Source organism: Taudactylus pleione, unplaced genomic scaffold (genome assembly GCF_031769625.1).
Source record: "Taudactylus pleione unplaced genomic scaffold, aTauple2 ptg000564l, whole genome shotgun sequence".
NCBI lineage: Eukaryota > Metazoa > Chordata > Amphibia > Anura > Myobatrachidae > Taudactylus > Taudactylus pleione.
Genome location: NW_028284966.1, coordinates 588,417 through 732,595, shown reverse-complemented (window position 1 = coordinate 732,595; position 144,179 = coordinate 588,417).

The window sequence follows — 144,179 nt, the reverse complement described above, 5'->3', positions numbered from 1 at the left end:
AGGTCTCATGGGATGCTGCATCAACATCTCAAGAGACTTGCTTCCAGGACTCTTGAATCTCTGCCTCCTTCCCTCATCTCACTGACCTGAACTCCACCTTCACCTTCCCCCTGCAGCTAGAAGCCCTCCTCCCCCTGCAGTGAAGCAAAGTAATCCCCCCTTCCTGCTGCAGACTGACACACCCATCCCCCCTGTAGTGCAGCTTCTACCACCCCCCTCCTTCCACCTGCAGACAGAAACCAACCTTCCTCCTGATGTGCAGCCCAAATCCCCCTTCAGATAGCTGCCTTCCCCTGAAGTGCAATCTGAATTCCCCCCCCCCTTCCACCCAGTGGCGTACCTCCCCGCGGTGTCACCCGGTGTGGGGAAATACATTGTGCATGCAAAAAGGGTGCGTGGCTTTGCTTGCCAGGCTTGTGGCCTGATTCCCCATGGTCCTGTTCTTAATATTCCTGGGGGTGGGGTGCAGGGGGTGCTGACTGCCTTGTGTTGCAGTGCCGGCTCTCTCACACTTAAAACTACAGTGCAGCACCTGTATCCTGTCACTGTGGGGGAGTGTCAGTCTGCACCTTATTGTCACGACTTGGAGGTACACCCTGGTGTGGCCCACACCCCCTTTGTGATGCCACTGCTTCCACCTGCAGACAGAAAGCCATCTTCCCCTGCAGTGCAGCCTAAATCCCCATTCCCCTGGAGACAGGACCCCATCTTCCCCAGCAGTGCAGCCCAAATCACCATTCCACTGGAGATAGAAACCACTTTCCATTGCAGTGCAGCCCAAATCCTCATTCCCCTGAAGACAGAAACCCACCTTACCCTGCAGCCAGAAGGCCCTCTCCTGCCTGCAGTCTGAATTCCCTCTTCCCCCGCAGCCCATCTACCTGCTGCCTGAAACTTTATAGTTTTTCAGCTGCCTGCACTATAAAAAATTAGTCATAGAGAAGACAATGGTGAGACAGCTACACCCCAGTCATGAGCACATGGGTAAGTCATACTTGCAAAGTATGTCATCTCTGTGTGTGTGTGTTTCTCTCTATCTCTCTCTCCGCTCCCCATATTTTTTTCCATTCACTCCCTCATATATATATTAGGGGTGTGCACTGGCCACTTTTCGTGTTTTGTGTTTTGGTTTTGGATCTGGATCTTTCTTCGTGTTTTGGATCTGGATTGGTTTTGCCAAAACCACCCTTCCGTGTTTTGGGTTCTGGGTTTTGTGTTTTGAATCTGTCTTTTTTTTTTAAAAAGCATAAAAAAAACTAAAATCACAGAATGTGTTGGTTTTTCTGCTCCTATGCTATTATTAACCTCAATAACCTTAATTTCCACTAATTTCCAGTCTATTCTGAACACCTCACACCTCACAATAGTGTTTTTATGTCCAAAAGGCTGCACCGAGGTAGCTGGATGACTATGCTAAGCGACACCAGTGGGCGGCACAAACACGTGACCCATCTAGGAGTGACACTGCAGTAGCAGACAGGATGGCAGTTTGAAAAACTAGGCCCCAAACTGTACATAATGCAAAGAAAAAAAAGAGGTGCAAGATGGAATTGTCCTTGGGCCCTCCCATCCACCCTTATGTTATATAAACAGGACATGCACACTTTAACAAACCAATCAATTCAGTGCCAGGGTCTGCCACAAGACTGTGGCTGAAATGATTGGTTCGTTTGGGCCCCCACAAAACAAGCAGGCAATTAATCTGTCCCTGTACAAACTGGCTCTACGGAGGCAAGATGTCGTCCTCATCCTCCTCATCCACCGATTCCTCACCCTCTTCAGTGTTGTGTACATCCTCATCCTCACAGAGTATTAACTCATCCCCACTGGAATCCACCACCTCAGGTCCCTCTGTACGTTCTGGAGACGGGTCTCCCTGGAAGAGTTGATAATTCATTTTGATGAACATCATCTTCTCCACATTTTGTGGAAGCAACCTCCTACGCCTTTCGCTGACAAGGTTCCTGGCTGCACTAAACACTCTTTCGGAGTACACACTGGAGGGGGGGCAACTCAGGTAAAATAGAGCCAGTTTGTACAGGGGCCTCCAAATTGCCTCTTTTTCCTGCCAGTATAGGTATGGACTGTCTGACATGCCTACTTGGATGCTGTCACCAATGTAATCCTCCACCATTCTGTCAATGGTGACAGTATCATATGTAGTGACAGTAGACATGTCAGAAATTGTTGCCAGGTCCTTCAGTCCGGACCAGATGTCCAAACTTGGTCCTGCCTGCCCTGCATCACCGCCAGCGGGTTGATTAGGATTCCTAAGTTTTTTCCTGGCAGCCCCAGTTGTGGGAGAAAATGAAGAAGGAGCTGTTGACGTGTCACATTCCGCTTCAGCTGACAGTGTGTTCACCAGCAGGTCTTTGCACCTCTGCAGGCTTGTGTCGGCCGGAAAGAGAGACACCACATAGGCTTTAAACCTAGGATCGAGCACGGTGGCCAAAATGTAGTGGTCTGATTTCAACAGATTGACCACCCTGGAATCCTGGCAAAGCGAATGAAGGGCTTCATCCACAAGTCCCACATGCCGAGCGGAATCGCTCCGTCTTAGCTCCTCCTTCACTTTCTCCAGCTGCTTCTGCAAAAGCCTGATGAGGGGAGTGACCTGACTCAAGCTGGCAGTGTCTGAACTGACTTCACGTGTGGCAAGTTCGAAGGGCTGGAGAACCTTGCACAACACGGAAATCATTCTCCTCTGCGCTTGAGTCAGGTGCATACCCCCTCCTTTGCCTATGTCATAGGTGGATGTATAGGCTTGTATGGCCTATGCTGCTCCTCCATCCTCTGAAGCGTATAGAGGATTGAGTTCCACCGCGTCACAACCTCTTGCTTCAGGTGATGGTGGGGCAGGTTCAAGAGTGTTTGCTGGTGCTCCAGTCTTCGGCACGCAGTCACTGAATGGTGAAAGTGGCCAGAAATTTTTTGGGCCACCCAAAGCGTCTCCTGAACGCCCCTGTCGCTTTTCAGAAAATTCTACACCACCAAGTTTATTGTGTGAGCAAAACATGGGACGTGCTGGAACTTGCCCAGATGTAATGCCTGCACAATATTGGTGGCATTGTCAGATATCACAAATCCCCAGGAGAGTCGAAGTGGGGTAAGCCACTGGGTGATGATTTCCCTCAGTTTCTCTAAGAGGTTGTCAGCGGTGTGCCTCTTAATGAAACCGGTGATACACAGCGTAGCCTGCCTTGGAACGAGCTGGCGTTTCTGAGATTCTGCTACTGGTGACGCTGCTGCTGTTGCAGCGTAAGGTGATACATCTACCAAGTGGGCTGTCACAGTCATATAGACCTAAGTCTGCCCTGTTCCACTTGTCCACATGTCCGAGGCTAAGTGGACATTGGGTACAACGGCATTTTTCAGGACACAGAGGACACTTTTTCTGACGTTTCTGTACAGTCTCGGTATCGTCTGCCTAGTGAAGTGGAATCTAGACGGGATTTGGAACCGGTGACACACTACCTCCATCAATTGTCTAAGTCCCACTGCACTAATGGCGGATATCGGACGCACGTCTAACACCAACATAGCAGTCAATGCCTCAGTTATACATTTTGCTTCAGGATGACTGCTGTCATACTTCATCCTCCTCGCTAAGGACTGTTGGAGGGTCAATTGTTTAGGAAAAAGTAGTGGTGTTCCTACTTCCTCTCTGGGATGATGAACGACTCCCAGCAGCAGCAACAGCAGCAGCGGCAGCAGGAGGCGTAGCAATGCAGGATCCTCCGGAGGAATCCCGGATAGGAGAGTCTGTCATGCGAGTGACATGGCCTGCAGGACTACTTCCGATCCTGACTAAGGAGGAAATTGACGAGGAGGGAGTTGACGGTGTGGTTTGCAGGCGCTTGGATACAACAGGACAACGGGATTTAGGTGTCCCTGGACTGCTTATGGTCTTAGCCAAAGTTTCTGAACTTGACAGTAACTTTTTATGAATGCGCTGCAGGTGCCGTATAAGGGAGGATGTTCCTAGGTGGTTAACATCCCTACCCCTACTTATTTCACCTTTACATATGGTACATATGGCAAGACAGTTGTTGTCCAGATTTGGATAGAAATATTGCCAGACCAAAGAGGTGGAATGTTTGGTCTTCTGCCAGGCATGACCGTGATGGCCTTTTTCATCCCACGGACAACAACTATCTTCCCCGGAGCCTGATTTAAACAAACCATATCACCATCAGAATCCTCCTCGCCAACTTCCTCCTCAGCACCAGCTACACCAGTATCCTCATCCTGTTGTACTTCAACAGTGACATCTTCAATTTGCATATCAGCAAGTGCACTGTGGGTGCTCCTTTCAGCACTTGCAGGGGGCGTGCAAATGGTGGAAAGAGCCACCTCTTCCCGTCCAGTGCTGGGAAGGTGATGCATCGCAACCACCAGCACACTTGGACTCTCCTTGGGGATTTGTGATATCTTATTAGAACGCACAGTTCTTCACTGTTCTTTTGCCAGCTTAACTCGTTTGATTTTTTTAGTGGGAGGAGGGCTTCCATCGTCATGTGAAGCTGAACCACTAGTCATGAACATAGGGAAAGACCTTAGCCATTCCTTGCCACTCCGAGTCGTAAATGGCATATTGGCAAGTTTACGTTTCTCTTCAGATGATTTAAATGTTTTTTTCAAGGTCATTTTCCTGAACTTTGCCATTTGGGATTGTATGTGCCCTCTACTATGACATTGGGCATCGGCCTTGGCAGACGACGTTGATGGCATGTTATCGTCTATGTCATGACTAGTGGCCGCAGCTTCAGCACTAGGAGGAAGTGGTTCTTGATCTTTCTCTATTTTATTTTTATCGGAGAAAGTTTGGTCCTCTATTTATTTTATATCGATTTGATATATACATGCAGCTAAGGCGCACACAAACACAGAAAATATTTTTTTATTTTTGCTGGAGAGTAGTGCACTTTGTGGGTTACACCACCCTTTAAGAAATGAGCCAGCCGGCTCTTTACTTATGGGACACAGGCGCACGCTTGGCACTACTTTTTTTGATGCACGTGCGGCTACTGCGCACACAATTCACAAACACAGAAAAAAAATTTTGTTATTTGGTTTGGAGTGTACTTTGGGGGTTACAGCACCCTTTAACGGTCAAGCCAGCTGGCCCTTTACTTATGACACATGCGCACGCTTGCCACTACTTTGTTGATGCACGTGCGGCTACTGCGCACACAATTCACAAACACAGAAAAAATATTTTGTTATTTGGTTTGGTCTGGAGTGTACTTTGGGGGTTACAGCACCCTTTAATGGTCAAGCCAGCCGGCCCTTTACTTATGACACAGGCGCACGCTTGGCACTACTTTGTTGATGCACGTGTGGCTACTGCGCACACAATTCACAAACACAGAAAAAATATTTTGTTATTTGGTTTGGAGTGTACTTTGGGGGTTACAGCACCCTATAACGGTCAAGCCAGCCGGCCCTTTACTTATGACACAGGCGCACGCTTGGCACTACTTTGTTGATGCACGTGCGGCTACTGCGCACACAATTCACAAACACAGAAAAATTATTATTTTTGTAGCACTTAGGGGGAGCACCCCTTATGGACAGAGCACCCCCTGGACAACATTACTGCACCCCATTAGGACTGGGACACTGCACAGGACTTTGGAGTGGACACAGCCCCTATGGAGAACTGACTGCACAACACAGTCCAGCAAGCCCCTATATGGACTTTGAAGTAGTGGACACAGCCCCTATTAACAACAGCAGCACAGCACAACACAGCCAGCCCCTATGGACTTTGAAGTAGTGGACACAGCCCCTATGGACAACAGCAGCACAGCACAACACTACTCTGCACTACACTACACTACACTACACAGCCAGCCCTAACTCCCACCCTCCCTCTTCACTGTCCACAGCCGAGTGAGAAAATGGCGCCGAACCGGGTACCTTATATAGGATCCAAAACCCACGAGACCCGTAAGGCGGGATGATGCCGTTTTGCCTCTATTTCAGATCTGAGTCAGGCGGGAAAAGTCGAGCCTGACTCAGATCTGCCTCGGATCGGGGGGGCTCAGGGGGGTTCAGATTTCAGAAATCCGAACCCGCTCACCCCTAATATATATATATATATATATATATATATACCTAAGCACACTATATATATATATATATACACAAAGTTGATGATCCTGATGAAAATTATTGAATAGAATTGAAATGTTGATCGTTATCATGCTGGTGTCCATGCCTTTACTTTACTGACTGCTAAAAGATGGGAGATTGCCAGTCTTTTAACGGTTAGTATTGTAGCAAGGTCGGGGAACTGGTACCATCTCCTGGGGTAGATGGCACTGTGCAGCAGCTGAGAAATCACAAAAAGTACACTATTCTGGTGCAACTGGCCTCCACCAGTTTTATTAAGTAATAAAAACAAAATAAACAGAAATAAACACCTTGCCGTCTGGCACTAGCTATACAGAAGTGATCCTAGCTCACTAATTAACAAAGTATTAAAATGTTTTTTCCAGGTTTAGTCTACCTGCTTTTATAAACCTGATTCTCTCACAGAGACACAATAGACTATACTTTCCCCATGCAGTGTCTCCCTCTAATGATCAGCCTCACAGCAGTAGAAACAGCCACACAGCTGAAAACCCTGCTTAGCCTCCTGTGAAGCTAATAACCCAAAAAGCTCCTAACACAAATACCTTCCTGAGGTTTCAAAAGACAAAGGTCGGAATCTAGGGCAAAAATACCTACCCTCCACTATGATGGCAGTAACCTTGTCATATATATATATATATATATATATATATATATATACACTGTACAACTGGGGGATATGTATAAAATGTGAAGTGATAAATTATCTGTAGCCAGTGCTATTTGACCCTTACATTAAACACTTCTATGTATAAAAGCGGATAATGTAGCAAAAAATCACTTTTCTCTATGGCATCTGAGTTCACCATACCATTGTATGGCAACGGAAGCCATGCAGATGTTGCTAAAAAAACCAATAATTGCACTATTGTGACTTATCTATTATCATAAAAAAACCTCCATTTAAGGATGGGCTGATACTTCTGGGCCAGTGCTCTGAAGTTGCCCCCCAGGCTAAAAGTTGCCAGCCAACCCCTGGTCAGGGAAAGGCAGGCATGCCAGTGCATTTGAATGCTGTTGCAGGGATGTGCATAAATTGTCCACTGTGATGCCATATGCAGCTTGTGGACTCATAATGGGCAATGAAGCTTGAAATTCCTGAGTAAGGTCAGACCTTGTGCAAATTTGCGTGAGGCTGCGATGGTCGATTGCTAAACATTATAGATGTGTTTAAGGTAAGATTGTTGTCCCTGTGGTAGTGTTGCGATTAGGGCTGAATTAACAATGGGGTGAGTGGAGCTACATCTCCAGGCCCCCATAGCAAATAGGCACACAGGATCCACTGCAGATGGTGTTGAAAGTAAAAAATGTTTTCCTGTCACCACCGGCGGCCATCTATACCATACCCCATTCATCCCTGGCCAATTCAAAAGCATCACTGTGACTCAAACTGAATCCCAAAGCCATACCCACTCATGGAAGTCTTAAGCTTTGCCCCATCAACCATGGATTCACCCACTCATTTTGCAAAACCTAGCCCAATCCCTCTGGCCACCCAAAGCTCTGCCAATTCAACCCCCCTTACTGAAGCTCCACCCCTCCCACCGGGTGCCCTAAGCCCCTCCCCCACCCTCATGATGCCCTACCCATTCTTATCTTAATGAAGCTATGCCAGTGCCAGCTGTAAAGCAGAGCCTCTCAGCCTTTTCAAGACTGGAGCAGCCTAGTGAAGAGAAAAGGAGTTGGCAAAAGTATTTTTTTTTATTAGTTTTGACCCCAGAGTTTAATTTCCCTATGAAATTTGGACAAAGGGGAGTATTCTTACTGCATTAGGTGGTATTAGACAGTGTAAGGGAACCTCAACCAATTAGCCTGCTGCTCCGTCCTGGGACTGCCAGCCCCTTCCCACTGCCCAGGAGCAGAAGCAGCACCTCCCACCAAACCCAAGCTGGACTCTGAGCAAAGTCCATATGCGGCCACTCACTATTGGAACAGGTGAGAGCTGGGAGCAGAGCTCAGCAAGACGAATACAGGGAGTATGACTCACACACACACATACCGAGCGGAGGCAGTGCAAAGGCTCAGAGGAGGAGAGGCTGGAGATGGAGCACTTCTGGAAGATCATCAACACCTTCTCCTGTTATGGGTGAGTGTATGCATTCTCTCTTCACTGTGAGAAGTCAGGGTATAGCATGGTCCTTCGGGCTTCCCTGTACAGTGTATCGTGTGGGCAGCAATGGTTTCTCAGTCTCCCTTTAGTGGTGCTTTGGATGTGTATAGGTAATAGCAACTATAGAATATTTCTGATGGTTTCTAAAACATAGTAGGCAACTCTTAAGCCGGGTACACACTAGACAATATGTTATCGAACTGGCGGATCGGGCGACATATCATCCACATCAGGCAGTGTGTACCAGCTATACTGCTGATTATGGGTGCTCCAGCTCTTTGTCAGCAACATCACCCATTGAACCTGCATGCAGGTCAGGTATGATGGGCGATTTTGTCAGGTGGAGGCCTTGCTGCCGAATGCAGCATGGCCCCCGCTGTTGTTCCATTGCTGCTGGCATAGGCAAGTGTGTGTGCAACCTGCCACGTCCTGCCACTCACGATAAAGCACTGAGGCCCTGATTCAGACCTGGATGCTAAGAAGCATTCACTCATAGCTGCTGATGGTTCGCATTGTGCACATTCGTATGCATCGCAGTGCGCATGCGCAAACTAGTCCAAGTGATCAGGAAGCGTTTGCTTTCTGCGCATAGACAGCCCAGCTGAATGAGTGACAGGAGAAGCCATTTGTGGGTAGTAATGGGGGCAGGCCACTAGTAATTGGGGAGTGGAGATGCGAGCACAGGCATGTCTGAGCATCTTACCACCATTTCAGAGATGTGCATAATTACCAGGCAGTGTCATTGTACACGTCACCTGGTTGAATTTTACACTATAGTGATCACAGTGCTAGAGGTAGGGTAAATTAACCTCAAGTACTGCATTCGCTTCTGATGGTACCGATGTACTGATGGTTGCATACATTTCCTGTAAATGACATGAACAAGTGGGCATCTTAAGACAGGCTGGTGGGCATCTGCATACACAAAGCGATCACATGGCAAGACATAATGGGCATGCTCATGCCTTGCAGCGCGATCGTCTGCCTTGTTGTCAGTCAAATTTGCATATGCTGTGAATGAGTGAAAGCTTCTTAGCATCTGGGTCTGAATTGGGCCCTGAGTCTCTTTGCACCCAGTACTGCTATGTACTTTGCCCACTCCATACCCCCAGCACTGCATGTCCCTAACCACCTCTACTCCAACTTCTCCCTGCCCATACTCCCTACTCTACCCCAACTGCTACCTGCCTCCAGCACTGTCCCAACTGCTGCCTGCCCTCACTCATCATAATATGTGATGGGACCCAGAAACTGTGGAGTAGGACCCCAATTTACAATTTTTTCACTCAGCGCGACCACTTTTACCCATCATTACTGTTCTCGTCCAGTACGCTGATGGTATCTATTTGTTGTATTGTTAAAAGAAGTCTACAGCTAAGAAGGCTGTTTATTTATTAATTTAATACAGTGGCTAGAGAAGGGGGGCGAACACTTACAAAAAATATGACAGCAGTGAACATTTTTTTATTTTCTAATAACCTAACCTATTCTGGTATTCAAGGAAAGGAAAACAATACAGTTCACACCAGAATGGGTATGAAGTCCCAGCGCCGGCAGCCCGAAGGAAGAAGATTCCAATGGGGCAGGTAAGTACCATATCCCAACCCCTCTCCCACCCCTTAGTTGTGCCTAACCCTAAACTCCCCCCAGGGGTGCCTAACCCCCACTTACTGCACAATAAACCTAACCCTACTGGGGGGTGCCTAACCCTAACCTCCCCCCGGGGTGCCTAATGCTACCCTTCCCCCAAAAAACCTAACCCTAACCCAGCTATAGACCCTAAACATCTCCCCCACAGCTAACACTAAGGGCGCCCCAGACTTACCTTGTTCAGTCTGGCATCGGGATTAAGATAGGTGTCGGTAATTTCCACTCCTATTTTAACTCTTTTGTCAGTATTCTGATGTCGGTATTGAGTCCGGCATTCACACCATGTCACACACAAAAATAAATTATTGCAAGAGCTGCATAACAAAAGTGGTTAAAGGTAGCTGCTAGCCATACCCCCTGATCACTAGTCAAACCAACATAGTGCTGGTCACACTACCTGTAGCAGCACACAATAGGCCCTAAATAAATTTCAGCTCCAGGCCCATTTGGACCTTAATCTGGCACTGGCTGCAATGGCATAGTGATCGCTATGGATCAGCATACTATAGCAGTTGAACTGGGTGTGTAATTGCTATTGCAGTTGCAATCCATAATGAATCAGACCCAGAGTCAGAATTCTAGGGCAACAACCATACCCAGAATTACATAGAAGGCAAACATAAAAAATGCTGTAACAACTAACACATAGGAATGTGGATTTTAATTAAAGGAAAAGTGTACTTATCTTCTGGCTTTTGTCCAACCTAAAATTTCTCCTGGAGGGATGACTAACTGAGGATAAAGGCAATGTGGCATTAGCTAGGATAATACACCACAAACCAAGTTACCTGAATGAACAATAGGAAGACGAGTCCCCACGTTTCATGCATAAAAAGAACCTGCAGAGGTTGGACTCAAATAGCATTACGGACCATTTTTTTAATCTCCAGATCATATGATCCACAATCCAAGAGAAATATTTAAAAAAAAAAAAACGAGAGTAGCATCACCAATTAAAAGAAGAGAAAGAGAATCAGAGGAAATCAAGATGGTAGCAGGGAGAAGATACAAAAGGAGGAACATCCAATGAACCCCATCTTCAACCTAATTTAAATACAACTTATCACAACCAGAAATATCAGTTTTGAGTAAATGTTTAAACTTTGCTCCAACTAGCAAGATGAATACGTTTCAAACATTCATAGATCTCAACACATTTGTGAGACAATTAAAACTAAAAAGTAGGGGTGTGCACCGGCCACTTTTCGTGTTTTGGTTTTGGATCTGGATTTTTCTTCATGTTTTTGATCTGGATCGTTCTTGCCAAAACCACCCTTTCGTGTTTTGTTTTCTCGGTTTTGTGTTTTGGATCTGTATTATTTTGAAAAAAGCATAAAAACAGCTAAAATTACAGAATTTGTTGTTTTTTCTGCTCCTATGCTATTATTAACCTCAATATCATTAATTTCTGCTCATTTCCAGTCTATTCTGAACACCTCACACCTCACAATATTGTTTTTAGGACAAAAGGTTGCACCGAGGTAGCTAGATAACTATGCTAAGTGACACAAGTGGGCGGCACAAAGAAGAGGCCCATCTAGGAGTGACAATGCAGTGGCAGACAGAATGGCAGTTTGAAAAACTAGGCCCCAAAGAGTACATAATGCAAAGAAAAAAAAGAGGTGCAAGATGGAATTGTCCTTGGCCCCTCCGACCACCCTTATGTTGTATGAATAAAAAGGACAAGCACACTTTAACAAACCAATCATTTCAGCGCCAGGGTCTGCCACACGACAATGAATCTGTCCCTGCACAAACTGGCTCTATGGAGGCAAGATGTCGTCCTCATCCTCCTCATCCACCAATTCCTCACCCTCTTCAGTGTTGTATACATCCTCATCCTCACAGAGTATTAATTCGTCCCCGCTGGAATCCACCACCACAGGTCCTTCTGTACGTTCTGGAGGCTGGTCTTCATGGAAGAATTGATAATTTATTTTGATGAACATCATCTTCTCCACATTTTGTGGAAGCAACCTCCTACACCTTTCGCTGACAAGGTTCCCGGCTGCACTAAATATTCTTTTGGAGTACACACTGGAGGGGGGGAAACTTAGGTAAAATAGAGCCAGTTTGTACAGGGGCCTCCAAATTGCCTCTTTTTCCTGCCTTTACAGGTACGGACTGTCTGACATGCCTACTTGGATGCAGTCACCGATGTAATCCTCCACCATTCTGTGACAGTAGACGTGTCAGAAATTGTTGCCAGGTCCTTCAGTCAGGACCAGATGTCCAAACTTGGTCATGCCTGCCCTGAATCACTGCCAGTGGGTTTCTTAGGATACCTAAGTTGTTTCCTAGCAGCCCCAGTTGTGGGAGAAAATGAAGAAGGAGCTGTTGACGTGTCACGTTCCGCTTCAGCTGACAGTGTTTTCACCAGCAGGTCTTTGCACCTCTACAGGCTAGTGTTGGCCAGAAAGAGAGACACCACATAGGCTTTAAACCTAGGAACAAGCACATGGCCAAAATGTAGTGGTCTTATTTCAATAGACTGACCACCCTTGAATCCTGGCAAAGTGAATAAAGGGCTTCATCCACAAGTCCCACATGCCGAGCGGAATCGCTCCATCTTAGCTCCACCTTCACTTTCTCCACATTCTTCTGCAAAAGCCTGATGAGGGGAAAGACCTGACTCAAGCTGGCAGTGTCTGAACTGACTTCATGTGTGGCAAGTTCGAAGGGCTGGAGAACCTTGCACAACATGGAAATCATTCTCCACTATGCTTGAGTCAGGTGCATACCCCCTCATTTGCCTATATCATAGGTGGATGTATAGGCTTGAATGGCCTTTTGCTGCTCCTCCATCCTCTGAAGCATATAGAGGGTTGAGTTCCACCATGTCACAACCTCTTGCTTCAGTTGATGGTGGGTCAGGTCAAGAGTGTTTGTTGGCACTCCAGTCTTCAGCACACAGTCGCTGAATGGTGAAAGTGGCTAGAAATTTTTCAGGCCACCCAAAGTGTCTCCTGCACGCCCCTGTCATTTTTCAGAAAATTGTGCACCACCAAATTTTTTGTGTGAGCAAAACATGGGACATGGGATGTGCTGGAATTTGTCCAGATGTAATGCCCGCACAATATTGGTGGCATTGTCAGATATCACCAATCCCCAGGAGAGTCTAAGTGAGGTAAGCCACTGGGCAATGATTTCCCTCATTTTCTCTAAGAGGTTGTCGGCAGTGTGCCTCTTACTGAAACCAGTGATACACAGCATAGCCTGCCTTGGAACGAGCTGGCGTTTCTGAGCTGCTGCTACTTGTGATGCTGCTGTTGTTGCTGCATAAGGCGATACATCTTCCCAGTGGGCTGTCACAGTCATATAATCCTTAGGTTGCCCTATTCCACTTGTCCACATGTCCATGGTTCACTGCATTCTTAGGACACTGAGGACACTTTTTCTGACATCTCTGTACAGTCTCGGTATTGCCTGCCTAGTGAAGTGGAATCTAGATGGGATTTGGTACCGGGGACACACCACCTCCATCAATTGTCTAAATGCCACTGCACTAATGGTGGATACCGCACACACATCTAATGCCAACATAGCAGTCAAGGCCTCAGTTATTCCTTCTGCTTCAGGATGACAGCTTTCATGTTTCATCTTCCTTGCTAAGGACTGTTGGAGGGTCAATTGCTTAGTAAAAGTAGTGGTGTTCCTACTTCCTCTCTGGGATGATGAATGACTCCCAGCAGCAACAGCAGCAGTGGCAGCAGTAGGTGTAGCAATGCAGTATCCTCCTGTAGAATCCTGGATAGGAGAATCAGTCATGCCAGTGACATGGCCTGCAGGACTACTTCTGATCTTGACTAAGGTGGAAATTGATGAGGAGGGAGTTGAGGGTGTGGTTTACAGGACAAAGGGATTTAGGAGTCCCTGGACAGCTTATAGTCTTAGCCAAAGTTTTTTAAACTTGACAGCAGTGGCGTAACTAAGGGGGGTTGAGCAGGGCATGTGTCCTGGGCACCATAGGACCGGCAGCTTGGGGGGGGGCGCTGCCATCCAGCCCTAGTTAGGCAGTGAAGCGCTGACCACAGTGAGTGTGGTCAACGCTACACATTTACACAGGACCGGCGCTAGGCTTCCCGGCGCTGGCTCTGTGCTGCACAACTGAGCCCCTTCCCTCCCCCTGAGCGCTTGCCCAATAGCGCCAGGGGGAGGGTGACAGGCAGGCAGGCTCAGGCTGTGCTAACACACACACATCACTGCTGAGCGGCAGCAATGTGTGTGTTAATCAGCAGCCAATGAGAGTCAGACAGACTTGCATTGGCTGCTGCTGCTGCACACACATCTCCGCCAGTGCTGGTGGGGATGTGTGTGTTAAACAGCAGCCAATGAGAGTCAGATAGACTCTCATTGGCTGCTGCAGCACCCACTGCAAGAGCCGGCTCCCTTTCAGCTCCTGCAGTGGGTAATGGGAGATACATCATGACGTCATGACGTCTCTCCCATAATGCAGAGCATGCTTGCCCGGGAGGGAAGACATTGCTGTGGCAGGAGCCAGAGACATAGTTGAAGCAGGAGCGTGGATGCAGGTAAGTTTCATTTTTATTTTATTTTTTTGCTATGTATTTGGGGGGGCACCTCTACGGGGGGCATAATCAGGGGGACTACTACTGGGGGCAATCTCTACTGGGGCAATCTCTACTGGGGGCAATTATTGGGGGGACTACTACTGGGGGCAACCTCTACTGGGGGCAATAATTGGGGGGATTACTACTGGGGGCAAACTTTACTGGGGGCAGTAATCAGGGGTACTACTTCTGAGAGCAACCTCTACTGGGGGCAACCTCTACTGGGGGCAATTATCAGGGGGACTACTACTGGGGGCAACCTCTACTGGGGGCAATAATTGGGGGGACTACTACTGAGGGCAACCTCTACAGGGTGCAATTATTGGGGGGACTACTACTTGAGGCACTATATAAAGGGCACTGCATAGAAGGACCACAACTGGGGGGAATGCTACTGGAGGCACTATATAAGCGGCACTGTATAAGGGGCTTACTACTGGAGGCACAAGGGACACTGCACTGAGGGCACTAAATAGGGAGGACCACTACAAGGGGCACTGGATAGTGGGGACCACTACAGGGGGGCTGCATAAAGGGTATTACTACTGGGGGAACTGAATAAGGGGCACAACTGGGGGCATGTATAAGAGGGACCACTACTGGGGGCACTGTATAAGGGGAACTAATGGGGAGCTGCACAAAGGGGACCACTACTGGGTGTACTGTACAAGGGACACTACTGTGAGCCTGCATAAGAGCCACCACTACTGGGGGCACTGTACAAGGGGCACTACTGTGGGCCTGCATAAGTGGGACCACTACTGGGAGCACTGTATAGGACAGACTGTATAAGGAGCACTACAGGGGTTAAGATGCATATGGAAAGGAATGTTAAGAGTCACAAGAAAGTGGTATATGTGTCCTGTCGACATGCCCCATTGTTAAGTGACCCTGCCCCTTGTGACCAAACCCATTTTTTGGCACGCATGCCTTCGGCGCATGCATATGGGGGGGCTCCATTTAACATTTGCCCGGGGTCCAAATACCCTAGTTACACCACTGCTTGGCAGTGACTTTTTATGAACGCGCTGCAGGTGACATATAAGGGAGAATGTTCCTAGGTGATTAAGTTCCCTACCCCTACTTATTTCACCTTTACATATAGTACATATGGCAAGACAGTTGTTGTCCGGATTTGAATAGAAGTATTTCCAGACCAAACAGGTGGAATGTTTGATCTTCTGCCCAGGTATGACCGTGATGGGCTTTTTCATCCCATGGACAACAACTGTCTCCCCCGGAGCCTGATTTAAACAAACCACATCACCATCAGAATCCTCTTCGTCAAGTTCCTCCTCAGCGCCGGCTACACCAGTAACCTCATCCTGTTGTACTTCAACGTTGACATCTTCAATTTGAATATCAGCAAGTGGACTGTGGGTGCTCCTTCCAGCACTTGCAGAGGGTGTGCAAATGGTGGAAAGAACCATCTGTTTCCATCCAGTCTTGGACTCTCCTTGGGGATTTGTGATATCTTCATAGAACGCACAGTTCTTTGCTGTGTTTTTGCCAGCTTAACAAGTTTGATTTTTGTAATGGACGGAGGGCTTCCATTGTCATGTGAAGCTGAACGACTAGTCATAAACATAGGGAAAGACCTTAGTCATTCCTTGCCACTCCCTATCGTAAATGGCATATTGGCAAGTTTATGTTTCTCCTCAGATGATTTAAATGATTTTGTTAAGGTCATTTTCCTGAACTTTGTCATTTGGGATTTTATATTCCCTCTACTATGACATTGGGCATCAGCCTTGGCAGACGACGTTGATGGCATTTTATCGTCTATGTCATGACTAGTGGCAGCAGCTTCAGCACTAGGAGGAAGTGGTTCTTGATCTTTCCCTATTTTATTTTTATCGGACAAAGTTTGGCATTCCATTTATGTTAAATTGATATGTACATGTAGCTAAGGCGCACACGAACACAAAAATAATCATTTTTCATTTTTTTCAAGTGCACTTTGGGGGTTACACCACCCTTAACATACTGTACAAGCCAGCTGGCCCTTTACTTATGACACAGGGGGACTCTTGGCGCTACTCCTTTCTTGATGCACGTATGGCTACAGCTCACACAGTTCACAACACAGAAAAGAAGATTTTTTTTATTTTTTTGGAGTGCACTTTGGGGGTTACACCACTATTTATCAGACTAATGACACATGCTCATGCTTGGCGCTGCTTCTTTGTTGATGCCCATGCAGCTACAGCCCACACAATTCACAAACACAGAAAAGAAGAATTTTAAATTTTTTTGGAGTGCACTTTGGGGGTTACACCACCCTTTAACAGACTTATGACACAGGCTCATGCTTGGCGCTGCTCCTTTGTTGATGCACATGCGGCTACAGTGTACAAAATTCACAAAACAGAAAAGTAGAATTTTTTTATTTTTTTGGAGTGCACTTTGGGGGTCACACCACCCTTTAACAGACTTATGGCACAGGTGCATGTTTGGCATTGCTACTTTGCTGATGCATGTGTGGCTACTGCACACACAATTCACAAACACTTTGGGGCTTACACCAGCCTTTAACAGTCGAGCCAGCCGGCCCTTGATTTATGATACAGGTGCATGCTTGGCAACTACTGCACACAATTCACAAACACAGAAAAAAATAATTGTATTTTTGCACTTGGGGGAGCACACCTGATGGACAGATCACCCCCTGGACAACACTACAGCACCCCATTAGGACTACAGCCTTTATGGGACACTGCACAAAACAGCCCAGCCAGCCCCTATGACAGCAGCACAACACAGCCCAGCTAGCCCCTATGGACAACAGCAGCACAACACAGCCCAGCCAGCCCTAACTCCCGCCCTCCCTCTTCACTGTCCACAGCCGGAGTGAAAAATGGCGCCGACACGGGGACCTTTTATAAATCCAAAACCTGCAAGATCCAACAGCAGGATGATGATGTTTCACATCCGAGTCAGGCTGGAAAACACGAGCCAGACTCGGCTCCCGACTCAGATTGGGGGGCCTTTGGGGGGGGTTCAGATTTAATCACTACTAAAAAGGCACTTTTTGAGGAAAGATGATGCTATAATGAATAACTACTGTACAATGCAAGAGAATCTAAATCAGGCCTCAAACTAGAATAAAAGTTTTACCCACTTGAATCTAAAGGCAATCACATAAATGTATTTTATAACTTGGTCAAAAAATATCTGTGTTAGAAAGATCTTCAACCAATAAAAACCCAGAATTTGATGAATAGGGAAAAGGAAACACTGAAAAAACTGGTTAAAAATCATTATCATCATCATCATCATCATCATCCTCATCAAACAAGCTAAAAAAGGAGGGGGAAAAGGTCATCATGGACCGTTCTTACTATCTTAAAGAAGCCAGAAGACTACTAGGGGATACAGCCTCGTATATAGTGTTGGCAATGACCCTCTCGAGGAATACTGTATATTGATGAACTAAGGCCATATCTCCTACAGACCAGTCCCATTACCCCCATTTTTTATTTTCTACCAAAATGTCATTAATCCTTTACAAAGCCCCCTGGCAGACCCAATATAGTAGGAATCAACTCCCTAATGGCACATTTGTCAGAATATGTGGACCTCTTTCTACGCAAGTATGTGGTAGAGCTTCAATCCAATTTGAAAGATACAATGAGTGTACTACAAATGGTGGAGAAAATTATTTGGAAAGACTCGTACAGATGGGCAACTATTGATGTGCAATCTTTGTAAACCTGCATAGAGCACTTAAAACAGATTGAAGCATGCAGGGAGTTTCTTGAAACAGACCTAACTACCAGTGATACACATAGGGAGTTTTTATGTATTCTAATGTCTTTTATTCTACACCATATTTATTTTACATTTTTAGACAAGTTTTACTGCCAAATATGCGGTACGGTGATGGGGACAACCTTTTTTCCCAGTTTTGACAACTTGTTCATGGTACAGTGGGAGAAAAACTTAATCTACAATAACAACCCATACAATGCAAATGTCATATTTTATGAAATTAATTTTTAACCTACATTGCTGCCAATAACATGAATTTGAAATTTATGTATAAAATGAATATGAGATCTATCGAATTTTTGATTCTGATTTTAATAGGAGAATGGTGTGAAATAACTATGAAAACTGTCATCAAGGAAGTGGACACCAACACTTATCTGCACTACAAGAGTGGACACCTGAAAAAATGGAGGGATAATATACCCTATTCACAATTTTATAGACTAAAACTCAATTGTAGCACAACAAACTTATTTGAGGAACAAATACAACTTCATACTGAGCATTTTAGATCAAAAGATTATCCAGAAAAACTATTAATTGAAGTTGAAAAGCCAAGAATCTGGAAATAGCAACACTCTTGGAGTATTAAAATCAAAGCATGCAAGACAATGAGGTGATGCCATTTATTACGACCTATAACAGGCATGAAAGGAAAATTAAAACAGCCCTTACAAAACATTGGAACATTTTGTTTATGGATCCAGTAATAAAAGACATTCTCCCTCCAAGACCTCCAATTGTATTCAAAAAAGCTCGCAGCCTTAAGCATATCTTGGCTCCAAGCATGACCAGGACTGTCACAACACAAGGAAAAGGTCTCTGCCTAAGTGCTTAGGCTGTTATAAATATGGGAAATGCATAGAACTGAGTATGTTGGCAAGACTAAAAGACCTCTAAAACTTAGGATCCAGGAGTACATAAGAAATATTAAGAACAAGATAGAGGGACATGCCACCTCCAAACACTTCATGCTTCATCACAGCTCAGATCCAGAGGAACTAACTCTCAAGGCCATCAAACAAGTTATGATGGAAGAGGAGAAGATCTGGTGAAGAAACTATCACAACACAAAATGTTCTGTATCTTCAAGAACTATGAGAACTATGGTATCAGAGGGATTTAATGACAGTTATGAGATAGCACCTTTCTTGTATATATGTCAGTTACCTGAGAGAAATTACTTATGGGTGTTGTGATTCCTGGAGGAAATCAACTGTATAAATGTAGAGCCAACTGATGACAGTGTTGAGGACTGGAATGTATAGTTCTGGTCCTTACCAAGAGACAAGTATTTGATGCAGCCTGTGGGCTGTAGGAGCAGTCTTGAGGGCTGATTGTGGCCTTTATAGTCATGGCCAAGGGACTGATGATGTGGAGCAGCATTTGGGCTGCTGGAGAAGCCTTGAGGGCTGATTGTGGCCTTTATGGTAGTGTCCAAGGGACTGATGATGTGAAGCAGCCCTTGGGCTGTTGCAGCAGCCTTGAGGGCTGATGGTGACCTGGGGCCCCAGGACCTTTGCAGCTTTTGGGCTGATGAGACCCAGGTAAGGTATGCAACAAGAACATGGGCTTCTACCAGTGCCGCCAAGATGACACTGGTGACAGTGTGCTTAATAGTGCACCTGGAATGCAGAGTTGCTACCAGTGTCACCGGGATGACACTGGCAATGGTGTGCTAAATTGTGCACCTGGAACGCAGAGTTGCTACCAATGTCGTTGGGATGACACTGGTGATGGCTAGCAGTCGGAAGCCGAAGGACTTAATCCCGACTGCCAGCTTCCCGACTGTCTAATCCTGGCAAGTGTCTAATGACAGGCATCGATATCTCGACACCTGTCATTAGACCGACGACGGGAGATTGACACCCGGCTTACTGATCGAAGGTAAGCATGGGTTAGGCATGGACAGCTGCAGGGGGTAGGGCTAAGCTTAGTGTTCCCATGGGGGACTTAGGGTTAGGCACCCCCTCGGGATGTTAGGTTAACTCTAGAGGAAGGAAGTGTTAGGGTTAGGCACCCCCGTGGGGAGGATAGGGTTAGGCACCCCTTGGGGGACTTAGGTTTAGGCAGCAGGGAGGGGGGATTAGGGTTAGGCACCCCTAAGGGAGGGTTAGGGTTTTGGGGGGATAATGTTAGTTTATACTTACCTTAGGACATTCGGGATCTTCACCTCTGTCGGTCTGCATGCGTCCGGTGGTAAATCATACTGTTCCCCTTGTGATGGTGTGCTGAATTGCGCAACTGGAATGCAGAGCTGCTTCCAATGCTCCCTGGATGATACTGGTGATGGTGTACTAAATTGCGCACCTGGAACACAGAGCTGCTACCAGTGCCACCAGGATGACACTGGCGACGGTGTGCTAAATTGCGCACCTGGAATGCAGAGTAGCTTCCAGTGCCGCCGGGATGACACTGGTGATGGTGTGCTAGATTGCTCACCTGGAGCGATAAATTGTGACTGGTGCCGCCGGGTTGACACAAGCTGGCGGATGGCGACAGATGTTTCTGAGGTAGGAAGAAATTTCTGTAAAAACCTAAAGCCTTTAATTGAATTCTACACAATAAATCACTCGCATCACAATACTTACTGCAAACATTAAGGTAGCTTTAGAGATGAACAACCATAACGCATATAACAGCCGAGCTGAACTATCTAGGGCCAATCCAAGGCAAATACAAACTCAATACTGTTTCCAATTTACAGTTACGTTGGTGCCTTCTGTACGTGCCACACATTTATACTGGGATTTGTCAGGCTAAAATCCAAATTTAGATCTAATCAACAAAAAAGGGAAATCTGTTTGTATGACATCGCTAGACCCTTCCATGGCCAAATTAAACATTTGTATGCATTTGGGCATTAACCAGGTGTACATTTAATATATTTATACAATGTAAAATATGGCCTAAATATTAATATCAACATCTTTGTCAATGTGTTACCTAACTTACCAATGCTTTCCATGTAGGTTTGGATGAAACACCTTTTCAAAATGTGGATGCCAGCTTTGATGAGAACCCTGTGATGGCAGAAGTTTTAAATTCACTTAACATAATACCTATTAGCCCAACCATGCCAGCTCACCACACAGGGGATACAACACCACCACTACTCTGACCTACCCCTCGTCTTCCTACATAGCCAGATCGGGATTTTTTAAATAGTATGGCTGGCTTTCAAGAGCAGCAAACTATCCTTCTGACAACATGGACAGCAGCAGTTAAATGTAATGAATACATTTTTTTAACAGGTGGAATCACACCGTGGCTGCACAAACATTACAACAGACCAGGATGGTAAACAGTCTGGAACAGATTTGGGAGGCAAATACATCACACCATCACACCTTAATCACAATGCTTGAAGGCCAGAATAGTTTTCATGAAGCAAATGGAAGTTTTCAAACTTTTTGGGACACTTATTACAGAAACAGATTCAAGCATTTTGTGATCTTAATGGGACCCTATTAAATTTTGGCATCCATATTTTAGCTAGGATCCCTGTCACTAATGCCAGTACTTCTGGTGCCAGCATATCTCGAACCAATACTCCGGTTACTACTCCACCCCAAAGATCTATCCGTACTAGAGGTGGTTCCAAACCTGGCCATGGCGGAAAGGTTGGGCCAATGGATAGTTTATAAATAGCTACCAAGATGACATTCTATATTTGTAATAATATTTTCATTTACCTTTGTATTTTCCTTCCTTAAATTGCACAGAAAAACATATTTTAACTATTGTGATTACCATATTTGCCTTACAAATACTATGTATAGTTTTTGGAATGTTAATTTGAACATTTGCAAATTTTCCAGGATACACTGTGTTTGTATATTATAAACAAACCAACTATTTGCACTAACAAATAAAAACAAAGATATAAGTTTGAGCACGTACTAAATTTAATTTATTTGACAGTGAGGCATAGTGCCCTCCATAACATTTTAGCTGGTATTTTGACCTTTACAGCACACATGGGCTAGGATTAGAAGTAGGCTAAAGAACCATCCTATCTTCAGATGCTAACTAAAGGACTAGTGGGTGAGTTTTATTAAAGTAATGTGTTTAATTATGAACAACCAATTTACTTTGCAGTTTAGAGCAGTGATTGTTTAAACTGATGTTGCCCATAGCAACCAATCTAACATAAAAACAAGGCACCTACTGTAGCACCATCGTATCTTTAAAACCAACCAAACAGATTGTTGGATAAGGACAGCATCAAAATTCAAACAGACTTCTGTAAACTGACAAGGTAGTATCCAAAACATTAGTATGTGTGAAATGTTTAGTAATAACACTTTGCAAATTAAACTACAACCTGTCACGCTGGGCGGCGGGTTTTTGAAAACCAAGGTCTGAGGCTGTGGGAGGAGGCAAAGGCGAGGGGCCTATGATCCCCACATCCACAGGTCTTGGTCATTGGCTAGACCTAGTCAATGGTGCGGAGTCTAACTCACAAGGAGGTGTTCGCCAGTGACCACTCCAAGCGGGATATGGGCTTGTGTGGCTTCCTGTAAGCAGGTTGCGGGCCTTTGACTTGGTGACCAAGGCCTGCAGGGAAAAGAGAATCAAACACCCGTGGCCCAAGGGTAATGCCTGCAATAGGCACGTGGGGAGTGAGATAGAACTCCTGGCTGGAGAAAAGCACTTGAGGTGCTGGCTAGAGAGGTGTGGAGATTTATTGGTAGGCTGAGGTAACAGCTGGATATCCCACGAAGCATATACCAGATTGCCGGCCGGAGATCATGCACTAGGGTGTAATGAGATGAAGGGTTAACCTGCACACAGGCTGTGATGGTGAAAGCACTGTGATGAGATGAAGGGTTAACTAGCACACAGGCTGTGATGGTAAAAGCACTGAGGTGAGATGAAGGGTTAACTTGCAAACAGGCTGTGATGGTAAAAGCTCTGCGATGAGATGAAGGGTTAACTTGCACACAGGCTGTGATGGGAAAAGCACTGAGGTGAGATGAGGGGTTAACCTGCACACACGCTGTGATGGTGAAAGCACTGCAATGAAGGGTTAACTTGCAAACAGGCTGTGATGGTAAAGCACTGTGGAGAGATGGAGGTTAAACTTGCACACAGGCTGTTGATTAGTAAAGGCACTGTGGAGAGATGGAGGTTAGCTTTCACACAGGCTGTTGATAGTAAAGGCACTGTGGAGAGATAGCTTAGAAGCTCTGGAAGAAACACACTGGAAGCACGGAAACCTGGAACGAGACTCCTCTAGTTACACTAGCGGCGACAATGATTGTTCAGGCAACTACCTAGAGCACAGGAGCCGGATATATACCCCTAGAAGACTGCTGATAGGCCCACAGCATCAGCTGACCAGCCAGCCACTCAGGGAAGGAAGTACTGACATAGGTAAAGTGTCATGGCGGCGCCCATGATGGAAACTGCGATCCCCGCTCACCAGGTCGCCTGTCACCACAGCTACAGGGTGAATGCTCAGCTCCTCCCACGTTGCCGCGCCAGCCGCCCGACTGCCCGGGAAGTCAGAGGAAGCCAGCGGGATGGTAAGGGACGGCCAATCCCCGGCTGAACTCTGACACAACCATGGGAAGATGACAGTGAGCATGCACATAGTGTCACCCGATGATGCTGGTTGGGGGACTGTAGTAGAGTATTGTATAGTGCACTTTTCAGCTTATGTAGCCCACATAGACTGACAGTAGTTTTCAATATGTGTTTTTATTGTGGCAAACACAAAAACAAAGGTGCCTATGTATCCTGCATTTACCTTAATTGTTGCTTTTTAATTTATAAAAAAAAATTAAATGTATTTGTTTAGATTAGAAATGGGAAATTGTCTGACTTTTAAAGCCTAACAAAAATTAAATATACAAATTGTTTTAACATACTAGACCCAATGGATCTAAATGGGTATAAAGTTAGGACTATCATGTAGAAACCTAAAAAAAAAACAACATACAGTATTACCTTTTTCCCCAAAAATAATACAATATCTTCAGATGCTTTAAACTCCTAAAGTTTTGTTGATTTTACCGTTCAGTGCACCACCAAAGTACTGGCACTTGTACCGATTAGTTTTGAATTATTTATAATTAATACATTTATATAAGTATATTACTGGAGAAATGCAGCCAAGTTGCAAACTCTGTGTATATTTGCAAAAAATAATGAATATAAAAAAACAAGAACTCAGCGCTTCCACTCCAGTAAACACACTAAAAAATTGTATTAAGATGGTATAATAAGGACAATATCCTAGAAATGAGATATATAAAAATGAACAATGTATTAGCCAATATTAATACATAAAATCAATAATCTAAACAATAAAGGAAAATAATAAATAACATTCAAAAAATACATAAAACGCAAACAGTAAACCAATAATGGGATATAGATGTAACCCAATTATTAGTATTCCTGACCACTGTGCTTCTTGTTACAGATCATAAGTAACCTTGTGTTAACTTTTATACAAAATAACTTTGTGCTCCTGTGAGCTATTGCTGTAGCAAATAAATGTGACTTGATATCCGGAAGGTTTTGATATAAGAAAAAAATGATTACAGAGATCAGACAGTCTGTCCAAAAACATATAAGTTTTTTGTGTGTTTCCTTCCAGCTTTCAATATGCAATCTCTATAGATAAAATCAAGATGTGATGTTGGCTCCTGTTAGCATGTTCTAAGGCATGTATTTCAGACTGTGCCTATAACACAACCAACGCTAATCAAAAAATTAATGAAATTCAAAATAGTTCTCTTTGCAATCAATAAAGCTCTTTAAAGCAATGTGGTAAGTGTTTTATAGGCAATTGAAAATTAGATACAGCTTGTATAGCTGATTAAATCATGTCTCCAGCCAAGAGTAAGTGAAAACTTAGACACGGACCGTCCATAGGTAGAGGAACTGTGAGTACTCACGGTCTGTAGAATATGGGGGCCCCCTTTATTCTCCTCACCTCCTCAGTTTTCTGTATTCAGGAGTATATTGTCTGGTATCAGACTAGGCTGAAAGGCCGATCTGCGTACTGTGGGTCACGTGCTGCAATGATCTCCTGTGTGTCTCAGGCGCCTGGAGCATAAGCCTGGACACAATGCTGGAGCGTGTACCTGGTCGGAGTGTGGACAGTCACAGGAAGCAACAGTGTATCAGTGGATACTGAATGATGAGATAGTCCCGCCTAACGCGTTTCGTCACTTGACATGTGACTTTATCAAAGGTGATAGGGAGATCTCCATGTTACCTTTATATACCTGCTAACACAGGTGATTCTACAAAAATCAATTAATCAATCAATAAATTATTTAGTCTGTTCATTGTAACATTAAATAATATACGTACTACGTTTATATCTCATTGCATTAAAGGAAAGAAAATGAAATAAAATAAAAATATTCATAAAACCACACAATATATAATAAAATAAATGTGTATAGAAGCGTGACCAACATATATTGATATATAACAATGTTAATAGATTGATCAATCTACCAATAATAGATAGTAATTAAATAGTAATTCAATATAACATGAATATGACACTGCTAATATAAAACTGATTTTAGTAGATCAGTCTCTCGATCATATAGCCCATAACAAACTATAACCAGATATATAAATACTAGAAAATAAATATGTTGAAAAATACATAAAGATATAAATATCTACAATCAGTATTGAAAGATATATAAATATAAATATAAAATTATGTGACATATTAAACCCAATATATTGTTATGATGCATGACTCACCCTATATAAATCGTACAGACACTGTATAAATTTTTTCCGAAAATTCTTACAACAAGATGATCAATTGTAATTTATAAGATAGCATCAAAATACATCTTGATCGCTATATATAATAAAGATGAAATTATGGCGACTAATTCGTACAAATCCCAATAAATGTATATATATCTCCATTTAGTACATATATATATGATCTAAAGCAATCACCCTCAGAATCTATTAAAATCTTCAAAGCATAATAGCCTTCAATGCATATCTTAGTAGATAACATGTAGCAGTATATTATATTGTACAGGGACGTCAAAAGAAAAGATGACATTATATTATAGCATCAAGTGGATATAGAAAGATCGGACAATGCACAACAAATTTAGTAATGAAATAGGAAGGGCATAGTAAAGAAGGGGGTGGCGGAAATATAGATCTCAGATCCCTCCGGACAGAGGGTCCCCGATATCAAGTCCCACCCTCCCCTATTTCACATCTACCTAATAATCCAAAAAAGCCATTAACAAAAATCGTCATTGCTGGACAGTGTACTCATCAGTCTATTTCAATAGTTTCATTAAACCCCTCAGGAGAAAGTGTACCCATTTTGTGTATCCAGTAATTTTCTCTTAAACAAAGTTTCTGAAACCTATCACCACCCCTTACTGTATGTGGAATATGTTCAATTCCTGTAATTTTAATATCTTTAGGATTTGAGTGATGTATATTCATAAAGTGCCTCGGAACACTATGCATTATACTTTTCTTCATGATAAGTCTCCTGTGCTCTAAAAAACGACATCTTAATGGTCTAATAGTCCTACCAATATACTGGGTGCCGCAGGTGCACTCCAGTAAATATATCACGTATGTTGTATTGCAGTTTATAAAACTTCTTATAGGATATTTTTCATTAGAATTTGTTGATACAATTTCACAGCACCTACTTGTAATGTAGTCACAAGTAATACAGGATGGTCTACCACACTTGAAACAGCCCATAGGTGTATTACTCAGCCAATCGCCCTTATTAGTCATCTTGTTGGTGATTATAGGATCTTTTCTAAAAAAGCTCGGTGCCAATATATCCTTCAGATTATTGGCTTTTCTAAAGATGACTGAGGCATCTGCTGGAATATGCTCTTTAAGTTTATAATCTAATAGTAGAATCTGATAATTCTTAAATATAATATTCCTAATTTGGTTAGAGCAATTTTTATACTTAGATATAAATTTAGGCTGAGCTAAAAAAGGATCGAATCTTAATTTAGAAGCTAGCAGCTCTTTCTTGTCAAGTGATCTGGTTTTTTCAAGTGCTGTGTTAAGAAGGGTTTCAGGGTAATCTCGTTCACTGAAAGCTTCAAGGATATCCACAGATTGACTCTCAAAAATGGCATCACTTGTGCAGTTGCGACACATCCTCCTGAGTTGTCCATAGGGGATGTTGTTGATCCAAGGCTTATAATGTAAACTATTAAAGTGCAAAAAATTGTTTGTGTCCACATCCTTTCTATATGTTTTGGTATGAATATTATCATCCTCAATGTAAAGGGTGATATCGAGAAAGGAAATAGTGGAAGGGTGATAAGTGCTCGTGAATGTTAAATTATAAGTGTTAGAATTAAGCTGAGAAATAAATGATGTAAGTGATTCTACATCCCCATCCCAAATAAAAAATAAATCATCTATATAACGACCATAGAGCACGAGACTCAAGCTAAGCCCCGCCCCCCACACATGTGTCTCCTCAATGACACCCATGTAGAGGTTGGCGAAGCTGGGCACAAATCTCCATCTTATACCATCTTAATACAATTTTTTAGTGTGTTTACCTTTCAGTGCACGGCCATGTATGGAAGCTTCCACTACGCACATGCACAGTGCCAGCTTCCTATGTAATAGGCTTCACATTTGCAAGGTGTCTTCTCCTAAATGGCAGGGATATAACTGAGGTATAGCAGTTACCACAGGCGCTGTGAATTGCCAGCAGGACATAGGCATGATTTTCAGAATACAATTTCTTAGATAAACAAACACTTGTAATGGCCCAAAAAGAAATATAAAACCAATTTAGGATACCTAGCCCCCCAATTACCATTTTTAAATAAAAATGTGATTTGTGGACATCCAAATACAAGATTACTTAAATAATTTGTGGTTACCACTAATAAAAGTCAGACCACAAAGTAAGCCTCAAATTAAAAGAAAACTCAATGTGTATAACTTAAATGGTGAAAGTGTTGCCAAACTAAAAAATGGCAGGAGAGAAAACTTAGGGAAGTATGACTTCCTCAGGTAAAACCCACAGTACGTACGCTATTTAAACTTTATACGCCAAAAATAAAAAAACAGTGGTAATCACATGTGCAAAACCAAATGCTGAGTAAATATACATCCTTATATACATAACTATGTTCTGCACAATCAAAGGAAGGACCTGCTGGGCTAGGAAGTAAGACAGCAGGTGGAGGCCCACATGTTTGACATACCTGCAAAGGAGTAATTTGTGTATTTTTCCTTAAAAAAATTATTGTAAGTTAGTTAATTAAATGAAGAAGGACATAGCAAACCAACAGAATGTACTTTACAATTAACTAACACCTTCTTGAAGATAAATTAGATAATCACAATGCTTGCTATGGGCAACATCCTATTTAAATGACACTTGATTTTAAAAAAAGAGGGGAAAAGTCAAAAACACAGACAGTACTGTTGTGGTAAAGGATACTTACATCTAAAATGATGTCTGATGACCTGCAGCCTGATCTGCCTCCCACTACCTGTTGTCAAATTGTTACCAGGTACAACAGAGTCCCCTGTCTGCTCACTGTCTAAAGCAAAATCAGCTGGGATTGGCTGCTGCAAACACAAACTACGCAATAGACAGCAGCTGAGCACAATATCTGAAACTTTAGCAACAGAATATAACAAAAGACCATCAGCTTTATCCAAACATCGGCAGTGAGATTTAATTAGACTAAATGTATGCGCTATCACAGATCTAGTGGACTTATGTGCTCGATTATAATTATGCTCAGCAGGAGAAATTGGAAGTGCCAATGGAGTTAAAAGCCAACTATGACACCCATACCCAGCATCACCTGTAAATAAATTAAAAACTATATGGAAATATTGCGCACTGGACCAGAACTATATGTGCGGGGTGAGCTGCACTTATAGAAGGGTGTCTGACCTTCTAGGAATAAACTATAATAACTAGACTAGCAAATTGTAAACAAAGTGCATATAAAATGCGCTCAGAACTCCTGTTGTTTATGATGGACGTAAAGTGTTAGTTGATATCAAGTAACAAACTTCAGTAATGCAAAAAGCAAAATACCAAAGTAAATGCTCTAGGTTAATGCTTTACTGTAATGATAACAATGACAATCATAAAATATACATGTAAATGAATGCATAGTAAAATAATCTCCTAAAATAAAATTGATGAAAAAAAATAGAAATAAATATATACACCAAGCTACACAAAAGAACCAATAGTCAAAAAATATAAAGAAGATGAAATGTCAGTTTCTTTGTTGGTGAAGAGTATACCCTATATGCCCTGGAGCTCGTAGTAAAGGGTACTGCATGGAGTAACAGTAAGTTTGATGTGATGGTGCGGTGTCCCGCACAATATTATAACAGATGATGCAGGAATGGTCAGGATGCACTGTGTAAGACGATCTTCCTAGGGCAAGTAGTACGGAAGGTAACTGGAGTCTGTGGGAGGTGTGGCTATCACTCTAGTGCCCACCAGTGGAAGTGTACATCGGAGACCGCCCAGGGCCACCCGGCAATCTCCTGCGTGTTCCAAACTGGCAGGTGCCTAAGGGTGCAAGTAGGGGGAGGGGGGGATGTGCGGTCCTGGTGGTAGAGACCTGATGCTGCACTCCCCTCCTGACCTATGGACTCACCTCCTTATTCTCAACAGCGTCCCCTCTTGCCCCTGGCTGTCCTGCTCAGTCACTCTGCTCCTCTTCTTGCATGTCCCCGGGTGTGTGTAGCAGGTCCTGAGGTGCTGCCAAAGGCCGGTGGTCTCAGACTGAGTATATAATCCTTTATAATGTCCAAAGTGTGGCCAATATGTTTCAACCCATGTGGGGTCTTCTTCTTGGGCAAAATGATGGAATTGGCTGTGTCCAGGGGTAACTTAAGTTCATAATGTCTGGGGCGTGTCTCATCATAGATAGGCTGCTGCAGAATGGGGCGTGGTGCATGTACTCTGTGCATCGTCTAGTGTTGGGCAAATGAGCTGTCATTCAGCCCAATGCATGGCTTGAATTAAATACAGTTAAATAGGTTCATAAGCCATTCAGTAATGTATTATATTCTGATCATTAACGAGAAAAAAAAGATGGTAGAATTACCACCATGTATTGGAAGGTAATGAATCCCATATGCGTGCAATAAATAAACCTAAATATAACACGTCATATATATGAAACACGAGAATCCCATCTACCTAAATCCTAATATCAAAACTACAGCCTAATGCAGGGATAACGGATCACTGGTGGGAGTAATGAACAATAAATATATATTTTAGACTGTATATCTATGTAATGACATCTATGTTCACCTAGTATAATAGAGGGGCTGCCGTGTCTACAAATCAGGCTCAGACTAAGTCTGGGCCTTACACAAGGAATTAATTAAATTGATGTCTAATTTATTTAAAGTCTTGTGAAACTAGGCCTAATGAGACATTGTCCATACTAATGAAGAACAAACTGGATCCATGTGGTCGGTCAAGTTCTCCCCACAAGATTATTGTAAATTAATAGAAAGTAGTATTTGTGGTCCGCGCATGATGATTAAAGGACTCGTGTTTATAATGTATGTCCTGCTAATGGGCATAGGAGTAATAAGTCAGCATGTGATGGACTAATGCCTGCGGTGTGTACTGCTGGACTTAGTCACACACAATGGACCTGATTTCGTTGTCCAGATTGAGTCCTCTTGGGTGCAATGTGCCCATGTATATCATAGCTCTGAGTTCCTCTTTGTTAATTGCTTTAATATAATCCCCACCTCGCCAATTATGCCTACTTGCTTTTGTTGTCACATGTTATTCAGAGTATTTTGTGTAATGGCTGTATTGCAAGGTGGTATATGATTGTTAGTGATTTTCATTCTGATGTCCAGTGTCTTTCAAAATACTACTTTGGGCTTGGGGGGTAGAGCTTTGCTCAGGATTTTGTCTGCTAAGAGAATAGGCCAATGTTTGGACACCAGTTGTTTGATACATTTTGCTTGATTACTGTATTGAGTGATAAAGTATATGTCATTATCTTGATGCTTATCTGATCCTGATTTATTATATGTCAAAAGGGGGTCTCTGTCACCCTCTTTTACTGCTAGGAAGGCTTACTCTACTATACCTGTGTTGTATTTCTTAGCTATGAGTTATGATTTAAGCTGTTCACACTGTGTCACAAAATCCTTGGGTCTAGAGCAATTGCGCCTAAGTCTCATAAACTGTCCTGTCGGTATGCTCTTAAGCCAGCTTGGATGATGACTGCTGGTAGCTAGGATGAAGCTGTTGACATCTACTTGTTTACGGTAAGTGCTGGTGTGGATATGGTTATCGTCTATAAAGATATTTAAATCTAGATATTCAATGTTGGTCTTGCTGTATTTGGTCATAAAATGTAGATTCTGATTGTTATTATTGATGTAATCCATAAAGGATATGAGTGATTGTTCATTGCCTTGCTATATAAAAATTATGTCATCTATATAGCGGGCCCAGAGGACGAGGTTTGCACCAAAGTCATTGTTGGACCAGATGTAATCATCCTCCCAATGACTCATAAAGAGGTTGGCATAACTAGGTGCAAAACTCGTCCCCATCGCCATGCCTGTGACCTGTAGAAAGAACTGCTCATTGAACCATAAATAATTATGTGATAAAATAAAGGATATACTGTTCAGGATGAATTCAGCTTGAATCGAGGACATTTTAGAGTCATCTGTAAGGAAGTGTTTGATGCTTTCTATACCTTGAGTATGTCTAATAACTGAATAGAGGGAAGTGACATCACTGGTCGCTAGCCAAAAGTGTTCATTCCAGTCTATTGTGGCGAGTTTGTTGAGGATACTTGTAGTATCTTGTAGATAGGACTTTTGCAGTTTTACATAAGGATGTAAGTAGGTGTCGAGATATTGGGAAAGGTTGGAAGTTAATGACTTGATACTTGATACAATGGGCCGACCAGGTGGGTTAATGGAATCTTTATGAACTTTGGGGAGCTAATAAAATACTGGGATAATGGGGTGTGTGATGTCTAAAAACTCATGTTCTTTCTGAGTGAGTATCTCCTTGTCTGATCCCTCCTTTAATAACAACCTCAGTTCATGCTGGTATTCTCTTGTGGGGTCATGTGGTAACAATTTGTATGTAGAAGTATCATATAAAATCCTATGTGCTTCTTGAATGTATCTGATTTTATCCAAAATAACTATGCCACCTCCCTTATTTGCTGGCTTGATGACTATATTAGTGTTATTTTTTAACTTTTCAAGTGCTTGTACTTCCTTCTTAGTTAGATTGTTGTGATTGAAATGGGGCTTTGATGGCTTATCACACAAGTGTTTGAGATCTTTCACTAACATGTTTGTAAATGTAGTGATATGATTACCTGTAGCTTGAACGGGGTAGAATCTGGACGGAGGTTTTAGTTCTGTGTGTAAAAAGGCATCTTGAGATGGTTTGTATTGTGGTGGAGGTTTTTGATAAAATAATCTCTTGAGGGTTAATTTCCTGGCAAATTTGTGTATATCAAAATACGTATTCAATTTATCAGGTTGGGTGGTGGGGGCAAATTTGAGTCCCTTGTCTAATACTGATATATGGTTATCTGTTAATGTAAACATGCTTAAGTTAAAGATGCCTTGTCCTCTATTGATGTTTGTGCCTGTCCGGATTTTTTTGCTACTCTCCCCTCCAATGCATCCTCTTCTAACTTTATTTTTGTTTGTTTAGATTACACATTGATTGGATTCAGAGGTGTTGGTTGTCCTAAAAAAAGGGGGTGTGCACATGGTGAATTTGGCACTTCTTTATATATACTCTATAGAGTTATATCATTGGTCTGATCGTCAGTAGTGGGATTTGGTGTGGTCTCTGGATGGTTTTCATGAGTGATCAAGTTCAGGAGTTCAGAATCTGTGTCTAGCCAACCCCTTTCTAATGACAATCTAGCTAAATTGTGGTCAGTATCTTCCTCTGTGTCATAAATTAAAAAAGAGACCTCACTGGATATAGTAATATCAGAACTGGTCGAAGGGAAAGGGGCAGCCAGAATATTGACAATTTTATTCTTTTGTGCAGTTCTTTTCTCTGTGTGAATCTTGGTTTGGTATTCTTGATATGTCAGATTCAATTTTCTATATACTGGAGTACATTGTGTAGAATAATTAAACCCAGTATTTGTATGGCTATTTTGTTTATGTCTCATTTTACCAGGATCTTGTCCCTTTTTTTTGTTTGGTGTGTCTTCAGTAATAATGTATTATTACTTATTCCATATTTATATCTAAGAATTTTTTTCTTTTTAATTGAGATCTTATCTTCTTTTTTATTTATTTTATCTGTAATGAGTCTAGCCAGTGTAAGAAACTCAGTATCTTGTTCATACGGGGTAAGTAATTAATACAACTGTTGTATGTCCTCATTAAGACTTGACAGATGGTTTGTATGTGTTTCAACCAGTAATTAGACTAATTAATGTGAACATTCCTGTAGTATTATACACCATGCGTCTGTAAACTTAGTATTGTTGTGATAACAAGATGGTTGTTTTTTAATTTTCAAACCTTTAGATATTACTTTATTGTCTGAATACCATTTAAGAGTCTGTAGGTCCCACCATAGTTTACTTTCTTGTGTCGCTAATTTTTCTAATTTAGTGAATGTTGTGAAAAAATCATTTATGTTATTACTCTGTATGTCCTTGTGTCCTAATTGTGAAAATAAGGTGTTTGCCTTATCTTCCCTGACATCTTTATTTGTAAAAGGTCCCATCTATGTGCATATGTTTTGGTCCTTGCTGCAATATATAGACACTCTGGTTAGTGTAGGACAAAATCTATATGGAAATATTGCACACTGGACCAGAACTATATGTGCCGGGTGAGCTGCACTTATAGAAGGGTGCCTGACCTTCTAGGAATAAACTATAATATCTAGACTAGCAAATTGTAAACAAAGTGCATATACATTGTGCTCAAAACCCCTGTTGTTTATGATGGACGTAAAGTGTTAGTAGATATCAAGTAACAAAATTCAGTAATGGAAAAAGCAAAATACCAAAGTAAATGCTCTAGGTTAATGCTTTACTGTAATGATAACAATGACAATCATAAAATATACATCTAAATGAATGCATAGTAAAATAATCCCCTAAAATAAAATTGAGGAATAATATTGAAAAAATGATGAAAAAAATAGAAAAAAATATATACACCAACCTACACAAAAGAACTAATAGTCAAAAAATATAAAAATGATGAAATGTCAGATTCTTTGTTGGTGAAGAGTATACCCCATATGCCCTGGAGCTCATAGTAAAGGGTACTGCACGGAGAACCAGTAAGTTTGTGTCCCGCACAATATTATAACAGATAATGCAGGAATGGTCAGAATGCGCTGTGTAAGACGATTTTCCCGGGGCAAGCAGTACGGTAGGTAACTGGAGTCTGTGGGAGATGTGGCCGGTGCTGTGATGGGAGAGGGTTGGGGAGAGGGGTTCATGAATTAGGATTGAAAGTCTAGGGATATGGATTGTTTGAGGGAGGGGGCCCCCAAAATCGGTATCTTGCCTAGGGCCCCATAAGGTCTAAATCCGGCTCTGCGTTGTGGTCTGAAGGCCTCAGACTGCAATTTTTCTACACAGAAAAAGTCCAGCACCTGACAACTGTGTTTTTTACTTACAGCAAAACAGGTGAACAATTTAATGATGGGCACACCACTTAGTTTTTCCAGTACCAGGATGAGAAATTAATATTAAATGTGCTATGTCAAAATGACAGTTTATATTAAAAAGTAAACACATAAGAACAGTAAGCTGAGATTAATCTGCCAGTCCATTCACTTTATAAATTTAGAGAAAGTACATAAATAATGTGATAAATGAAAAAGAGTGGAACAATAAATAAGAACAGTATACAATATCTTCCTAGAACTTAAGCTCATTATTGCTCAACATTGGCTGTAATGAGAGTCTGAGAACCCAAGTCACTTTTTAACATGTGAGCAGTAGCATATTGTAATATAGGCAGAATGGGCAATTTCTAGGTTCCCAAGGAAATAGGGAGACCACAGTTGCAGCCTAATTATCTCCAGGGCTTACCACAGAAATCTGCTTCTTTGGATGTTTAATTGGATTAGTTTTATTACCTAGCAATAGGTGGAGGATCTGGAGCAGATGGCATAGACAATGAACTGCAGAAAATCTGGCATTGTTGTCCTTTATGGTGGCTAGCTGCTCACCAGGGTTCTGCTGCTGGTTATTTATCCCTTGCCCTGGCAGGCATAGCTCCATGCCATGCTTGAAATTATCACTTTGTTTCAAGAATACAGTAAACCGCTATAGACCTTATATTGTACTTACTGTATTATGGGACATCCATACTGTATATTGTTGCTACATGGTGTAAAGGTGCCTGGTTAAAGATGCATCAGCAGTTTTTCATAAATACAGATTATTTAAGGTTAAAAATTCTTAAAGTGCTATTGTCAACTTTTTGCACTGGCCTGCTCTTTCCCGGATATTACTGCACAAGTTTCACTTTGATTGACAACAATTGTGCATAATATGTAACCAAAATGAGATTAACCCATGAAGAAGTCTCTTGGAGACAAAACGCGTAGGGATTCTGTTTACTGGATCCTCTCTAAGAATACAAAATTGTGGATATTGACTCCAACAAAAAGGTAAATTGTACATGCTCAGATGTGGGATTCTTTTATGTATAAATCATGTATTGGAATTTTTTTATTTTTAATTTTGATAATCTTTGATCTAGAACAGCACCCTCTCATAGACCTTTCAGACATATATATATATATATATATGGTGGTGGTGGAGATTGCATGTTATGGTCCAAACTGCTGGTAGCTGATACTGGACTGCTTTTTATTAATTTACAAATTGTAATTTTGTTAAACAAATTGCATGAACTTGCTGCAAATGATGTAACAGGGAGGAGGTGCCAAGATGGTTAATGTCCCTTCCTCTACTAACTGTGGCTTTACAAATGGAACAGATGCCTTCACAACTGTTGTCAAAATTTAGATTAAAATAATTCCACATGGAAGACGTTGCTTTTCTGGCTTTCGTCTTATCAGTAGCAAGAACTGCTGCCACTGATGGCTGATTTACGCAAACCACATCCTTATCATCAACTTCCACATTAGCATCAGATAGGACACAAATTTCCCCCTCATCCTCCATTTGCACTTCCTCCACACTGTCATCCTCATTTTTTATTATTCCACCATCTAATACTAGCACAGCCGTCATGGCATCAGTGATCAGCTGTGAAACTGGGTGACAGCTGTTATACATACTTCCTCTATCAAAGGACTGTTTAATAGTCAATTGTTTTTTTAAAATACTACCGATCATGAATGAGGATGTAGGTGATGATGCTGGTGTTGGTGTTGGAGATCAAAGGTGCATGGATCCCACAGAGAGGGAGTAGGTAGGTTACACTGGACTTGTTATGTTTTGAGTTTTGGAACTTGGCGACATACACTTTGATTTTTGATGAATGCGCTACAAGTGACATAACAAGGAGGAGGTTCTTATGTGGTTTAGGTCCCTCACTCTACTCACTCTTGGCAACGGGCACATATGGCTTGACTACTGTTTCCGGATCAGAATGGAAATAATTCCACACGTGAGAAGTAGATTTTTTTGTCTTTTGTGTAAGCATGACAACAAAGGGCTTTGGCTTTTTCAAACCATGGTCAACAGCTGTTGCCTTACTTACACAAAGGACATCCTCGGCATCAACATCCTCATCACCAACATCCTCATCATCAACATCCTCATCATCCTTAGTGCCTTCAACTACCAAAATATCCTCCTCTTCCATGTGCAATTCCACAGCAGCATCCTCAATGACTACGTGTGCAAGATGTTGACTGCCCTTCCCCACATTTACAGAGGGTACACAAATGTTGGAACTTGGAGGATCCTCCAGTACACAAGTATTTAGGTCGGGCTCACACATGGCAACCGCGGACACACTTGCACTCTCCTCGGGGATTTGTGATTTCGATTTCTCAGGGCACACAGTTGGTTTTCCCGGAGCTGTCTTAACAACTTTCACATTTTTAATTGGACCACCACCACTACTACTACAAGCAGAAGGGCAATCAGCAGTCTTCATAAAGAAAGGCTAAGGCCTTATCCTTTCCTTTCCACTTCGTGTAGTGAATGGCATATTGCCAATTTTTTGTTTATCTAAAGGCAAATATCCTTTCAATTTTTTTTTCTTATCTTCAGTAAAACTTGCTTTACCATATCGATGGCGTGACTTAAGCCCTTGGGCATGGGCCTTCCTAGAGGATGAGGAAGTTGACGGCCTTGCACTGCTGGCGGCAGCTACACCATGTGGTTCTTGGCCTTGCTCTCTGGTCATGTGACAGCCCTCCATATTTTCTGCAGTCTTGAAACAGGGTCACAATCACCAATAGTGTAGGCAAAAACTTCACACACGTGCAGTCATGCACACACACAAAATGTTAGAAAAAAAGACAAATGATGATTTATATTTTTGACAGCTCTAGAAGAACTTGGGCCAAGAACACCGATTGATCATGACTGGAGTTGGGCAGCACAAGGTTGCAACTTGCATTGCTGGCTGGCTCTTGTGCACTACTGCAATTAAGCCCAACACCCACAAGCACACACAGAAGAAAAATATATATGAGACAATTTTATTGGGTTTTTTTTGGAGAACAACTGGAGTTGGGCAGCACAAGGTTGCAATTTGCATTGCTGGCTGGCTCTTGTGCGCTTCTGCAGTTATGCCTAACACCCACAAGCACACACAGAAGAAAATAATATAAGACACTTTTATTATTTTTTTTTTAGAACAACTGGAGTTGTGCAGCACAAGGTTGCAACTTGCAGTGCTGGCTGGCTCTTGTGCACTACTGCGGTTAAGCCTAACACCCACAAGCACACACAGAAGAAAAAAATATAAAAAGCACACACAGAAAAATATAAAAGACACTTTGATTTTTTTTTACTTTTTACTTTTTTTTTGGTGTCCAGCACTTGGGCCCAGAGATGGACACAGCACAAGCCCAGGACACAGTAGACAGCCCAGATGGATCAGCAGATAGCACAGTAACAGTGACAGCGCCATGACCAGAGACCGGAATGGATCAGCAGTCACCAGCCCAGGACACAGCAGACAGCCCAGATGGATCATCAGACAGCACAGTGACAGCATCATGACCAGAGACCAGAATGGATTAGCAGACAGCACAGTGACAGCAACGTGACCAGAGACCAGAATGGATCAGCAGACAGCACAGTGACAGTGACAGCATAGTGACCAGAGACCAGAATGGATCAAATGGATCAGCAATCACCAGCCCAGGACACAGCAGATAGCACCAGCACCTCTCCCAGCCCTACACTACCCACCCTCCCTGTTCAGTCTCCACAGCCAGAGTGAAATGGCATCCATCACATGGTCCCTTATATACTACATTCATCATAGAGACGAAAGCTCAGAGTCAGATTCTGAACAGGTAATCCAGTGGAAGAGGACAAAACAATATAATTTAGGTTCAATTAATCAAACGTGATGTAATTATGGGATAACACAAAATCAATCTAATAATTAAGCCATGAATTATGACACTAAGGCCCGTATTCAATTTGGAGAAAAAAGTCCATTGCCAGACTTTTTGCTGTCTTTTCTGCTTTTCTGCATGAAAAAGTATTGCCCGCATCCCCGCATATCCCCATATTCAATGCCAAATTGGCAAAAGAGGGATGCGGAAAAACTCAAACAGGCGAAAAGTCCTGTTGTTTTTGGGGAAATCTAGCCTGACACCCCCCAAAAAATGCTCTCACATGGGGGTTCACTATGGGTATCCCCGATTAGCCCTGCTTAAAGTATTTGGGGTCTTTGAATGGTATCAGTAGGCGCTGTTTAGTGTCTGTCAGCAAGTGGTGAAGAATAGTATTTTGCAACTTTCTTTGTGGAAAATAAGAATTCCCATCAAGTTTGGGGTACATTATGGGTGCAAGCATATTTTAAAGTTAATAAAGTCAAGCATTAAAAAGCACCAAAAACGCACCTTCAGCAAACACCTGCAATCAAATATACACCTCCCTCATACTTCCAGAACCCCCAAAGGCTATTTAGCTAGATTATGAATTTGTACCCCTACTTTTAATTTTTTTTCACCCCTTTTTTCAAAGTGCTTATTTGGGGTGTCCTTTGTGTTTATTTTTTGCATTTTTTAATAAAGTTAGCATCAGGGGGGTGTTCAAAGTGTGCAGGCTGGTTCCCACAACATTGCACCCCAAAACCCCAATTCTGCACTTTTTTCCACCGGGTGTTCACTGGCGAAACTTTGTCGCCTATTACATGGCATTGCATTATCACGAACGGTGCTGAAATTGAATACGTGGATAAATGAAATCGGTAAAAATGACATCATCTGCAAATTTGTTTTGCCTAAAATGGCTCTTCTCTTCTAATTGAATACGGACCTAAATCAATTCAGATACCCACAATGAGAACAATTTGGAATTGTTCAAATAATTTGACTGGGGCATTCCCAGAATAATTAATGCTTGGTGCACACCAACATAATATAATAAATGTGCAATAGGCATAAGACATGCAAACACACCATCCAGGGTCCTCAATAGAGATGTGCACAGACCCCGTGTTTTGGTTTTGGATCTGGATTCATTTTTATGTTTTGTCTCTGGTTATGGTTAGGGGTGTGCACCAGCCACTTTTCGTGTTTCGTGTTTCAGTTTTGGATCTGGATCTTTCTTCGTGTTTTGGATCTGGATTGGTTTTGCCAAAACCACCCTTCCGTGTTTTGGGTTCTGGGTTTTGTGTTTTGGATCTGTATTTTTTGGAAAAAAATCATAAAACAGCTAAAATCACAGAATTTGTGGGTTTTTCTGCTCCTATGCTATTATTAACCTCAATAACCTTAATTTCCACTCATTTGCAGTCTATTCTGAACACCTCACACCTCACAATAGTGTTTTTGTGTCCAAAAGGTTGCACCGAGGTAGCTGGATGACTATGCTAAGCGATACAAGTGGGCGGCACAAACACGTGGCCCTTCTAGGAGTGACACTGCAGTGGCAGACAGGATGGCAGTTTGAAAAGCTAGGCCCCAAACAGTACATAATGCAAAGAAAAAAAAGAGGTGCAAGATTGAATTGTCCTTGTGCCCTCCCTCCCACCCTTATGTTGTATAAACAGGACATGCACACTTTAGCAAACCAATCATTTCAGCGCCAGGGTCTGCCACATGACTGTGTCTGAAATTATTGGTTCGTTTGGGCCCCCACAAAACAAGCTGGCAATTAATCTGTCTCTGCACAAACTGGCTCTACGGAGGCAAGATGTCGTCCTCATCCTCCTAATCCACCGATTCCTCACCCTCTTCAGTGTTGTGTACATCCTCATCCTCACAGAGTATTAATTCGTCCCCGCTGGAATCCACCACCACAGGTCCCTCTGTATGTTCTGGAGGCTGGTCTCCCTGGAAGAGTTGATAATTCATTTTATGAACACCATCTTCTCCACATTTTGTGGAAGCAGCCTCCTACGCCTTTCGCTGACAAGGTTCCCGGCTGCACTAAACACTCTTTCGGAGTATACACTGGAGGGGGGGGCAACTCAGGTAAAATAGAGCCAGTTTGTACAGGGGCCTCCAAATTGCCTCTTTTTCCTGCCAGTACAGGTACGGACTGTCTGAAATGCCTACTTGGATGCTGTCACCAATGTAATCCTCCACCATTCTGTCAATGGTGACAGTATCATATGCACTGACAGTAGACATGTCAGAAATTGTTTCCATGTCCAAACTTGGTCCTGCCTGCCCTGCATCACCGCCAGCGGGTTGCTTAGGATATCTAAGTTTTTTCCTGCAAGCCCCAGTTGTGGGAGAAAATGAAGAAGGAGCTGTTGACGTGTCACGTTCTGCTTCTGCTGACAGTGTTTTCACCAGGAGGTCTTTGCACCTCTGCAGGCTTGTATCAGCCGGAAAGACAGACACCATATAGGCTTTAAACCTAGGATCGAGCACGGTGGCCAAAATATAGTGGTCTGATGTCAACAGATTGACCATCCTGGAATCCTGGCAAAGCGGATGAAGGACTTCATCCACAAGTCCCACATGCCGAGCGGAATCGCTCAGTCTTAGCTCCTCCTTCAGTTTCTCCAGCTGCCTCTGCAAAAGCCTGATGAGGGGAATGACCTGACTCAAGCTGGCAGTGTCTGAACTGATTTCACGTGTGGCAAGTTTGAAGGGCTGGAGAACCTTGCACAACACGGAAATCATTCTCCACTGCACTTGAGTCAGGTACATACCCCCTCCTTTGCCTATGTCATAGGTGGATGTACATGCTTGAATGGCCTTTTGCTGCTCCTCCATCCTCTGAAGCATATAGAGGGTTGAGTTTCAGCGTGTCACAACCTCTTGCTTCAGGTGATGGCGGGGCAGGTTCAATAGTGTTTGCTGGAGTTCCAGTCTTCGGCACACAGTCGCTGAATGGCAAAAGTGGCCAGAAATTTTTCGGGCCACCCAAAGCATCTCCTGCACGCCCCTGTCGCTTCTCAGAAAATTCTGCACCACCAAATTTATTGTGTGAGCAAAACATGGGACGTGCTGGAATTTGCCAAGATGTAATACCCGCACAATATTGGTGGCGTTGTCAGATATCACAAATCCCCTGGAGAGTCTAAGTGGGGTAAGCAACTGGGCGATCATTTCCCTCAGTTTCTCTAAGAGGTTGTCGGCGGTGTGCCTCTTACTGAAACCGGTGATACACAGCGTAGCCTGCCTTGGAACGAGCTGGCGTTTCAGAGATGCTGCTACTGGTGATGCTACTGTTGTTGCTGTATAAGGTGATACATCTACCCAGTGGGCTGTCACAGTCATATAGTCCTTAGTCTGCCCTGTTCCACTTGTCCACATGTCCGTGGTTAAGTGGACATTGGGTTCAACCGCATTTTTCAGGACACTGAGGACTCTTTTTCTGACGTTTCTGTACAGTCTTGGTATCGCCTGCCTAGTGAAGTGGAATCTAGATGGGATTTGGAACTGGGGACACACTACCTCCATCAATTGTCTAAATCCCACTGCACTAATGGCGGATACCAGACACACATCTAACACCAACATAGCAGTCAAGGCCTCAGTTATACGTTTTGCTTCAGGATGACTGCTGTCGTACTTCATCCTCCTCGCTAAGGACTGTTGGAGGGTCAATTGTTTAGTAAAAGTAGTGGTGTTCCTACTTCCTCTCTGGGATGATGAACGACTCCCAGCAGCAGCAGCAGTAGGCGTAGCAATGCAGGATCCTCCGGAGGAATCCCGGATAGGAGAGTCAGTCATGCCAGTGACATGGCCTGCAGGACTACTTCTGATCCTGTCTAAGGAGGAAATTGATGAGGAGGGAGTTGACGGTGTGGTTTGCAGGCACTTGGATACAACAGGACGAAGGGGTTTAGGTGTCCATGGACTGCTTATGGTCTCAAGACAAAGTTTCTGAACTTGACAGTAACTTTTTATGAATGCGCTGCAGGTGACGTATAAGGGAGGATGTTCCTAGGTGGTTAACATCCCTACCCCTACTTATTTCATGTTAACATATGGTACATATGGCAAGACAGTTGTTGTCCGGATTTGGATAGAAATATTGCCAGACCAAAGAGGTGGAATGCTTGGTCTTCTGCCCAGGCATGACCATGATGGTCTTTTTCATCCCACGGACAACAACTGTCTCCCCTGGAGCCTGATTTAAACAAACGACATCACCATCAGAATCCTCCTCGCCAACTTCCTCCTCAGCGCCAGCTACACTAGTATCCTCATCCTGTTGTACTTCAACAGTGACATCTTCAATTTGCATATAAGCAAATGGACTGTGGGTGCTCCTTTCAGCACTTGCAGAGGGTATGCAAATGGTGGAAAGAACCACCTCTTCCCGTCCAGTGCTGGGAAGGTCAGGCATTGCAACTGCCACCACACTTGGACTCTCCTTGGAGATTTGTGATTTATTCTTAGAATGCACAGTTCGCTGTGCTTTTGCCAGATTAACTTGTTTGATTTTTTTAGCGGGAGGAGGGCTTCCATCGTCATGTGGAGCAGAACCACTAGTCATGAACATAGGGAAACACCTTAGCTGTTCCTTGCCACTCCGTGTCGTAAATGGCATATTGGCAAGTTTATGTTTCTCTTCAGATGATTTAAATGTTTTTTTTAAGGTCATTTTCCTGAACATTGTCATTCGGAATTGTATGTGCCCTCTACTATGAAATTGGGCATCGGCCTTGGCAGACGACGTTGATGGCATTTGATCTTCTATGTCATGACTAGTGGCAGCTGCTTCAGCACGAGGAGGCACTGGTTCTTGATCTTTGCCTATTTTATTTTTATCGGAGAAAATTTGGTCCTCCATTTATGTTACATTGATATATACGTGCGGTTAAGGCGCACACAAACACAGAAAATATTTTTTTATTTTTGTTGGAGACTAGCGCACTTTGTGGGTTACACCACCCTTTAAGAAATGAGCCAGCCGGCTCTTTACCTATGACAAAGGCGCAGGCTTAATGCTACTTTGTTGATGCACGTGCAGCTACTGCGCACACAATTCACAAACACAAAAAAATATATATTTTTATTTTTTTTGGAGTGCACTTTGGGCGTTGCAGCACCCTTTAATGGACAAGCCAGCAGGCCCTTTACTTATGGGACACAGGCGCACGCTTGGCGCTGCTCCTTTGTTGATGCACGTGCAGCCACAGTGCACACAATTCACAAACACAGAAAATATTTTTTTATTTTGTTTGGAGTGTACTTTGGGGGTTACAGCACCCTTAAATGGTCAAGCCAGACGGCCCTTTACCTATGACACAGGCACACGCTTGGCGCTACTTTGTTGATGCACGTTCGGCTACAGCGCACACAATTCACAAACACAAAAAAATATATATTTTTATTTTGTTTGGAGTGCCCTTTTAGGGTTACAGCACCCTTTAGCGGTCAAGCCAGCCGGCCCTTTACCTATGGGACACAGGCGCACGCTTGGCGCTGCTCTTTTGTTGATGCACGTGCAGCCACAGTGCACACAATTCACAAACACAGAAAAAAAAATATTTTGTTTGGAGGGCCCTTTGGGGGTTACAGCACCCTTTAACGGACAAGCCAGCCGGCCCTTTGTTTATGGGACACAGGCGCACGCTTGGAACTACTTTGTTGATGCACGTGTTGCTACTGCGCAAACAATTCACAAACACCAAAAATATTTTTTTATTTTGTTTGGAGTGTACTTTGGGGGTTAAAGCACCCTTTAACGGACAAGCCAGCCGGCCCTTTACTTTTGGGACACAGGCGCACGCTTGGTGCTGCTCCTTTTGTGGATGCACGTGTAGCCACATTGCACACAATTCACAAACACAGAAATATATTTTTTTATTTTCTTTGGAGTGCCCTCTGGGGGTTACAGCACCCTTTAACGGTCAATCCAGCCGCCCCTTTATTTATGGGACACAGACGAACGCTTGGCACTTCTTTGTTGATTTAGAAAAGAAAATATGCAGCGCTGATAATAGATGCAGTTTAATATAAATATAAAAACAATACAATCATAAAAATAAAAACATATCAGAATATATTATGTGGTAATATTGTGGATCCACTGCGATAGTAAATGGAGGTCCAAATTACAAACTCATAAAGCATGCATGATATCCTATAGGCACTATTGCTGCAGCAATTTATACTGGATGGACACTGATGTAATGTCTCGCAAGGTAACTTGGGATATAGTTGTAAATCCAACAATGGGAGAGATTTTACCAGCTTGTGTTCAGATGAAACGAGGGTCCCAAAATTAGCGATGGTATCACACCGGCGAACAACCAACGCACGGAAAAACCTCTAGAAAATTTATGCTGGAACCAGAAATGGCATCCCAAGTTGAGTAAACTCCAGTACAGTTCCTGAATGGTGTCCAAATGATGAGTGCCTGATATAGGAAGAACCACCAATGCGTTTCACTACCACCTGGTAGCTTTTTCAAGGTGTCTCTATGGCTGATATACAGCCCTCTTATACTGCTTTTCATTAGGCTCAATCGTCCTCAGGTGGATCCAATTAATTGTATAAAAAAACTACTTAGTAGTCAAAAAATATAAAGAAACAAACAATACAAACAACAGGAGGCAGACATTGACATACATTAATTCAAATAGTTAAACTTACTGTTTAAAATACAATACAATATTCGATCTAAAAACTCACCACAGATGTTTTCTGTATTGGTAGGTATTTATTGGTCAGAAACAATCACGTGACCATATGGAGCGCTATGGAATCACATGTTGCGTTCCAAGCCTCCGGCTGATGACGGATCTCTGCTGGGCAGCGGGTCACATGACCCGCTCGGGTTTTCGTGTGGAATGCTACGGCATAAAGCGCTGCGTTCCACAGATTTAACTTCCCCATTCCATTTAGTATGTTCGTCACATGGTTTCCCTGACGGGACCACCGCATACTCCTATACCATGTGCCCAGTCAGCGCTCAGATATTTTTAACTCCTTAGTCTCCAGATGTCATATCAAATACTACATAGAGGAATATGGTATCGATTCTCATTATAATACTACAATTATATAAACTATGTCTTTAATAGAAAGAACAAGGAAAAGAATATCAATGTAACTATAAATAAATAAATGCATAACTGAGTCTATTAGATGTGATATAGACATCATGATAAATAATATAAACTAAATGAACAAAACAACAAAATAATAAATATATCAAGGACAATATCACAAAAGCAGATATAAACATTCTTAATCCACTCTGTATGACATATATATCATAAATTGGGTGGACCACTGAATAGAATAAGCAGGTAAACCACTAACCTATTAGATATGACACACGCCAGAGGTAAATCAGTGTTGAAGGTACACTGAAAACATACATCTGATAACCCTAGATAATACAAGAAAGGAACAATCAACCACCCAAGGTGATACCTAAATGTCCCTATTTTATAGAATAGCATTGAGTTCAGGGCTTCATTAAGTCCACTTGGGAATAGAGAATTAAGTTGAAATGTCCAGTAAATTTCCTGTTGGCAGAGTTTTCTAAATCTATCACCTCCTCGTGAGGTTGATGGAATAAATTCTAAACCGATAACTTTTAATGAGCTTGGATCACTATTATGTTTCACCATAAAATGTTTAGGAATACTATGGTTCTGTTTTTTATTTATAATATTCCTACAGTGCTCCATGTAATGCACCTTAAGGGGTCTCGTTGTTCGACCAACATATTTGAGATTACAGTCACATTGGAGGAGATAGATTACCCAACTAGAGTTACAGTTAATAAAGCTGGTAATACTTTTTTCTTCTCCTGTCATAGTAACAACAGATGTAGTTTTATTTAATACATATTTACAGGTTGTACATCTTGTGTTTCCACATCTAAAAAAACCTACTGTTCTTCTGCTTAGCCAAGAATTAGTACAATTGTCCGAGTCTTTGACCACAGGAACAGATTTCATAAAGCTTGGAGCAAGAATGGTTTTTATGGAGCGATTTTTCCTGAAAATAAATTTAGGATGACTGGGAAGGACTTGGTTGAGTATAGGATCAACTTTTAATATATGGTAATTTGATTTAATGATTTGTTTGATAGTATTTGAAGGGTTATTAAATTTACTAATAAAAGCCAACTCTCTAGATCCTTTTGGATTGTTATCATTTATTTCTAACATTGTCTCCTTTTTTGGGTGTAATAGCGAATCTCTATCTATTTCTGATACTTCTTTGAATGCCCTCTCTAAGATATGATTAGGGTATCCTCTGCTCATAAAAGATTCCAACAACTTTTTCGATTGTTCCTGGAATCCTTTTTCTGTCGAACAATTCCTCCTAATCCTGAGGAGTTGCCCCTTCAGAATATTGGTCTTCCATGGCATGTAATGAGCACTACGGAAGTGTAGATATGCTTCTGTCCCAACATCTTTGATGTAATTAGAAGTGATGATTTTATCACCCAAAATCTCAAGGGTCACATCCAGAAAATGTATAACACTCTTGTTATAATTGTAAGTGAAAGTCAAATTATAGGTGTTAGTGTTGAGAAAACGTGCGAAATTAAGAGCTGTGTCCAAATCCCCATCCCAAATGAAAAATAAATCATCTATGTAATGGCCATAGAGAACCAGGTGGCCTCCCAGCTCGCCCCCCCATATGAGCTGGTTCTCGACCTTGCCCACATAGAGGTTGGCGTAGCTTGGTGCAAACCTGGTTCCCATGGCCGTTCCCATAGTCTGTAGATAAAAAGTGTCAGAAAAAAGAAAATAATTGTGGGTAAGAATAAAGTGAATGGAGTCTAATAAGAATTCTTTGTGTCTGTTAGTCAAATCTCCATCTTCATTAAGAATGTCACGAATGACCTGGACACCAATTTGATGTGGAATATTGGTGTACAAACTTTGTACATCCATAGTAAGAAATGCATATGAAGATTTCCATTTCACATCTCGTATTAGTTGCAAAAAATGTATTGTTTTTATATTTATATTAAACTGCATCTATTATCAGCGCTGCATATTTTCTTTTCTATATTGTTATATAGGAGGCTGACTACCTCCCCTTTTTGCAGCTGCTGGGGAGACTTCTTACCACAGCACCCTATTTACTATTTTTATAGTTCCATTCTTGCACTTCTTTGTTGATGCACGTGCGGCTACTGCGCACACAATTCACAAACACAAAAAAATATATATTTTTTATTTTGTTTGGAGTGCCCTTTGGGGGTTACAGCACCCTTTAGGGGTCAATCCAGTCGCCTCTTTATTTATGGGACACAGGCGCACGCTTGGCAGTACTTTGTTGATGCACGTGCAGCCACAGTGCACACAATTCACAAACACAGAAAAAAAAAATATTTTTTTAGCACTTGGGGGGAGCACCCCTGATGGACAGAGCACTCCCTGGACAACACTACAGCACCCCTTTAGGACTGAGACACTGCACAGGACTTTGGAGTGGACACAGCCCCTATTGACAACTGACTGCACAACACAGTCCAGCCAGCCCCTATGGACTTTGAAGTAGTGGACACAGCACCTATGGACAACAGCAGCACAGCGCAGCACAGCACAGCACAACACTACACTGCACTACACTACACTACACACCCCAGCCAGCCCTAACTCCCACCCTCCCTCTTCACTGTCCACAGCCGAGTGAGAAAATGGCACCGATGCGGGTACCTTATATAGGATCCAAAACCCGCGAGACCCGGAAGGCGGGATGATGACGTTTTGCCTCAATTTCAGATCCGATTCAGGCGGGAAAAGTCGAGCCTGACTCGGATCTGCCTTGGATCGGGGGGGCTCGGGGGGGTTCAGATTTCAGAAATCCGAACCCGCTCACCCCTAGTTATGGTTATGCTAAACCAAGTGTTTTGGATCTGTATTTTTTTTCAAAAAATTATAAAAAAATATATTTTAACATACTTCATTGCTCCTATATTTCCCCTCATATAGGTTTTCTCATGGGAATCTTGACTGATTCTGCTTGCCCCAAATGATGACTCTGGTTGGGGGTTTGGCGTTTTGCTACTGATTATTTAGTGAATTCTGTCCTGCTAACAACTGAATGGGCCATATTTGGCTTTATAACTGTTGATACTAAGGATAGGTTCAGATGTCTAAGATCCGAACCCGCTCATATCTAGTTGATACCTGGGTTCCTAGAGATGTTAAAAGAATGCTATTCGCACTTTCTTTTGCTGCTTGATAAACCATGTTACATTTATGGATACAGAGCTCTCTGCCAACCCTTGAAATTTTTAAAATAAATGTTTTCTTTATTTTTAGTATGAATTGGCTGGAAGCCTCCCTTCAGAAAGAAACATGTACTAAACGATTCTTTGCAACATGGGTGAGTTATACTGAGGTTTCCCCTGCCTCCACTAAGGAGGCAATCCATCACTGCTTTGGTAGCACTATGTGGTACTAGACTTATATCCTTCTGCAGGACCCCCACAATATTTTTAATATACCAAGATTGTTTAGTCCAGTTCTGGAGTGCCTCCACATTGTCTTTGCTTTTGTATTATAAATGAATATATGATGTTATAATTTACTCTAAAATAGCTTGTTCATATTTTTGTATTACTTTTGAACCTATTTACTATGATTCTTTTGATGCTTCAATAATTTCCAGGCATTTCCAGTCAATTTTAATCACCTCACAGCTCACAATATTCTTTTCACTACTTTTTCCCAATACAGGCCAAAGTCTGCAGCGAGCTGCCTGGCTAAAGTAAGCAACAGAGCAGTGGCACAAATGCACAACAGTTTAAAAAATATTGGACTTATATGAAGCATTGCCACACACCAGTAATATAGACTACAAAAATGTCAGTCAGCAATGCCCCATATAGTGCAAAATGCAAAGAAAAGAGGTGCAAGATGGAATTATCCTTGGACCCTCCCACCTACTCTTATTTTGGATATTAGAAAGGACATGCACAGTTTACCAAACCAAGGACTTCAGCCACAAAAGTGTCAGTCCTTCAGCGACAAGGACTGACAGTTTTCTGGCTGATGTCCTGCGCTTGTTTGGGCTCTCACAAAACAATTTTTTGGATGGACTACCTACAATCATTAAAGAACAGGTTGATGATGAGGGTGTTGGCGGTGGAGATTACAGGTGCTGGTCCAAACTGCTGATAGCTGATACTGGACTGCTTGCTATCGCTTTACAAAATATCATCATTTTGTTAATTAAATTGTATAAAACTCACTGCACATGATGTATCAAGGAGGAGGTGCCTAGATGGATAATGTCCCAACCTCTACTAAATATGACTTAACATATGGTACAGATGACATCTCAACTGTAGTCAACATTTGGGTAACAATAATTCCACACCCAAGAGGTGGGTTTTCTGGTATTATGCCCAGGCATGACAATGGCTTTCTTTTTATCATGAGCAAGAACTGCTGCCACTGATTTACACAAAAAAAGTCCTCATCGTCATCAACATCCTTATTAGCATCAGAAAGGACACAAATATCCCCCTCATCCTCCTTTTGCACTTCCACCACACTATCATCTTTAATTTTTATTATTTCACCATCTAATACTAGCACAGCCATCACGGCATCAGTGATCCACTGGGCAACTGGGTGATGGCTGTCAAACTTGCTTCCTCTATCAAAGGATTGTTTAACAGTCAATTGTTTTTTTTAAACTACAGCACTACCACTAGTAGTCTTATTGGTCTCATTCTGGGATGAAGATCCACCCCCCAGCAGCAGCAGGCCTAGAGCTCAATGATTTTTTTGAGAAATCCAGTATAAGGGAGGACTTAGTTAACCTTATCAAATTGGATGCGTTAATTGAGCTCACACTAGCTCAAAATAGTTTTTTTGCTTTCTTTTTAGATGTTTTAATATATATTCTCAATCTTTATTAGTGCCTGCTTAGTAGTTATTTGTCAAATTGGATGAAGGACTAATTCAGATCATGATTGAGGATATTGTTGATGAAGTTATTGGTGGTGGACATGGCAAATGCTTGGATCTAGCAGAGAGAAGGGAGCTAGTTGATGCTGGACTGCTTGTTGGTACTTTTTTAGTTTAGTTTCTTGTTTTCCTAAAAACTTTTCATGCACGTGCTGCAAATGACACAACAGGGAGGAGGTTCCTATATGGTTAAGGTCCCTATCTCTACTTAATGTGGCTTTGCAAATACTACAGATGGCTTGACAATTGTTGTCTGGATTTGGATAGAATTAATTCCACAGATAAGAGGTTTATTTTGTCATGTTATGTCCAAGCATGACAATGTTTTTTTTATCATTGGCAACAAATGTTTCAACTGGTGCCTGACTAAAGCTGGGTACACACTGACATATATTGGCCGATCAATTGATTGGCCAATATATCTGATGCTCGTCAGCCAGTGTGTACACATGATATGTCTCTGAACTGCGTCATTCACAAACATATTCCACAGGCTGTGCTGCACACCCGATGGACAGATATGTTTGCAGACAAATCTGTCCATCGGCACACACAGCCGCAGCCACAGGGAGGGGAGTGGTACACATTCCTGACCCACCCAACAGCTGCCTGGTCCTGACCCCTGGCCGCCAGGTCCCGGGGGCACAAGCAGATGATCGCCCTTCAGTGTGTATGAATGACCATCATCTGCAGATCTATCTGCAGATCACTCGATCTGCAGATATATCTGTTAGGTGTGTACCCACCATTGCACAAAGAACCTCATCAACATCCTTATTAGCACTAGTGTCAGCTATAGAAATATCCCAGTGCACTTCCACATTAGCATTCTCTATTTCTACATGCATGTTGACATGTGCATCTCATTCCCACATTTGCAGAGGATGCATAGATGGTGAAAGGAGGCTCCTCTTTGAATATAGTATTGAAAAGGGTAGGCTCACACATTGCACCCACAGACACACTTAGGGGTACATTTACTAAAGTGAGAGTTTTTAGAAGTGGAGTTGTTGCCCATAGCAGCCTAACAGATTCTATATATTATTTTCTAGAAGGTGCTACTTAAATGTCAAATAAAATCTGATTGGTTTATATGGTCTTAGCACAGCCCTGGATGGACACAGATCCTGGATGGAACACTACAGCCCCTGGATGGACACAGCCTAGCCTCCATATGGGCACAGCCTAGCCCACCTCACAGCTGGATGGAACAGTGCAACAACAAACCAGCAAAAAAAAAAAAAAATATATATATATATATATATATATATAAAGTTTTTTAACTGATTTTTTCCATTTTTTTAATGTAAACTGGAGGGTGTTTTTACAACCGACATTGCTCAGAGTCACAGTGCTTATTCAAAGTTGTTGAATCCAATGGGCTATGGCCTGCAGACTCAATGCAGCACCAGTGTGTGATAGGACAGGGAATAGATGGACACAGCACATCTGGATGGATGCAACAGTAGTGGTGGATAGACAACACAGCCCCTGGTTGGAACAGTAAATCCCCTGGATAGAAAAATGTAGCCCCTGGAAAGATTGAGCACAGCCCTTGATGGACAAAGACCCTGGATGGACACAGTCCCTGGATGGAACAGTACATCCCCTGGATGGACACAGACTCTGGATTCAACAATACAGACCCTGGATGGACTCCACACACCCCTATATTAGAAACAGCCAAACAGTCCATCCATTGAATGGAACAATACAGTCCCTGGATGAACTCAGCACAGCCTATGATGGGCACAGACCATCGATGGATAAGTACAGCTTTCTGGATGGAACAATACAGCCCATGAATTGACTTAGCAGTCAACACAGCCCCGGATGGACACAGCCACTAGATGGAACAGGACAGCCCCTGGATGGAACAGTACAATCACTGGATGGAACAATGCAGCCCCAGATGGAACAATGCAGAACCAGGAAGAGCAATGCAACCCCTGGATGGACACAGCCCCTGGATGGAACAGTATATCCCCTGGATGAAACAGTACAGCCCCTGGATGGAACAATATAGCCCCTGGATGGACTCAGCACAGCCCTGGATGGATACAGCCACTGGATAGAACAGTACAGCCTCTGGATGGAACAGTACAGCTCCTGGATGGAACAGTACAGCTTCTGGATAGAACAGTACAGCTCTTGGATGGAACAGTATAGCCCCTGGATGGAACAGTACAACCGCTGGATGGAACAGTACAGCCCCCTGGATGGACTCAGCACAGCCCTGAATGAAAACATCTTAGCAATTTGATGGAAACAGCCAGGACCAGCAACAGGGGGGTACAAACGGTACCCCAGTCCCAGGCCCAAAGGTTTGGGGGCCCTGAGGGGCAAAAAATTGGCCTTTTGCGCCTAATTATTATAAATAAACTGACAAGCTGCCAGCGCGATGCAAGTGGGCAAAGATAATCTACTTAATAAGCTATTAAGCAGCAGCTAGCAAGGGTACCTCCCTCACGGTCAACTGATCCGGGTCTGTGCGCATAGAATGAATGATGCTCTGACATCATTACAAATGATGCTGTGCCCAACTGGTTGGTCCCTGCATGCCTCCATGCCGCCGGCTGCCACAGCCCATCTCAAAGGAGCATGAGCAGGCAGCCTGACAATGATAGTGACTCATTAATGGAACCGCTGGGCTGTGGGCACTGGAGAAAAAACTGCAGGCATGGTCTTCTCCCTGAACCCTCCCACCAATGAGGCAGCCACTGCAGCAGTGTGACACTGCCATCTGCAACCTGCATCAGACACAGTGTGTGGTGTGGTAAGGTGACAGTCTCTATTTACTTATTTAATTTCCATATTAATAATGTCTTTCTGCATATCCTGTTAATTGAATCTGTTGCTTATTTAAGTGCAATATATTCATTGGATTGTACACTGAATATTAGGTAGAAAATGTTGCTGTGTGGGGGGAGAGAGAGACTTGTTAGCTATATTCATCATGTGGGCTTTTTAATATCTGAAGCTTAATTGTGTTTTTGGGACAAGTGTATATGAGAGAGACTGTTGCTTGGGGTTGATAGTAGCACAACATGTACAGTATATTGCAAAGAGGTAGAATGTGGGCCTGATTGAGAGATCCACAGTATGTTCATTTGATGATGCAAGTACATCTCTGAAATTTCCAGGCTACAGCATGATTGACATGCTGTTGTATTTTATGAGTGGAGCAGGGGCATGGTCACCATTCTTGGAAGGGATTAGACTGTGGTCTTCGTAAGTGATCACCACCCATTCAGGCTGTGGGAAGCTTCAGCTTCTGCAACCTGACTAGAGGAACAACCATTGCAACCAGTCGCGATGGAGATCCCAGCCTGCGACATCGGTCACAGTGCTGGGATCACAAATGCAAGAATGAGGTGTCTGATACTTCCATCTGTATTTGCATCTGAGATCGACGGATTTGCACATTCACTTGTGTGTGGCTCTGCAAATCTGTCCATTTCTAAAGCAGGCCCTGTGTGCAGAGGTTGGAGGTGGGGCCGGGAGGAAGGGGCCCCAGAGAAACCAGTGTACCAGGCCCCAAGATCTCTGTTGCTGGCCCTGGACACAGAACTGCTGGATGGAACAGTACAACACCAAACCAGCAAATGTATATGTATTATTATATTATATTTATTTTACACTTTTTAATTTAAACTTGTGTTTTTTTTACAACCAACTTACAATGCTCAGAGTCACAGTGCTGCATTTCACAGTTGTTGAACACAGTGGAATATGGCCTGTGGACTCACTGCAGAACCTGTGTGTGACAAAAGACAGGGAGTGGATGCACAGCTGGATGGATACAACCGACCTGGATGGACACAACACAGTGTTTTCTGTGCCACTGGGTAACTTACCTCTCCTGTCACACTGTGCTCCATGGCAAGATGTCAGCATCCTTTGTCCATTGTGGATGCATAGACTTCAGTTTGGTTTGGTTTCTCTGCCTGCTAGGCCAAAGGTCCCAAACTGTGCACCGCGGCACCCTGTGGTGCCTCGGGACACTTGCAGGGGTGCCTCAAGTTGGTGGTCCAGCACCAAATCAAAATATTTATGGTCAGTGTAATGTAATTATGTCTACACAAAGAAGCTCAAACCTGTCCACAACCACATTATTGACCCTAAGGATGACAGGTAAGCACAATTTACTTCACTTTACTACTGTACTAATTTTTTTTCAGAATTTCTCAATAACAAACGTTTGCCTTAAGGGTGCCATGAAAACAAAGCTGATACTCTAGGGTGCCATAATTCAAAAAAGTTTGGGAACCTTTGTGCTAGGCCATAATCCACATAAGAGCCTAGCCTGTTATGCACCCTGGTTCCATCCACTGGCTCTAGCAAATTGCCAGTACAACATCTAAACTCATGGTCTCATTCAGACCTGCTCTAAGTGCAGGATGCTCGCAAGCAGGTCGATGGTAGCCAAATGCGCATGCGCACGACGGAGGGAGTTCCGTAGTGTGCATGCGCGAGACCCGGATAGCTACAGCCAAGCTGTCGCTCCGGGTCTCGCACCAAAGGGGGCGTGCTGTCGATGGTGACAGCATGCCCCCTTTGGTGGGTGTGCCAGGGGCGTGGCTGCCAGATGGAGGTGTTCCCATGGGAAAGCTTATCGTCTGGGTCCGGCCCCACTGACATCACTAGTGATGTCAGTGGGAGTGATTTTGGCTCTGATAGAGCCAAAATCACTCCAGGGCTTGTGGCAGTGAGACCCTACCGCCTGGTCTCGTTGCAAGCCCGATGGTCATGATGGTCTTGACCATCGCGACCATCATCATGGACGCTCGCATAAGCTGTGGGTGGTAACCCACAGCTATGCAAGCGTCCAGGAGGACACTCCAAAAAAAAAAAGACCCTGATTCTGTGCAGGCGCTCGTTCAGAGCGTCCGGCTCTGAATCAGGCCCTCAGTTCCCACAGAGCCTATGTTACTCTAAGCTCCTGAACTAGTCTCCTGAGCAGTGTAGTTCTACTATCCTGCTGTATTGCTGCTGTTAACCAAGTCTTTACTGGGTGAAGCTGCTCCTGAACTCTGTGACTCATTTCCTAATTAGTGCCTTTCCTAGCAACTGCAATATTTGTTCCAGAATTCAGATAGCTAATATCTTGGCTTCACCTTCAGAATACAGAACCAGATATCTATTAGTTTGCAAGATTTCAGCATTGTTAGAGACTGTGACTTTGCCTGTGTTGAGTCAAATTACCATCTCTGTGATTCACCTGTACTTCCACTCTGCTACAAGGAATCCTTAATCCACAGCAATGTAACTATCCTGTGGTCTGATTCAGCATTTCTTCATTTCTGCTTCATCTCTGGCCCACCATGAATCAACTGTGTATTGCCTAGCTCAGTCCCTACTGAGTGAAGCTCAACTGTGCTCCACTTACATTCATTTGTTATCAAGCTGGTGCAGTTTTGTTATATTTGCAGCAATAGTTTTTTATTAGAGATGTGCGCTGACCCCGGTGTTTTGGTTTTGGATCTGGGTCTCCCCTGGTTTTGGATCTGTATTAGTTTTACCAAAACCTCACCTCCATTTTTTGTTTTCGTGTTTTGGTTTTGGATCTGGATTTTTTCTTAAAAAATAAAAAACAGCTAAAATCACATAAAATGGGCTATTTTTGTTCTTACAGTATAATAACCTGAATAACATTTATTTCCACTCATTTCCAGTCAATTTTAACCACTTCACAGCTCACAATATTTGTTTGTTCTTCTTGTTTAGGCCCAAAATTTGCACCAAGATAGCTGGCTGACTAAACTAAGCTGCAGTAGTGGGCGGCACAAACACATGGTAGTTCAACTTCAAACATGGCACATCAGGAAACACTTTTATTATTGAAAAGAGGCCTAAGGGAGTTGGAGTATGTATGTAGTTGAAGGTAGGGCAGGGACAGGAAGGGTTGATTGGTAGTAAATTTAATTTAGTTTTTGGATTTATAAGAAAATTTATGAGGGAGAAGGGGAGGGATGGAGGCATTTAAATAAAAATGTGATACAGTACATTTACATCAGTCCTTGCAATAGAAGAATCCTTGAGCATGACTGCTGCTGCTGGGAGTTGATTTTCTCATCCCAGAAGAGGACCAGGAAGAGTGCTTTCCAAAAACAAATAAACAATTGACTTAAATAATCTTTGCAAACCTTCTAAAAGCATTTCCCAATGTGTACAGGGACATAAAAAACATAATTAGCAAGTGGCCTCAAAGTGCCACTTAACCAGCACAGATATGTGCACAAGCATAAACTCTATGATTTATGGCATGGGTAGCCAACACTGGTCCTCGAGAGCTACCAACAGTGCATGTTTTCCAGGTCTCCTTACATAATCAAAACTATAATATTTAACTCCACCTGTGGATCTTTCTAAATGTTTGGTGAGTAATGAATACACCTGTGCACAAGCTAGGTCATCTGGAAAACGTGAGCTCTTGAGGACCGAGGTTGGCTACCCCTGAATTAAGACCTTATGTTGTGTCTTTTTTGAGAATCCTGTGCATGCTTCTGCAGCTAGGAGTGGATTTTCATCCCAGAAAGGGTCCATGAAGAGTGCTTCTGAAAAACAATTGACTTAAATAATCCTTTACAAACCTTCTGTAAAGGAATTTTCCAGCCTGTACAGGGACATTAAAAAAACAGATTTAGTTAGTGGCCTTCAAACTGCCATTGTTCCCCCTGTCCACTTAACCATATGAGATATGTGAACAAGCGGAACAGAGCATTAAATGCAACATTTCAGATTTTAGGTTTAAGTCTTACGTTGAGTCTTTCTTGGGAATTCTTTCTTGAGCGCCATGCCTGCTTGCTGGGCGTGGAATTTTTTCATCCCAGAAGGGAACCAGGAAGTGTTCTTTCCAAAAATAAATAAACAATTGACTTAAGTTATCCTTTGCAAACCTTCTGTTCTATAAAGGAATTTCCAAACCTGTAAAGGGACATTAAAACACAGAGTTAGTTAGTGGCTTTCAATTTGCCATTGTTCCCACTGTCCACTTCTTAAATATGAATATGATGTTAAAATGTAGAAGGCCAATAATTTTGTGGACCACACATGGCTGATTGATCAAACATGGCAACTGGATTCATGTCATAAGGAAGAGGAGGCTGCAAACTGGCTGTCATGTTATAAGTTGGCCATATGGGGTGTGATGCTGGTAATGGATTAGGCTGGTTATCATAATTTATCAGTTGACACATTATTATTATTATTATTATTATTATTATTATTATTATTATTATTATTATTATTATAGCTGTTGTTATTTTGGGTTGCCATCTCCTTAAGGGTGTTTGCCAACAGACAGAGACTACCTACCTATCAGCTCAGGCATAGACACTTCCTAAGGAACAGAGCTCTGTTCTCTGGAGGGAAGCCAAATAGGTGGGAGCCCCTGTTCCAACATCTGAAACTCATATCTATCCACATCATCTATTATAATGAAAAAAATGTCATTGGGGACATCTAGCTCCTCTTTCCATAATCTACTCACCCTTTTTGGACAGGAAGTCCAGGATGGATGGTTTGGAAGAAGAAGGCCTACCAACAGATGGGGATGGTCATTATCAAAACCTGTTTCCCCCAGTGGGTGTAGTCTGGGAGGTATTGGTTGGCATGCAGGCAGCAGTATAACAAAGGCCTCCATGTTGTCTGTGCTTACTATTCCATATTTCAGTTTGCGATTCAGGTAGGAATAAAGTTGACTACAGAACACAGTGACAGAATCACTGGATGTCTTAGTGCATTCAGGCCAAATACGATCCTTGAATTCCCAGACAGATTCCAGACAGATGAATCCTTTGCTTGTAATAATCTTTGGTAATTTCTGGCAAAGGTGGGTGTTATAGCCAGACACTTTGAAGGCTGTAACTTTGAACTACTTTATAGAAAGCATGTGAATGAAACCTTTCCATACTGCAGAACATGATGGAGAAATTCCTTAAAGTTCAGCACCTAGAGCATCTTTTTTCATGTTCTCTGAGGACTCTCCTGACTGTGAGGAAAGATTATCCACACTGTAGTCTTTCATTGTGACTTTCTAATGATGATTTCAATGCTGTCCACTGGCTGAGATCCATCTCATCTGAGGGTTGGGTTTTCCCCATGCAAATGAGACTATTCAAATCCAGAAGGTGACTCTTATGTTTTTGTTTAGCCATGGTGTCAGTCCCTCTTTTGGCAGAATTTGCAAAATCTTAGGACCTCATTCAGAGTCAGTCGCAGCGGCCGCACGGTCGTACGCATCCAATGTTTTTCTTTCTGTGCCTGCGCATGGCTAGCTGTGTGCATGTCCGTACGAGCTTTACCGATGCAAAATACTGTCGGTCGTAGGGCTTCCGAAATGGAAGTGGCTTGCAAAAGTTGATTGACAGGAAAGTCCGTTTTTGGGTGTATACGGGGGTGGTGGTCTGCAAACGGAGGCGTGCTTCAGCGTTTCCTGGTGTTTTAGGGGAGTGCATAAATTATCTGCTTCGTACGACCATGAATTGCTGATGCATGACAACATCACTCTACGAACAGGATGATCGTTCAGGCTAAGGTAGGCAAGAAGCGTCCGTAAGCCACAACAGTACAATCGTTAATCCGATGTTACTTGTGATGTTTCTAATTGGAACCACACAAACCAAGCAGCTAAGATTGGTGCATTGTAACTATTAACACTGCTAATTACCTTGTAAATGATTTCACTTGCGTGTGCATTAGGGAATTCGTAACACAACTGTTTATTTGTGCTTTTTTAATTTATTTTTTTCAGGCATTTTTTAAAACATATAGCATTGTGTTTTGTGTAGCAGCCTTTTCAGATACCATACTTTTTAAACCATGTATACATTGATATAGTTAAATATAGACATTGTGTTAATAAAATGTTTTATTTTTCGGAAATTAGCCTTTAATCACAATTTTACTTACAATTGTTAGGGCAACATTTGCCTATAAATAAAAAAAAAAATACAATTCTCAAATTAAAATAAAAAAAAAAGCTTGAGTCATTGGTGACAAGAAATATGGGGACTGGACAAGAGGTGAGGGAGGAGATATCCATGGCTACTTACATCATTTGGGCCGGCTCGGGGGAAGAGGTAAGCTAAGGACAGCTGACTGGCCTGGTAGATGGTATTTCCTCAGGCCTAGGCATAGGGCTCTCCATACTTGTGGGGGTGGCAGATGGGCTGCCAGAGGTGGTGGTCCTGGGAGGAAGGGAGCCTCACTCCATCATGGCAGGTGGGTTTGCCTGCTCCTGGGTATTGGCCCAATGATCTATGGCCCCAGCAATGGTCTCCAGGGCCACCGGCACCCTCACCAGAGTGGTCTCCATCCTCAGAAGAACACATCTGTTCTCCTGAGTTTGGGAGACCAACCTGGTAAGGAGAGACACTGCTCGTTCCGATGGTTGCCCTGAAGTAGACTCCACAGGGTCACCAGATGGAGTACTTGGATCCTCCCCTGCAGAGTCTCCATCTGTGCTGGACCCATACCTGACCTCAGTAGCAGGCACTACCTCCTCTGAGTCTGGAAAAAAAAATGTTAAAAAAAAATTATTTTTTATTAAAAAAAAATGCATACACGTTTTAGCTTTATACTTTTTTGAGTCCAAAAAATATTTACATTCTTGCACATGTGGAGCATTGAAGTCGGCCATGTCAGTGTCCATAGTGGACACACCAACTATCTCCTATTCCATCACCCATCCCTGAGCCAACATCTCCAACCTCGTCAAGGTCAGCTCCTCAGGGATGGGACCGCTACCTGTCCCCGCAGCATGGTCCACCCTACTCCGTAGCTTCCTCTTCAGCTGGTATTTGAAATCAGTCCATCTGACAATGTGATTTGGCATTTTTTAAGGGTTAGTTTATTTAATTAAGATCTCACTTTTGACTTCAGTACACTCACAATAACATTTTTTTACTTTTTTTTTATGACTTTCATGGTTCTGTGGGTTGTCCCCACAGCATTAACAGCCCTGGATATCTCCTCCCAAATCCTGTCTTTGGCTCCAGCCCCCATATTTCTTGGGGCATGGACAAGGTTATCCATTGTCATGGTCACCAATGTCTCAAGCTCTAGCCTTGAAAACGGTGGATTTCTGGGCCTTGGCCTGCTTGGCCCCACCTCCTCCTCCTCTGGTGGTGGTAGTGGATTCCCAGCACCTACAATATTTTTTAATTTTGTTAATTGAAAAAATGCATTTGTGGAAGATATGAACTGTTATTGTGTTTTTAAAAAAATGTGTTTAACACTTACCTGCCTCATTTGTCCTCTGCCCACCATGCTCCTCGCTTGCCATTTTCAAAACTTGTGACAGAGCATGAAGAATAGTGCTTTTGATGAGTATTTTATAGATGTGAGCGCATCCCTGGATTGGTTACCGGGGCATCCCTATTTGACTACGTACAATGCACACCTTGCCTGCATTTCGTAATCACTGCGTGGGTTGTCCGAGATGTGAGCGCATCCCTGGATTGGTTACCCGTGCATCCCTATTTGCCTACATACAAATGCACACCTTGCCTGAATTCCGTAATCACTACTTGGGTTGTCCGAGGTCTGAGCGCATCCTTGGATTGGATACCCATGCATCCCTATTTGCCTATGTACAATGCACACCTTGCCTGCATTATTCAACCATTGTGGGTTTTTTTGGCCATTTTTAAGGCCAAGCCAAATGTTCCCTTACTTGTGGGTTATAGTTGGAGTGATTTGTGGTGCAGGAAGGGATTGCTAGTGTTTACAATATTTGGAGTTGTTTGAGTGGTGCATGTGTTTGTTGTTTGAGTGTTGTTTTTAAAAAAAAAAAAAATTTTGGGTGGTGGGTTTTTTATTTCTTTTTTTTTTGGTGTTCCTTTTTTTTACATTTTTTTGGGTGGTGGTTTTTTTTTTTTGGTGTTCCTTTTTTTTTACTTTTTATTTTATATTTTTTTGGGTGGTGGGTTTTTAATTTCTTTTTATTTGGGGTTTCCATTTTTTTTTTTTTTTTTTGTACATAAATTTATCAAACCTGGTTACTTTGTGTGTTTGAGTGGACGTGTTTTTGGAGGAACAAAATAACAACGTTCTTTGCAGACTCCAGTAAGTGTGCCAACCTACTGCAAGCTGTTTTTTTGGGGGGGAATTTAAAACAAAAAAAGAACATTATTCAAAAAATTATTGTCATTTTCTATTGTTTTGTTTTAGGTGTTTAACAGTCCAGTTTGTACTGGATTCAGGTAAGTTTCTATTTTTAAAAACCTAAAAGTTTGTTGTATTTAATAATGAAGTGTTTTATGCAGTCTTTTTTACATTTAATAATGCATTTGTGGTTTTTATTGCTAAAACAATAATTATGTTTTCAATTTTTAATATTGCCCAATTTCAAAGTTAAGGATTGTTTTAACAATAATAGTAGTAATAGACATTTTTTTTTTTCAAAATAATATTTTCTTTTTCTTCAATAAAATAAAAACCCGTACACAAACAACACCTGTTGGGGTTCCAGAAGATGGCACAGCCCGACCCTGTAAGAATATGCGCCATTATTACTAAGCTAAGTATTTTTTGAAAAATATTGAAAATTCTTTCTCAACAACACTTTTTTTTTTTAAATTATAACTTTACAGAGTGATGTGGGCCAACTAATAGTGGCCATGTTGCCCCCCACCAACCTTCCTCAGCCTCCTCCTGGGTGTAGGCATAGGAGGCGTGCAAGGGCAAAGATATATAGAACACGTGTCACCCTTTTTGGAATGACTGATGATGTGGTTGTAACCACTTATTGCCTGCCTCCAAATATTATCCTAGACACTCTTTCAATAATAAAGAATGATCTAGAAAATCAGATTAACATTTCTACAGCAATCACACCACTTTACACAGTTGTTGGTTGTGTTACATTTCTGCACCTCAGGGTCGTTCCAAACCACTGTGGGGCTGGTGGGTGGCCTCTCCCAGCCCTCATTTTCATAGATCTTGAGGCGTGTGCTAGATGCATTCTTTAATCATATAGCACATTTTATTAGTATGCCTTTGGATATGGAAGCCCTTGATGTGGTAAAGCAGAAATTTTTTGAGATTGCAGGTTTTCCACACATCATAGGGGTAGTGGATGGCACTCACATAGCACTTCAGCACCCTGCATGCAGGGAACAAATCTATAGGAACCATAAACATTTCCATTCGCTAAATGTAATGGTGCTATGTGATGCCTCCCTCCAGATCCTCTCCCTGAATGCCAAATTTCCAGACTGCAGCCATGATGCATACATGATCCAGCATTCAGGGATTTGGCCAAAATTAAGCACACTGCAAGCTGGTGATGCGTGGCTTCTTGGTAAGTATAAATCCAGTATGTAGCTATAGTAATAGTGTAAACATGTTTTCATTTACAATTTATGGATCTTTTGGTGTCCCATTTCCATCAGGTGACAGTGGATATCCTTGCACGCCCTGGCTGCTGACTCCTTATTTGAATCCCACACCAGGGCCTCAAACTCAATATAATGCCACATTTACTGCCACCAGGCAGGTGGTGGAGTGCTGTATCGGCCTTTTAAAGGGCCGGTTCCGGTGTCTCCATCACTCTAATGGTGCACTCATGTACTCGCCGGATATGGTTTCTCGCATTCTGGTCCTGTGTGGGATTTTACACAACATTGCAATAAGGAGTCAAGTACCCATGCAGCCAGAGGATGCCTTGCCAGAGGATGGCCCCCCAGAGGAAGGTGTTGTGATGATGTCGGGTGGGGGGCAGACACGATTCTGTGGTTTCAAGATTTTTTAGGTAAAAATGTTTAACTTTATTTTTAATTTTACACTTAGAGCAAATGTATTTTAAGGTGAACCTAATTGTTTTTTTTTCTAAAAAATCACAACACTTTCCGAAACTGAAAAATTAAAAGGAACCCATTGGCAATACCCTGTACTGTTTTTGGACAACTAACATAATTTTTCCGGATATACCACCACATGTTTAGTTAATTTTGATTATTTTTTTTTATTTTGTCTGTTAAAAAATAAATATTATGATTGAGTTTTGCTTTTGTTGTTTATGTCTGACTAAGCAAGATATTTTATTTTAGGAAAACCTGAGGACATTTTTTTGTGTGATTCTGTGATGAAATGCTTTTTACAATTAAAAGCATGTTGGCAACATGTTTGTATATTTAATAAATGTTTTACCAAAAAATATGGTTTGGTGTAAATATATTTTGAAACCCATTTTGAGGTGGATAGTGTAGGGCAACCCCAAACTAAAAACAAAAAAAACATTACTGCAAATGTTGTTAAGGTTTACATAATCATTTTTGTATTAGTTACTCTATGGAAAGGCACCCAGCTTTGTTCACAAAGTATTTGAAATGCAGAATTACACCATTTAAATTTTTAAGAAAAAAAGAGGACAAATGTTTTTAGAACAAAAACTTTACTGGAAATATCAACATTTTTAAATGTACAAAGGTAAAAAAACCTAAAAATGCTGAAGACTCCCCACAATCCGCTGTAGGCAGCAGTAGGCCTCCAAAAGATGGCCAATTGTTCTAGTGAGCTCCTTACGTATTCCCACAAGTATGTTGGTTAGATCTGTGGACAGAAAAATGTATTTTTAGATTAAAAACATCTAAAAAATTACCCACATTTTAACATTAAACATTATTCAATGTCCCAACCAGGGGGTATACACAATGATGTTAGGGTGTGTTCTAAAGTTTACTCCACACAACATTATTATTATGTGTAAACTTTAATGGTGAAAAAACACTTTGAAACCCTAACTAGGTGGCATAATCAAAAATACCCTAGGATGATTTATAAACAACTGGGAGGTGTATTCTTAAGTCATGACGGCCATATCCTTGATACACAGTGCACGTATTCACTTCTAGAATGTCCTTGATAATCCAAAACTACAATGTGTTTGTCTGCTATTGCTAACATCACTTATCCTAATGAAGTTACATCTTAGTACATTTTAAACACAGTGTACACAACATTAACAAGGTTAGTCTGGTTCCTATCACCTTCCCAAGTTCTGTGACATGTTTTATTTAAATCTAAAATACAAATCCAAATGTAATCAATTTTTACAACAAAAAAAGCATTTTGTAAACCCCAAAAGGCATACATTTTTGGCAACCCCCCCAAAAAAAGGGTCCAGGCACAAAACATAACCACAAAATATTGAGTAACAGGATTACTGTGCAATGATTATGACACCGATACTGTAAAAATGAAAACTAACACACAGCCAAAATATTTTTAAAAAAACATAAATAACAACAACATTTAAAAAAAAACAAAAAAACATAATATTAAAAAACACAGAGCGTGGCAAGGAAGCACCCGATGGAGATGGTGCTGGAGATGTAGATGGGGAGAAAGTTGGAGTTGGTGGAATGGTGGGAGGGGAAATGGAGTGGAAAAAATCCAAGGGAGGGGATATTTGGGTTGAGGACTCGGGCACGAGAGTGGTGATTGAGGATGAGTGGGCAGGGGAGGGAGGAATACTAGGGGAGTTTTGGAAGAGGGAGGGTTACTGGGAGAGTATGGTGGTGGGGAGGGAGGGCTCGTTTGAGCAGATGGGGAAGGTGAGGGGGAGGGCTGCATGTTGGGACCTGCATTGCGGCCAAATCTGCGGGCCCTTCTCTGTCTCCGCTGTGTTTCTAAAATTTAAAGATATTAAAAAAATCTAAGTTTAGTTTTCACTTTCGGCTACACAATACAAGTACACTTTACACATTCAGGACAATAGGGACAACATACAGGAGGGTTGGTTTACATTTAAGAAAATAATTGGAAAAGAAACAGACATTTTTAACAGTCCACTAATTTTTACATTTATACAAACGCATACTTACGTCTGCGTAATCGCGCCCGCAAATTAGCCAAAAGGACTGGCGACCAGCGGCGCAAATCAGACCAAGGCCTCTCTAGTTGCGCTATATTGCATCGAAATCCAGCACGGCGAAGGGCTCTCCTCACCTCCACATAGGCCGCATGCTTTAAGCAGTTGGAAATGGGAGGCTGGGCGTTTGTAAGCTGCCTGTCCAAAATGTTTACCAGGATGCTCAATTCCCGACGGGTAAAGGCCGCGGCTCTCATGATGGTAATGGCCGATTTGACAGAAAACATGAAATATACATGGGGTAATATAAAGATGATTGGCTAAAATATTTACTCAGTTTCCTAAAAAAAACACTATTGGACAATCCTTTAATCATGTGACCTGAAAAATACGGTCAGATTTGATTGGTTAAAACACGCAGTGTGCAATTGCAAACATAATAGTGCACATGATCCTAACGCAAAATGCACATGCATTTTTAAAGTTAACACAATTAGCAACAGTACATTCACAGATAATAAACATTACTTTGTTTTGGAATTTAAAAAAAAAAAACGAGAACGGGGAAAACCACCACAACAAAACCAATAAAGTTTATTGACACATTAAAAAAACTGAATAAAAAGAACAGCAAGAGTTAAACACTCTTAATTAGATAATTAACAACAAGCTAATAACAAGCTGTTCGATAGTCCATGTAAACATGACATGTGACCATCAATACAACACATACAGCCGCAACCAACACAACATAATTTGAATACAGCGACTGACAGCGCCTGACTACGACTGTCTCATTCGTTCGATCAGATCAGTTGTTAGCTAGAGGAGGTGCAGTGCTAACGAATGGGCGTCACTTTGTTTACGGTCGACCAGCCGTACAATCAGATTTTACAGCCGTAGCCCATACGACCGTGCGGCCACTACGACCTACTCTGAATGAGGTCCTTAGTCTTGGGGGCACCATGATGAATCAGACAGATCCTCCAGGGTAAACATCTGATCTTCTGTTGTATCTATTTCTATTAAACCTTTGTGTGTGAGTTTAGTCATCTGCCACTTGTGGTGGAGCTCTTTTTATGCTTTCTAAATGATCTCCAGACACAATGTAAAACTTAAACCTTAAAATGAAATGTTGCATTTAATGCTCTGTTCCGCTTGTTCTAATAACACACTATAACACACTAGACTTATAATCTTTGCTTTTGTTTACAGTTTTGAATAGAATAGTTTTAGAATTTAGGATGGTTACTCTATATAGGTTTGTAAACAAATATAGGCTTTAGATTTTTAGAGAATATAACTTTATAAGCTGTTAAGATAACATTTCTGCTATGTTTAAGATTAAAAAAAACAACTTTTGGTAACCCAATAACTTAAAAATAAAGTTTTCATTGCAATATTCATGCAGCCCCTTGACAGACAGGAGCACAGCACCCCTGTGCACCTATGCCGATGACAGTGGCAGCCAGGTGTGGCTGACCTGCACACAATAAAAATTGTTTATTTATTATTTTGGGCAGCAGCCCCTCAACAGACAGGAGCAAAGCACCCCTGCACACCTACCCTGATGACACACACCCAAAAAAAAATTGACAAAAAAATACAATTTTTTTTTTCAGCTCCAGAACTTGGGCCCAGAGCACAGATTGATCACTACTGGAGTCAGGCAGCACTAGGTTGCAACTTGCATTGCTTGCTGGATCTTGTGCGGTTAAGCCTAACACACACTCACACAGACAGTAAAAGATCAAAAATAGACAATTGATTTTATTTTTATTCTTATGCTCAAGAACTTCGGCCCAGAGCAGCGATTGATCACGACTGTAGTGGGGCAGCACTAGATTGCAACTTGCATTGCTGGCTGGATACACACACATACACAGACAGTTAAAGCTAAAGATAAAAAAAGACTATTTTCTTTTCTTTTTTTTATGCTCCAGAACTTGGACTCACGACTGGAGAGGGACAGCACTATGTTGCAAGTTGCATTGCAGGCTGGATACATGCACACACACAGACGGTTAAAGTTAAAGATAAAAAAAATATATATTTCTTTTTTATGCTCCAGAACTTGGGCCCATAGCAGTGATTGATCACGACTGGAGTCGGGCAGCACAAGGTTGCAACTTGCATTGCTGGCTGGATCTTGTGCAGTTAAGCATAACACGCACACACACACACACACACACAGAAAAATATTACACTAAAAGACACTTTTACTTTTTTTACAATATATATTTTTTTTGGGGGGGGAGTCCAGAACTTGGGCACACATGGACGCAGCACCAGCCCAGATATATTCTGCACCAGCCCAGATGGACACAGCAGACAGCAGAGCACCAGCCCAGAATGGATCAGCACTGCAGCACCCCAGGACACAGCAGACAGCAGAGCACCAGCCCAGAATGGATCAGCACTCAGAAGCACCAGCACAGAATGGATCAGCAGTGCACCAGCCCAGGACACAAGACACAGCAGACAGTACAGCACACAGCAGCACTCTCCCAGCCCTACACTACCCACCCTCCCTGTTCAGTCTCCACAGCCATAGTGAAATGGCATCCGCCGTGTGGTCCCTATATACTACATTGATCATAGACATGTAAGCTCGTGAACCATGAGATTTCTGACTCTATGGTTTTTCCTCGGTTTTGAGATCCGTGTCAGGCAGGAAACTTCGAACCTGCTTGGATCCGACTGGGATCTGCAAAATGCGGGTGGGCTTGGTTCTCTGAGAGTTGAACCTGCTCATCCCTACTTTTTATGCCATTCTACTCCTCTGTAATCAGCATTTCAAGTTTTACAGGTAATTACAGCTTTCTTCTGTTTTCTGAATCTGTAATATACCTGTGCAAAACATCCACCTGTCTGCTCAGGTATATTAGCCACTCCAGATTCTCTGGTTCAGTGCCAGATTACTGCACAGCTACCATACATTCTGGTGTTTGGTTTGTATCCTGTCATCATTAGACTGCTCCCAGACTACAGAGAAAACCCAGTCCAAACCTGGTAAATACTTCTGCCAAGATCTGCCACTCAAGTATCCTGGACTACAGAACCAAGTAAGTGATTTTATTATTATCAAGTAACAACAACGCAGTTCAGCCTTGTACTCTTCTCTGTTACATACATCATACCATCAACAACACCGATGTCCCTGGTGGTATAGTGGGTATAACCCAGCATCTCTCTGCTGAGACCAAGGTCCAATTTTCTGTAAGGGAAGCATCTATTCACATGTCAAGAGGTCTCTTCAGGCCTGCCAGCTTTGCATACACACCTCCCACTACTCAAACAGACATCTACCTGACCCTGGTTTCACAAGAAAACACAATCATGACACACAACCCCCCTGGATGGACACAACACAGCCCCCCTGGATGGACACAACACTGCCCCCCCAGATGGACAGCCACAGCCCTTGGATGGACACAGCCACAGCAGAGTACCACAACAGTAAAGCAAATGGTGCTGATCATCATGGGGAGGGACATACTGTATATGCAATCTAAAACCCACAAGAATCCAAAGCAGGTGACATTTTGCCTTGTTTTCAAATCAGAGTCATGTAGGAAGACACGAGCCTGTCTCAGATCCTATTTGGATTTGTTATGTTCCAGTGGGTTCAGTTCTCAGAGAGCCAGACCTGCTCATCTCTTGTCTTTAATAATATTTTGATTCGAAAGCAACAGTCTCTCATGCCAGTGGTGTCTTCAGTGCAGGTTTACTGGCTGTGTCAGCAGTGCAGGGGTTTGCTGACGGTTTCCTCAGTACATGGATTTGCAGTGCTGGCAGTGTCCTCAGTGAAGGGTACTGGCAATGTCGACAGTGCCAGTGGTGTCTCTAGTGCAGGTTTGCTGGCTGTTTCAGCAGTGTAAGGATTGCTGATGGTGTCCTCAGTACATGGAATGGCAGTGCTGTGGTGCTGGCAGTGTCCTAAGTGAGGGGAACCGGCCATGTCAGCAGTGCCAGTGGTGTCTTTAGTGCAAGTTTGCTGGCTGTGTTGGCAGTGCAGGGGTTGCTGATGGTGTCCTCAGAACAGGGAATGGCAGTGCTGCAGTGTTGGCAGTGTCCTTAGTGAAGGGTACCAGCGATGTTGGCAGTGCCAGTGGTGTCTTTTCTACAGGTTTGCTGACCGTGTCAGCAGTGCAGGGGTGTTATCAATGCAGGGTGCCGGTGGTGTCAGCAGAGCGGAGGAGCCAGCAGTGTCCTCACTGCAGGTTTGCTGACTGTGTTGGCAGTGCAGGGGTGTTCTCAATGCAATGAAGGGTGCCTGCGGTGTTGGCAGAGTGGGGGTGCCAGCAGTGTCCTCAGTTCATGTGTACTGACAGTTTCTGCAGTGCAAGGGTGCTGTTGGTGTCCTCAGCATGGGAGTACCATCAGTGTCGGCAGTGTGGGGGTCACTGATGGTGTCATCAGCATATGGGGCAGCAGTGCAGGGGTGCCGGCAGTGTTGGCAGCAGGGGTTGCTGCCAGTGGGGATTCCTGGCAGTGTCAGCAGCGGGGGGTGCAGTGTCAGACAGTGGGGGATGGCGAGCACCATCTTCTTAAGCTTCCTGTATGTGTGCAACAGTGCATATTAAATGGGCTTAATGCTGATTGGCTGAGTGCTGTGACAGACAGCTCTCTCAGGCAATCAGTGTAAAGCCAGCTCAATACAAAACCACACGACACGACAGTGGGATTGCGAAGTTGTGCCTCAGGTGAGGGATCCAGGGCAGGCAGGTAGATCCAATCTTGGCTCGGATCACCCCAATCCCCAAAACTCAGGTGGGTTCAGATCTCTAAGATCTGAACCCGCTCATCTCTAGTTGATACCCGGGTTCCTAGAGATGTTAAAAGAATGCTATTGGCACTCTCTTTTGCTGCTTGAAAAACCAAGTTACATTTATGGATACAGAGCTCTCCGCCCACCCTTGAAATATTTAAAGGAAATGTTTTCTTTATTTTTAGTATGAATTGGCTGGAGGCCTCCCTTCAGAAAGAAACGTACTAAATGATTCTTTGCAACATGGGTGAGTTATACTGAAGTTCTCCCTGCCTCCACTAAGGAGGCAATCCATCACTGCTTTTGTAGCACTTTGTGGTACTAGACTTATATCCTTCTGCTGGACCCCCAAAATATTTTTAATATACCAAGATTGTTTGGTCCAGTTCTGGAGCGCCTCCACATTGTCTTTGCTTTTGTATTATAAATAAATATGATGTTATAATTTACTCTAAAATAACTTGTTCATATTTTTGTATTACTTTTGAACCTATTTACTATGATTTTTTTGACGCTTCAATAATAATATTAACTACTTTTCCCCAATACAGGCCAAAGGCTGCAGTGAGCTGGCTAAAGTAAGCCACAGAGCAGTGGCACAAATGCACAACAGTTTAAAAAATATTGGACATATATGAAGCATTGCCACACAGCAGTGGCAGTAATATACGCTACAAAAATTTCAGTCAGCAATGCCCATATAGTGCAAAATGCAAAGAAAAGAGGTGCAAGATGGAATTATCCTTGGACCCTCCCACCCACTATTATTTTGGATATTAGAAAAGACAGGCACAGTTTACCAAACCAAGGACTTCAGCCACAAAAGTGTCAGTCCTTCAGCGACAAGGACTGACAGTTTTCTGGCTGAAGACCTTGCTCATTTGGGCTCTCACAAAACAATTTTTTGGATGGACTACCTACAATCAGTAAAGAACAGGTTGATGATGAGGGTGTTGGTGGTGGAGATTACATGTGCTGGTCCAAACTGCTGATAGCTGATACTGGACTGCTTGCTGTCATTTTACAAAATATCATCATTTTGTTAACTAAATTGCATGAACTCGCTGCGCACGACGTATCAAGGAGGAGGTGCCTAGATGGTTAATGTCCCTACCTATACTAACTATGGCTTCACATATTGTACAGATGCCATCACAACTGTTGTCAACATTTGGGTAACAATAATTCCACACCCTAGAGGCCGGTTTCTGGTATTATGCCCAGGCATGACAATGGCTTTCTTTTTATCATGAGCAAGAACTGCTGCCACTGATTTACACAAAAAAAGTCCTCATCATCATCAACATCCTTATTAGCATCAGAAAGGACACAAATATCCCCCTCATCCTCCTTTTGCACTTCCACTACACTATCATCTTTCATTTTTATTATTTCACCATCTAATACTAGCACAGCCATCACGGCATCAGTGATCCACTGGGCAACTGGGTGACGGCTGTCATATTTGCTTCCTCTATCAAAGGATTGTTTAACAGTCAATTGTTTTTTAAAACTACAGCACTACTACTAGTAGTCTTCTTGGTGTCTTTCTGAGATGAAGATCCACCCCCCAGCAGCAGCAGGCCTAGAGCTCAATGATTCTTTTGAGAAATCCAGGATAAGGGAGGACTCAGTTAACCTTATCAAATTGGATGCATTAATTGAGCTAACACTAGCTCATAATTGTTTTTTTGCTTTCTTTTTAGATGTTGTGATATATATTCTCAATCTTTATTAGTTCCTGCTTAGTAGTTATTTGTCAAATTGGATGCAGTACTACATCAGATCATGATTGAGGATATTGTTGATGAAGTTTTTGGTGGTGGATATGGCAAATGCTTGGATCTAGCAGAGAGAAGGGAGCTAGTTGATGCTGGACTGCTTGTTGGTACTTTTTTAGCCAAAGTTTCTTGTTTTCCTAAAAACTTTTCATGCACGTGGTGCAAATGAAACAACAGGGAGGAGCGTCCTAGATGGTTAAGGTCCCTATCTCTACTTAATGTGGCTTTGCAAACACTACAGATGGCTTGACAATTGTTGTCTGGATTGGATAGAATTAATTCCACAGATAAGAGGTGTATTTTGTCATGTTATGTCCAAGCATGACAATGTTTTTTTTTTAGCATTGGCAACAACTGTTGTACACACTGACATATATTGGCTGATCAATTGATTGGCCAATATATCTGCTGCTTGTCGGCTGGTGTGTACACATGATATATCTCTGAAATGCGTCATTCACAAACATATTCCACAGGCTGTACTGCACACCCAATGGACAGATATGTCTGCAGACACATCTGTCCATCAGCAAGTGTGTAAGGGCAGTCTGCAGACTGGCTGAGCACATGCAGCGGCAGCCGCAGGGAGGGGAGAGGTGCACATTCCCAACCCACCCAACAGCTGCCTGGTCCCGACCCCTGGCCGCCAGAACCTGGGGGCACAAGCAGATGATCGCCATTCAGTGTGTATGAATGACCATCATCTGCAGATATATCTGCAGATCACTCGATCTGCAGATATATCTGTTAGGTGTGTACCCACCATTACACAAAGAACCTCATCAACATCCTTATTAGCACTAGTGTCAGCTATAGAAATTTCCCAGTGCACTTCCACATTAGCATTCTTTATTTCTACATGCATGTTGACATGTGCTTCTCATTCCCACATTTGCAGAGGATGCACAGATGGTGAAAGGAGGCTCCTCTTTGAATATAGTATTTAATAGGTCAGGCTCACACATTGCACCCACGGACACACTTAGGGGTACATTTACTAGACTGAAAGTTTTTAGAAGTGGAGTTGTTGCCCATAGCAACCAAACAGATTATATATATTATTTTCTAGAAGGTGCTACTTAAATGTCAAGTATAATCTGATTGGTTTATATGGTCTTAGCACAGCCCTGGATGGACACAGATCATGGATGGAACAGTACAGCCCCCTGGATGGAACACTACAGCCCCTGGATGGACTCAGCAGTCAGCACAGTCCTGGATAAACACAACCCCTGGATGGACACAGCCTAACCTCCGGATGGGCACAGCCTAGCCCACAGCACAGCTGGATGGAACAGTACAACAACAAACCAGCAAAAAATAAATAAATAAATAATATATATATATATATATATATATATATATATAGAGAGAGAGAGAGAGAGAGAGAGAGAGAGAGAGAGAGAGAGAGAGACAGAGAGAGTTTTTAACTGATTCTTTCCATTTTTTTAATGTAAACTGGAGGTTTTTTTAAAACCGACACTGCTCATTCAAAGTTGTTGATTGCAATGGGCTATGGCCTGTGGACTCAATGCAGCACCAGTGTGTGACAGGACAGGGAATGGATGGACACAGTGCATCTGGATGGATGCAATAGCAGTGCTGGATGGACAACACAGCCCCTGGATGGAACAGTCAATCCCCTGGATAGAAAAATATAGCCCCTGGAAAGATTGAGCACAGCCCTTGATGGACAAAGACCCTGGATGGTCACAGCCCCTGGATGGAACAGTACAGCCCATGGAAAGATTCAGCAGTTAACACAATGCTGGATTGACACAGTCCCTCGTAGGAACAGTATAGCCCCTGGATGGAACAATATAGACCCTGGATGGACTCTGCACAGCCCTATATTAGAAACAGCCAAACAGTTCAGCCATTGAATGGAACAATACAGTCCCTTGATGGACTCAGCACAGCCTAGGATGGACACAGACCCTGGATGGATAAGTACAGCCTTCTGGATGGAAGAATACAGCCCATGAATGGACTTAGGAGTCAGCACAGCCCAGGATGGACACAGCCACTGGATGGAACAGGACAGCCCCTGGATGGAACAGTGCAATCACTGGATGGAACAATGCAGCCCCAGATGGAATAATGCAGAACCAGATAGAGCAATGCAGCCCCTGGATGGACACATCCCCTGGATGGAATAGTATATCCCCTGGATGGAACAGTACAGCCAATGGATGGAACAATATAGCCCCTGGATGGACTCAGCACAGCCCTGGATGGATACAGCCACTGGATAGAACAGTACAGCCCCTGTATGGAACAGTACAGCCCCTGGATGGAACAGTACAGCTCCTGGATGGAACAGTACAGCTCTTAGATGGAACAGTGCAGCCCTTGGATGGAACAGTACAGCTCTTAGATGGAACAGTGCAGCCCTTGGATGGAACAGTACAGCCCCTGGATGGAACAGTACAACCACTGGATGGAAGAGTACAGCCCCCTGGATGGACTCAGCACAGCCCTGCATGAAAACAGTTTAGCCATTGGATGGAAACAGCCAGGACCAGCAACAGGGGGGTACAAAGGGTACCCCAGTCCCAGGCCCAAAGGATTAGGGGGCCCTGAGGGGCTAAAAATGGGGCTTTTGCCCTAATTATTATACATAAACAGACAAGCCGCCAGCGCGATACAAGTGGGCAAAGATAATCTAATTAATAAGCTATTAAGCTGCAGCCGGCAAGGTTACCTCCCTCACGGTCACCTGATCCGGGTCTGTGCACATACAATGAATGCTCTGACATCAATACAAATGATGCTGTGCCCCTCTGGTCGGTCCCTGTCTGCCTCCATGCCGCCGGCTGCCAAGTCCCATCTCAAAGGAGCATGAGCAGGCAGCCTGACAATGATAGTGACTCATTAATGGAACCGCTTGGTTGTGGGCACTGGAGATAACACTGCAGGCATGGTCTTCTCCCTGAACCCTCCCATGAAGCAGCCACCGCAGCAGTGTGACACTGCCATCTGCAACCTGCATCAGACACAGTGTGTGGTGTGGTAAGGTGACAGTCTCTATTTACTTTATTTAATTTCCATATTAATAATGTCTTTCTGCATATCCTGTTAATTGAATCTGTCGCTTATTTAAGTGCAATATATTCATTGGATTGTACACTGAATATTAGGTAGAAAATGTTGCTGTGTGGGTGGGAGAGAGAGACTTGTTAGCTATATTCATCATGTGGGCTTTTAAATATCTGAATCTTAATTGTGTTCTTGGGACAAGTGTATATGAGAGAGGCTGTTGCTTGGGGTTGTTAGTAGCACAACATGTACAGTATATTGCAAAGAGGTAGAATGTGGGCCTGATTGAGAGATCCACAGTATGTTCATTTGATGATGCATGTACATCTCTGAAATTTCCAGGCTACAGCATGATTGACATGCTGTTGTATTTTATGAGTGGAGCAGGGGCATGGTCACCATTCTTGGAAGGGATAAGACCGTGGTCTTCATAAGTGACCAGCACCCATTCAGGCTGCGGGAAGCTTCAGCTTCTGCAACCTGACCAGAGAAACAACCATTGCAACCAGTCGCGATGGAGATCCCAGCCTGCGACATCGGTCACAGTGCTGGGATCACAAATGAAAGAAGGAGGTGTCTGATACTTCCATCTGTATTTGCATTTGAGATGGAAGGATTTGCACATTCACTTGTGTGTGGCTCTGCAAATCTGTCCATTTCTAGAGCAGGCCCTGTGTGCAGAGGGCGGTGGTGTTGCCGGCAGGAAGGGGCCCCAGAGAAACCAGTGTACCGGGCCCCAAGATTTTTGTTGCTGGCCATGGACACAGCACTGCTGGTTGGAACAGTACAACACCAAACCAGCAAATGTATATATATATTATTATATTTAATTTATTTTACACTTATTTAAGTTAAACTTGTGTTTTTTTACAACCAACTGACAATGCTCAGAATCACAGTGCTGCATTTCGAAGTTGTTGAACACAGTGGGATATGGCCTGTGGACTCACTGCAGAACCTGTGTGTGACAGAAGACAGGGAGTGGATGGACAGCTCGATGGATACAACTGACCTGGATGGACACAACACAGTGTTTTCTGCGCCGCTGGGTAACTTACCTCTCCTGTCACGCTGTGATCCATGGCAAGGCATCAGCATCCTTTGTCCATTCTGGATGCATAGACTTCAGTTTGGTTTCTCTGCCTGCTAGGCCAGTGGTTCCCAAACTGTGCACCGCGGCACCCTGGAGTGTCTCGTGACACTTGCAGGGGTGCCTCAAGTTGGTGGTCCAGCACCAAATCAAATTATTTATGGTCAGTGTAATGTAATTATGTGGACAAACAGAAGCTCAAACCTGTCGACAACCATATTATTGACCATAATGATGACAGGTAAGCACAATTTACTTCACTTTACTACTGTACTAATTTTTTTCAGAATTTCTCAATAACAAATGCTTGCTTTAAGGGTTCCAAGAAAACAATGCTGATACTCTAGGGTGCCATGATTCAATAAAGTTTGGGAACATTTGTGCTAGACCATAACCCACATAAGAGCCTAGCCAGGAGTACTGCTGTGACATGTTCTGATCACATGACCACAGTCCATCCAATCCTATGCCAGATTGAGCTTCCCTGAACCACCTTATTCTGCTAAGCCTCTCACAGCTAACCCAGGGGTATAAATTCCATCCATGGGCATAACTATTATAGGTGCAAGGAGTGCAGCTGCTATGGGGCCCAGAGCTTTGGGGGCACATCTTCCTTGTCAAAGTTACATGTGTTATATACATTTATCACCATTGGGTAGTACATGAGGGCCTTTACTACTCTTGCTATGAGGCCTTCAAATACCTAGTTATGCACCCTGTTTCCATCCACTGGCTCTAGCAAATTGCCAGTACAACATCTTATCTCAGTTCCCACAGAGCCTATGTTACTCTAAGCTCCTGAACTAGTCTCCTGAGCAGTGTAGTTCTGCTATCCTGCTGTATTGCTGCTGTTAACCCAGTCTTTACTGGGTGAAGCTGCTCCTGAACTCTGTGACTCATTTCCTAATTAGTGCCTTTCCTAGCAATTGCAATATTTGTTCCAGAATTCAGATTGCTAATACCTTGGCTTCACCTCCAGAATCCAGAGCTAGCTATCTATTAGTTTGCAAGATTTCAGCATTGTTAGAGACTGTGACTTTGCCTGTGTTGAGTCAAATTACCATCTATGTGTGGTACACCTGTACTTCCACTCTGCTACAAGGAATCCTTAATCCACGGCAATGTAATTATCCTGTGGTCTGATTCAGCAGTTCTTCATTTCTGCTTCATCTCTGGCCCACCACTAATCAACTGTGTGTTGCTTAGCTCAGTCCCTACTGAGTGAAGCTCAACTGTGCTCCACTTACATTCATTTGTTATCAAGCTGGTGCAGTTTTGTTGTATTTGCAGCAATAGCTTTTTATTATAGATGTACGCCGACCCCTGTGTTTGGTTTTCGATCTGAATCTCCCCTGGTTTTGAATATGTATTGGTTTTACCAAAACCTCACCTCCGTGTTTTGTTTTCATGTTTTGGTTTTGGATCACATAAAATGGGCTATTTTTGTTCCTACAGTATAATAACCTGAATAACATTTATTTCCACTAATTTCCAGTGAATTTTGACAACTTCACAGAGCACAATATTGATTTGTTATTCTTGTTTAGGCCCAAAATTTGCACAAAGATAGTTGGCTGACTAAGCTAAGCTACAGCAGAGGGCAGCACAAACAAATGGTAGTTCAACTTCAAACATGGCACATCAGGAAACACTTTTATTATTGAAAAGAGGCCTAAGGAAGTTGGAGTATGTATGCATGTATTTGAAGGTAGGGCAGGGACAGGAAGGGTAGATTGGTAGTAAATTTAATTTAGTTGTTTGATTCAAAAGAAAATTTATGAGAGAGAAGGGGAGGGGAGGAGGCATTTACAAAAAAATGTGATACAGTACATTTACATTAGTCCTTGCAATAGAAGAATCCTTGAGCATGACTGCTGCTGCTGGGAGTTGATTTTCTCATCCCAGAAGGGGACCAGGAAGAGTGCTTTCCAAAAACAAATAAACAATTGACTTAAATAATCTTTGCAAACCTTCTAAAGGCATTTCACAACCTGTACAGGGACATAAAAAAACATAATTAGTAAGTGGCCTCAAAGTGCCACTTAACCAGAACAGATATGTGCACAATCATAAAATCTATGATTTAAGGCAGGGGTAGCCAACACTGGCCCTCAAGAGCTACCAACAATACATGTTTTCCAGGTTTCCACACAGAATCAAAACTATATTAAATAACTCCACCTGTGGATCTTTCTAAATGTTTTGGTGAGTAATGAATACACCTGTGCACAAGCTAGGTCATCTGGAAAACGTGAGCTCTCGAGGACCGAGGTTGGCTACCCCTGATTTAAGACATTACGTTTTGTTTTTTTTGAGAATCCTGTGCCTGCTGCTGTGGCTAAGAGTGGATTTTTATCACAGAAGGGGACCATGAAGAGTGCTTCCAAAAAACAATTAATTTAAATAATCCTTTGCAAATCTTCTGTAAAGGAATTTTCCAACCTGTACAGGGACATTAAAAAAATAGATTTGGTTAGTGGCCTTCAAACTGCCATTGTTCCCACTGTCCACTTAACCATATGAGATATGTGAATAAGCGGTACAGAGCATTAAATGCAACATTTCAGATCTTAGGTTTAAGTCTTACGTTGTGTCTTTCTTGGGAATTCTCTCTTGAGTGCCATGCCTGCTTGCTGGGAGTGGATTTTTTTCATCCCAGAAGGGGACCAGGAAGCGTTCTCTCAAAAATAAATAAACAATTGACTTATGTAATCCTTTACAAACCTTCTGTTCTGTAAAGGAATTTCCAAACCTGTACAGGGGCATTAAAAAACAGAGTTAGTTAGTGGCCTTCAAATTGCCATTGTTCCCACTGTCCACTTCTTAGATATGTGAATATGATGTTAGAATGTAAAAGGCCAAAAATTATGTGGACCACACATGGCTGATTGATCATCCTTGGCAACTGGATTTCTGTCATAAGGAAGAGGAGGCTGCAAACTGGCTGTCATGTTATAATTTGGCCATATGGGGTGTGTTGCTGGTAATGGATCAGGCTGGTTATCAAAATTTATCAGTTGATACATTATTATTATTATAGTTGTTGTTATTTTGGGTTGCCATCTTCTTAAGGGTGTTTACCAACAGAAAGAGACTACCTACCTATCAGCTAAGGCATAGACACTTCCTAAGGAACAGAGCTGTGTTCTCTGGATGAAAGCCAAATATATGGGAACCCCTGTACCAACATCTGAAGCTCATATCTCTCCACATCATCTATAATAGATGTAAAAAAATGTCATCGGGGACTTCTAGCTCCTCTTTCTGTACCCTACTCACCCTTTTTGGACAGGAAGTCCAGGATGGATGGTTTGGAAGAAGAAGTCCTAGCAATAGATGGAGATGGTCATTATCAAGACCTGGTTCCCCCAGTGGGTGTAGTCTGGGAGGTATTGGTTACCATGCAGGCAGTAGAATAACAAAGGCCTCCATGTTGTCTGTGCTTACTATTCCGTATTTCAGTTTGCAATTCAGGTAGGAATAAAGTCAACTACAGAACACAGTGACAGAGTCACTGGATGCCTTAGTGCATTCAGGCCAAATACAATCCATGAATTCCCAGACAGATTCTGGACAGATAAATCCTTTGCTTGTAATAATATTTGGTAATTCCTGGAAAAGGTGGGTGTTATAGCCAGACACTTTGAAGGCTGTAACTTTGAACTACTTTATAGAAAACGTGTGACTGAAACCTTTCCACACTGAAGAACATGATGGAGAAATTCCTTAAAGTTCAGCACCTAGAGCATCATTTTTCATGTTCTCTGAGGCCTCTCCTGACTGTGAAGAAAGATTATCCACACTGTAGTCTTGCATTGTGACTTTTTAATGGTGATTTCAATGTTATCCGCTGGCTGAGATCCATCTCATCTGAGGGTTTGGTTTTCCCCATGCAAAAGAGAAAATTCACATCCAGAAGGTGACTCTTATGTTTTTGTTTAGCTGTGGTGTCAGACCCTCTTTTGGCAGAATTTGCACAATCTTGGTCTTGGGGGCACCATGATGAATCAGACAGATCCTCCAGGGTAAACATCTGATCTGGTGTTGCATTTATTTCTATTAAACCTTTGTGTGTGAGTTTAGTCATCTGCCACTTGTGGAGGAGCTCTTTTTATGCTTTCTAAATGATCTCCAGACATAATGTAAAACTTAAACCTTAAAAAGAAATGTTGCATTTAATGCTCTGTTCCGCTTGTTCTAATAACACACTTTAACACACCAGACTTACAATCTTTGCTTTTGTTTACAGTTTTGAATAGAACAGTTTTAGAATTTTGGATATCTACTCTATATAGGTTTGTTAACAAATATAGGCTTTAGATTTTTAGAGCATAAAGTATAACTTTATAAGATGTTAGGATAACATTTCTGCTATGTTTAAGATTAAAAAAATAAAACCTTTTTGTAACACAATAACTTAAAAAAAATATATAATATATAATGCAATAAAATTTTGCAATCAATAGAGGTTTTTAGCATATTCTTCGCCAAGGTTATGGGCCTACCAACCATATCCAGGTAACGTCTGTAGGGTAGGTCCCTAACATACTACGATTCAAATCCAGAGCACTGGACACCCCCAAACAAGCACAAATAAGCCATCCCAGGGCACCGCCATAGTAAGAAAAGTGCAGTGTGAAAGAGATAGTTAGGAGCAGCTACTTCTGCATATAAAGAGTGAAAATAAAAATTGAGGTACATATATAATAAACAAACAGTGAATGGTTCAAATGTGTTATAAAAGAAAAATGTGTTATAATGCGGTGCCCTGAAACAGATCAACAAAGGCAATCCAGGGGGACCCATGCCCCAAAAATGAACCAAAGTTGCACTACAGTATATAAAACTTGTAGGACTTACCTAGAAATGTGCCTAAAACTAGTGTGCATATACATTACAAGACTCCATGGTTTTAAACCAATAAGGTAGGGGTGCTAATCCAGACTGAGGGCATCTCCTTTCCCTCAGAAGTGCAGTAAAGTATATTAAATGGATTATATGGGAAAGATTTCTGGACTGCACACCCAGCATATATATATATATATATATATATAATGGAAGGTGCTACCTGATGAGACTAATTGCAGCCACAATAACAGACCAGTCTCTGGTGCACAACTATAAATTATTAAAAATATATCAATGCAATACAATTTTGAAATCAATAGTAGTTTCTAGCATAATCTTGGCCAAGGTTATGGGCCTACCAACCATATCCAGATAACCTCTGTAGGGTAGGTCCCTAACATACTATGATTCAAATCCAGAGCACAGGAAACCCCCAAACAAGCCCAAATAAGCCACCCCAAGGCACCGCCATAGTAAGAAAAGTGCAGTGTGAAAGTGATAGTTAGGAGCAGCTACTTCTGCATATAAAGAGTGAAAATAAAAATTGAGGTACATATATAATTAACAAACAGTGAAGGGTTAAAATGTGTTATAAAAGAAAAATGTGTTATAATGCGGTGCCCTGAAACAGATCAACAAAGACAATCCAGGGGGACCCATGCCCAAAAATGAACCAAAGATGTACTACAGTATATAAAACTTGTAGGACTTACCTAGAAATGCGCCTAATACTAGTGTGCATATTCATTACAAGACTCCTTGCTTTTAAACCAATAATGAAGTGTTGCTAATCCAGACTGTGGGCGTCTCCTTTCCCACAGGTGTGCAGTAAAGCACATTGAATAGAGTATTTGGGAAAGATTTCTGGACTGCACACTCTGAATATATATATAATATGTGGTGCTACCAGATGAGACTAATTGCAGGCACAAAAACAGACAAATCATAGGTGCACATCTCCAAATTATTAATAATATATAAATGCAATAAAATTTTGCAATCAATAGAGGTTTTTAGCATATTCTTCGCCAAGATTATGGGCCTACCTACCATATCCAGGTAACCTTTGTAGGGTAGGTCCCTAACATACTACGATTCAAATACACAGCACAGGACACCCCCAAACAAGCCCAAATAAGCCACCCCAAGGCACCGCCATAGTAAGAAAAGTGCTTTGTGAAACAAAAAGTTAGGGGAAGCTACTTCTACTTATAAAGAGTGAAAATAAAAAGTGAGATACATATATCATAAACAAACAGTGCAGGGTTAAAATGTGTTATAAAAGAAAAATGTGTTATAATGCGGTGCCCTGAAACAGATCAACAAAGGCAATCCAGGGGGACCCATGCCCCAAAAAGGAACCAAAGTTGTACTTCAGTATATAAAACTTGTAGGACTTACCTAGAAATGTGCATAATACTAGTGTGCATATTCATTGCAAGACTCCATGATTTTAAACCAATAAGGTAGGGGTGCTAATCGAGACTGTGGGCATCTCCTTTCCCTCAGGTGTGCAATAAAGCACATTGAATGGAGTATTTGGTAAAAGATTTCTGGACTGCACACTCTAAATGTATATATAATATGAGGTGCTACCAGATGAGACTAATTGCAGGCACAAAAACAGAAAAATCTCAGGTGCACAACTCCAAATTATTCATAATATATAAATGCAATTAAATTTTGCAATCAATAGAGGTTTTTAGCATATTCTTCGCCAAGGTTATGGGTCTACCTACCATATCCAGGTAACCTCACTAGGGTAGGTCCCTAACATACTACAATTCAAATCCAGTGCACAGGACACCCCCAAACTACCCAACTAAGCCACCCAAGGGCACCACCATCATAAGAAAAGAGCAGTGTGAAAGAGATAGTTAGGAGCAGCTACTTGAGTGAAAATAAAAATTGAGGTACATATATAATAAACAAACAGTGAAGGGTTAAAATGTGTTCTAAAAGAAAAATTTGTTATAATGCGGTGCCCTGAAACAGATCAACAAAGGCAATCCAGGGGACCCACACCCCAAAAATGAACCAAAGTTGTACTACAGTATAGAAAACTTGTAGGACTTACCTAGAAATGTTCATAATACTAGTGTGCATAATCATTGCAAGATTCCATGATTTTAAACCAATAAGGTAGGGGTGCTAATCGAGACTGAGGGTGTCTCCTTTCCCTCAGGAGTGCAATAAAGCACATTGAATGGAGTATTTTGGAAAGAGTTCTGGACTGCACACTCTGAATATATATATATATGAGATGCTACCTGATGCGACTAATTGCAGGCACAAAAACAGACAAATCATAGGTGCACATCTATAAATTATTATTAATATATAAATGCAATAAAATTTTGCAATCAATAGAGGTTTTTAGCATATTCTTCGCCAAGGTTATGGGCCTACCTACCATATCCAGGTAACCTCTGTAGGGTAGGACCCTAACATACTACGATTCAAATCCGGAGCACAAGACACCCCCAAACAAGCCCAAATAAGCAACCCAAGGCACCGCCATAGTAAGAAAAGTGCAGTGTGAAAGAGATAGTTAGGAACAGCTACTTGAGTGAAAATAAAAATTGAGGTACATATATAATAAATAAACAGTGAAGGGTTAAAATGTGTTATAAAAGAAAAATGTGTTATAATGCGGTGCCCTGAAACAGATCAACAAAGACAATCCAGGGGGACCCACGCCCAAAAATGAACCAAAGATGCACTACAGTATATAAAACTTGTAGGACTTACCTAGAAATGTGCCTAATACTAGTGTGCATATTCATTACAAGACTCCATGCTTTTAATCCAATAAGGAAGGGGTGCTAATCCAGACTGAGGGTGTCTCCTTTCCCTCAGGTGTGCAGTAAAGTACATTAAATGGATTATATGGGAAAGATTTCTGGACTGCACACCCTGAATAGATATATAATGGGAGGTGCTACCAGATGAGACTAATTGCAGGCACAAAAACAGACCAATCTCAGGTTCACAACTCCAAATTATTAATAATATATACATGCAATAATATTTTGCAATCAATAGAGGTTTTTAGCATATTCTTGGCCAAGGTTAAGGGCCTATCTACCATATCCAGGTAACCTCTGTAGGGTAGGTCCCTAACATACTGCAATTCAAATCCAGAGCACAGGACACCCCCAAACTACCCAACTAAGCCACCCCAGGGCACCGCCATAGTAAGAAAAGTGTTTTGTGAAAGAGATAGTTAGGAGAAGCTACTTCTGCATATAAAGAGTGAAAATAAAAAGTGAGATACATATATAATAAACAAACAGAGAAGGGCTAAAATGTGTTATAAAAGAAAAATGTGTTATAATGCAGTGCCCTGAAACAGATCAACAAAGACAATCCAGGGGGACCCACGCCCAAAAATGAACCAAAGATGCACTACAGTATATAAAACTTGTAGGACTTACCTAGAAATGTGCCTAATACTAGTGTGCATATTCATTACAAGACTCCATGCTTTTAAACCAATAATGAAGTGTTGCTAATCCAGACTGTGGGTGTCTCCTTTCCCTCAGGTGTGCAATAAAGCACATTGAACAGAGTATTTGGGAAAGATTTCTGGACTGCACACTCTGAATAGATATATAATGGGAGGTGCTACCACATGAGACTAATTGCAGGCACAAAAACAGAAAAATCTCAGGTGCACAACTCCAAATTATTCATAATATATAAATGCAATTAAATTTTGCAATCAATAGAGGTTTTTAGCATATTCCTCGCCAAGGTTATGGGCATACCTACCATATCCAAGTAACCTCTCTAGGGTAGGTCCCTAACATACTGCAATTCAAATCCAGAGCACAGGACACCCCCCAAACTACCCAACTAAGCCACCCCAGGGCACCGCCATAGTAAGAAAAGTGCATTGTGAAACAAATAGTTAGGAGCAGCTACTACTGCATATAAAGAGTGAAAATAAAATGTGAGCTACATATATAACAAACAACAGTGAATGGTTCAAATGTGTTATAAAAGAAAAAAGTATTATAAAGCGGTGCCCTGAAACAGATCAACAAAGGCAATCCAGGGGACCCACGCACCAAAGATGAACCATTGTTGCACTACAGTATATAAAATTTGTAGGACTTACCTGGAAATGTGCCTAATACTAGTGTGCATATTCATTGCAAGACTCCATGATTTTAAACCAATAAGGTTGGGGTGCTAATTCAGACTGTGGGCGTCTCCTTTCCCTCAGGTGTGCAGTAATGCACAATGAATGGAGTATTTTGGAAAGATTTCAGGACTGCATACTCTGAATATATATATAATATGAGGTGCTACCAGATGAGACTAATAGCATGCACAAAAACAGAAAAATCTGAGGAGCACAACTCCAGATTATTCATAATATATAAATGCAATTACATTTTGCAATCAATAGAGGTTTTTAGCTTATTCTTCGCCAAGGTTATGGGCCTACCTACCATATCCAGGTAACCTCTGTAGGGTAGGTCCCTAACATACTACAATTCAAAACCAGAGCACAGGACACCCCCACACTAGCCAAGCTAAGCCACCCCAGGGCACCGCCATAGTAAAATAAGTGCAGTGTGAAAGAGATAGTTAGGAGCAGCTACTTCAGCATATAAAGAGTGAAAATAAAAATTGAGTTACATATATAATAAACAAACAGTGAAGGGTTAATATGTGTTATAAAAGAAAAATGTGTTATAATGCGGTGCCCTGAAACAGATCAACAAAGGCAATCCAGGTTGACCCACGCCCCAAAAATGAACCAAAGATGCACTACAGTATATAAATCTTGTAGGACTTACCTAGAAATGTGCCTAAAACTAGTGTGCATATTCATTACAAGACTCCATGCTTTTAAACCAATAAGGAAGGGTTGCTAATCCAGACTGAGGGTGGCTCCTTTCCCTCAGGTGTGCAGTAAAGTACATTAAATGGATTATCTGGGAAAGATTTCTGGACTGCACACCCTAAATATATATATATATATATATATATATATAATGGGAGTTTCTACCTGATGAAACTAATTGCAGGCACAAAAACAGACCAATCTCAGGTGCACATCTCCAAAGTATTAATAATATATAAATGCAATAAAATTTTGCAATCAGTAGATGTTTTTAGCATAATCTTGGCCAAGGTTATGGGCCTAACTACCATAACCAGGTAACCTCTGTAGGGTAAGTCCCTAACATACTACGTTTCAAATCCAGATCACAGGACACACCCAACCTACCCCAGCTAAATTACCCCAGGGCACCGCCATAGTAAGAAAAGTGCAGTGTGAAAGACATAGTTAGGAGCACCTACTGCTGCATATAAAGAGTGAAAATAAAAATTGAGGTACATATATAATAAACAAACAGTGAAGGGTTAAAATGTGTTATAAAAGAAAAATGTGTTATAATGTGGTGACCTAAAACAGATCAACAAAGGCAATCCAGGGGACCCACTCCCCAAAAATGAACCAAAGTTGTACTACAGTATAGAAAACTTGTAGGACTTACCTTGAAATGTGCATAATACTATTGTGCATATTCATTGCAAAACTCCATGATTTTAAACCAATAAGGTAAGGGTGCTAATCGAGACTATGGGTGTCTCCTTTCCCTCAGGTGTGCATTAAAGCACATTGAATGGAGTATTTTGGAAAGAATTCTGGACTGCACACTCTGAATATATATATAATATGAGGTGCTACCAGATGAGACTAATTGCAGGCACAAAAACAGACAAATCATAGGTGCACATCTCCAAATTATTAATAATATATAAATGCAATAACATTTTGCAATCAATAGCGGTTTTTAGCATATTCTTGGCCAAGGTTATGGGCTTACCTACAATATCCAGGTAACCTCTGTAGGGTAGGTCCCTACTCTCAAAGCTGGATTATTGGCTGAGACAAGATCAGTTTAAAATTGAATCGCAGTGACACCATCTTGCGACTGACCGCAAGACACCATTTTGTGAATGACCGCTTAAACGCCATTTTAGATAAACTCACTCTTTAGTACATGTGGCCATATTACTATTAACATCATGCGATTGCATCTGTGACCGTCACCATAAGTTACGGCAATTCACCAAAAGCCTATTTCATGACTTTACATAGTTTGCCTGCTCTGGATAAAGTGTGTATTACTATAATTCCCCTAAAGGATATATTGCATTAGCTGAACAGAGCAAATGGCCATGTGACAACTAGTCTGTGTAGACAAGCTTCACTGGATACAATGTCTGCTCTCACTCCAGGTGGCCCTGCTCGAATACACACCTTACATTAGCAGGCTTCCTGCAATAAAAATACCTTCAAAGCCCAGATTGTTATCTTAGGTTTTGGGTCTTGTAGCTGTGCTAATTTGCATTTTACACAAGAGTCTGGGAGAGCAAAGGGCGTTTCTTTTGAGCCTGGGAAGGGTGGGGGCTGCTGAGAGTGGGGGGCATGTGGAACTATAAGGATCAGCATTTCACACTGCTAGGTGTTCACTCAGTTTAAATGAGATGTAAGTGCACCATTTCTCATACACACATTAATAATCACAATTGTGCTGATAACTAATCGCATATTAGCGAATGCGTAAGATCCTATATGAAAACACTGTTCATTAGCTTTATGCGCACGCATCTGCTCCAAGTTATCTAGCATCTTTATATCAAACCCCCCATACTCACACATTACATATCCACATACAAGGTTCCATAAGCTTTAAGGGATAAGATTTAAGTTTGTTAATTTAGTATAAATGCTGTGAAATAAAGATTATTTGGTAACTAAAGTTTTATACATGCTAAGTAAGCCATGTTTGGTTTTGTACTGATGTGTACTTTTTCAACGGAATTCCGGTATTATTGGTGTGGAGATCGCATCATGCATTCTCAACTTATGGACCGCAGAGACTTCAAGCAACAAAATGTATATAATATGAACAACTGTTAGGATGTTACATGGGGCGGGAAACCAGAGACCCTCAGTTGTTGGAGGCTGGGTTGTGTCTATTTGAATCAGCCTGTTAAATGCTATGTAACAGATGTATCCCCCTTGGGAACCAATGGCATCAGCAACAAACTTCTCTATTGTGTTGTATATTTCTGGGGGGTATAAATATGTGTGCTCCAACACTGGGTCTTAGTCTTCTTGCTGAATGCTGATTGACGAAGGGGTTTTTTGCTGATGCCTAACATCTGGTCCGGAAGCGCTGCGTATGAATACTATACTTGGGTCTGTATAATTCCTTTGCGCCGAATTGTGTCTGGATCCATAGCGTGTAACTGACTGTACTTTTACTTGAATAATACTTGTGCTTTTGAACAACAGATTCCAGGTCTGAAGTATTTATTTACTGTATGACTGCGTACGCAAATTAGCATCATCCTAAGAAGGTATAGGCAGGATATTAGAAGGTATAGGAAGGAGTGTATAGAGGTTCTAATATAGTTTCCTACTAACATACTACTATTCAAATCCAGAGTGCAGGACACCCCCAAACTAGCCCAGCTAAGCTACCCCAGGGCACCACCAAAGTAAGAAAAGTGCAGTGTGAAAGAGATAGTTAGGAGCAGCTACTTCTGCATATAAAGAGTGAAAATAAAAATTGGGGTACATATATAATTAACAAACAGTGAAGGGTTAAAATGTGTTATAAAAGAAAATTGTGTTATAATGCAGTGTCCTGAAACAGATCAACAAAATCAATCCAGGGGGACCCACGCCCCAAAAATGAACCAAAGTTGCACTACAGTATATAAAACTTATAGAACTTACCTAGAATTGTGCCTAATACTAGTGAGCATATTCATTACAAGACTCCATGCATTTAAAACCAATAAGGTAGGGGTGCTAATCCAGACTTAGGCCGTCTCTTTTCCCTCAGGAGTGCAATGAAGTACATTTAATGGAGTATATGGGAAAGATTTCTGGACTGCACACCCTGAATATTTATATATATATATATATATATATATATAAAATGGGAGGTGTGACCTGATGATACTAATTTCAGGCACAAAAACAGACAAATCTCTGGTGCACAACTCCAAATTATTAATATTCTATAAATGCAATAACATTTTGCAATCAATAGATGTTTTTAGCATAATCTTGGCCAAGGTTATGGGCCTACCCACCATATCCAGGTAACCTCTGTAGGGTAGGTCCCTAACATACTACGATTCAAATTCAGAGCACAGGAAACCCCCAAAATAGCCCAGCTATACCACCCCAGGGCACCGCCATAATAAGAAAAGTGCAGCGTGAAACAGATAGTTAGGAGCGGCTACTGCTGCATATAAAGAATAAAAATAATAAGTGAGGTACATATATAATAAAAAAACAGTGAAGGGTTAAAATGTGTTATAAAAGAAAAATGTGTTATAATGCGGTGCACTGAAACATATCAACAAAGGCAATCCAGGGGGAGCCACGCCCCAAAAATGAACCAAATTTGCACTACAGTATATAAATAACTTGTAGATCTTACCTAGAATTGTGCCTAATACTAGTGTGCATATTCATTACCAGACTCCATGCTTTTAAACCCATAAGGTAGGGGTGCTAATTCAGACTGAGGGTATCTCTTTTCCCTCAGGTGTGCAATAAAGCACATTAAGTGGAGTATATGGGAAAGATTTCTGGACTGCAAACCCTGACTAGATATATAATGGGAGGTGCTACCCGATGAGAGGTTTTTAGCATATTCTTGGCCAAGGATATGGGCCTACCTACCATATCCAGGTAACCTCTGTAGGGTAGGTCCCTAACATACTACAATTCAAATCCAGAGCACAGGACACCCCCCAACCTACCCCAGCTAAACCACCCCAGGGCACTGCCATAGTAAGGAAAGTGCAGTATGAAAGAGATAGTTAGTGGCAGCTACTGCTGCATATTAAGTTAACCTCTCTAGGGTAGGTCCCTAACATACTATGGTTCTAATCCAGAGCACAGAACACCCCCAAACCAGCTAAAATGGGAGTTTCGTAAGAACCATAATGCTTCAGGGGCTGAAGTAGGGGAGAAGATAGAAGGATGGGTCTCATGGTTGAACCCAGTGAAATGGTTCTCAGGCCTAGGGGAATGGGTCCAGGAAGTGATCATCACAATAGGCAAATTCTTGATTCTTATACTGGTTTTTAGCATAATCTTGGCCAAGGTTATGGGCCTACCCATCCATATCCAGGTAACCGCTGTAGGGTAGGTCCCTAACATACTACAATTCAAATCCAAGCGATGGATGCCCCCAAACTAGCCCAGCTAACCTACCCCAGGGCACTACCTTAGTAAGAAAAGTGCAATGTGAAAATGATAGTTAGGAGCAGCTACTGCTGCATATAAATAATGAAAATAAAAAGTGAGGTACATATATAATAAACAAACAGTTAAAATGTGTTATAAAAGAAAAATGTGTTATAAAGCGGAGCCCTGAAACAGATCAACAAAAGTCAATCCAAGGGGACCCACGCCAGTATATTCCTCCATCCAGTGCCTCCAATCCTCAAATGCCCACTTGATGGCCAAAAGCTCTCAATTCCCTATGTCATAATTTCTTATTTCCAAGAGAAATAAGCACAGGGATAGAGTTTGCCATTCACAGGATCATTCTGAGACAGTACAGCCCCCACGCCAACCTCTGAGGTGTTTACTTCGACAATAAGTGAAAGGTCAGTATTGGGATGCCGAAGAACCAGAGCGGAGTAAAGGCAAGTTCAAGGAGTCAAAGGCTTGAAGAGCTTTGACTGGTGAGTTGGCGACATCAGCTCCTTTCTTGGTGAGCTCCACAATATTTGTGACTATGAATGAAAAGGAATAGTCAAATCTCCTGTAATAAGAGGAAGCGCTGTATTGCTTTTAGATTGGTAGGCTGAATCCAATCTAAAATGGCCTTAACTTTGCTCGGATCCATCAAGAATTCTTGAGAGGAAATGATGTACTCCAGAAATGACACTTCTTGAACTTCAAAATCGCATTTCTCTGGTTTTGCATATAAATTGTTCTCCATGAGTTCTAGCAGCACCAGTCTCATGTGCTTGCAATGTTCTTCCAGGGAGCTAGAATAAATTAGGATATCATCGAGGTAGACCACCGCAAATACCCTGAGATATTCCCTCAATACATCATTAATGTAGTCCTGGAAGACAGCCGGGGCATTAGACAGGCTGAATGGCACCACCAGGTATTCATAATGGCTGAAATAGGTGTTAAAGGCCGTTTTCCAATTGTTACCCTCTCTGATGCGGACCATATTATATGCACCTCTGAGATCTATTTTGGCAAAGATGGAGGCCGCCCGAGGTTTAACAAACGATACAGAAATCAAGTACAAAGGATAGGAGTTCTTTACCGTGATGTTATTCAATCCACGAAAATCAATGCATGATCGAAGTGAGCTACCCTTCTGTTGCACAAAAATGAAGCCCGTTCTGACCGGCGATTTGGAAGGCCGAATAAATAATTTTTCCAAAGCGTCCTTGATATATTCCTCCATAGCCTTGCTTTCAGGAAGGGATAGAGCAGAGAGTCTGCCTTTGGGAAGCTTAGCACCAGGAAGGAGATCAATCGCACATAGGAATGGTGAGGTGGAAGGGTTTCTGCCTTTCTTTTAGAAAATACTTCTGCCAAGTCTTGATAAGGACCCAGAATCCTGGGAGCCAATTTGGACTGAAATTTAGTAGCCAGATGGACAGGAAGCATGATACAGGTAGAGGAACAAGAATTACTCCACTGAATAATTTCTCAAGTTTGCCAATTAATGACATGGTTATGTCTTCTAAGCCAAGGAAGACCCAACACTAATGGAGCCAGCGGACACTGGAGCAATAAGAATGTGATGGGATATGTCGAAGATATAACGACAACTCTGGAACGTTCTTCTCCATTAAGTCCAACTACTGAAAGAGGTTGTATAAGAGGTTCGGCTGCCAGTCCAAATGATTCAAAAAAGGAGACGTCCATAAAAATTCCTGCTGCTCTGATATCCAAGAATGCTGGAACAGAAACTTGACTGCCTCTACCTTGAATGATGGTGAAGATAAGGACTGAATTTGCAGGAGAGACAGATGCATGGTCTAGGTGCAGCTCTCCTAAGACACCTAGACATTACCTTTTCCTGATTTAACAAGACAATTCAAGGCTGAATGCCCTTTCTCTCCACAATATAAGCAGAGGCCCTGGGAGCTGATAGGCACCTGACTGAATAGGTTCTCCAGGATCCGGTTGAGTTACCCAAACAGGAGACCAAGGAGCAGATGTAGGGAGCTCCTTCTCCATTCTACATTCCCGGATGCGGTGATCAATATGAATGACTAGGTGCATGAGGTCGTCCAATGTCTCCGGAACCATATATTGTACAAGGATATCCTTTAACTGATCCGAGAGACCAAGATGGAATTGACTTCTTAGTGCAGGATCATTCCAACCAGAGTCATTGGCCCACTTACAGAACTCCGTGCAGTAATCTTCTGCAGATCTTTGATTTTGTGACAAAGATCAGAGTTTTGATTCAGCCAATGCTGCCTTATCTGGCTCATTGTACATTAGAGTGTCAAAGAAAGCATACACCATTTAGAGAGCACCATGAGCTGGAGGTAGACCAAAGGCTCAGGTCTGGGGGTAATCTTGCAGCAAAGAAATAATAATACTGACCTGTTGAGTCTCTGATCCAGAAGAAGCTGTCCGAAGCCTGAACACCAATTTGCAGCATTCCCCGAAGTTGTGAAAATCTTTACGAATGCCATAAAAATGATCCAGCAGGTTAAGTTTAGGCTCAGGGAGCTAAACTGGGGCTGAAACTGATGCTGAGGGTGGAGCTGCCCATGTCTCTTTCACCCGGAGAGATAGTTCCTGGACCTTTTGTGTTAGGACCTGTATTTGGACAGCAAGGATTTGAGCTGGGTTCTGACCAAGCTCCATTATCAATCTGTGGCTCTACAAATCTTTTGTGGCCAGTAATAATGTTGTGATTCCTGGAGGAATCAACTGTATAAATGTAGAGCCAACTGATGACAGCCTTGAGGGCTGGAATGTATAGTACTAGTCATGGCCAAGGGTTAAGGATTTGATGCAACCTGTGGGCTGTAGGTGCAGCCTTGAGGGCTGATTGTGGCCTCTATAGTTGTGGCTAATGGACTGATGATGTGAAGCAGCTTTTGGGCTGTTGCAGCAGCCTTCAGGGCTGAAAAAGACCTGGGGCCACAGAACCGTTGCAGCTCTTGGGCTGATGAGACTCAGGTGTGGTATGCAACAAGAACATGGGCTGCTATCAGTGCCGCCGAGATGACACTGGCAACGGTGCTTAATAGCACACCTGGAATGCAGCGTTGCTACCAGTGTTGCTTGGATAACATTGGCGACGGTGTGCTAAATTGTGCACCTGGAATGCAGAGTTGCTACCAATGTTGCCGGGATGACACGGGCAACAGGTAGCAGTCGGGAAGCCGATGGACTTAATCCCGACCACTGGCTTCCCGACTGTCTATTCCTGGCAAGTGTCTAATAACAGGCATTGATATCCCGACACCTGTCATTAGACCTACGACAGGAGATCAACACCAGGCTTACTGATCGAAGGTAAGCATGGTGCCAGGCATTGGCAGCCACTTGGGGGAGGGTTAAGTTTAGTGTTCCCAGGGGGGATTTAGGATTAGACACCTCCTCAGGAGGTTAGGTTAAGGCTAGAGGAAGGAAGTGTTAGGGTTAGGCACCCCCTGGGGGACTTAGGTTTAGGCAGCAGGGAGGGGGGATTAGGGTTAGGCACTTGGGGGGAGATTAGGGTTAGGCACCCCTAAGGGAGGGTTAGGGTTATGGGGGGGGGATCAGGTTAGTTTATACTTACCTTAGGATGTTGGGGATCTTCACCTCTGTCGGTCTGCATGCGTCCGGCGGTAAATCATACTGTTCCTCTGGTGATGGTGTGCTGAATTGCGCAACTGGAAAGCAGAGCTGTTTCCAATGCTGCCAGGATGATACTGGCAACAGTGTGCTAAATTGCACACATGGAACTCAGAGCTGCTACCAGTGCCGCCAGGATGACACTGGCGACGGTGTGCTAAATTGTGCACCTGGAATGCAGAGTAGCTACCAGTGCCGCTGGGATGACACTGGTGACAGTCTGCTAGATTGCGCACCTGGAATGCAGAGTAGCTACCAGTGCCACCGGGATGACACTGGTGGCGATGTACTAGATTGCGCACCTGGAGCGCTAAATTGTGAGTGGTGCCGCCGGGTTGACACAAGCTGCCGGATGGTGACAGATGTTTCTAAGGTAGGAAGCACACTGTGCATGTCAGATGGTACAAGCAGCACGTGTGGATGAGATGCATGTGGAGCCACCTGGATGGAATAAATGGCACCAAGAATACACAGCTTGACTGTCTCAGGAACTTGACTGACAAGCAGAAGACTAGAAACTGGAAGAATGAAAAACTCTATCGCTGTCATGGAATGAAGGGCTGGCTGGAATTTAACAGAAACAGGACCCAACCAGAGCAAGCCTCCCTTAATGATGCACCTGTGCTGGGCACAGACAGGAGAATCACATAGCATGCACCTGACACTGTACACAGAAGCTGCAAACAATATGATCTGCTTAACCACAGATCCTGACAATGGGTCATCCAAGGTAAGTCTACTTGCCTAGATATCTACAGCCATACCTATTTCTCAGCACCCAATCTCATCCAATCTTGGCAGCTAAGAGTTGTCGGGCCTGGGTAGTACTTGGATGGGAGTCTTCCTGGGATGTCTGGATGCTGTAGATGGATCTTTGATTGTATACAGAAGCCCTGGCCCTGAATAAGAAGAACAAAAGGAAGCAACATCCTCAGATGAAGAAGGAGAAGGGACACATGGACCATTATCTACCATTCACTGAAAGATATATTCATTCCTAATGAACTAGACTCCTGGTGGACTTGAAGGAAGAATGAAAGAACCCTGCAAGGCTCCCACAAACTATTTAAGTCACTATGTGATGTAAAAGAAAAGAGTCAATACCCGTGAAACATCATGGAAATTCTAGTGCCATTTCCACCCCTATGAAATGAATAATAATAAAGGAAAAAATAATCCCAAATGCTTAAATACATTATTATTTTTATTTTTATTTATATCAAAGAGGTAGCTATTAAGATATCAACATATCTATGAATACTATTTAGTGTGTGCAGTAAATATTTTACATAATGGGGTAATATTAACAATTGGGTTCATATCCCAAATCACAACATATTTTACATTCATACATGCTATTTACTTTGTCTCCAGAAGATCCATAACATCTGGGCTGGGGCAATATTCTAATAGTCGACATAATAAACATATCCAGTTTCTTATGTTTCTAAATTAATTTAAGTATTTTACTAATAATGTTATTTTGCAATATTGAAAGTTGATATATACTTATTTTCTATAAGATATTAGTTATTTGTGCATATGTGTTTGATTAGTAGTCAATGACATTACTTTAAATGTATATCTGAATTTGAGTATACATTGTTGGACTAAATTCTATCAGAAGGAATCTGAATGGGAGTGTGTGAATTGGAAGAGGCTGCATGTATTTATTCAGCTAAATTATAGTTATCAGGTTAAACTCAGCTCACAGGAAGTGAGGTCATTGATTAGTACTTATTGACCCCAATTAGTGGGGTATATATCCCTAGGATTTCTTATGGAGCCACATTTCCCTTGACAAAGTCTGTGGATCAGACGAAGCTCCATATTCTTTCCTTACATGAATTTGCCTAAGAAATTACAAACTTAATATGAATTACCTCTTTTAATCCATATTGCTCATTGTATATGTGTTTTTACTTTCTATTTTTAGTCTTTTTTAGATATATTTATGGAATGTTGTTATTAGCATAATAAAATTGTTTTTATCCTTTTTTCATATTACCACTTGTTTCTCTGGTTTGTACCTAAGAATGAGGTAATGTATATCAATTGCCCATAGACTATAAGGGACCTATTATAGCATGTGCTGCTATTGTATGCTGCACACAGGTTCTCTTTTTAAATATCTCTTTTTTGCACAGATGCACTGGCACTTTATCATATCATCTAAGTTTTAGTTTTCTATATATATATATTACCTATACATTGTTCACTAGATTAGAACCTAATTGCACATTAATAATTTGTGAAAGATATTCACATCAGTATACTTCTTCTTCTTCATATGCTCATTGCTAATACTAATTAGCTCATTTGTTTATAGCACTAAAGTCGCTGCACACTAAGGGCCTGATTCAGACCCGGACGCTATCAGCCGTTCACTCGCAGGAGGTACGTCCGTCCAAATGTCAAACCAAGCGCTCGCACGAGTGATCGCTCATAGCGAGTCTTCCACCCCCTATTTCCACTACCCCTCCTCTAGCTAACGAGCGTCCAAAATAGCGAGCGTACTACTCGTTTTTGGATGAAGTGTTCGCTCGCACAAGTACGACCAGAAGTAGGCCTGGCATTTGTAGATTGCCTTGTTTTTCCTTCGTTAAACATCCGTGAATTGATTGGTGGCAATCATTACCTTAATTGACTTAATTGTTGTTCGTAAGTTTTCAATGTTGTTTTTTTTTGGAATGTCAATAAACTTTATTGTTTGTTTTGAGTTCATTTTGGTCCATAGAATCTGTCCGCTTTTAACGGGAAACTTGTTTTTTTTCAATCCAAAGGCAGTTTATTTTATTTTTTCTTAGCTTTTAATTTGTTTTTAAATTATGAAATTGTTTGATTTCCAGCTTGTTGCTAACGCATCCAAATGCAGCAAGCCAATCATAAGTCACAATATATTTTAAGGGGTTGTTCACATGACTCACACATTAACCAATAGAATGCTTCATATTATTTATGAAAGTACATTAGCCAATCAAAATTTAGGGGTCACTGTAATAAAACTGATTTGTGTAAAAAAAAAAACATTGCCATCATGAGAGCCAGTGCTTTCACACGGCGGGAGCTACTGGTGCTGACGGAAATAATAGATCGCCGTATAACGGACATGCCGCCCCCCATCACCAACCAACGCAAGTGCCGCGCGTACGGCGCAGGCTGTGGGCCATTGGCTTTCGGCAGACCATCGGCCAATTGAAAGGCCGGTGGTCCGATTTACGACGCCAGTCCTCACACCTGCTTGCGCATCTTCGGATGAGGATCCATCGGTGTAAGTGGATATTTGAATGTTTATATATCTATGACAATCTGTTGTTACTTTTTGTCTTTGCTAATGTAAATTTGCATTAATGCATGTGCATGCATGCAGTATGCTTTTTTTTAGGCCTAAATGACACCTTTTTTTCTCACGATTAATATTTTCTTTTGATTTCATGTTTTAGCTTTAAAATCTTTTTGGGTATACATATTTGCTAATATTACAAACTATACATCATTTAGGTCAGGAGCAGATACGGAGACATAGAAGAAGGCCTGCCCGACCCCTCTCCACAACTCCCTCCATCTCCTCCCCTGCCCACTCCTCCTACATTTCCCCACCCTCCCCTGACCTGCTCATCCCTATTTCCCCTCCCTCTCCTGCTCCCCAAATACAAATAACCCCTCCCTCCCCTGTCCTACCCATCCACATTCCCACACCCTTCCGCTGGTGCACCCACTCCTCAATCCAACCCCTCCCCTTTATCCCAATGGACATTTATCCCCCATCTACACCCATCCACTGGCCCACTTCGGAGGAAGAGGATCTGGCCCAACCTGGCCCTCAACCTGCAGGTATTTTGTTTCTGATGTTTTCATTTTTTGTGTTAAAATGTGCCCTATTATGCATACACTGTTGTATCCCTGCTTACAATCTAAGGGCAGTCCTTGTTTTTTTTGGGGGGGGGTTTGAAAATTTTCTTTCAAAATTTTAATTTTTTTTTTTTTTTTTTAATAGACGTTTTTTTTTTTTTGTCTAATTTTTCTTTATTTTTTGTCTTAATTTTTGGCCAATTTATTCCTGTTTCAAAAAATAAAAGAAAAAATTAAAAAACATATGCCAGAGCCAAATACAAGTTTCATTGTGATGTTTAAAATGTATACACTAAAATCAATATACAAATGGTGTAAGGATTATTTAAGTTCCCAAAGTGATTGTTCAAACCACTCTTCTCATGTCCATGTTTTTTTGGGGGGGTTTGTGGCAATTGCTAATTTTTGCAAATTTTTGATAACACTATAGTTTGGCAACAAAATTAGCATGGTATTTAAATTTTATTTAAGTGTCAATAATCCTGTTTTTCTTGTATGTATTTGTTTTACAAATCACATTTAATTTAAATACATATTTGTCTTTCTACAGACACAAGGATGCGTGATTGTGCCATTTTGGGGCAGATCGTGGAAATGTGAGGACATTTAGTGCAGCTCCTGTTTGCAATGGACCATTTGATTGTTTTGCTGCACTATTCATTTTTTGATTTCTTCTATTTTGTTAATAATTTTTTTTGTTTAAAACAATCTCATTTATTGACTCACAAATTAGCTCACAAGGTAATTTTGTTTTATATTTATGGTGTAAACATTTGGGTTTATGGATTTTGCATAGGAAAATGCAAACAATGTGGCATACCAAATTCAGGGAGTATGTCATCTTTTAAAGTTAAACTTTTCACCAAAAAAAAGTGTTTTCCTAGACTTTAATACATATTTTGACATTCCAAAAATTGGTCCAAATGTCATTCAGTCCATAAGGTTTTTTGAAAAATACCTTATATCATTATTTTAGTTAATCCAAAAATCCATGCAACTCCCAAAATGTAAAAAAAAATTAGAAAAGGTAGGCCCACTATGCAAACATGTTAATTGTTATGTGTTTTTTTTATTTTTTAACAACCCCAAAAATAAATTTATAAAACAAAAACCCAATTAAGTTAAAAGGGAATGTCCATTTGCTGGTTTTTCATGTAAAAAAAACAAATGATTTTAAAAGTCATTTATTAAACAATATATGACAATAAAAAGCAAATACACACAATGAATGGCAACAAAAAAATCAAGAACTGCTTGAAGATGGTGCATGCCAACATGTTGTCCCAAAATCAGGTAAGAAACACATTTGTCCAGGTGTAAAGGTCATTTTGGAGTCATTCATGTCACAGGCGAGCATTTTCAGGAAGTAAGAAAGTTGTTGTTTGGATTTTGCATTAAAAAAAAAAGGTTAAAATTCACAATGTCAACACATGTAAAACCAAGGAAAATCAAATACCTGAAAAAGCGGGAAACGACATCATCACATATGGCCCCCCTGACACTCTCCTCCGACCAACCTGGGGGGGCCATCCTCAGGCAAGGCATCCTCTGGCTGCATTGGGACACCACTCTTTATGGCGATGTTGTGAAATATCCCACACAGGACCACAATTTTGGAAACCATAGCCGGCAAATACATGAGGTCGCCACCAGAGCGGTGGAGGCATTGAAATCGGCCTTTTAAAAGGCTGATACAATGCTCCACCACCTGCCAGGTGGCAGTAAGTGTGGATTTATATTGAGTTTGTGGCCCTGATGTGGGAACCAAATAAGGAGTGAGCAGCCAGGGCGTGCAAGGGTAACCACTGTCTCCTGTGAGAAAAAAATAAAATTCAGTACCATTTCTAAGTCAGCAGTGTTTGGTTTTCAAATTAGGGGTACCACTTACCCAGAAGCCACGCATCACCAGCTTGTAGGTTGTTTAATTTGTGCCAAATGACAAATGAATCATGTGCCCTTCCTGAAAATTTGGCATTCAGGGACAGGATCTGGAGGGAGGCATCACATACCACCATTACATTCAACGAATGAAAATGCTTGTGGTTCCTAAATATGGCCTCCAGCGCTGCTGGAGGCTGAAGTGGTATGTGAGTGCTATCCACAACCCCTATGATGTGTGGGAAGCCTGCAATTTGGTAAAAATTCTGCTTCACCACATTTAGGGAACCCATATCCAATGGCATATTAATAAAATGATGTAGGTGCTTAAGCAGTGCATCCATGACCGCCCTCAGGATCCTTGAAAAGGAGGATTGGGAAATGCCTGCAACAATCTCAACTGTGGTCTGGAAGGATCCTGAGGCACAAAAATGTAACACTGACATTAACTGCATAAGTGGTGGTATTGCTGTTGGATTATTAATTTGCCTTTCAAGATCACTCTCTATTAATGAAAGAGTGTCTAGGATGATTTGGGGTGGTAGGCGATACCACCATAAAACCACATCATCAGGGATTCCACAAAGGGTGACACATGTTCTAAATATCTGGGGCCTTGCACGCCTATGATGCCTACGCATACGAGGATGTTCAGGTTGGTCGGGGTCGTGGACCATTGCCACTATAATTCGCCCAACATCAATCTGAAATGTTAGACAATGTAGTTAGTTTAAAAATATTTATAAATAAGAAAATATACTTATCTTTTTGACAAATTAAGATGAATCTTACAGGGTTAGGCAGTGACATCTTGAAGAAAACCTACGAATTAGATTTAACATAAATAAAAACTCCCAAAACAAAATAAAAATAAAGACAGGCAAAAATCTAAAGAATGCATGCACTACACAGAAGTTATTAGTGTCTGATTTAAATCAATTAATCCAGTGTACGCTAATGCCACAGTCAGGAGCTGTGCAAAATATACGCAATAGAGGACCAAAAATACCGCTAAATGGTACGCTAATGCCACAGACAGGAGCTGTGCAAAATATACGCAATACAGGACCAAAAATACCGCTAAATGGTATGCTAACGCCACAGACAGGAGCTGGGCAAAATATACGCCAGACATTTCGCATTTTTGATGGCCAAATAATCATTTGGGCCCCCCCCCAAAAAAGGCAGAATGATATCCCTTAAAAAAACATGATAAATGTTAACAATAAACAGGGTCTAATGTATCATAATAAACACTTACCTTACAAAGACAATCCCGAAACTCGAAAGGCAGTCCACAAGACGAAAGGAGATAAACTTTAAAAAAAAAAAACTAAAAAACAAAAAAGCGAACCACAAAACTTACCTCAAAACAAAAAAAAACTTAATAGAAAAATGGAAAAATGCAAAAAACAAAACCACTCGACAACTCTCAGCAAATCCAAACACCTTCACAATCTGCAACTCCGCACCTAGAACATCCACCAACAACTTCTATCAACCCACACTGAAACAAGGCCACAAAAAAGCTTTAAATAGACCTAACTTTCCCGCTCAAATCAATGATGCTCAATAGATGCTCCCATATAATGCACACGCATCTATAAAAATGTCACAAGAGGCCACAATGGGTCTGCTGATTTCAAGGGATGAATCATGTCCACTGAACAGCAGCAAAGCCAAATTCTGGGATCAAACAGTAAGCAGCTCCAAATGTAAAGTTAACACACCAAAATAAAAAAAAAATGTTTGTTATGTTTTTGGAAGGTGTTGCGACTGACAATGAGGAGGCTGCGGGGCCTAGTACCCAGGCCAGGGCCAAACGAAAAAGGCAGCCACAATTCACAAGAAAGGAGATGGAGGATTTGGTGTAACACTGCGTGGATAACCTGGCACAGGCACCCCGAAATATGGGTGCAAGCCAGAGATGGAAACTGTGGGAGGAAATAGCCAGTGCTGTCAATGCTGTGGGTGATTTTGTCCGTTCAACCAAGTGGAACACCGGTAAGTAAATGATAGAACCTATTTCCACAATTCTAAAAACTTAATTAAAAAAGTAAACATACATTTTTAACCAACAGATGGAGCGACTTCAAATATCAGCTCAAACAAAAACTGGTAGATAGGACTAGGCAAGCAGGGGGGACAGGTAGTGGGCCAACCCCTGTGTCATCGGAGTTAACCGATTTGGAGGAACTGGCACAGGGGTGTGTGCAGGAAGAGGAGGTGTTTGGCATGTCCAACATGGACACAGAAATGCCAGACTTTGCGGCTCCACATGTTGCTGCAGGTAAATTTTTCTACAATGTTTGAACAACTTGTTTAAATACAAAGACAAATGTACTAATATTTTTTTGATCTCTCTTTTTCACACAGGCACATAAGAGGACGAGTCTGCTCCAGAACTGAGGTTTGGCCGCAGTAGATCTGCTGGCTCTGCAGGGGAAGAAGCAGTATTTCTGGCTATGGACCCTGTGGCGGATAGACCAGGGCCTTCCCCCTCTCAGGCAGTGGCCCTTCTCACAGATCTTAATTATAAAACGGAAAAAAAAACGAGATTCTGGTGAGGATGGACGCCAAACTGCTATGGGTGGCGGCCGCCCTGGAGGAAAACGCTGCTGCCAACGTTAGAATAGCTAATGCCCTGGAGCAGCTCGTCCACCTGCGCATGTTGGAGCCGGCCTCCCTTCCTGCCGGAATATCAGGGCCCTCCTTCTCTGGCGCAACATCGGCCATCCCTCCAAATGTGCCTAGCCCTATGCTTAGCACAGAGGAAACACCAGCTACCTCTGCCCAGCCACGCTGGACAACCAGACAGACAAAATCATGCTCCCTCCAACATCAAGCCAAGCGGGGCAGAAGGCATTGACAGCACTGGCTAATTTCCACAAATTACATCTCTGTGTTTGCCCCATATTTTGGCTACACCAAACCTCCCTCTCCTTTCTTGTGAATTGTTTTTTTTTTAACATAATTTTTTTGTTTGAATGTATAAAAAATGTATACATTGGCTGTAAAAAAACCAACATTTGTCAAGAAATGACAACATTTAATTTTACCAGAAATAACAATCCATTCTTCCAAAAATGTGTGTCCATTTCATTAGCAATGGCTGAAAGGGACTGGAACAAACATACTTAAATACATAACAAAGGTCATATACTTCAAAAAATATTTCAAACCAAAAAACATAAGGTAACAGGTAGGAAAACAATAACACAAGCAAAGCAATAAGTAGATGATTGTGTTTCTGTATTGTAACCAAATTGTCCCCAAAAATTAGACATAAAAAAGGTGTTGGCCTTTTTAAAAAACAAAAAAAACTGACAACAACATGCGTACGGAATTTTTGTGATTGCTGTGATTATAAAACCCAAACAAATAGGAACACAACATGCGTTCCAAATTTAGCTAATAAATCATAGCCATTGAAAATCACCTTCTCGCAAGTGATCCAATTATTAGGTGATTGGTCTTGTGCCTTGTAAAGGAGAATAGCAAAACATCGATTCGCTAAGGGAGCTACGAAGAGACCATCTTATTTGCGAGATCCAATACCCTACCACAAGCTGAACGAGCAGTCATAATGGAAACTGGATCACACAGTGACGTGTACAAAATAGCGTCCACATTGGACATTCGCACAAGATAATACATGTACGCCCAAAAAACGGCTTGCCACGCCTGCGTTATCTCATCTCCACGTCCGTTACCACCCATAAACGGAACATTCTGTCAATCAAATGACATAGGTCACTTCCTGTTCGCTGTGTATACGAGCGAATGAAAAATGACCACAATGATCCGGCCGCACATGCGCAATGAGAACCGGACGCATGCGTGGTTCAAAACAATCAAATGCATACGAGCGAACGGCTGATAGCGTCCGGGTCTGAATCAGGCCCTAAGTTCACTATTCAAATAATTTTCTTATATTAGCAGATCACCTATATCTCTTGAGATAGCTGACACCAATAACCAGATGGGAAAGTGCATTCAGTTACATTGCTATATATACTTCTCTGTATAACTGAATCCAGGTGGCGCTTATATATATTTTACTTGTTTCAACACCACAACACTCATTAATTTCATGTTTGCCTCCCATTTTGGGCCGATTGCCAAATTTTTGATGCGCCGTACGATAAATCGTGTAAAAATTGTGTATTTTTTAAGTAGCATATGATCTAATGCGTGCTCCCGCAGCTCCTAAACGATACAGTATGATCAGATGTGCAGTGCATACGATCCATCGTATCATGTGCAGATCATACCGTGTATTTTTGCATGTGATGCATCTTGCGTCCATTCATGTAATTTCAATGACTTTTTCCTGATGACTTTTTCCTGATGAGTGCGTGAGGCACATGATCAATCGTACAAAGAAAATCAACAAATCATGTGACTGGGACTGCCAGGGAGCTTCGGGGAGTTGTATGGTGAATCATCTTATGTTATGCTGCTCGTACTCTAGTGTATGGCCAGCATTAGTGTTGTTTCCACTAAGTGTTGCGTATCACTATATCATGCCTCAGTTGCTTAAATGCTTCCTAGAGCCTAAGAAGATGAGCTAGTTGGAGTCTGGTACTAAAATACACACAACAAAAGAAAAAAAATATCAGTACTCAGGGTAGCACAAATAAATCCTAATATTTCACACTGACTCATCTTTATTTAAATGTGCAGTTTTTAAGACATTAGGATCTGTTAGAGGAAGATACCTTTGTATGATACAATACAGACACCAGCAAAATATTATATAGCCTGCAGGTTCATAAATTTATGAGTTGTTTGTTTTTGTATTTACTTTTCTCCTGTCCATCCTGCCAATCACCAGTGCCATTGATAATGTGATCTGTTCTGCATTACTTATAAACCTTACTTGTTATAAAAAGTAATGAAATAATTCACACAAGTGCAGATTCTTAAATAAATGACAAGGCTTTTACTTAAAGACAGCTTAATTATACATGTATGTTGCCAGTGCAGATTTACAACAAAAGCATAGGTTATACAAGCAGCAGTGGAGATAATTTGCAATGATTAGCACAGCCTAACAGGTCTGCAGTCTGCCAATTTTCATACATACATATCATCGCCCCCGACTCTCGACCTATGCCCTCTCCACATTCTCTGACTACCTCCGCCTCCCTCTGTCTCTCACAAGCTTTATACTATGCTTCTAGCTATACCTCCAGTTAATCCAATGGGGAATATTAATTTAATTAATATTCATAAGTGCTAGGTCTTAATTGGTTATGGGTGTCTTAACCATAATATTGGCACTATTCTGTGTTATCTTTCTGTTCTCATGTATAATTCTAACATGATTGCTCATTTAGCCTTTATTTCAAACTATTGCAGAAAAATGCTATCTTGATTTAACTCTTTTTGTTTATAAAATTCCTGAGACTTGCTGTCTACTATTCTGCACACACTAAACTGACACATTTTATACCCATAATTCTTATTGCTAAAACATTGTAAATAGCAGTTTAACCTATACATATCTCTGCAGTTAATCACACCTGCATAGAAGTAAAACACTAATTTGTATATACTTTTTAATACATCATTTAACATACATTTAGCTAAAATATTAAACAAAATGGCTGCTGCATCAGACACACACACTTGCTTACTTTAGAGAGAAAATGAATGCCTTATCCTCTCTATGCCTAAGGCTATTCGACAAATGCAGCCTTCTGCAACTCACACAGCTATATGAATATAATCTCAATCATTTCTATGTGCTCTTAATTGCAATGCAGGAAATAATAAAATACAGCATGCATATATTCGTGAATTGCTGATGAGACATGTACATCCACATATTTCTGTATTATCACCATATTAAGGCAATGTATTTGGACATATAGGACCAGAACCATATTAGTTTAATATATGGCACTTTCATCATATTTCAGAAATTGCTGGAAATATGGCATATGTACAGAAGACAACGGTATAGTTTCAGGGACTTAGTTATTTTGTGTATGCTTTGGTGCCATTTTTTTTTAGGAAATGGCCCATGGGCATCTGCCTACAGGTCCCTTTCAGTCTTAAAATAGCCCTGTCTAATATTCTGTCCACACAGAGTCAGTATGTGCTACTTCTTTTACACCAAAGTTCCGGGTCTGACCCGAGGGTTGGAACAGGGTTCCAATCCAGAACTTAACCCTTTGATACTGCGGCGCTGACAAAGGATATTCCTGTGTTGTGCCATTCACACTGGAGCTGGGTCTACAGTGACCCAGCTCTTCCAGCATTGCAGTGGATGTTTGAAGATGAAGATAACTTCATCTCCATGTGCCACTGAAGCCGGACAATCGGACGGCATGCGGCATGATCCAGGTCATCATGACCCAGATCACGCTGTTTACACTGCAGGGTTGTTTCCATGTTAAACACTGCAAGTTACCTGGGTTGGATTGCTGGGTCACTCGACCAGGAAATCAAACCCTGTCCCCTTTTACACCTAGAAGAAACCCAGGTTAACCCTGCAAGAACCTGGGTTTTAGCTCTGGTCTAAAAGGGGTAAATGTAGTCAGGGCTATTTTTCTGTGAAAAAAATAGGTTCAGGAACTGTGCAAGAAGCTATTGGGGATGGAGCTATAGTAAAACAATTATATATACTTATATATCTTTATTTTATACATTTTGGCCCGTTCTATTTAATAAGTGGTTCAGGAAGTTCTTGCTTGTAGACTAGGAATTTGAGGAGAGTAGAAAACCATCATTTATTTGTACTGATTATGATATAAACAAGTGTTCTAGACATGATCATCTTTTATTTTTTGGACATTACAGAACCTATGAGTAATTCAACTCTGAGTTTAAGTTGAAACATGCACTCCTCCATATAGAATAGCTTTTGCCATAACTATGCAGTTTCTGCATAATTTAATTAAAAACCTACTTGATTACTAGGCCTGTCAGATATGTTTACAGGTTGTGTTTCTATTAATGTTTCATTTGATGTTCTCATTCTGCTTATATTTTGTAAAGATGATAGTTAGTCTATTTTAATGAGCTAACACTATTGACTCATGTGAGACATTATGTTAGTAACATAATGTCAGTAATGGCTTATCTCTGCAATGTTGATTGCATGAGCAACAAGTGTTACACATCATAGTAACTGGTCCCTTTGTGAGCAGTAAAGAGTTGTAAAGAGTTTATATACTTCAAATACAGTAGAAATTACTAATACTTTGCAGGGACAGTTTGTGGTAAATTTACTAAGCATCATTTATGTTTTCATTTTGTGATTTTACATTAGATTTACTAATGGCAAATTTTACAAAGATGCACAGAAAAACATAACTTTAAATGGCATTAGACAGTAGTGGACCATTGGACTGACTATTCATTATTTTACATAAACAAGATTATAGACCCCAAATTTACTAGCCAATGGTTAGTTAAATCTGAGAGAACCCACGAAAAACCCACAGAAGACATGTCAAAAAGTTTATAGACTAGAATTTTATAGATGATTTTGTAACTAAAATGACATTCTATTCATACAAGCTTCATCATGGTGCCTATAAACTGGGACATAACCACCCAGAACAATGTGCTTTTAGGAAATATGGCAGCAAGAAGTTTGTTACTGCTCAGCATTTACCTGAACTATGCACTACTCCACCAGCTGACTGCGAGAATGCAGAAACTGAGGATGATCAGCTGCTTTCTGAGGTACTGCAGAGCCTATGCAAACCTAAATGTGAGAATATAAAGATGTTCTACCTTAATCATAACAACTTAATGGACCTGTATGTCCTTGTCATGACTATTTAGATAGAGAGGTTCTATTATGGGACACATGGAAACTAAATCAGTGATATAAAATGTTTACAAATTAACCTTTATTGTCAGTGGTAGTTCTAGGGGTGGGCTAGCAGGGCTATCACCTGGGGTGCTGTGGCCTGTGGGCGCAGCCACATTCACCCTGCTGTCGCTGCTAATCTGACAGCACCCGAATGCTCTTGCCCACTGCTGGCTGACACAATTACACTGCCTGCTCTTGCCCACCGCTGGGACTCTGGCATCCTTGCCCACCCACTTGGAGTCCCAGTCTCCTAGCAACCCTCCTAGAATGTCGATGACAGGAGTGACAACATTGCGCATGGCATTCTGGAAGCGGCCGCGGAAGACAGAAGATAGATTAGCAGCAGCAAGGGGGAGGGACACACCTATCTTCCCAATTTAAGCCCTGCACCCCCCTCCCCAGCAAACAGCTCCACCCAGATAAATGGCACTCACTCACCTTGCAAGTGGTGCCCCGTGATGCAGTGCACAGGGACATTTTGCAGCCCCACATTTACTATTTTCTTAATTTTATATTTTTGTCCATCAATGGCCACGCCCCCTTTCAGGCCATGCCCCCAAAGCTCACAGCATTGAAGAAAGCTCTTGCCCTGAGCTCCACTAACTCTGTAACTGGCCCTGTTTTTGTACTAAGATAAAATGAAAGTAAATTATATCTAATTATATATGTGAGTTGTGTTTATTATTTCTCCCTGTCAGGTTCTGTATCTGTTACAAAACAGGATTTATTGACTTATTAAATACAAATATTTCAACCTGTATTATATCCTGGAGAATTTAAATGTAGTACTTACTGTACATTATATTTCCACATATGTAATTTCTCTATTATTGTATATTCATGAGGTTAGGATAAAGTAGAGTATAATCATCCTATTCAATTACTAATTTCTGATATACATTTCCTGTAGAATATAATTGGATAAGAGCTATACAGTATACAGTAATTATTTTCTCAGTCTCTTACATCGGCAGCAGAGTGGTCAAAATTTGTCAATTTTGCTGCTTGAGGCTTATTCCTAATGGTTACATAAATAACAGCATGACACAATCGTAGCTCCTTCCAAACCAGATCTATATTTATCCTCATCATAATAAAATAGCAGCAGGATGTTTATTCTATGATCAAGCAGTCTGAGGTGATTACTGGTTAAATACATTTTGGAGTCTTATAAAATAAGTTATAGTCACTCTTGCCAGGTTGACTAAGGGTTAGGATTCTTGTTTTATAGTACACAAGTTCTTGTCGACGTATGTTCTTATTTTTAAATCTCACCCACGGTCCTGGAGGCTGTAATTGTGAATGGAACTGTTGTATTTCTCTTTTATCACTGAAACACCATTATATGAGCAATAATAGTGTGTGCACTTTATATACCCACATATTAATCTCCATGTGATTTGTTGCAAATCATTATATTTAAGTAGTGGTATTTATAGTTTGCTCCACATTTGTTAATTTTGTGTCCTGCAATTAATAATCTAAAAGCAGTGAGCAGTAAATTCCATTTTATATATGTACAATTCTTACTTCTAAGGGTATTCTTATAGCATTGTTGGGTTCAGTACAGCCAAATGAATAGGCCAGCACTGTGTTGATCAAAATGTTATAGAAACACTCCCTTCCTCTGTTAGGCAGATAGCACAACTGACTCTGTATGCTAGTGTACTTTCCCCTTATTTGGCTATTCCTACTTCCACTGCGAACATAGGGGCTGATTCACTACCATAGGCAACTGCGATTACACATGCAATTGGTCAATTGTTGCTTTCTGCGCAATCATATGCATCGCAGTGCACGTTCACAAACTAGCCACTGTAAATAATGACTGTGATCACAGAGGGTACACAGACCTTCTGTTATGGTTCTCGCACAGTTGTGTAAGACCTCTAGAGCCAGGGAGAGGATCTTCCACCAATAACAGCCACCCGCTGTTCCCTTAGAGAGTTATTTACTCGCCGGTACTTAGCTGGCTGCCTGGATTTATGCCTCCAGCAGTAGAGGCTTACCCAACCCACGAGACACCGCAGGACTGATGACAGATAATTGGTCTCAGGAATGTCCAGGGACAGTGATGCAGCTGGGTGTTCAGGCAATGAGTGGCATGACAAAACTAATTGCTGCAGGGCAGCAGCGACCTGGACTGGACTAGACAAGACAAGAATAGACTAAGAGACACAAACTGGACGGACACAACAAAAATAGACACAAGGTACTAGATGGCCTTGCAGGCCGTGGTGCAGCTATGACAGCCAAGACGAGATGCAGGTGATGATGCGGCCTTGCGGGCCATGATGCAGCTTTGACAGCCGAGATGAGATGTAGGCTATGACGCGGCCTTGCGGGCCATGATGCTGCTATGACAGCCGAGATGAGATGCAGGCTAAGGTGTGTCTGGAGCTATATGGCAGACAGGTGAACTCAGGCATGACAGGAACACAGGCAGGAAGCAGACTGACATGGCTTGGCTGGACTCTGGAATCAACGTGCCACAGGCAGCAGCAGGATATATTCCACAGGTAAATATTAAACAGACAAATAGGTGCAGGACACTGGAACTGTGGAACTTGGAGAGACCGACGAAAGTTCAGACTTCAGAGAGACATGCATACATTGGTTGTCAGACATTATAACCGGCATGAACTGAAGGGCTAACTGAAACTTAAAGGAAGCAGGATCCAATCAGAACCAATTCCTGGAGATGATTACTAACCCAAGGCATGTGTGTATTAGCTCTGCAAAGAGACAGCTAATAATTAGTGTACACCTGAAGCAAACACACATACAGACATGAATGACAGGTATGATAAAACACAGGCAAGATAGGATTTCCAGCTTCCTGCAAAAAGGCCAGAACAAGGATAGAACATGATGCAGTATCCCAATAACAACTATGACTGGGAACTGCCACCAAGATGATTTGCTCCGCAAATCCTAACAGTACCCCCCCTTGAGGGTGGACTCCGGACACCCCAATGTCACTAAGGGGAGCATGAATCTTGGAGTGACAGAGAATGATTAATGTTTTTTACGATGTCTCTTTTTTCTCCCCACCTTTTTAGGCCTAACAATGGGGGTCCCAAAGATATTATTACTGTCCACAGGAAGCACAGACATTTCTTCCAAGAATCTTTCAACTGCTACTGGATCGTAGTCAGAACTAGAGTCGTCATTTACAGACAGAGCCATATACTTTTTATTAGACATGGCTTGCTTCACAGATAGAGAAGCTAATGACTTCCTCATTACCAAATTGATTCGAGATCCTATTCCTGGGTAAAGTTAGCAAGCATCCCGAGTGGAGATATGTAGGTTGAGTCTCCTGTAGAGATGAGGAGATACTACAATCTTGAGGAGGTAGAGATTTACTAGCTGATTTAGCAGATCTTGATTTGGGTAGTCTTTTGAAGGTACAGGTAGAACTTCTAGAAGGTTTAGCAATCACAATGTCTGGACCCCCAAACTTCCTAAGGACAGCACAGACAAATAAATCAAGATCATAGAGAATGGAGTCCTTCGATCTGATGTAGGGTTCAGCCCATCTTTTAGCCTCTCCTTTAAATGCCAAAAGCAGGAACAGGATTTTATCATATTGTGAAAGATTTGAAAGAAGCATCTGGAGTTGAAGCATTAGGTCCTGAAATTGTTCTAAGTTCCCATCAAAGGTAAGACAGTCAGAGTCCTGACTAGGCACGACAGATTGAGGATCCCCAGCTGGAATAGATATATCGGACTCTCTTCTTGGGAATGGAACACCAGAGTTCTCTTTTGGGGTCAGTAAATCGAACTCCCCTCTTGGTATCGGTACTTCACACCTCTCCTCTGAGGTTGGTACAATAAACTCCTCTCCTGGGAGCAGTACTACAGAGACCTCTTCTGAGGGCAGAACATCAGGCACCTTTTCAGAAGTCGATACATCGGATTCCACTGTTGGCGTCGGTACTTCACAACTCTCCTCTGAGGTTGGTACATGAAAATCCTCTCTTTCGAGAGCTATACTATGGAGACCTCTTCTGAGAGCGGTACATCAGACACTTTTTCTGAAGTCGATACATCGGATTCCCCTGCTGGGGTCTGGACAAATGAAATATCAGGAACCCCTTCAGGAGTAGGTACATCGGACACCTCACTTGAGGTTGGAACATCGAAGTCCCCTCCTGGGGTCTGTATGACTGGAACAATGGGAATTGCTTCAACATCAGGCACCCTTTATAAAGTCAATACATCGAGCTCCCCTCCTGGTGTCTGTACATCAGGCACTTCTTCTGAGGTTGGTACATCAAACTCCACTCCTGGAGTTGGTACTTCGGAGACCTCTTCTAAGGGCTGTACAACAGGCACCTTTTCTGAGGTTGATACATCGGAAATCGCTTCAGGGGTTGTAAAATTGGACTCCTCAGTTGAGGTCGGCACATCAGACTCCCCTACTGGATTTGGCATTTCAGACACCTCTTCTAAAGTTGGCATATTGAAATCCTCTCCTGAGGTCTGGACAACTGAGACATCAGAACCAGAACAGGCAGAATCCGGGACGGGACCGGAACAGGCAGAATCCGGGACAGGACCAGAACAGGCAGAATCCAGGCTGAGACCGGAACAGGCAGAACCTGGGACGGGACCAGAACAGGCAGAATCCAGGACGGGACCAGAACAGGCAGAATCCAGGATGGGACCGGAACAGGCAGAATCCAGGCTAAGACTGGAACAGGCAGAGCAGACCCCTCCTGGGGTAGGAAAATCAGGTGTCTCTCTGGTTATGAGAGGTTTATCGATTTTAAAATTGGAAGTTCTTCCTATGAAAGAACATACTGAACCCTTGCTGATACAATAAGAGTCTTTGTTTAATTGGTTCCGAAACTTGGAATTTGGTCCCCTAGTGATGGGACCCCAATTATAAATAACTGGCTCCTTTTGGGGAACTATGGCACCTTTGTCAGGAATTACGGAGTCTGTGGCATTAATAGGCTTACAAGGTGGGTGGTTGACTTGAGTCCTAGGACTTTGGGACTGGTCATTTTTCTTGGGTTTGCTCATGGAACAGTCTCCAATAAAATGATCAGCATTCCACAGTATAAACAGAGGTGATTTTCCTTACAACTTTGCTGCTCGGCTTCAGAGAGCCTGGGTCATAAGTAGCTCCGATAACCACTTTCTTTCTGCATAGAGGTAGCCATTGCAGAAGTAGGGGAAATGGAGACTGTCACCTCCTTAGTGACTGTTAGGAAAGATGGAGTCTTTTCAAAGTCCGATAAATTCCCCCCAAGTTTTTGTATTAACAGATTAGTACTGTACAACAAATTTTGTAACTGTTCTGTCTTTGAACAAAATTCCTGCAATAACTCAGGGTTCATTAATTGAAAAGACTGAGATGTTCTAGAACAGTTAGCAATTGGGGTGCCGTCCAATTTTTCCTTCCTAGACAGATTCTTGCGATGATTAGTTGCATCCAATGAAGTCTGGGAAGCGTGAATTATTTGCTGCTGCAGCACATCCACATGTGAGGACAGTCCAAGGAAAGCTTGTAGCAGCAGCATTTGTAAACTCTCAAGGTTCATAATTTTATTTGTTAGTCCCAAATCGGGGTTCATAACTGAGGTCTGATTTGGCAAGACCTGAACCGGATTTGACAAATTAGAGACCATGTTGAACATTCCAGTTGCGTCTGTATTTTGGGCCGGTTATAATGTTATGGTTCTCGCACAGTTGTGTAAGAACTCTAGAGACAGGAAGAGGATCTTCCACCAATAACAGGCACCCGCTGTTCCTTTAGTGAGTTATTTAAACACCGGTACTATGTGGCCGCCTGGATTTATGCCTCCAGCAGTAGAGGCTTACCCAACCCACGAGAGACCGCAGGACTGCTGACTAGGACAAGACAGGATGGTGATGTGGCAGTCCTTCCACAACTGGCTAACTGTAGTGAGGCTACAGGTAATGGTATTTAAACAGGCGGAATGGACAGGATACACCAGCAGTGACAGATAATGGGTCTCAGGAATGTCTAGGGACAGTGATGCAGCTGGGTAGTCAGGCAATGAGTGGCACGACAAAACTAATTGCTGCAGGGCAGGAGCGACCTGGGCAGGAGCGACCTGGACTGAACTAGACAAGACAAGAATAGACTGACAAGACTGACAGAAAATAGACACGAACTGGATGGACACAACAAAAATAGACAAGGTACGAGATGGCCTTGCGGGCCGTGGTGCAGCTATGACAGCCGAGATGAGATGCAGGCTATGATGCAGCCTTGCGGGCCGTGATGCGGCTATGACAACCGAGATGAGATGCAGGCTATGATGCAGCTTTGCGGGCAGTGATGCGACTATGACAGCCGAGATGAGATGCAGGCTATGGTGAAGCCTTGCGGTCCGTGATGCGGCTATGCAAGCCGAGATGAGATGCAGGCTTTGATGCGGCTTTGTGGGCCGTGATGCGGCTATGCTAGCCGAGATGAGATGCAGGCTATGATGCTGCCTTGCGGGCCGTAATGCGGCTATGACAGCCAAGACAAGATGCAGGCTATGATGCGGCCTTGCGGGCCGTGATGCGGCTATGACAGCGAAGACGAGATGCAGGTTATGATGCGGCCTTGTTGCAGGCCGTGATGTGGCTATGACAGCCAAGACGCGATGCAAGCTATGATGCGGCCTTGTGGACCATGATGCGGCCTTGTGGGCCATGATGCGGCTATGACAGCCGAGACGAGATGCAGGCTAAGGTGTGTCTGGAGCAATATGGCAGACAGGTGAACTCAGGCATGACAGGAACACAGGCAGGAAGCAGACTGACACGGCTTGGCTGGACTCTGGAATCAACGTGCCACAGGCAGCAGCAGGATATATTCCACAGGTAAATATTAAACAGACAAATAGGTGCAGGACACTGGAACTGTGGAACTTGGAGAGACCGACGAAAGTTCAGACTTCAGAGAGACATGCATACACTGGTTGTCAGACAGTATAACCGGCATGAACTGAAGGGCTAACTGAAACTTAAAGGAAGCAGGATCCAATCAGAACCAATTCCTGGAGATGATTACTAACCCAAGGCATGTGTGTATTAGCTCTGCAAAGAGACAGATAATAATTAGTGTACACCTGAAGCAAACACACATACAGACAAGAATGACAGGTATGATAAAACACAGGCAAGATAGGATTTCCAGCTTCCTGCAAAAAGGCCAGAACAAGGATAGAACATGATGCAGTATCCCAGTCACAACTATGACTGGGAACTGCCACCAAGATGATTTGCTCCGCAAATCCTAACACCTTCATAGAGTGATTGACCGGAAGTGCCATTTGTGGGTGGTGACAAGGGGGCTGGTTGGAGAAACGTAGGTATGCCAGTGCGTTTCCACGCCATTTCAGGGAAGTGCATGTGCATAAATTAGCCACTGTGATATCCTGCACAGTCTGAGGTCTCATAACGTGCATAGTTGTTAGCAATTTCTGAGTAAGATCAGGGCTTGTGTAAGTGTGTGTGAGGCTGCAATATATTTTAACAAGAATACTAGCATTCTGTTCTACTGCACAGATCTAATATATTATGCAGAAATGTCTGTTAAATACATTTTACATGAAAAATGTATTATAGATTCATGACCGAAAATATAATTAAATCTTATTTCTTAGTTAATAGCCCTATGAGATATTTCTCAATTACATTTTATAAGAAGGGCTTAAAATATAAAATGTGATACCATCTTCAATTCATTATAAATTCCATGTATTTTTAAATAAACTTACTTCTAAATGAAAATTTAGGATAACATTAGCTCTTCATTATTATAACCTGAATATAAATAATCCTATAGAAATATAAACAAATATTTTATATGGAAATCAATTTATTATTTTTCTGTCTGCTGCACTCTGCTGTGAGGTTCGACCGGGACCCCAACCACTAGGCATCCCAGACCAATTGCCAGACCTCTGTGAAGTTTTCATACAAATCCATCCAGTGGAAGGCCCAGAACAGGCTTTCCTGGTCAAAGTTCTGCCCAGCATACACCAATGGGAGGTCCGACTAATATGTCTGCTGGGATCCAATGTTACCACTCTGAAGTTTTTATCCAAATCCATTAAGTGGAAGGCTTAGAACAGGCTGCCTGGGTCAACATTCTTCCCAGAGTACATCAATAGGAGGCCCAACCGGGACCCTAACACCACAAAAACTTGGCCAGGATCCAATTGGACCACCTTGCATTGGTTTCATCCCAATCAGTGCAGAGGTATATCTTCAACTCATTAAGTTTTATTATGTGATGTTGTCCAAATCCATCCACTAGATGGCCCAAGATAGACTAGCTGAGTGAAAATTATTCCTGGTGCACTCCACCTTGAGGTCCGAGTTGCACTTCAACCACTCCTTTATGCATCCCAGTCCAAATGCCACCCAGTCCAAATCCATCCAACAGAAGGCCCAGAAAAGGCTCACATGTTCAAAGTTCTGCCAAGCATAATCCAATAGTAGGTCTGACTGAGACTCTCTAGTATGTATTCTGGGATCCAATGGTACCATCCAAGTTTTCATCCAAATCCATCCAGTGAAAGGCTCATTACAGGCTCCCCGATTCTGGACAGCCTCTCTGGGTCAAAGTTCTTCTTGCGCACTCTGCCGTGAGATCCGACTTGAATCCAAACCACTCCATTAGGCATCCCATACCAATTGCCACCCCTCTGGGAAGTTTTCATTCAAATCTATCCAGTGGATTGCCCAGAAATGGCTCCCTAGTCAAAGTTTTGCACTGCATCCTTGGTTCAAAGTTCTGCCCACCATACACCAATGGAAGGTCCTAGTATGTTTTCTGGGATCCAGTGTTAATACTCTATGATGGGGTTTCAATCGGGAAAACGGCACTCAGCTTGGTGATTGCTTTATCCCGGCAAGGGTTAAATGACAGGTGTCTAAATCTAGATGCCTGTAATTTTTCAGATGCTGGAAGACCGGCACCTGGCATCCCGATCGAAGGTATGCCGGGGGCAGCGAGCAGACAACCATGGGGGGGAGGGTTAGCTTTAGTGCACCCAGGGGGAACTTAAGGTTAGGCACCCCCCCGGGAGGGTTAGGGTTACAATAAGGGAATGGGGGTTAGGTTTAGGCACTTAGAGTGGGGATTAGGGTTAGGCACAGGGGGGAGGTTAGGGTTAGGCACCCCTAAGGAGGGTTAGGGGGGTTAGGTTAGGTTAGTTTGTACTTACCTAGGGATGATTGGGATTTCCAGTGCTGTTGGGCAGCCGCTGCCGGGATCTCTGCATCTGTCAGGCTGGCGCTGCCGGAGATCGAACTGCCGGCCATGCGTCAGCCGTTATTTCATACCGAATGCCTATGATGTAATCCCCCAAATTCATCCAGTGGAAGGCTCAGAACAGGCTCCCCAGGTCAAATTTCTGACCAGCATACACAAACAGAAGGTCCAACTGGGGCCTTAAACCCCCTAAAACTGATAAAATGTCCAAATGGACCATCTCACTTTAGTTTCATCCCAACTGGCAAACAAACAAAAAAACAAATAGACAAATAAATGTTATATATAAAATACTGTATAATCTCATCTTATATATCTAACGTGATTTGTAGCACAAGGAGGATATATGTACTCTATGTGAACACATCTGTATTCATATATTGCCACATATATACAGTATATTACATTGGGCACGGGTTCTAACATCATATGCCAACAGCAGGTGAATCTGCAGACAAAGGGCCTGATTCAGACCCACTCGCGAGCGGCTGTACGCTCGCAAGTGGGTCGATGGTCTGCACTGAGCATGCGCACGACGGAGGGAGCTCCGTCGTGCGCATGCGCCAGACACGACGAGCGAAGGACTTTCCTTCGCTCGTTGTGTCCGATCAAAGGGGGCGTGCTGTCAATGTTGATTGACAGCACGCCCCCTTTGGTGGGCGTGCCGGGGGCGTGCCTCCCTGACGGGGGCGTTCCCACGGGAACGCCTCCCGTCAGAAGCCGGCCCACTGACATCACTAGTGATGTCAGTGGGAGTGATTTTGGCTCTGATAGAGCCAAAATCACTCCGGAGCTTGCGGTTGAAAACCTCAACCGCAGGCTCCGGCTCGCAATTTCGATGGTCGCGATGGTCACGACCATCGCAGCCATCAAAATGCACGCTCGTATAGCCTGTGGGTGGTGACCCACAGCTATACGAGCGTCCAGGAGGACGCTCCATGAAAAAGGAGCCCGGCCCTCATGCAGAGCGTGCGCTCTGCTCAGAGCGTACGGCTCTGAATGAGGGCCAAAGTCAGCCTCCATAGATTACTGGAGATACTGAATACCACAAGATTATCTGGTTCTATGCAACATGGCTCACACTGATCATTACCACATCTTACCCATTTTACTAAGTAAACTAGTGAGTGACATTGAGGTGGTCTGCAAACCTTTGAAATTGCCAGGAATAAACCTTGATGTCCGGACAAATTATAAGCTTGCATAATTTATAGTACCAGTAGACAACTGAATTAGCTCCAAATGGTCTGCTAACTATGGTTCATAAATAAACCACAGGTTTTTTAAAGGGAATACTTTTTCTATATATAAATAAGTTTATCTGTCAACTGAGAGTATTCAATGCAAACTGAACAATAACTGCTGAATTAAGTCTCCCATAAAAGAACAACTACTAAAGTGATGCATGCTTTCAATATTCTTTGTCTTGGTATTGTGTGATACATTTTGATCACTATGTTCTATAAGCATAGTTTATTGTTACATTGTGTCCAGTGGATTTATTAAATATCTCTCTCTCTCATTTTCTCTCTCTCTCTTTTACACATTATATGCACAATTTCGATCAATCACAACGATCAATCGTGCATATAGTGTGTGTTTTGACATGCTGTATGACTGCGATGCGCGTCCCCGCCGTCGTACAATTGCATCGTAGATCTCATGGAAAAACCATAAGATCTGTGATCCATCATGCTGTTAAATAGGTAAATGAAACATCTTGTAAGATGCATCATTTACCATTCACAACAGCATGTTATGCATCGGGCTGAATTTGAAGATGTACCGAGGTGTCGTACGTATTCAAATCGCACCATGCATGGGCCACTTAAGTCTTTCCAAAATTATAGAAAACTTTTAGTCTCTGCGGTATCCAAGAATTATTTTCTCCCATTAAATTTTGTTTCTTTTTTACAAATAGACTGGGGGCCATATTCAATTTCAGCTTATCTGATTTCCAAAATATTACATTATCACTAAATTCAGATACATTGTTTTAACTTCATTAAGCTTGAGCAGAAGAAAATTATTTTTTTATAATTATTTAATTTAATATGCTTTGTATTATATTTGGTGACAAACAGCATGGATCTGTCACCATTCAAAAATGTATTTATCTTTGTACAACAAACATGTACAGAGAACATCAATAGAAAGCCATATTAATTGATACAGTTTATATATATATATATATATATATATATATATATATATATACACACAGTCAGGTGCATAAATATTGGGACATTAACAGAATTTTCATATTTTGGCCTCTATTCACCACCACAATGGCTTTGAAATTAAACAAAAAAGATGTGCTTTAACTGCAGACTTTCAGATTTAATTTGAGGGTAATTACATCCAAATCAGGTGAACGGTGTGGGAATTACAATGGTTTCTATATGTGCCTCCCACTTTTTAAGGGGCCAAAACTAATGGGACTATCAACTCAAAAGCTATTTCATGGACAGGTGTGGGCTATTCCCTCATTATTTCATTATCAGTTAAGCAGGTAAAAGTTCTGGAGTTGATTCTAGGTGTGACATTTGCATTTGGAATCAGTTGCTGTCGACTCTCAATATGAGATCCAAAGAACTGTCACTATCAGTGAAGCAACCCATCATTAGGCTGAAAAATCAAAACAAACCCATCAGAGAGATAGCAAAAACATTAGGTGTGGCCAAATCAACTGTTTGGAACATTCTTAAAAAGAAAGAATGCAACGGAGAGCTCAGCAACACCAAAAGACCCGGAAGACAACGGAAAACAACTGTGGTGGATGACAGAAGAATTATTTCCCTGGTGAAGAAAAACCCTTCACAACAGTTGGCCAAATCAAGAACACTCTCCTGGAGGTAGGTGTATATGTGTCAAAGTCAACAATCAAGAGAAGACTTCACAAGAGTGAATATAGAGGGTTCACCACAAGATGTAAACCATTGGTGAGCCACAAAAACAGGAAGACCAGATTAGAGTTTGCCAAACAACATCTAAAAAAGCCATTACAGTTCAGGAACAACATCCTATGGACGGATGAGACAAAGATCAACTTGTACCAGAGTGATGGGAAGAGAAGAGTATGGAGAAGGAAAGGAACTGCTCATGATCCAAAACATACCACCTCATCAGTGAAGCATGGTGGTGGTAGTGTCATGGCGTTGGCATGTATGGCTGCCAATGGAACTGGTTCCCTTCTATTTATTGATGATGTGACTGCTGACAAAAGCAGCAGAATGAATTCTGAAGTGTTTCGGGCAATATTATGTGCTCATATTCAGTCAAATGCTTCAGAACTCATTGGACAGCGCTTCACAGTGCAGATGGACTGCATACTGCATACCCGAAGCATACTCCAAAAGCAACCAAAGAGTTTTTTAAGGCTAAAAGTGGAATGTTATGCAATGGCCAAGTCAATCCCCTGACCTGAATCTGATTGAACATGTATTTCACTTGATGAAGACAAAACTGAAGGGAAAATGCCCCAAGAACAAGCAGGAACTGAAGACATTTGCAGTAGAGGCCTGGCAGAGCATCACCAGGGATGAAACCCAGCGTCTGGTGATGTCTATGCATTCCAGGCTGTAATTGCCTGCAAAGAATTTGCAACAAAGTATTAAAAAGTGAAAGTTAGATTTAAGATTGTTTAGTTTGTCCCATTACTTTTGGCCCCTTAAAAAGTGGGAAGCACATATAGAAAGCGTTGTAATTCCTACACCGTTCACCTGATTTGGATGTAATTACCCTCAAATTAAATATGAAAGTCTGCAGTTAAAGCACATCTTGTTTGTTTCATTTCAAAGCAATTGTGGTGGTGAATAGAGGCCAAAATATGAAAATTATAGATATATATATTGATATTTTGTATTCTTAGTGCTTACAGTGTGCATCTGCATCCCCCCCTTTATCTTCATTAGAGCTACAAGTCTCAGAATGGTAATACCTCTTATTATGTTTAAATTAGGATGTGCCAACAAGCCCCCGTTTTTCCTATGTATGAGTGTATTTAAGGAACACTTGAAGGTGAGACCCCCTTTCCTTGGCTAGCTCTCCTCCTACCTGCCCAATTTGATTTTAATTAGTATGGGTCCTGTGCATTGCAGTACACACATGTAATGGGAACTATTAAAGGTAAGTCCTAGATACATTTATACTATATGTCAGTATTATGGATGTCAGGGACCCACGTGATGAGGTCACCTTGTTGTGGTAAGTGGGCAAACATATTTGGCCAAACATGTACAAAGAACATCAATAGAAAACCATTAATTGATACAGTTTATTATATATATTTTGCACAATGGCATCACTTTCGTGTATCTAGTACAGTAATCCATTTTCACCAAAATATATTGATGGCCCCGGGATGATTTCATTAGAAGTCCAACCAAATCCATAGCTATCCATTCAAACAGGACCTCAATAATGGTGGGACAAGTGGACTTTTAAAATGTGGCCTTGGAGCATGATACTGACATACACTAGTGGAATCAATTCTGGACACTTTTAGGAAATTTTTAAAATTTTGAATTTAGTCATTATTTGTACATTACAATCACTTCTAATTTATATTCCATTTTAAGTATATGTGAGTACAATCATTACTATTTGTTTTTAAGTTGACATTTGACAAATTTCCAGTGAAAAAGTTTTACAGGTATGCTTTTATTACGGAAAAAAATTATGCAATTTCACCAATAAACAAAATTAATATTTTGTTGGATATCCTTTGTTTTTAAGAAAAGCTTTGATTCATCGAGGCATTTTGTGAACCAGACATCCCAGATCTTCAGGTGAAATCACGTGGTACCAGGCCTGGATTGGTTTCACCTCCAGCACTGCTTTTTGGCATTGATATTGCTATCAATGACAGCCAAATGTCCCACACAATGGCTGGCCATGCTGCCCCACACCATCACACTCACTGGGTGCTTCATAGTTGCCGTGGTGCACTCAGGAAAAAGATCTTCCCCAGGCCGACGCTGAACCAATTACACTCCATCACTCCTGAAGATGCTGATTTTGGTCTCGTTGCTCCAAATAATCTTGTCCCTGTCTTCTTTTCTCCAGTCCTTGTGAGCCAGAGCCCAAACTATACATTTCTGCCTCTGTTTCTGGTTTAGATTAGGCTTCTTTCTCGGGGTCCTAGCTTGCAAACCATTTTCATGAAGTTTTTTTTTCGCATGGATTGGTCACAATCTTGGACACCAGATGTTTTCATTATGTTGTTGATGGCTTTTGCAGACCTTCAACTGTCATGCAGGGCCAGGCGACAGATTCTGCACTCATCTTGTTTTGTAAGTGTGGGCTTTCTCTGAGTTCTTGCAGCTGATTGTCGATCCACTGCTCGCAACCCTTATGCAGAGCTTCCTTACACCTGACTTTGTTGCCTCACCACCCAACCTCTTCACAAAGTCTTCATAGGTATACCCTTCCGCATGAAGTGTCATGGCTTTGCCTCTCTTCCCAGGCAACCAGCCAACACGTTTTGAGGAATTCAGAGCCATTTTAGTCGTTATTCACACTTTGACCAGTGCTGCAACTAGCTTTGAGGATTGATTGTAAAGGCTGCCACAGTCTGGATGAATTGAGTGCTCAACAAAGCACATGATCCTGTATGGATGCTGTGTGGGACCTGCTCCTGGATCCTGTCAGCCTGCTGGTTCACCACTGACAGTGGCTGGTAAGTGTATTTCAAAACCTTCTCTCTCTCTTTTCTTTCTCCCACTCTATCTCTCCATCCCCTTCTTCAAGTTTGCTTTCTCTCTCTGACAAATCATGTTAAAATATTAAGTATAACATCATAGATTAAAAGAAAAACATTAAAGTATTGATTTGGTATAGCAGAATATGAATTTTCTGCATAAATATCAAATAAAACTTTTTTTATTGGATGTGTCCAGAATTAATTCCACTGCTGTATATGGTATGGTGTACAATAATCAGATACCTGTTTATGGACCCCGGGCCAGAAAAACCTATGTAATATTCGCTCAGTGGTTTTTTCTACCCCTAGGTGACCTGCAGTTATGTGACCATGAGCCAGGTCTAACACCGTTCTTCTATTTGCCTTAGGAACTACCAATTGTTCCACAATATCTTCCCCTTTCTCAGTCACTTGATACAAAAATCCTGGTATACTGCCATGTGAGAATATGACAACTGACTGAGTAAGGTCATTTAACTGCTCTATGGAAAATATCTCTTATCTGACTTCAAGATCAGGCAGATGATCAATTGGTTCAATAACATTTCCTATTTAAGTAGAAGGTACATCATTTGGTTCCCCACTACTGCTCTTAGCATTTTCTGGTTCCCCAATAATGCTAGAAAAAGAGAACATTTCACACTCGGAAGACACTACCACTGCTACTGTATCAGTAACCTTCTCAAATGGGTCTGGGTTATTTACTTATGTAACAAATCGGCTTTCCCACAACTTCCATAAGTTGGCAAAGTCTCTCCCCAATATTGCATCATACATCAAGCCAGGAACCAAACCACACTGCATATCTATGTTCACTTCTGCAGTAACATAATACCAAGTATCCCTATGTATGCAAGTCACACCAACAGTTTCTCTTTTATGATTTAAGGGGTTCACTAGTTTGGCTTTCATAAGAATAACCAGGCTACCAGAATCTAAGATAGCCTATATACAGTTGCCTTCTATAGTGACTGTACACATTTGCTTATTTGTCTCACCCTGTCGGTCAGCAGTGCAGGCTGGTTGAACAAAGAAAGACATTCTGTGATTGACATAAGCAGTATCACATTGCATAGGTTCAGAGGTAAGTGAACAATCAGCAGCAATATGGCCCAAACCACCACAATGAAAACATTATATCATATTATTATCAAGTATTGTATGGTGTAGGAACCTTCTTGGCCCTGCTGACCTATTTCCAGGTACCAAACCCACAGTCTTAGGTTCATTCCACCATCCAGCATCCTTCTTCCCTGGAATTGTCTTACCAGTCATGGGAGATCGCCATTGTGGAGCTAGGGCCTGGTGGGGTATACTTAATATCTCCTCAGCCGCCACATACCTCTCCACCATTTCAACCAATTGGTCTGCTGTTTTAGGATCTGCATGGCTCACCCATTTTCACAGAGTTGTAGGTAAAGATCACGGGTACCGATCCATAATGAGTCTCTTTCCATGATCTGTGGTCCTGAGGGAGGCCTCCATTTTTATTTTGCTTTGGGCTCCAAATACCCTAGTTACGCCACAGCACAGTAAACAATAATAGAGCATGCAAACACACACACACTAAACATTGACGCTACCCACCTAGTGTACTAGATGTTGCACATTTAATATACTGATTATTAATGTTATACACCGGTTGCACTACATCCCACACCTTTATTATACTAATAATTGATGCTATTCCCTACATGCTCTAATGTTGCACCTTCAGTGTGGCCTAAAATGGTGGGCTCTTCATACTGGGACTTATAGTTCCACCTGGTTGTCAATTTAGGAGCAAAAGAAAAATACAAAAACTTTCTTATAGTAGGGGGTAAATTTGTCAAAGTAAGAGATTTGAAAAGTGGAGATGTTGTCCATAGCAACCAATCAGATTCTAGCTATTATCTACTAAAATGTGCTATTTATATATTAAGTAGAATCTGACTGGTTGCTATGGGCAACATCTCAACTTCTAAAAACTCTCATTTTAGTAAATGTACCCCTAAGTGTCACCTTGCACCCATATTTACAATATGATACAGTAGTAAAGCAAGCCGCATGCACCCACACTGATCATTGACGCTATGTACTGGGTGCACTACATGTTCAGTGCTGCCTAAAATGTTGGGCTTTTTATGCTGGGACTTATAATTCCACCTGTTTGTCAATTCTGGAGTAAAATAAAATAAAAAAATAATAATGATAACAATAATAATAATATTAATAATAATAATGTTTTATAAAATGAGGTGTTATTTTGCTGAAACTTGCAGATGTTAAAAAATATATTCAGCATCTGTCCTTAAAGGGGATCGAACCCCATTTGGACAATGGTATTGATTATACCAGTAGCCAAAGGTAGCCACATTGTCTGGTACTTCACACCTGCAGTGAAATAGCGATGTCACTGATTGTAGTGAATATTTTTTTTTCTAATGACTGTCAGCTGTTAGAGGTTATGGCAGAATTAATATATTTATTCCCATACCCTTCTGTACACCACTCCAGATCCCTTCTAACTATTATCACTATTTTTCTATTTTACTATTTTTTCAAACCCCCCGACTATTGTACTAAACAGCACTGTGGGATGCCACTCTCTGCTGTCCTCTGCAAACCAGGAATGGCATACCGTATATCAAGAACTGCTACTAATACCATACTACCATACTACCATCTGCTAATATGGAACTATACATGGTAGCACCTAATGTTCATTGTTTCCACTGTATAAAGTACAAGTAATTGATACCACTGTATACGTGTGACACCCTTTGTGATAGATATTATACTAAGATACTCTGTATTTCCACCAATCTGATTCCTGTTTTTACTACTGTGACTATATACAAGGCATGTAAGAATAACTCTTTGAATAACCATTAAACACTATAGCTGCATACACACACAACGATTTAGTTAATGAACGATTTTAGTAAACTATTTTTTCCCTTGAAAAAATTAACTAAAATCGTTTACTAAAGTTGTTCATTTACTAAATGTAATGAACAATTTTTATGAACTACAAACGATTTTTGCATATTAACTTAAAGAAAATCGTTGAGTTGACAAGTCTGACTGAACTACAAACTACAAACTACAAACGTGAACGCGCATGAACAATAATCGTTCATCGTTTGACTCAGAAAGCGAACAATTTTTTCAAACGATTATCGGTAAACGATAATCATTCAAAAAATCGTTGTGTGTGTATGCACCTTTTGACTTTATAGCATCTTCTTCCATGGGCACTGGCAGTGGATCTGTTTACACTGTCAAGTACATGACTGGCCCAGCCATCAGGATTTGCTAAATATAATGTAGAGTCATTTCTATCCACTGCTATTGGATTTAGATCTCTAGTGTTAATCAGTGGAGCACTGGTCACCCATTGGTAAAGATGTGTATTACATGCCATGGATACTGTCACTTCTCACTGCACCTCTCTACAACATTTTCATGCCGTAAATTAACTGATCTCTGAGGCTGCTAAGCAGCTACTTCTGTCAGCTATCAGCTTTGCAAACTTAAGCTGGGCATCCACTATACCACAGGTTCTCAAACTCGGTCCTCAGGACCCCAAACAGTGCATGTTTTGCAGGTCTCCTCACATAATTACTAGTGACACTGTTAGCTGCACCTGTGGATCTTTTAAAACGTGTCAGTGACTAATGAATACACCTGTGCACCTGCTGGGTGATCTGCAAAAAGTGAACTGTGTGGGGTCCTGAGGATCGAGTTTGAGAACCACTGCACTATACAATTTTCTGACAGATATCTGTCCAATCTGGCTGGTTGGAATGATAACCTGGTAATGTATAGGAGCAAATGACAGTCGTCCATTTGCTCACAAACACTGGAAAATAGGCAAAAATGGTTGTTCAGACAAATTGGTTAAAACACACAAATTTAACCAATTTGAACAATTTTTTTGTCCTTTTTTCAGTGTTTAAAACTATATGATCGACTGTCATTTGCTCCTATACATTACCAGGTTTTCATTCCAACCAGCCAGATTGGACAGATATCTGACAGAAATTTGTTTAGTGGATGCCCAGGTTAACACAGTCCAACAAGCACGGCAGAGGAGAGGGGCCTGGGAAGTAAAGAATCATGGGAAAAAAATGAAAAAGAGACAAATCCCTGAGGGCTTGATTCAGCAAGGAATGCAGTTGCATATATGCACAGAATTGGTCGATTAATTTGCACTGTGCATTCATATGCATTGCAGTGTGCTTGTGCGAATTAGCAATTGCAATAGGAACTGTGTCTGCAGAGGCTAATTAAGACGCAGAGCAGAGTGATTGACAGTAAATGTTGTTTCTGGCTGGTGACGATGGGGTGTTTGGGCGAACGCAGGCATTCCAATGTCATTGCATGGGTGTGCATAAATTAGCCACTGCGATACATGATGCCTTCTCAGGTCTCATAGCATGCGCAAACGTTAGCAATTCCTGAATGAGGTCTGGGCTTCCTTAACTGTATGCATGGTTTCGATGTTACTTGATGTTACCAATTGTTTTGCTATGTTGCCCTAGTATACGGATGTCAGTAGGGGGAAGTGGGTGTCCTTATGTCAGGCTGTGTACGCAATGTGTATGCACACATTTAAAAAGCACCTCTGATATTCGCAAAGCAGTTGCGTGTATATATGCAGAATAGCGTTCCTTACTGTGTACCCTGGTTATGCCACTGCATCAGATACATATTCTGTATGACACATAGCCATAAATAACAGCTGAGGAATCTATACGGTTGATCTTTAATTGTTCATAAGCATTGTCCATTAATGGCAGTATTTATGAATCAGTGGGTTTGCAAATAAACTAGTGGAAAGGTAATGTGGCTTCTCATAGTATAATCATTAACAATTATTTCATAAGCATTTGCATAGTCTAGTGCTTGACACTACTGTATGTATGAGTTCAGTGGAGAAATTTGAACAGATAGTTGTAAGTAACCACAGTAGTTATGACCATAAACATAAATAGTATTAGTGTATCATTTATTATAATGCCTGCATATAGTTGCCACACTTATACTTGTTATTAATTAATTTAAAGTTGATGTCTGTTGTGGCTTGGCATTATAACAATACTCAATTTTTATATGATGTCTGCTTGCGATTGCCACATAAATACAATTGCTGTCAGCTACTTATAAGTTGCTATCCGCATTAAGGTAAGGACATAAGCAGTATTTGTAACTTACCATAGTAGCAGTGTTCATCTACTACAACGCCTGCTTGCAATTATCACATACACGTACATGCAAATACTGTTGGCCACTCATAAATTGCTGTCTGCATTAATGTAAGGACATAGATAAGGTTTGTGGCTTAGCATTATAGCTGTGATCATTGTTATACAATGCCTGCTTGCAATTGCCACACCTAAACAGTAACTGTTAGCTACTTAGAAAAAGCTATCCACATAACGTTTAGTAAATCGCTGCCATAGTCGGCATAATTAACAACGAGTGTATGAGAGCCCCCTGGCATCATATGATGTGCATTTCGGCTATAGATTATTTATGGAATCAATCTGATGGGTGGGTTGATAGGATTTAAATACCATCACCTTTCAGCTCATTAGTTGTCCAGCTAATCAAACATCCGGGATCACTGAGATTCTGAAAATAGGAGTGCTGGGCGCTTGCTGAATTATGTATCAGGCATAACTAATAGATAATGGTTACCGTGATTCTGTATACTCCCGTATAGTCAGTGATATCAGATATACAATGATTGTATAAGGAATCTATGATGATATTGACATGTAATGTATTAACTGTGTGATGTTCAGCACCAATTCAACAGAGAGTTATATATAGGAGAATTAAAAGGTGTTATCCTATTAATATAGATCATGATCACAATATTGTCAATATATTATTAAAAAGATATAAAATATATCTATGTATAAAAACAAGAGCAGGACCTAATAAAAATAATTGTCTAAAGATCACCAAATGAAGATAAGTCAACAAATGAATCCTAAATGCAAAAATATGCTAATGAATGCAATTGCATAGCAACCGCAGCACTATACCAAGACACCCACCACTGTATAAAGCCGCCCACTTCCCATGACATGCATCCACAAGTCAGCGAACACATCGGTAACATTGAGTAATATCAACCCATAGGCACATTTGTGGTTGACCATGACCTGTCGCACAAACTGCTAAACTGCCTGTCTCCAACTAAATCTCTGGCTACATATACAATTGCAGGGGCTTAATTATGCATGCCTCTGTAAAGGCATTCAAACAAACAGGCACACCTGCATTCACCTGACCACCACCCTTCTCCACTCTCAAACGGTCACTTCCTGGCAATCACTGTGTAATGGGACTGGGTGCTTACTGCGATTGATTCCCGATCACAGTAGACAGTTCACGCACACGCGCACAGTGATGTATTCATATTTGCAGAATCCAAACATCATCTGGCTGTATGCGAACGCAGCCTTGAGAAGCAACCTGAATCAGGGCCTTAGAACGAAAATTGAACAAGCTTTGACCCATTTTTATCTATATACCAATACTACTGTATATTTCAAGCTCCTGCTTTCTATACTTTTTGATACACCATCATCATCTAGTGGATCTGCAGGATATTACTTGTACCTGTTATAATACAACTCTGCTTGATTTTTGCTTATCTCGTACAACTATTCATATTCTAATTTTCTCATCTCCTGCTCACCCGGATTTCTCTCACCTCCTGCTCACCCAGAATATACCTGCACTCTATTTAGTTGACTATATCCTCTATCATGCATAAGACCTAGACTAGAGGCAGAAGAAAAAGTACCCAACAGGGTATCATACAACACCTCTCTCAGTCTGACTCCCAGCAACCATCAGAATCTCCTCCAGCTTCCCCTGTGAGCTCACACTATCCTGCACTTTCCCCTGGACACACTTTTTCAAATAAAAGTGACATCCAAACCAAGATTGCTGACCTTAGTAAATTGCAAAATTCCTCCAACTGTCTTTGGACCTTAAGACTGAGATTGCTACACTTAATGGCTGCATTTCTGAGGTGGAGACTAAAGTAGAATCTAGCACCAGAGGGCTGCAGGAAGTCTGTCAGGACATGAATTTTCTAAATAAAGAGCTTGCTTTTCTTTGCAATAAAAATTATGACTTGGAAAACAGACAACAAAGAAATAACCTTAGGACTCGCAATGTTCCTGAGTTCATGCCCTCCCAGCAATTGGAACACTACTTGCAAAGATTCTTTATGATGTTGGTCCCTACCATTACAGAGCAGTCTCTCCTCATTGAAAGGGCTCACAGAGCCTTGCGTCCTAAACCTAAAGATGCTGCTCTGCCTAGAGTTGTTGTTTGAAAATTCTTATCCTTTAAAACTAAGGAGCTGATCATTAATGCTAGTAGGAAGTTTCCTCATATATTGTTTGAAAATAGCCATCTTCAGATTTTCTAGGACTTAGCACCCAATACCATTTTTAAACTCCGAGACCTTTGGGAAGTCACCAATACCCTGCCTGACAATGGCTATACATACAAATAGAGTTTCCCTTTTCATCTGATTGTGTCAGTCAGAGATCGCACAGTGTTGGTGTGTGACCCTGAAGAAGACACATAACTTTTACATAGGTTGAAGATTGGTGCTACTGCGGTGCATCACTCCTCCCGCAATTAAGAAATTTCTCCAACTTGAATTCTGCCTCTATATCTCTGTTATCACTGTTACATTATTAGAACTGCCTTTTCTGGGGCTTACCACTGACAAGTTGTGGTGTCTTTGCTGTCTGCCTTGCCCCATAATGTTTCCTAATTACCTTTGGAGTCTAGTTTGTGGTTCCGTCTATACTTATTTTTCCTTTTGATGGAGCTTGGGCCTGGTGGTGAGTACCTTGATTACACAATTTTACATGTTGTTTGGACATGTTTACACTTAGTTCCATTTCTTAAATGTAACAAATGCCAGTATTTGAACCTTTAATTAATGCTGCTTGCTTTTTCAGTTCTCTTCCGTTACTCTGTCTTGATATTGTTGCATGGGTATCTTGGTCACCTATATTTTGGTTTCCTCTGAAACATCTAAGACTTGGGTTAATGGGTTAATTGTGGAGACTGGAACATTGCACTTTCTTTGGTTATGTTGTTATTACTTTTTATTATTTTTCAGAATTGCTTTTATTGTTAGATTATTTGCACTTGTTCCCTAGAGCAGGTGTATTGACCTGATAAGTTGGTAATTTTAGTCCTATTATTTATAGGTGATCAGTATGTAGATGTCCTTCTTTGTCCACTCTCCCTACTTGATAAGACTAGTGAGAGTCTGCCTGTGGTCATTAAGTCTCGCTTTCTTTTTCAATTTAATCTTTATTTTTTGCTCTCCCAAATTTTTGAGCCCATGTGATCCATTCCTCTCCTTGAGGGCTATTGCAAACCTTGATCTCCCTGTTGGGAAGTGATTTGTCTGCAATCCCCTAGTCTTTTCCTTTTTATTACCTCATTCCCCCTCCTCTACACCAGACAATATTGTCTTTGACTGTTATATTTGTGGTCCAGTTTCTTCTCCTTTTTCTGTCACTATGCCCCTTTCCATGCTCTGGCTTAATATAAAGGGCCTTAACAACCATTATAAATGATAATTTCTGTACAAAACAATTGTGCTCACTGAGGGGACCTTGTTTTTTTACAGGAGACTCACTTCAAAAAAGGTTCTCTTCTTTCCCTGGTATCTTGTAGATTTCCAATTGTTGAATATGCCTTACACTCTACTAAAAAAACTGTTAGCCATACTGATTACCACTTTTCTCTTTAAAACATCTAAGGGGGGGTATCACCACTTTTGTGACAAAAACACCTAAGGGGGGAGTATTGCCACTTTTATGATGAAAACCCCTAAGAGGGGAGTATTACTACTTTTGTGACAAAAACACCTAAGTGGGAAGTATTATCACCCATTTTGATAAAAGCTCCAAAGAGGGGAGTATTACCACTGTTGTGACAAAATACCTATGGGGGAGTATTACTACTCTACTGTTTAAAACACATAAGGGTTGAGTTATCCTGCTTTTGTGATAAAAACACCTAAGAGGGGAGTAATATCATCCCTTTTGTGATAAAAAAAAACTAAGAGGTGGTATATCGCCACTCTACTATTTAAAACACCTAAAGTGGGAGTTTTACCACTTTTGTGACAAAATCACCGAGGGGGGGGATACTATCACCCCTTTTAAGATAAAAAAAACACCTAAGGGAGAGTATTACGACTATTTGGACAAAAACATCTAAGGGAGAGTATTACCACTCTTTAGTTTAAAATACTTAAGAGGGAGTGTTACCACTCTTCTGTTTAACCACTTAACTGACAAATTATCTTTTCAAAAACCGCTCCAAATCTTAATGTGGGAGTATTATGACTTTTGTGACAAAAACACAAAAGAGTATTATCACCCTTGTATGATAAAACTAACAATATTTTATTTAAAACACCTGAGGGTGGAAAGTTACCACTTTTTTGACAAAAACATCTAAGGGGGGAATATTATGACCTTTTATGATAAAAACACCTAAAGAGGAAGTATTACCACTCTTCTGATAAAAATACCTAAGGGTGGAGTGTTACCACTTTTGTGACAAAAAACAAAAGAAGTGAGTATTGTTGCAAATTAGTAATCTATTAGTGCAATAACTAACAAAAATGTTTATCTATGCAAAAAATAATATCCCAAATGCCCCCCCATATTGCTGGCCATAATAAAAAAATAAGTTTTACAAGATGGAATTGTCCTTGGGCCCTGCCACCCATTCATATGTTGTATATTAAAAAGGCCATGTACAGTTTAACAAACCAAGCACTTCAGTGACTGACAATTTTGTAGTAAGAATAGATGGTTTGCACACACTAAGTAACCCGCTAAATGTACCAAGTGCTGCTAGCTTTATGAGGTGTTCCAGACCCCTCCAAATATATTGTAAAGAAAATTTTAAGCTAAGCGCTGTATGGTACTGCAATAAATATTCTATTCATGTCCTTATGTGTGTCCTGGTCTATCTATAGAGCATACTAATGATTGTGTATAGTTCCTAGTAGGCTTATGTCAGGTAGGCAATATCTGTAGGCTGGATATTCCTTAATAATGCAAAAAGACCTTGCACTTCAGTCCTATATCAGCTCAGCTATATCTTTTGGCAGTGTATTCGGATGGTGAAATATGCAACAACTCTGTGTTCTTACACCAGGTGGACAATAACTTAGGGCAGTGTGTTCAATAGGTATTAGAGAAAGACCAGCGCTACACATTGTGACCACATACACCTATCGGAGCATGTGCAGTAGGAATACATAGACATGTGATGAGTCACATGAGCAGCAATACTGACAGAACCAGGAAGTAAGGCTGATAAACACACAGAAGGGATGCCCAGGTTAATTACAGTGGGTATAAAGCAGGGTAAGTTACACCATCACCCCATTTGCCCTTGAAAAAGTCCCAAAACAGGGACGATACGCGTTGGGACCACCAGGACATTTGTTGCATTGACTTTTTTGTTAATAGCAGCAACACACAGCTGTTTTTTTTAGTATAAGCCTACAATAAAAGGTTTTTATTCAGATAAACATCAGCTCCATAGTCACATCATTTAGCCTTATATGCATGAAGTTACAAGTCAGCAAGCAGGGGGACCAGCAGAAGCCACTATTTGGTTAGTACTTTCCAATCTACTAACAATCTGCATATATAGTGTCCAAGTACCCTGATACTGCACTCATTTCACTTTGAGGTATCCATGATGTTATAAAGAAAGGAGGGAAGAAACACTCAGACTTCCTGCATACAAGGACAGTTGGATCACAGATGTTTATGTGTTTATTTCACCACCTATTGAATACACTGCCCTAAGTTATTGTCCACCTGGTGTAAGAACACAGAGTTGTTGCATATTTCACCATCAGAACACACTGCCAAAAGATATTGCTCAGCTTATATAGGACTGAAGTGCAAGGTCTTTTTGCATTATTAAGGAATATCCAGCCTACAGATATTGCCTACCTGACATAAGCCTACTATGAACAATACACAATCAATAGGACGCTCTATAGATAGACCACAACACACATTAGGACGTGAATAGAATATTTATTGCAGTACCATAGAGCGCTTAGCTTAAAATTTACTCACAATTTTGTGGCTTAAGTCCCTAATTTGTTTCGACTCCCACAAAGCTAGCTACCAATGGTCTTAAGGCAGCTAACAGTGTTGTTAATGATCCCTACAGTGGTGAGATTACATTATTAGCATCCTTATCCTCAGCCTCATCAGTATTATTGTAATCATCATCACTACCACCACCATCACCACTACACAATATTAACTCATCCCAACTGGATTCCACCATTACATAAATCTCCGTACTTTGACATAAATGGTGGGAATGGTCTTCTTCATGGAATTTGTTGGAACTCTTTGCATCTCTTAAGATTTGTGTCTGTGAAAGACATTATGTATGACTTTCACCTACAGATGTAGCCACTCTCATCTATCCCATAATGCGAGTGCATCACGGCATGGATGGCATGACTAGTGTGCCCGCTTCTGTGTTATGCACATGTTTTTGGACATGCACACTATAGACTTCATTGGGGTATTTGTCAGCTGTGAGTGCTTGTGCCTGTCGAATGCTGTGCTTTGCCACAATGCATGTGCACGTGCAAGCGGATAGTGGCAAAGATGCGCATGGTAACATCTTTAAGATCAAGTATAGTAACCAAAATGAAGTGATCCAATTTCAAGATGTTAACAACCCTTTGGTGCTGGTGAAGTGAATAAAGAAGTTAATCTACAAGTCCATATACTTGGTGGAATCGCTGTGTTTCATCTCCTCCTTTAGTTTCTTGAGCTCCTTTTCCATTTATTTGTTTAAGGCAGGGGTTCCCAACCATGGTCCTCTAGGTGCACTAACTGTCCAGGTTTTAGGATAGCCATACTTGAGCACAGGTTTCTTAATAGTAACTTAGTCATTTTGATTTAGCCATATGTGCTCAAGCATGGATATCACTAAAACCTGGACTGTTGGTGTGTCTTGAAGACCAGTGTTGGGAAATACTGAATTAATGGATTCTCCTAACTCAAGCTGAACTAACTTCATACAGTAGTTTACTACTTTGAATGGATTAAATACCTTGACAGAATATATTCTCCACTGTGCTGGACTAAGGTACATTCCCTCTTCTCTTCCTATGGCATGTCTTCTTGTATAGGTTTGCATGGCATGTTACTGTTCCATCATTCTCTGAACCATATAAAGGTTGGAATTCCACCTTGTTACTACTTTTTGCTTCAGTTGGTGGCATGACAAATTAAACTGTTTTAAAGCTGCTGCAATCTTTTACATGCTGTTGCTGAATGCCGAACATGTCCAGCATTTTTTCTGGTCACAGACAACATTTACAGAACAGGCTTGGCATTTGTTTTTAAACTCTGTAAAACCAAATTGATGATGTGCTCAAACCATTGTTGAAGTCAATTTATTGAGTATGATCGCTGTGCAAATATTATCTGACAATTTGGTCATCTATAGTCTGATGACGAATTGCTTGGACGTTGCTCTGCGTCAGCGCAAATCCGATATACACAAATATATATTTATATTACTACAAGTCAGAGTGTGGAAAACAGGTTTTAATGTGTATGTCTATGAGTGTTTTGGGAAACTCCACATACTAATACAATATGTCTGTAACAAATAATTAATATGTAACACAGATAGTGATATGATCAGAGAAGGGTTCTAAATGCAAAGTTAGGAATCATTGTCAGGAACCTGCAAATTGTTAACAATTGTATACCTTTTGTTCAATACTGTTTTGGTTCATTGGAACTGACATCTTCAATCTAATTAAGTAAAGAAAAGCCTGTCACAGGCTACCAGACAAGGATGCAACAGCAAACAGCTGAGGGTCTCCCCCTGCTTAGAGATAAACCTTTTTATAAATGACACCTTAGAATTTGGTTCAGGCAATGTCTAAATATTAAAACATGCCAGAAATGGATAAAAGTTGGGTATATATATATATATATATATATATATATATATATATAATATCCATTACACATACTCTGATGCACATAACACATAAATATATAAAATGGTGATTCACAATGGTGCATGCAACATCAATGCATCAGAGTTCTACAACTAAGTTGTTGTTCAACAGAGATTTCAAATATACAGAATGGCATTTCAAAAACCCTTGTATCAATACATCAAAGTTCAAAAAAAGAAGAAAAGGCTCTTACTCTATGAGAATTTTGCCTACTTCTTTTCATTCTGTTTGTGGAGATCTTCTTTTAGTATTTATCAATTCAAAGATTCTCAATGTTTTATTTAAAATATAAAATACAGGCATATAACACCTAAACAGTAATATAGTAATTGGGATATACACACGATCAATTACCCTCCTGGATGGTATAGGTAAAGGGGGTGTTCAGAGTTCCAGAATTCTGTTTTCCTCCTCAACCCAGAGTCAGGATAAAATCACGCAATTCCCTCTTAGTCCTTGTGTCACCGGCTCAACGCGTTTCGGAGCATGTGTCCTTCATCCTTAATTCTCATAGAGTAAGAGCCTTTTCTTCTTTTTTTGAACTTTGATGTATTGATATAACAAGTGTTTTTGAAATGCCATTCTGTATATTTTAAATCTCTGTTGAGCAACAGCTTAGTTTTTGAACTCTGATGCATTGATGTGGCATGCGCCATTGTGAATCACCATTTTATATATTTGTGATTCATTAGAGAAGAAAAGTGTGAAAGTTCTTCATTTGTTGTTTAATAGGTAGCTGTCAAGATTTGCGCATATTTTAAGTTAATTTATTTTTTAGCACATAACACACACACATGTGTCCTTCATCCTGAATTCTCATAGAGTAAGAGCCTTTTCTTCTTTTTTTGAACTTTGATGTATTGAGATATATATATATATATATATATATATATATATATACAAGCTGTCTGCGGATATTGGAGGGGAGTGCCGGGCTGAATTTGGACATATATATATATATATATATATATATCCATTACATACACTCTGATGCACATAACACACACACATAAACCTATATGCATACACATAGACACTCACATGCATACTCACATACATATGAACATTACACGGATGCACATATGTGAACGCATATGTATAAAAATGTCCCTTCACATTAAACGTAATATTAGAGGTTTTAGAAGCACATAATTAGTTTGTGAAATGTATGTATATGGTATTTAAAGTATAGAACATAGTAGACAAGTCATGTTTGGTACCATTCTAAATCCCTGTTTATTTGTAGATCTCTGGTTCTATCGGCAAGGAAATCGCAGCATGCATTCACAAGATATGAATTATAGGTTAAAATGTATCTCTGTATGTAGTCTCTTTTTTATTAGTTCTTCGTCGGGAAATCCATACAAAGCAACATCTAAAGATCAGGGACATACCCCCAGTGATACCATATGAACTAACCAATGAACAGAGTGACAAGAAGCAAGAACCAATGAGCATCTGTTATTCTGTGCCTTTTTGTCTCTGAAACCTGTACCAAATATAGGCTTGTGAGCTGGGAAAGTAGTCCGTCATTTCATCCTATCCTTGGGTGACGATGACCGCAGATTCAGGATTGAAATACTACATACTGGACCAGTGCGCACGCATATGTATCAGTTTCTACCTTTGTATTTACTTGCTTTTTTTGCGCTGATTGTGTTAGATCAAAGTGTGTAACTTTATTTTTATTGCAAAATAACTTTTTGTGTTTTGGAACCACAATAGGATTGGAAAGCAATTATTTTTTATGTGACTTGTAGTGCTAAATAGTGACATTTTGGGTATATAGATTTAGGGGTGTCAATAGATGGGGGCTTGCAGCTGATATCATGCCACCGGAATTCGCATGATAGCGAACGGATCTTGATTCCGCAACAAAGGGTGGATGGCACCATATGCAGGTAAGAATGCACTGTGTTCAAAACCCTGCTCCCATTCAGTGTTGTGGAATCGATATCCTTTATTGTGTGATTTTAAGGGGCACTGATTAGGAACCTGGGTAAAAGAGAAAAATGTTTGTTTCTTTTATTGTCTGTTCACGCTTTGTGTGGAAGTCGCATTATTGTGCATGCGACTAGTCGCACAATAGCGTAATTTTTATTTTCACGCTTTTGTGTATCAGTCGCATTATTGTGTATGTGACTAGTCACACAATAGCGTACATGTGTATCTGGTAATACTGCCGTGGGTTTAAACAGTCATTTTGATAAATAGTTTTGTTACATACATGGCATGGTTAACTGGTTAACCCCTTTAAATTGTAACTGCCAAATTTAAATAAAAGTTTTTCTGTGCAGAAAACAAAAGGTATATGAAAGTAAATGTATGCATATGATTTAAATAGGTCACTGTCTGTTAGGCGTAGGGAAACTTGGTAGGTGCCTGACAGGGCAAGAAAATTACTGGGGCAGTGTACAGAGAAGGTACATTGCGGTATTCAGTAGCTAACCGTAAGTTTCCCGTGTGTCGGGAATACAGAGGTTAGCTGTTGATTGGCCCCTCAGAGTAATCGCAAAGTGCATTGATCAGTTAGGTTCTCTGGGCGTTGCAATTGGACCGCATGGTTGGGTAGACCATGATTGTGATGGGGCATATGGAGTCAAATCACTGGAAAGGGTAAGCATTAGTGGAACAATTACATGCTACCAGGGGAAATTGACTCAAAAAGGGGAGGAGTGGGTACATGTAGCTCATTGAAATCATTTATAAGCGAGCGGTGAAGCTTTGCTGAATTTGCCGCAAGCAGGGCAGATTGCAATAGGCAGGTATTTTGCTCCTTGTTGTGCAAGATGACCAGAATGGATAGTGGGTTGGCAGGCATAATGGGAAGGAGTGCGTACACATAGCTTGTGAAATCATGTACCGGTCAACATTTTCTTAGCGAGGTTTCGGTGTTTTCCCAGATGGGTGCTAGACAATCGCTAGCCATGATCGACAATAGGCTGCTCATGGAAGGAACAACAGAGTTGGCAAGGCATATAATGTGTACTAAGTATGGTACACATGCAATTGCGCACTGTGATGTATGAGTTAAGATGAAAGAGGAATGTGTGAAGCCTTTCTCTAAAAGTGACAGTCTCGATTTTGAGGTGCTAAATAATTTAAAAGATAGGATATGTGTAGTCAAATCCCTGAAAACATGTGTAAAGTACAATGACTGTTTAAAGTTGTGGCAGCACAAGGGGAACATGTGTTTAAGGTAGCATGCACACGACACAAGATAGCGCAGGCATACTTATCGCCCTATGCGATGGAAGTTGAAGGTACTGCCAATGAAAAAAATAATAAAAATTTAACAAGTAATATTTTTTTTTCCCTGTGTTAAGGCACTTTAAGGTAAGGTTTCTGAAGAAGAAAAATTAACCTACTGTAAAATCAGCCATGACTGAAATTGGTGAGATTAATGTAAAAAGTAATGGTTTAAAGGAAAAAATGTGTGTTGTTAAGCAAAATACTTTATCATTGCTATAAAAGAGCAATTATTATTATTTTAGATACTTAGGTGGTTATTCATGATTTTGGAATGTACTGTATTAATCAGTGTGCATTTCAGGAAAGTAAGATGTCGTTGTTTACAGTAAATATTGGGATTAGGAATTCATTTCAGAATAGTTACTATATGCTAATAAGAACAGGTTTTTATTCCCTTGAAACATCTTTTTTTTAATACTTTTTATTGAATCAGAGACATATAGACAAATGATTCAAGTCAATATTAAGTCACTAAGAAAACAAATTGGTGGATATAAATTAACAGATATTTTCAATTTGATATAATCAAAATATCAGAACATATGCAATACATAGATAACAGTATATTGAAAATAAAATTATTTTATTACTGTACATAATATAAGTGAAGGGTGCGTTGTGTGGGATATCACTATGGAACCACTGGAGGATCACTGTCAAGCAAACGTAAAAGGTACCATGAAGAAGAAGAGAACCATTTAATGAGAAGTTGTTGAGTGATTACTGGGAGTGTAGAGATATAGCTCTCCCATATTTCAAAAAAATTTTCCACCCTAGATTCTTTGTCCAAAGAAGCCTCCACCCAGTCCATTTGGAATATATAATATAACTTCTCTTTAAATAGTGAAAAGGGGGGTGTACCTGGCTGATTCCATACCTGTAAAATGGTTTACTTAGCTGCCGCGCTAACCGCCAACAGTAGACTGCGACAACCTTTTGTTATATGTTGATCTTGGGGAAAAATACCCAATACCGCCCATAAGGGGTCAAATGGCACAAAATTAACTAAATTATCCATAGTATATTTGCGAACTCTCAACCAAAATATTCTAATCAAAGGGCAAGACCATAGACAATGAAAAATATCTGCGTTGTCCTCTCCACAACATCGACATGCATGTGAAGTCGAAGATCCCATCAGGAAGCTACGATGTGGGCTAATATATGTTCTGTGGTAGACATTTAAAAATAATTCTTGGTAAGAGCTAGCAGAGATAATTTGACAAGAGTGATATAAATTTTTTAAGTAAAATATCAGGTGTGAGTTGGGAGAATTGGCACAGCCACAAGGGCAAACCAGTTTGAAGAGTGTTGTAATCCAAGCTATCTCTCAAAAATAAGTAATGGTGGGATATCGCTTTACATGAAGGTGGAGGGGCTGACAGTAAATCATCCAAGTTATTGACCCAATCTTTTTCTGAAAAGTATTTAATGACTTGCTTTATATAATGTTGTGTTAGGTAATAAGCAAAGGGAAAACAAGATAAAAACTCAAATTTCTCTATCACCCCTTGGAATGTGAGAGGACCTCTAAGATCAAAATCTACCAGACAGCATACAGACCCAATACCCCGGGCAGCCCACATTGAAAAGGGAAATGTAGCACTTCCATGCTGAAAATCTGGGTTTCGATGTAGGGAGACAAACAGAGTTTTATGGGCATTTACTCCCTGCTTATGCCTTAATATATGCCACATCCTACGTGTGGTCCATAAAAGAGGGTTAGATTTTGGATCTAAGGTAACCTCACAGTCATGAAGATGTAAAAATGAGATTAGATTGTACTCTGTTAAGAAATTATCCTCCAGGGTTAAATCAGTGTATATAGATGTGCCATTCAACCAATCTCATAAATGGCGCAATAAAGCAGAATGGTTATAATGAACAATATTTGGGAAATTAATTCCCCCGTTAGATTTACATTGTTGGAGCTGAATCAGACCAATTCTACTTCGTTTATTATTCCAGATAAACTTAACAAATGATGTGTTACGTTTTTTAACATCCTCTAAGGACAGTAATAGTGGTAATGATTGAAACAAGTATAACAAATGAGGAATCGCTACCATTTTGAGCAAGCCAGCCCATCCCAGGTAAGAGAGCCGAAGATGCCCCCAACCATTTAGAACCCCAAGCAGAGTTTTAATAGCCCTCAATATATTAGTATAATATAAAGATGAGGGGTTTTTAGTTATCTGAATTCCCAGATATGTAAAACACCCCCTCGCCCAGGTAAAGGGTACAGTAGCATGCCACCGTGGGCGAATTAAACCCGGCCATAAATATAAAGCTATCGATTTTTCTGAGTTTACCCGGAGTCCAGAAATATCCCCGAATTCTCTAAGTAAAGACAATAGATAAGTTATAGAATTTTTGGTTTGAGACAGATATAGGAGCACATCGTCTGCAAACGCCATCACCTTAAATTCATTAGTACCTATCTTAATGCCCTTAATAGAAGAATCCTCCTGAATAAGATGAAATAGGGGGTCTAATGATAAATTAAATAGAAGAGGGGACATTGGACACCCCTGTCTAGTGCTTTTATGTAATCTCATCACACCTCCCAGTAAGCCATTGAATAAAAAATTGGTCTGTGGGGAGTTATAAAAGTAATGTATTAAATTAATAAAATCTTTTCCAAAGGCTCTACGTGACAAAATTGCAAATAAATGGGGCCAAAGAACGGTGTCAAAGGCCTTGTGTGTATCAAGACGAGCAATAAGTTGGAGGAGGATATATCTTGGGAAGAAATAATGGTAGCCGCTATTGCTGACCAAATGCCCTTGACTGAATGTCTACCTTTTACAAATCCAAGCTGGTGTGACATCAATAAATTAGGGAGAATAGATTGTAATCTATTAGCCATAATCTTTGCCAAAATTTTGAAATCAACATTGAGCAGGGATATGGGTTGATAGGAGGCCACCAACTGGGGGTCTTTATCGGGTTTAGGCAAAAAAATAGTATGGGAGGAGTTAAAAGAAGGGTATGGAAGGGATTGTCTATGTATTAAATAATATAAATCCAGAAGTTCCTCCATTGACATATCCTCCTCCAGACAATCCACCTGATTCCAGGACAATTTAGGAAGACAAGCACTATTTAGTAAACTGTCTTGCCTAGCAGTATCTACACTTTCAGAACTATATAATTGTTCATAATAAGAGTAAAAATGTGAGGTAATGTCTGTGAGACGAGTAAAGTAGGATCCTGTTGATTGATCCCTAAGAGAATGAATAAAAGTTTTTCTTTGTTTGGTCCTGGCCAAATTTGCGAGTTATTTACCTGGCTTATTTCCCCACCAAAAATACTTATTTTTAATAAAGTCTAATTTAGACTTGGATTGGGACAAAAGATAAGACTCTAAGAGACGACGGGCTTGTTTATATAATAAGAATGTGTCATCACTAGGCCCATCCACATACGCCTGAAAAGCCGAGGCCATAGTTCTCTGCAAGGAAGCATAGCGAGCTCTTTCTTCACGTAGTTTTTTAGCAAGGTAGCTGATAATATGGCCCCGCATCACTACTTTGGACGTTTCCCAAAACAGAATTGGGGTATCCCAGTGACCAATATTGTCATGTAAATAGTCGTTCCACCTCCAGGAGAGGTAGTTTCTAAAGTCTTCTGAGTTTGATAAGTAGGAAGGGAATTTCCAAAGGCGTGAGGACAACATGGGGGAGGAGTAACATAAAGATATGCTTATAGGGGCATGGTCTGAGATTACGATATCTTCTATAGTCACATTTTGTACATAAGACAATAAGGATTCTCTTACTAATATACAGTCAATCCACGATAGGGAGCGATGGACCGCAGAGAGGTGAGTGTAAGAATGATCGGTGGGATTAAGAATACGCCAAGGATCAACCAAGTCACACAATGTCATAAACCTAGTTAAGTGTTGCCAGGCAGAGCTGCGCAAAGAGGTAGGGGGCGGAAATTTATCAATTAGTGGATCAGTCACCGTATTAAAGTCAACCCCCACCACCAGTCCTGGGGTGTCTTGCTGAGCTAAAATTTGGGACAGATCTAACAAAAATTCAGCAGGATTATTGGGAGCATAAACATTCAATAAAGTATATCTAACCCCATAAATAAGTATTTCCAAAAGGATAAATCTGCCCTCCGGGTCCAAAAATCGGTCTAATATTTGGTATTGTAATGAACGACTGAATAGTATTGCAACTCCCCTAGCTTTGATGCGAAAGGGGGCAGAAATACATTCCTGGATCCATCCATCCCTTAGAATGGAGTCATCTCCAACCATCCAGTGAGTTTCCTGCAAAAATACAATCTGTGCCTTATAACGCTTTAAATGTGTGGCAATTCTTTTCCTTTTAATAGGTGAATTAAGTCCTCCCACGTTCCACGAGACTATATCAAGGCCCGAGCTCCGAGGCAGAGACAACGGATCCTGCTCCAAAGAACAGGAAGTCATCCTATACCTCCAGAAAGGAAATAGCTATCAAAGATTAATAGTGTATGGTAAGGCCTCTCCCCGTCCCAGCCTACGAGGAGATTCAGCCATGACATAGGGCCCACACAATGCTTCACCTTCATAACATTAAAATTCCATATGAAAAAATTGAACAATAATACCATATGTTGAATACACAAAATATATACTACATAAGCAATAAAATGGACATGTCTCTGAAAAAAGCAATTTTCTATTTTTCCAACCAAAAAAAAATTTGAAATGTCTCTTTCAAATGTGAAGAAAGAAACAAAAATGAACAATGATAATAACAAGAAAGTATTAAGTTTACGAAGTTTTGATACACTAGTTAGAACCAGCGTATAGAATATGAAGTGGGAACACTCCAGGTCACCAACCTCCAGAAATCTAATACAAGTACAATCATAAAGCAAGATATGATATCATACTGAGTAATATTAAATCAGATCAAACTTCAGGGCGATGAGCAGGTGACCGCGGAGGGGTAGGATGACGCAAAAAATGAGCCTTAGCTCTATCTGGATCCGTGAAAAACCTTGTTTGACCATCTATGTCAACTCGAAGTCTTGCCGGGAAAAGAAGAGCAAATCAAAGATTATTCTCCACTAAGTGACGACAAACTGGAGAAAAGTCCTTCCTTTTTTGAGCCACCAAGGCCGAGAAATCTTGGAAGATTAACACATGGTGGTCATCTATTATTATTTGGGGGGGTTTTCTGGTGGCTGCCAAAATTTTTTCTTTAACCCTAAAATCTAAGAACCTGGCTATTACAGGACGTCGGCTGTCGTTGACTCCATCTCTCACCGGGCCTAAACGGTGTGCTCTTTCAATTTGAAGTGGGAT